General features: G+C 40.8%; 3 protein-coding genes, 1 long non-coding RNA gene and 1 pseudogene across 12 annotated transcripts; 3 read left to right on the forward strand and 2 right to left on the reverse strand.

The window, feature by feature from the left end:
* Positions 1-4,667: 4,667 nt before the first annotated feature.
* ELL2 (elongation factor for RNA polymerase II 2) lies at positions 4,668-81,045 on the forward strand. Of its 2 annotated transcripts, none has more exons than XM_078365150.1 (12): positions 4,668-4,966; positions 23,214-23,261; positions 45,411-45,532; positions 51,266-51,465; positions 58,031-58,290; positions 63,853-63,977; positions 64,154-64,241; positions 66,127-66,697; positions 69,337-69,400; positions 74,878-75,049; positions 77,016-77,060; positions 77,157-81,045. In XM_078365150.1, exons 1-12 carry the CDS (start codon positions 4,820-4,822, stop codon positions 77,271-77,273), a joined length of 1,959 nt encoding a protein of 652 aa, XP_078221276.1. In that variant the 5' UTR covers positions 4,668-4,819; the 3' UTR covers positions 77,274-81,045. The 2 variants fall into 2 exon arrangements, with proteins under 2 accessions (XP_078221276.1, XP_017825266.1); XM_017969777.4 differs by having other exon boundaries at positions 51,302-51,465.
* LOC128931346 (uncharacterized) lies at positions 15,381-102,620 on the reverse strand. Of its 8 annotated transcripts, none has more exons than XM_054252111.2 (5): positions 100,662-100,787; positions 92,942-93,057; positions 90,125-90,239; positions 88,794-88,870; positions 15,381-15,652 (listed from the first exon to the last, which is right to left on the reverse strand). In XM_054252111.2, exons 2-5 carry the CDS (start codon positions 92,972-92,974, stop codon positions 15,509-15,511), a joined length of 369 nt encoding a protein of 122 aa, XP_054108086.1. In that variant the 5' UTR covers positions 92,975-93,057; positions 100,662-100,787; the 3' UTR covers positions 15,381-15,508. The 8 variants fall into 8 exon arrangements, 3 of the variants coding, with proteins under 3 accessions (XP_054108086.1, XP_054108087.1, XP_078221277.1); XM_054252112.2 differs by lacking the exon at positions 15,381-15,652 and adding an exon at positions 51,453-51,520; XR_008479620.2 differs by lacking the exons at positions 15,381-15,652; positions 92,942-93,057 and adding exons at positions 81,661-81,873; positions 82,340-82,528.
* Positions 102,621-104,522: 1,902 nt separating this feature from the next.
* On the reverse strand, positions 104,523-115,212 carry LOC100393002 (uncharacterized). The gene is made up of 4 exons (XM_035278134.3): positions 113,436-115,212; positions 111,182-111,259; positions 107,665-107,766; positions 104,523-105,176 (listed from the first exon to the last, which is right to left on the reverse strand). The coding sequence occupies exons 1-4, from the start codon at positions 113,514-113,516 to the stop codon at positions 105,114-105,116; spliced, it is 324 nt and encodes a 107-aa protein (XP_035134025.2). The 5' UTR covers positions 113,517-115,212; the 3' UTR covers positions 104,523-105,113.
* A 3,453-nt stretch (positions 115,213-118,665) lies between these two features.
* On the forward strand, positions 118,666-120,466 carry LOC118151461 (uncharacterized). The gene is made up of 2 exons (XR_004739790.3): positions 118,666-119,334; positions 120,329-120,466. It is a non-coding gene; the product is annotated as an uncharacterized LOC118151461 (long non-coding RNA).
* A 10,968-nt stretch (positions 120,467-131,434) lies between these two features.
* LOC118148848 (gamma-glutamylcyclotransferase pseudogene) lies at positions 131,435-131,983 on the forward strand (annotated as a pseudogene).
* The last annotated feature ends 12,196 nt before the right edge of the window (positions 131,984-144,179 follow it).

Here is a 144,179-nt window from a genome sequence, read left to right on the forward strand (position 1 = left end):
ACTTTCCTCACTTCCAGATCACAATTTTTAAAAAATAACCAGACGGTTCTAGAAAGAGAAAGGAACTTTGAAGACAAAAAGTGTAGAGGTAGATGTCCAGAGATGGGATATCATCTCCTAATCCTGGGAAGAAGCAGAGGATGCCAACCCCAGGAAAGGTACAGCACAAGTCCAGTGTCCTTTTAGTACTTCAGGAAATATATTCCTAGAGAGGGAAGCTGGACTTTACTGAAGCTGGTACCCCAAGGTTGCCAGTTTCAGCAAAGTTCTCAGATAACTGATTCAGAAAATCATGTGGACATAGTCCATCATCATATTACATGGCTAGGGAGTTTCAACCCACCCTTCTCATAATCCCCATCAGTGCCACCCTTAACCTTGCCCCCATATACACACACAACATAAGTATGGTATGCTTGCTATGCAAACCCACCTTCAATTCAGGTCCTCTGTTTCCTTCTATCTAGGTTGCACTCCATCCCAAATCCTTCCTAAAAAGAAACTCTTGAACTTCTAAAGAATTATACCAGCAGTGATAGACCTAGACTAGAGAGCCCTCCCCATATATTTCAGGACCTTTGTATGACTTGTGAATTTATTATCCTACTACTCAGATGAGAAACTCAGAGCCAAATTTAGCAATAATGATAATGATAATACTGCTAATAATAAACAATGCAATATAATATTTCTTGTACTTAAATTTTCACATTACAATAAAAATTATTCAACTTAAAACCTGTGTTTACATAACAAAATCTATGCCCTAACTATAGGTATCTCAATTTTATTCTCTATACATGTCTGCTGAAGCATTTTTAAAACTATCAAGCTTCTACTTTAATTGTGTCCAAGGCAATGAGATTTTAGTATATGGCTGGGCAAAGTCTTGAAGGGAGAGCAGTGTAATGGTTGGGTCAAACACAATAGGAAGCAAGCAGCACTGGGGAAGAGAATTCAAAAGGGAAAGACTTTCTACCTGGAAATTCTAAATCGAGAGAGCTTCTGTGCTATAACTCTATAAGGTTCTATGTTCTCTTTTTGTAATAGAAGCCACTGCCTTATATTAAAACATTAATAAGTATTAACTTTTTGTATAGATGGGTTTAAGAAACAACTTACAAAACTGCTAATACAGGTATAAGACAGAATGCCCTTCTGCATTGGAAGTCACTACAGCAGATGTGGAAAACTGGAAACCTGTGGCCTAACTTTGGCCTAAAACTTATTCAGTGTCCAGAAAATGTTTATTATAATTTTTAACTTAAGTGTTGCTGAATAAATATTAGGAGATTTAGATAAAAAATCTTCATTTCTCAGCTTTTAAAAAAATTAGATCTGGCAACACTAGGCCACCTTATGGTCACCTGGCAACAATCAGCTAGACCAAGAAATCACTGAGCCCTTTAAACGCTCCCAGCTCACTACAGTCCAGCACCTTCAGTCCCTATGACATTGTATCCGCCCTTTTTCACTCATTTGGGTATCCAACGGTCCCTGAAGGCATCTGAATTGGTGACCTCAGCACCAAAGATGTGAGAAACTGTCATTAAATATGCAGCAACCTGGAATGAGGGGTGGCCCAGCATTTGAAGGCCTTGATGTTCACATATGCTTTGCCAGCACTATATTCTAGACTAGACATGAGAGATGGAGCAGGCCCTGCAACAGATTCCTTTTTGCCTTCTTCCTGCACTGAACTGTCTTATAAAACAGATTTCTTCTCAGTTATTAAAACTAATCCGTAGCTATTCAGGTTATATAGGGACCAGAAGGACACACAAAGAGCTGATTCCAACCCTGCCTCTCCTGGTAATGCTAGGCAGTTTGCTTTTAAATTAATGGGGTCTCAGTTCCTCCTTCACAAAACTAATGGATTAACCTAGAATCAGCATAAGATCATTTTTATTGGCCTGTCTGCATCTATACCACCTCCACTTATATAGAATCTACTCCACCCTCAAGAGCTATTCAAGTTCTACTGCCTCCATTAAACCTCTTCAGACTTCTCCTTTCTTTGAATTTTTGAATTTATCACCAACACCATCCAAATTAGCATTTACTAATTCTCTAGTTGCTTTGCTTTGAGTATACTGGTTTACTTGGCACATTTAAACAGAAAAATTCCTTTAGAGACTTTATTGTTTAATTTTTAAATCCTCTACAGCAAGTCATACTTAACTGGTATTCAATGATTATTTGTTAATTATTTAAACCAGATAAAGATACAGAAAATATGTATAACTGGCAAACTTTCCAAAAAGCACCTTTCATCAGCCTCCTCTAAATAAATTATCCTTACCAGCATTATAACTTGACCATCTGATTCAGGCAGGTATAATGTATACTATGCCTGTGAGACATCAATGAAAAGACACTACTAGATTCCCATATTACTTTGTACTTGTTCATTTCCTTCCACAGTTGAAAAGCTCGAAAGGGGAAAAATATGAACAAACATTAACTCACTACAATAATATATGAATCCCTGAAAAATTTGTTACCCACTAAAATAGGGCATGGGAAAAATTTTCCTCCCGCAGTTCAAATAAAAATCAATTACTAGTGAGAAGCTATAGGTCAGATATTTGAAAACTACAGCAAAAGTCATCCTTACTCCTCCCCCACCCACTTGGATGTCATCAGAAATTCTGAGTAAGAAGAGGCCAAGTTAGGAAATCATGTGAATGGGTATTGACCCATTCAGCAGAAAAGCAGTGGGATACAGGTTTTACTTGTCTGGGCAAACCTCCCTTCTCCCTCACCCCCAAATAATTAAGGCTTTAGGTATGTGGTCAGTCCTTTACTATCAAAGCAAAAAAGAAAAAAGAAAAAGAAAAAAAGAAAGAGAAAAGAAAAATTCAAGTACAGGTTTCTTTTTAGACTATAGTCCAGTTAGAGATCAATGAACTATTTGAATAAGGTTTCTACTTTTAGAAAGCTGAGAAAACTAGGTAATAAAGCCTCTATTTCCCTTCTAAGAGTAAAATTTTTAATCCAATTTCATGATTGCCTTAATTTCTCTACTTAATGAATTTAAGATAACACTGCATCACTAAAGTGAATGAAATTAGCAAGCGTTAATCATGTCTTAACAGCTAGCCAATCTTAGTGGATTGAAATTAAGTCAATTTGCAAACTGTTTGCCTGTGATTTGACAGGTGTTTCCACTTAATCCATGGAACAATAATCCACAGTAGGTGTAATTCACAGTATATACCTACTATGTTTGAGGGTCTGAATCAAAAGGGAGTGCACCCATACAGTGAGGAAGGCATTTATTGGGAGGGAAAGACATAGAATCATAGCCCTAATCCTATTTAAAATAATGAAAAATATTGATTAAATTTTCCCAGGGAATCCCAGTAGAACAGAACAATATTTTACAAGCTGAGGGTAAAAACAAGCATCTCAATTTAAAAAAAATAATAATTTTTTAAACTGCCTTTCAACAGTTTCAAAGATTTCAATACTTTGTTTTAGCTGGTGTGTCTGATCACCCAATTAATCCATCCTCTGACAGGAACCCATCTGTCAGTCTATCCACACACAGCCTGAAAGGGACTCCAGATTAGGCTTCCTCTTTTAGCCACGCCTACACAGGAAGCATTCCGAGGAATGGAAAGTATGCCAGGCCTGTGCACACCCTTCACGCCCCGATCCCTTCGCTTAACCTCAACAGCCCATCTCTCTTAACCTTTAAACCCTAGCTAGGTTTTCACACAGCCCTACCAAAGAAAATGGAAGAGCTCAAACTGAATCAGAGAATGAGAGTGGTCGTAGCTTAATTTAGGTCAATGCCAGTTTTACTCTTCTTCTAGAGTCCTTTGCAAGGTGATTAACATCCTAACAAGTTGTGATCCCAGAGAATCACAACAGGGCATGGCGTCGGAAAGACTTCGAAACTCAATTCTCTATTATATCATGCCCACCACATCCCGCGTGGTTTTGTCCTTAAGATGCTCCACAAAATCTAACACAACTCCTACAGCTAAGAGTCAACTCACTGATTTCAAGGGTTTTTGTTTTTATAAACTGTGTGTGTGGCATCAGATAATCTCGTTTACAGTAAAATGACAAAGAAGGCTTTCCTCCCAATCCCATCTGCTCAACTACGGTACTCGGAGTTTTGAGGAGCAGGTCTTTGGTGAGTCCACCTATTGCGTCCTCCCCAACATGTACACACCAAGTTCCACAGCTTCCGCAGCCGTCGCGGAACGAAGTCCTTATTTGGTTACGGCCATCCCTTCACACACTGGAGGTGGAGATCCTCCTCTCCAAGGACCACCCACTCAGGGTGAGTTTCCCCAATTCGGACTTTCCACTACTATCCCCTCCAGGGGCGGGGCTCCAACTCCAGGTAACCAGACCAGGCAACTTGGACTCCCAATTAGCAGAGGAGATCCTAGCCAGCCTGGCCAATCATGCCCGGAAAGCCAAGACTACCAGACGTGACGTCAGACATGAGTAAGTTGGCGCGTCACCTAGACGTCAGCCTCTTACCTCTCGGACGTCCCGTCCCAGGAGCAGAACTCCTGCTACTTTGGGCCCCGCCCCCGTGAGAGTGGAGAGCGGCCAATGAGGGCGGTTCTGAAGGGAACAAGGCCAATCAGAGGAGCCCGGGGCGTGGCGCGGGGCCGGAGGGTGGAGCGGGTGGTGGCGGTGGCAGTCCGAGGTCTGGCTGCGCGCAGTATATGACAGTACGTCAGCAGCGGGATGGCCCTAGCTGTGGCGGCGGCTGCAGAAGCCCAAGCAGCCGCGGCCGCAGTGGAGGCTAAAGCCGGTGCGGTGGCGGCGGCAGCACCCCAGGGAGTTTAAGATGGCGGCGGGGGGGGCAGCGGGCCTGCGGGAGGAGCAGCGCTATGGGTTGTCGTGCGGACGGCTGGGGCAGGACAACATCACCGTACTGCATGTGAAGCTCACCGAGACGGCGATCCGGGCGCTTGAGACTTACCAGACCCACAAGGTGAGCGGGCCGGCCGGCCGACTGGCTGGGCTCAGGGAGGGAGAGCGCACCGCTCACTGACCAGCCGCGCCTCCCTCTGCTAGTGAGCCTGGTGCGGAGCCGGCGGGGCAGTGGCTGGCAGCTGCAGCCGTCAGCGCCCACCGCGGCCGGGCAGGGTCGGGCCGGGCAGGGTGGCTGACGCCGCGGTCCCGGGCGGGCCGGGACGTTGGGAAGCGGGCAGGCGGGCGGCCCCTGGTGGTGGGGCCGAGGCAGCCGCAGCCCTTGGTCGGCTGCTCAGCCGCTGCGGGACTTTCCGACGGCGCCCGCGGATTTCCTGGCTTGTTGGGTCGCAAAGAGGGAGAGAGGCCCGGGTAAGAGAAGTGAGATGACCACGCTGCCCTCGGCGGGGAAGCGGCGCAGCGAGCAGCGTAGGTGCAAAGAACTAGGGAGGACTTGCCGCCACCAGCTGTCCGCGATTTCCAGTAACGGCGGCACGATGGATCCGCAGAGACAGGACCCAGGCGCTCCGCGTGTGGGGGTGGGACACCCCATGTATTCCCAGGGACTTGGGGACACAGGCACTCCGCGTGTCCCCAAGTGCTCGAAGGGATGGGGACTTGGGCGCTTGGCGCATTGGGAGGGGCACACGGTGTGCTAGTAGAGATGGGGACTTAGGCATTACGTGTAAGGGGGAGGCGCACACCGGAACGGCGAGGACACTGGCGCTTCGCGTACGGGGTGAAGGGGACACACCTGCATTCTCAGGGACTCCGGGACACAGGCGTATCGCGTTCCTGGAGACGCCCTGCGTCCTGGACGGACACAAAACAACAAATCGCCCCGGGGAGAGACCTCAGGACCCATAAACACTTATTGCCCCCTGGGAGCAAGACATAGGGTTCTGGGGAAAAGAGATTCACGGACGCTCAACGTACCCGATAGAGCTCCCGGGGGCTCGGGCTGATTCTGGGACATGTAGACTGGGAACGAGCCAGTAGATGGGGGGAGGATATAATGCATCGCGGACAGAGACTCGGGCCTCTCACCCCGCGTTCCCGAGAGAAGCCCATTGACACACACACACACACGCACATCCCTACAGTACAGAGAGAGGCTCACTCAGATAGGTGCACGTACACTGCAATTGGACTACAAATCCAGAACGCTTTCATGTTGGAAAAAAGTAGGAGAGAGAGGGGGCACCAAGAAGGGACGCGGTAACCAGGGTGTATGAGGAAACTGTTTATGGTTTTGCAGTACTGTATGGCTTTGAGGGAGACCGAATGGATACATTGCGTGAGGGAGGGATATGCCATATGGGAGAACCTGTAACGTTTTACAGGAGAGGATAGAGTCGGAAGGGAGATAGAACCCACAGGGCATCTGATAAATAGCCTTTTCTATACTGAGGAACACACTCCAACTGGTCTCAAAACAGGCACAGAGGGGCAGAAGGACACTGAGACACAGACTCACATAGTTATTCAGCTAAAAGTGGGGGAAAGAACTGACATCTGTTGAGCTCCCACTAGTGCCAGGCACTTTAAATACATAGAGCGAAGGCAGAGTCTGAGGCAGAGCTGCAGGAGAGGTGTAAACCCGGGTTCACTGAGAGTGTGTTCAGAGAGGCCCCCTTCTAGATAAGTGTGCACACACAGGCATTAGTTTTGCACGCTTTGGATAGAAAATGAACTCACATGATAGGGTATTTGTAAACAGCAGTAGAAACTCAGAGGTGAGAATATTGTTAGGAAGGCACTTACAGAAATAGGTGGACACTTGTGTTACTAACCAGAGAAGCATATGGTGAAAAACACTCACAGACTGTGTGGTGGGGTGAGGGGGTGTCAGGGAGGAGTGCAGGCACAGGGAGAAAGATACCTTCCTACATGCAGTGAAATCTGGGGAGGAAACGTCAAGAATGGCTGGGAGAGGTAAGAGAAATACAAAACTGCATGTGCCAATAGCTACTCCCAGATAGGTGCACCTGCAGCAAAGAGACTAGCATCAGCACGGAGTGGGAGGCCCGTATGGGGGAAGCCAGATACACAGGCAGACAGTGGAGAGAAACTCACCCTTGCAAGATGGAAAGATAAGCTTGCCTGCTCCAAGGGAAGGGCGTGGGAAGGAATGGCAGTGGGAAGAAGGTAGGTAAGGGGATGTAAAGAGAACCCAGAGGCTCAGAAAGAAGTCAGCAGGAGGCGGCCAACCCCTATTCAGGAGCAGACCTGAGGAGCAGAGAAAGACTGACACACAGTAGGTGGGAAGAGGCATCTCTGGGGGCAGTAGGTCAGCCAGCTACCTTGGGAAAACAACAGGCAAACTGTACAGTTGATTACAGCAAGATTGACAGTGTACACTTGTGGGGAAAGGTTTCAGATGAGGAGGTCCACTTGGGGAAGGGAAAGTTAAGTGACAAAGATGCCCCCAGTGCCCACTTATCTGCATGACCACTGGGGGCCCCAGAAGGGAGTGCTTTGTTTTCCTGCTGCTGTAAGACCTTTTCTGCTTCCTATATGCTAGTGTTTTTATATTTGGGATTAAGTTTACAGTGCTCTAAAAACCCCTGCATTTATATGCCAATAGCTTCCAGGGGACAGAAGATTAAAAATTCTTTCTCTCCCAACCTACCTTTAACTTAGTTCTTAATTAAAAAAAAAATATTACTTAAGAGGTACCGAAGTCGTCAATGGCTTTGCTTGCTCTGACTGCTTCTAGTACTGTCTTTTTCCATTTCTGTGTTTGCACATTTATGGGTCTGATTGTTCCCTACAGGGGCAGTAAAGGGAAAGGGGGAAGACTTGTTTCAGCTCTCTCTACCTTAAAGTATGGAGCCAGGTAGATTGTTAGTAGTCCTAGGATTCCTTTTCTCCTGCCACCTTTTAAACTGGTGGTAGAAGCAGTGGCATGGGAGGGATGGTACATAAACTGACCATCCTTAACCAGCTTCTGTCCTCAGGCCTCACTGTCAGCTCAGCCATGGAAACACTTTTTAAGGGGTGTGGAAAAACAAGCAGGAATTGGAGTGAAACTGTCAACCTCAGTTGGATGAAAACTGGGAAGACACCAAAAAAATGAGATACATATCTTTCTGGTGACTGATTGTATCAGTGGTACTTAATGTAGGCTCCACCCACATAAGTGTCCTCAGTGCCCCTCCTCCTGGCTCAGCCGGACCAGTGCACCCCTGTGGGCACAGTAACAGTTGCTAGCTTTTATCCTGGCTGAGCTTTTATCCTTCAGTGGAAGGATATTAACTTGGTCTTTTTCACCATTATTAGAAATCTTTTCCATCATTATTAGAAACAGGGCTCATGGCTTTAAATTGAAGCTGCCTTTTGGGAATGTGTTCACATGGATTGGCTAATTTGGAAGAACTTTCTGGTGGTCAAACCTGTTCTCTCTGGGGGGAAAAATGGTTTTAATTTCACATATAAAACTGCCTTCCACCATTCCTATGCTTATATAGGAGGGTACTTGATAAGCAGCTCTGGCCTATGTAAAGTGATGACTATTATTCCTTCTCTTCTAATGACTAAGAGCCACAAATTTCAACAGGTTAATTTGCTAAATTAATCATCAGAGAATTATTTTTTTGTCCAGATCATTTTGTCTATTGGAGTTACTCTTCTAAATTAACCCACTTTGACATAAGGTTTCGAGAAGTGAATTTAGAAATTTTAGGAAGCTATGATTTAGGCAGAATAGAGAAGTTCTTTAGATATAATTTAACACATTTACAGAGTTCTTAGGTTCTTGGAAAGAGAATCTTTGAAAATTCTGAAATCTTGTTTTTTTTCAAATTACAATTGCTCACTGTTTCAAAAGACACATAATCCTAATGACTTTCAGGTTTCCTATTTGTAGAGAAGTGATCTTGGGGGCCTTTCTAAACAGGCAGAGGGGCATTCTGAGTCCAGCAATGGGAGTTATAGATGGAGTAAATATCTTGTAAAAGTGGTTTTTCCACTCACTTTGAATACAGAAATGGTTTCAAGTTGATTATATATCACATTAACTGGAAAGTTGTTTTCATGATTGGCAGAAAAATTTAGACATGCCAATACAGATACCTACAATATTAATCTTGTAAAATGTAGATTATTTTGATTGAGGAGAAAAGTTGCTAAAAAAATTACAAATTACAACTTTATAGTCATTTCAAATTGTTATCTGTGATTGTGTGGTCTACATAAGCTCTACATGTTTTAAATGAGCCTGTATTACTGTAATTACATATTTCTCCCAAATGTAAAACTGTATTTGAAAATAAAATCCAACATTTAAAAATACATTTTAGCTAAGGTCTCAGTAAGGCAGCTGGCTTTATTTTGATGTTTGAGTAATTTACTTTTATAAAAAAAACTTTACCAAAGCATTGTTTTCAGATTTTGTTGTTGCTGAATCTGTCAATTTAGTTTTTTAAAAAAGTTTACTCAAAGTTTCAAAGGTGGTGGCTCAAATAATTTTACCATGTTTATTGAACTATTACATAAGAACTCTTGCATAGTCCTGTTTGGGAGCAGGGGCTGCTCCTTCTCTATCCCTGAAGATCAGAAAGCAGATGCCTTTAAGTGGGATTCTGCTAACACATTCTCTTGTTAACTCCATTGGCTTTCCATTTTTCTGCCTTCATTAGTGTCTTCTAGGAAAGTGATAATGTTTTTAAAATTTGTACATTTAATTGTTCATAATTTTAGATGCTATTATTTATAAACAAAGCATAAGTTCTTATTTAAGCCTCCAAAATTATTGTCCTTCATAGTGGCTCCCTTTAATGTGTTACTTAACCTTTGATAAATCAGTAAGTCCACAGGTCAGAGGGTGACTTCCTCACCTTATCCTTTTTTTCTACCAGTGAACTTTTTAGCATTTGATTCATTGTAGTTTAAGACACAGAAAAGACTCGTACTCTTTTTTCTTATCTTTCTTTTTCTGCCTGCCCATATTTTGTGTGTGTTTTCAATATTCTGCCTTATAAATACAGAAGACTGTTCTTAAGCTACCACTGGAGCATCCAGACCTGCCAGCACAGCACTGCCACCACTGTTGGACACATTTATTAAGTAAAACAGTGAGGTTTGCTTTAGCAGATTCCATTTGTTTCACTTTCAAAATGTAGCCAGTTTAATTTAAATAAATTAGTCTTACTGACTTTTAACTTAGACCCATCTTCAGTCTGTGCTTGATTTTAAAATGCTTTTTATCAAGTAAAGTCAAGTTTGTTACCCATCCTTCAGTGTTTGAAAAGTTTATTCAAATGCCCAGTTGCTCAATGTAAAGAAGGGTGTTCCTCCCTGAGAGAAGTAGTAGCCAGATTGCCTAAAAAGATAGACAGGGAAGCTTGGCACCAGAATTGGGAAGAGAAAGAAAGAACATATGTGAAGGATTGGAACATGTTCAAGAAAACAATTTAAAAGGAAAGGGGCGTAGAATTCTTGGAATGACTTACAGGAAAGCTTACCAAGGACAATCACCAGATTCAGCCTTTCCATTTTCTCCATTTGCACTTGTGAAAAATTACAGAAGCTGTGCTCATAAGGCTTATTACGTAATTGGTGATAAAGCCAGCAGAGAGAGGAAAATGAGAATTTCAGCTGAACCAAGGCTAGGTCACTTTTAACAGTTTGCGATGACCCTTTTCTCTGCAACAGAGAAGCTCAGGAGCCTGGCTGTAGATCCAGACCATTATTTGCTAGATTGGGCCAAATGTATTTTGGGTTGTTTGAGAAAATGTCCCTAAAATGTGGTATTATAGACATTCTTGCATTTAAGAGGAGCTAAGTTTTACAATGAAGAAAACAACATATATATAACCCAGCATCTGACTGTCCTGCATACCTCAGCTCCATACAGAATTTCCTAGGACTTATGCACAAATCTCCAGCAGTTCCGAAGTAGAATGTAATAAAAAATGGCTATGTCTTTAGAGCAAATTGAAGCCGAAAAACATGGCCTAACTTGGGTCAGGTTACCAGGGAGGATTGCTATTTCTGTCTTTAATTTTTTATCTCCTTCCTTCTTTACTTCCTTCCTTTTTTTTTTTTTTTTTGTGGTGGCATTATGACTCTTGAGAGCCATGTTAAATCTTAAGGAAGAACTAGTTTAAGAGTTTCTGCTAATACTTTGCCAGCAAAGACCAAAGCTAGCATTTCCATGGTTTAATTCAGGATATAAGAAAGGGGAATTTTATTAATGAAGCTATAAGCTCCCTGAAGATTCATAATTAAAATTATTACCTTAAATTGACCTCTACAGTAACAGTGTTTGGCTACTGGCTTCATAGTAACTAGATTGTTAAACAAATGGCATGAGTTTCTTTTCTTCATGGGGATCCTATATGTTATTGATGTAAAATCCTTGGGTCTTAAAGGATTTGAGGAAGATTTTAGCAGACAGAAACTGGATGGGGACCACATCTCCAGCAGAAACAATGGCATGGGTAAGGAAAGAATCGTGGTAGCTAGGTTAAGCTCCAAGAATTGCCATAAAGACCCTGTTCTGCTTAACATGGAGGGCCAGAGAAAAATATAGTTGAGTTTAAGAGAGAAAAAGTAGGTCAGAGCAGATTTATTACCTTACTAAGAAGTTTGCATTTTATTCTGTGAACACTGAGTAGAAACTTAAGGTAATTTGATCTGTGTTTTAGGATTGTTATGGCCTTAGTGTGCAGGATGACTATAATGTGAATCTGGAAGGAGACAGACAAGTTAGGAAGAAGTTTCTGGTCCAGGCCAGAGATAACTGGAGTCTACCCTAGAATGCTGGTAGGAGATCAACAGAATCTATAGAATTTAACAAGAGATTTTAAAGAAGCAGGATTGAATTGAGATTTCTAGCTATTGGCACTAGGATGGGTACTCCTAGTACAAAAAGGGAAATTGGAAGCAGTTGGGAGAGTCGGGTGAGGGTGGGGCAGATAAAGATGTGAGTACCATTCTGGTGTACATTCATTCGCTTAGTCTTTTAATTGGTAATGAGGAGACTTGGGTTTGATTAAATGTTTTATATTTGAGAAGTATATTTAGGAGTTTGAGGCAGATACATAAAACAGTGCTGTATTACTTAACATGTCTTTTATAAACTGTTTTATTTGGATGGAAATTTTAGAGATTGTTGATGTTTTGGGGAAAGTTGAAATTCTTTGGGAAAAAAATTGGTTTTGAGCAGGACATTTTACATTTCGTTTGTATTTTTTTTCTTTTTGAGACAGAGTTGCGCTCTTGTTGCCCAGGCTCGAGTACAATGGTGTGATCTTGGCTCAGTGCAACCTCTGCCTCCTAGATTCAAGTGATTCTTCAGCCTCAGCCTCCTGAGTAGCTGAGATTACAGGCATGCACCACCACACCCGGCTAATTTTGTAGTTTTAGTAGCAATGGGGTTTCTCCATGTTGGTCAGGCTGGTCTCAAACTTCCGACCTTAGATGATCTGCCTGCCTTGGCTTTTCCAAGCGGTGGGATTACAGCTGTGAGCCATCGCGCACAGCCTTTGTATTTTTATAGACTTTCTTTATTGAATAACCTCTATAAATTATACTTACGGCCATCATAAGGCACTGAATATATGAAATCTAATTGTATTTTAACATGAAAATCAGACCATTTGTGGTTTCTGTCCCTATTGATTAATGAAACATAAGTAACTCTATATAATGTATCTGGATTTACATTTCAAGTTTTATTTTGAAATAGCATAATTCCTAAAGGCCTTGAAGGAGTACTTTCACTTATCTCACATTACCCCTATTTCTATTTTGGTGTTTTGATTTCTTTATTTCCTTTTTGTTTGACAGTTCCTTATGAAAAACAAAACAAAAGAATCATGAGAGCATAAAACTTTTGGTATACATACACATTGTAATGGACTACAATGCTTGGTTGTTGATCCAGACAAAGGAGATTACCTTGTCTGGAAGACTTTTTCACAGAACAGTGAGTTTATTTAAGGGTGCAACCAGGCCTAAACTTTCTTACAAGATTCACAGAGATACTTTAAGACTTAAATATGCTTAGCTAGAAACTTAAGTATTAGCATATTTTAAGATAACATTTGCTATTATTGCTTTTCGCTCCATTATTAGAAACCATGATGCCTCAAGGACTAGAAAAGGTGTCCATGTAATAAAAACTCAGTGGAGAATCTTAAGATGTTTTTTCTTTAATAAAAAGTTAAGAGGTAGAAGAGTTAAACTACCAAATATTCATTTGTTCATTCAGCAAATATGTATTTATCTTCTGACATTTGCCAGGGATATAACTAGGCATTGGAGATATAAAGCTGAATAAGTCATGAATGGTCCCTGCCAAGAAAGTGCTTGTCATTTTAGTGGAAGCAGGCAAATGTGAAAAAATAAATGCTATAAAGTTTGTGTTCAAGGAGATGTCTTCTTTACCTGCCATCTTCTTGCATTGTTTTTACCACACCCCTGAGGTTATACCTGACAAGGTCCCTGTTGAAGTCTAGTGGTCATCTCTTTATTTCCATCTTACCAGACCTCATAGGTATTCTGTTCTCTTGACCACTTCTTCCTATTAGAAACATTTTCCTCCCCGCCTATTCTTTTTTTCTTATTCTCCTTTGCTTACTTTCTTGTTTGGCCTCTGAATGTTGGTGCTCTCTTCTCTTTATCTATTCAGTCACCCTAGGTGAGGTCATTTAGTTCTTTGAATTTAAATGTCATCTATATGTTAATGACTCCCAAATATTTATCTCCAGATCTATCATTTTCTCCAGCTCCAGGTACTTATTTCCAATACGTTTCCTCATAAAAGTTTAATAGACATCTCAAACCTTACATATCCAAATTGTGTTTTATGCTCTTTTAGGAGTTTTGCTTAAGGGTATGGCTAATCATTGCAAGGAGAAAACTATCCTCTGATAATCAACTATTTCAATAAGCGTAGACATAAAGGAAATGATAAAACTTTGCCTGATTTCGTTATTATAAAAGATCATCTCTTTTGTTGATAGGGGAATCTATGATGGATCAAGTAAGATTTTTTTTTTTAACTTTTATTTTTGGTTTGGGGTACATGTACAGGTTTGTTATGTAGGTAAATTGCATGTCAAGGGGGTTTGGTATACAGATTATTTCATCACCCAGGTACTAAGCATAGTACCCAATAGGTAGCTTTTTGATCCTCACTCTCCTTCTACCCTCAAAGTAGGCCCTAGTGTCTGTTATTATCCTCTTTGTGTCCATGCATACTCCATGTTTAGCTCCCATTTATAAATGCAAACATACAGTATTTGGTTTTTTGTTCCTGTGTTAGTTTGCTTAGGATAATTGCCTCCAGCTCTGTCTGTGTTGCTGCAAAAGACATGATCTCACCCTTTTTCGCTGCTGTGTTGTATTCCATGATATATATATATACCACCTTTTCTTAGTCTACTGTTGATGGTCATTTAGGTTGATTCCATATCTTTGCTGTTTCTAAAGATGATCTTACTCCTCAATCTGTATCTACCTAAGTGTTCCCTATCTCAGTAACTGGCAGCACTCTCTACTAATTGCCTAGAAATTGACTAGCAACCCTTGATTTGTCTTTATTTTCTTGACATATTTGATCTGTCAGGAAGTACTGTCAACCTGCAAAATATCCTGAATCTAACCCCAGCCATTACTGCTATTCCAGTCCCAGTTACACCATCATCTCTCCTCAGGATCACAGCCATGGACTTCAAGTTGTCCTCCAAGTTTCTACTCTTCTCCTGTAATCCACACAGCATCTTTTTAAAGCATTAAGTATGATCAAGTAGTTTCCCAGTTTCAAGCCCCTGAATGGCTCCCTGTGTTAAAAATGTTTTAGATGCCACATTTTATTAATTTCCAGTTTAAAAAAAAATCTCCATCTTCTAACCCAAGTTTATTTTACCATCTCTTATACTTCTGCTTTAGAGATCATGATCCCAGGAAACAAATCTTTACTTGCATTTACAGTCAGATTTGACATGAAAGCTGATTATAAAATTATAAGGCTCACAATCTGGGAAAGAAATGGTAGGGTACTATGCTTCAAGTGTTGTTAATTCAGAGGCTGGTTCACAGTAACTAACTTTTTGGTTAGTTGTTTGGTTTAGATTTTTGCCTTTCGTGTTCCTTTAAGAGCTGTTTGAAATCCTAACATTTAAGACAACTATATATGTATATAATTTGGCATGTATCAGATAGCCACTGTTTTCTAGAAGCTATCTTTCAAAACAAGGATTGTGTTAAATAGATTTGAGTTTTAGTAATTTTTTATATTTCACTCTTTCCATGCTGTAGTAGCTAGAAAGAAATTATTCTTTACTTCATATATCCTTTAATCTGGTTCTTCCAAATCTACAGAAAAGGAATTTCTTTTGCATCTAAGATTAGATTGACTCACAGGGCAAAATACTAGATGGGTTTTATGGAGCTTAATGACTTTCTTTTTGGCATCTAATAAAAGGTTTGAGGCAAAGAAGGAGATACCATTTATTAAAGTAGTTTTGGATTATCTCTCAATTTCATATCATGTATTATTCTAAGCATATTATTGGCTTTTAACAAGAGCTGAGTATATTTGAGTTCTTCAGGATCAACTGTCTGATTTCCTGTGCTGTTTTCTGCTTCTAACTCCCATTTTCTTTCTTCCTCTTCTCTCTTTGCCTAGATATTTTATTACAGTGGTTAAAATGTAATTATTAGATAGTCTTCTTTGGGTTCTCCATCGTATGTTGTCCTAAAGAACAAAGAAAAAGGTGATGAACAAAAGAATCATTACTACCAGTTCTTAAATAGGGGGAAAGAAAGATGATCTATTTTATCCAAGTTGCATCCCAGGGAAAAGTGTATCTACTTATTTACTTTTTACCAGTGCAAGTAAAAACAAGTTCTCAAATTGTCTAGTATTTTCCTTCTGCCATAGTGTAAAACCAAAGAAGTGATTCTTAATTCTCTAGCTTCAGTTTTAAATTTCATATTACTATTGTTGGAGAGGGGCAGAAAAGACTAACTGTATAAAATGCTGAATAAAAGCACCGTTCTGAGCCCCGGGTCACTTATTAGCTGTGTAGTCTTTGGTAATTTACGGGACTTACCTGAGAAATGAGAATAATAGTGTCTACCCCACAAGGGTGCTTCTGAGAATTCCCAGAGGCAGCAGTAAAAATGGATAGTGCTTGACACATTTTAAACCCTCAAATAGCAACTGGTTAGCTATAATTGTTTCTTTAAACAATCTACTTTAAGTAGTCACTTGAACTATCACCATTTATATAAAGTTTTCTTGTTTTGGGCATAGTTCCAAAATTATATTTGACATTGGAATTTTTTTTTTTTTTTTTGCAGTGTCTTTATGGTGGCTTAATGCAGCTTAGATACAAAGGTAGATACAAAGTATTTAGTAAATACTTGCTGGTTGATTTCAAGTAATTTAAGAATTCTTGTATTAAGAAAGGAATAATTCAAGAGTTAACTTTGAGTTAACTCAGAGTTCCATGATGAGTTCAAAAGGGAAACTAAAGATATCTCAAAAACATCTCTAACCTTAGAGAATAAAGTTGGAAAGATCTCTATAATGCTTTTTAGAAATATTGTTATTTTCTAGGCCCAGAATGCTACTTTATGTTTGTATATTCATAAAACTGACAGTGTTTGATAAAGGAAAGGTAACCACACATTTAATTTGTTTACATGGATAAGCAATATGTAAATAATCAAGAGATGGTGATAAACTACCTTTACAGAATAAGTAACTTTTTTATTCAACTTCAAAAAAACATGAGCTGTGCTCTTCTCCCACACCAAAGGAATCATGTAAGAATTAATATTCCTTCAGAAAATTAACATTTCTTAGGAAAATGACTCAGTAAACTATATATTACTTTCATAGTTCTGAAATATTGTGAGAAATAGTCCCTGGAAATAGGTGTACATAGATCTCTTTAGTCATAGAGCAATTCTTGTTGCAGTAGCATTGGCTTGTAAATGCAGATGTCATGAGTATAACCAAACTTAAGAGCATTTTAGCATTGCCTGTACTTCTGTTCTGTGCTTAGGAATGCCCAACATTTCATAAGAGGTATAGAGCTTAAATTCAAGGAGCTCTACGAGCAGTGAAAGTACTAAAATTTGACAGAATCTTTTCACTGCAAACCATCACTTTTATCAGGTTGTTGGAGTTTCCCTAGCCAATTACAATCTGCCTTTGTGTTTTTGGTTGGAAATACATACCAAATCACTCTCTCTCTCTCTCTCTTTTTTTTTTTTTTTTTTTTTGAGATGTAGTCTTGCCCTGTTGCCCAGGCTGGAGTCCAGTGGGGCACAGTCTCAGCTCACTGTACCCTCCGCCGCCTAGGTTCAAGTAATTCTGCCTCAGCCTCCTGAGTAGCTGGGATTTACAGGCAGGTCCAACTAAAAACTTAGCCTGGCTAATTTTTTGTATTTTTAGTAGAGATGGTGTTTCACTGCACTCGCCAGGATGGTCTCCATATCCTGACCTCGTAATCCGCCCACCTTGGCCTTCCAAAGTGCTGGGATTACAGGTGTGAGCCGCCGCACCTGGCCCACTCTCTTACTTACAGCTCAAATACTATTCCCTTAAGCACTAGAGTAACTTGATTTTCAAAAGAGCTACTTGGTGAATATATTTAATTAAATCTAAAAGCAAAGGTTGAAGCCTTACCTGAAACTCATTTCTAATGGGAATGTACTCAGCAAATGTTTAAAGATACAGTGAGTTGAGGTCATGTTTGTACAATTAAACTGAGGCTAAAAAATTTTGGGGTAAAACATCTAACATGCTTTAGACATTTGCTTATACTGGTATTGACCTCTAAACTTTTTCTTGGTGGCTATCTTATTAACACAGTGAGTGATCAGATGCATAATGTGATATAGAGTTCTGTTTCTTACTGTGGCATTTTTAAAAACATTCAAGAGCTATAGCGTAGTTAACATGTTCTTTTCTAAAATTGGGACTAAAATCAGTAAAGCATTTGAGGTTCTTTTAAGTATTTTTCTAGATGGCTAGATATATTAAAGGAATTTTTCAGTAACAATGAGTTTAGTTTGCCCTGTTTGGATAACTGCATACAACTATTCCATAAATGAGGGTTTTATTATTTATTCAATAAAATGGTAACAAATATTTATGTATGTTCTTTCACTATACATGGTCCTTAAAGGAAAAAAAATCGAATTTTTTTAGTTTTTAGTTCAGCAGAAGCTGAACCAAATTATAATATAGTTTTTTTGGAAAGTATAATTACTTTATGAAATACATTTTTGTTGGAAACAAAATGCCAAAAGAATGGAGTGGACATTTAAGGTCTTTTAAATGTTTAGCACTAGGGGGTAACCCATTTCCAAGGCAAGAGGAAGAAAGAGTACTGTATTTGGAATTTGCCCTGTTTGGATAGGTGCATACAACTATTCCATAATGAGGGTTTTATTATTTATTAAATAAAATGATAACAAATATTTATGTACTTTCACTAGGTTCTTAAAGGAAAAAAAACTAATTTTTTAAGTTTTTAGTCCATGAGAAACTGAACTAATTATAATTCCGTTTTTGGTAAATTTTAATTTTTTGGAAATTGTAATTACTTCATGAAATTTATTTTCCTTGGAAACAAAATGCCAGAAGAACTGAGTAAACATTTAAGGTCTTTTAAATGTTGAGCACTAGGGGGTAACCCATTTCAGAGGCAAGAGAAAGAGTACTGTACTTGGAATTCAGAGAAGTGAATTTAAGGCCCGAATCTGCTAATCCAGCTCTGTGATCTCGAACAATGTACTCTACCTCTGTCTCTGAAATGGAAGATAATGTTTTTTCCTACCACCCAGGGCTGCTTTTAGGAGGCTCACTTGAGACAATAGATATAAAAATGCTCTGTGCCATACATTAGAAAACTATGTAAATAAAAATTATTCTTGTTGAGGAATCAAGCAGTATAGATAGAACTATAAGGATGTCAAGAAGTCAGTGTCTTAATTCAGGGCATGAAGTAAGAAAATTGTATACAGTCAAAATTACTCTTGCAAGTTTCTAAACTGACATAAAGAATAGTACATACTGTCTTGTCTGTACAACCCTGAACGGTAATATGCAGAAGTGTACAATATGTATAGTGGTATACTTCATATATAAAGAGAACATATAGAAAACGATTTTACAATCTTTTTTTAAATTTTGCTAAGCACAACATAAATGCTTGTAAGTTACATATGCCTAAGACTCCTGTATCATAACAATCAGAAGTAAGACAACCTGTGAAAAAATATGCCCAATGTAATGGAACAGTTAGATGCTGGCATTTGGACAAACAGCTAATGAGATTTAACTCATAGTTACATAGTTCCAAGTTAGCAAAATGGTAGCACCAGAGTTTTGTTTGGCTAGAAACAGGTTTAACATTTTTAAATTTGGATTTTTTCCTTTGGGCATTCATTCTCCAGGTACTCACTACTCCTTGTTGCCTTACATCCATCTGTTCCAGAGACCTTTGGGTTTCAAAGACATTAAAACATTGAGTCTTTGACTCCTGGTTTATCCAAAGGAAGGTCTCACGGAGGAAACTAATTTTGAGCTTGAATGTTAAGTAAGCAATAAGTATGGATTGGCAAAGTAGAGTTTGGGAATTTATGCCAGGTTGGAAGAACAGGAAGGAGTTAGACAGGAAAGTCTTTACAAAACAAACAAATGTTAACAAAGCTGAGCTATTGTTGGGAGGAAGTGGAAGATAACTTGGTTGATTCTGGTTGATCTTGGTTGATAGCAGATGTGTTTTCTATTTAGTAGCTGACTTGTTTTGACAGACAGTGGTAAGAACTACTGTGGGCCAAGAGTGGTATGTGAGAGAAGTTCTGCTAGCTAATTAAACAATTTGGAAGGACTTCAAGGAAGGGAGAAAGCCATTATCTAGTTGTGAGATGATGAGGATCTTGCTTTCCAAACAGAGACTAAGAACTTAATTTGATGGAGTTTGGGGCAGAGTGGCTAGAGCTGGTGACTGGGAGCCCTTAGTCACCTTGGCATCATTTTTCTTTGGTGTTTGATGTTCACACTTTCAACACATCTTATCATTTTTCCTTGGGAGTATCTGCTATGTCCACCATCCCCTGTTAGTTGCAGATGCAGTCATATTAATTTAGGCCTTTATTACCATTTCCAGAATATTTCTAAAGCATCCCCCTAGAGCTGTGCACTAGCTCATTTCTCCAGCTCTGCCCTGCCCTGATCCATCTCTCTCCATCTATATTATTCATGACTGAAAGAGCTGCCTTCCCCTAAAACATTTATTAAGCAACTCACTTTCTTACTCAAAAAATTGAGAGAGCCTCCAGTTGTTTTTCAAGTTAAAGGCAACAGTAAAACCCACCAGGGAGCGGGTACAGAGGGGATTAGGGCAGGATTATTTCAGAGTGATAAACTTTTTGAACAGTCATCCTGAGGTCTGAAATTTAAATTATTGCTCTATTTATTCTGTAGCAAATAGAAACTAAAAATGAAGACACATTTTGAGGATAAAAATTAGGCAGTAATTTGCAGGTCAGATCTTATCCTTGCTATTGTATTTCAAGTGGGAAAGAAGCCTGCCCTCTGATTATACAGTGTCCATTCTTAACTCCTAGCTTTTTTCCTCAGGGTATTTTCTCTTCTTGGAACTTACCTTTACTAAACTGCTATTTAAGAGCCACCTTTTCCATAAACACTTATTTATTCTAACTCATACTCTCCTTTTTGAGAATTCTTACCACATATCCTAGTGCTACTTAGCCTAGTGTTTAATCATTCTCAAATTTCCTCCAGCTAAAAGATGAACTCTGGCATGAGGGATTAGGCCCCACACTCTTGAATACCCCATAGAAGATGTGTGTGAAATACAAGGTAGTAGAAGAAAAGCAGCATGGCAAAACAGGGAGATTGAGTTTTGAGTTCTAGTCCTGTGGGGGATAGGCACCAACTGTCTTATCTCTAAGGCCTCGTCTGGATTTGGAATCCTGTGATTCTAGTGGCATGTAGTGTGTAAATAACTAGTAGAATACGAAGTTAGGGAGAGAAGAGACTATAAATTACTTTTAAGGTGGTAAGCCTGGAGAACCAAGAGGCTAGAAGTGCCATTGCCAGAATAGTAGGGAAGAGGTGACAGTTTAGTTGGGAAGGCTGGGGACAGAGGAATTAGTGTCATTGAGATTTGCTGCCATTGTGAGTTTCTAATGCAAAATGTCCTGCTGGCAGTAGTAAATAGCAAACTATGGAGAGGTACTAGCTGAGGAATGGAGAAGAGATTCAGAATTATCACGCAACAGGTACAGTGAGCCTCCAGAATGAAGTGGATCTAGAAAGAGGAAAGGAAAGGCACTAGCCTTTTAAAATGAAAGGTGTGATCAGAGAGCTAGGAAGACTGGTGTCTCTAAGTGCAATAAAGAGGTAATATCCGTTGGGGATATCAGCAATTTGAAAACTGAGAAGAAGTTTGCATTTATCGGACCAAGAAGAATCAATGAACTTAATAGAGCATTTCAAATTTCAATGTTAAACTGAAGACAACCTCTGAGTTGCCAGGATTCAAGGAGGGAGGTGTAATGAGCCTCTGAGGCTATGTTCCGTGCTTCTGATTTGGAGGGACATTCAGAAAGCAGGGCTGATGAAAATACTGTGAAAGCTGGAACCTGAAGCTGTATAATCTCAGTTGTAGGGCCACCTTACTCTTCCACATGAAAAGGGGCTCCCCATACTCCTGTGGGCATGCTTTCATTACTTCAGAAAGACTGAGTTTAGCTGTGGAAAGTAGTTTGGGGGTGGGGTTTTTCACCTTAAGAACATTAATCTTTATTTATATTTTCATAAAAGGCTGTGAATTAGGATTAAAATCTACTAAAAAATTAGCTTTTAAAAATTCAAACACTTCCTTTTTATTTTTCCTTTTTTAAAAAGCTCACTTCTCCCACACCAATAAATGAATGTCAGCCAGTAGTACTTAGATTCTTCTGGTAAGTCTATAGTTAAATGATGTTTTTATGGTAGTAGAACAGTGATAACAGTATCCATTGTAATGTTTTCTCCAAGAAGATATTTGTTTATTCATTTTTATAAATAATAAGATGGCTAATGTTACACTTGATTTTACATTTAGGTGGTCTGTCTTTTAAAGAAGTATTTACCTTTAGTTCTCTTTCTCTTTCATTTATTATAATCCCTATTAGTAAACTTTTAAGTCTGCAGAGAAGTTTTGGGAAGTATTGGAAGTAGTAGATGATGAGGTGAGGAACATATTAGTGCCTCTATTTTTATCTGGGGTAGAGATGAGACCAGAATCCACTGTTTTTGTACATTGGATTTGAATGTGAATAGTTTACAGGCTGATGTACTGCCATTAAACATTACCCAAATCTGATTTCTTCATGGGTTTCTTTTGGCAATTTGGGAAAGCTTTCCCATAGAAAAATATGCTGTTGACTTTGAATGCAGGAAATCATGCAAAAGACTATGGCTGACATTTACACTAACAGCTTTTCTTCCAAATGCACAACTCTGTGATAAAATATTGAAGTTATCAAGAAGACAAAGCTCATAATAAAAAAATACTGGTCTAGAAATTACATTTTCCTAGTGAGAATCGTATGAGAGAACTGGTAATGTATTTGGCTCTCAATTAAAAACGAATCTCTGATAAAATGTGAGAAAATGGAAAACTGATTTATTCTCAAATATTTAATTTTATGTTTCTAGCATCCTGTTACAGTATTGCAAAGTTCCTCCAATTATCTCTTCCCTCTTCCCACCCCTATTAAAAATACACCAGGAAACTATGCAACAATACAGTTTTTTTAATGTAAAATTGAATTGGTACACTAATCATTTTTTTCCAAATCATGTCAGTCAGTTTCAAAAACATGATTAGCTGCTCTGCCAAAAAATATCTTTTGGTTGTGTGGTTCAGAGAAATGTAAATAGTGTGATATTGTTCATCCATATCTTAATTAGAAAGAAAGTATATAATGAAAAGAGATTTTCACTCAGTATGACACTGACCGAATACATATATTTTTTTCCTCTTCTTTCCCTCTTTATTTATTTATTTTTAAATAGAGATTGTCATCTCACTGTGTTGCCCAGGCTGGTTTTGAACTCTTGGCCTCAAGTGATCCTCCTGCCTCAGCCTCCCAAAGTGCTGGGATTAGAGACATAAGCCACTGTTTCTGGCCCAAATAATGTAGATTTAAAGTTTAAACATTAAGTTCTATGTCACAGTAACCAAGGTTTACCTGTTTGTTTCTTTTGTTTCTTTTAATAGAATTTAATTCCTTTTCGACCTTCAATTCAGTTCCAAGGACTCCACGGGGTGAGTACTCTTACTGATTTAATACATAAATCTAATGTTCTTGCATGCCATTCAGCTTTTAAAATTTGTTTTCACTTGACCCTTTTAATATAATCAGTCATTCATTCTGTGAACTTTGTAACTAAATGAAAATTTCTGACATCTTTAAGATGCTTGAATTATCTTCCTTTATTAATCTACTTTTTAAAAATTCATATATGGTTATTGATACTGAAAGTGTTTTTTATCCATATCATGGATAATTGCATGTGTGAACCTTTTTATTAAAGTATAACATACATCAGGGTAGTATGTGAGTATGTTTTATCACAGCTTAACATCCATAAGGGATTATTTATTTCAAACAAGTTATGATTGTGATTGCTTTTACTATTAATACTTTGCTGTGTGTATACTTTTTTAAGTTGTATGTACTAGGAAATGAAATATGTAAGTAGACATTGAGTTCTTCGTATATACAGAATAAACAAAATTTTCCGTGTCTATTTTATTACTGCATTTAAAAGCGTAATAAATGATAATGCCTAATAAAATGGACCTATGAATTTTGTCTTTATGATAGATGATAAAGTTTATAGGAGTAGAATCAGTACTTTTAAATTATCACTATTAATATTTAATAGTAATAAAAGTCAATTATTCTTTTTGCTTCCTCATTTAAATTAATATGTACTTCTATATTTGCCCCTATATATTAGATATAGTATGGAAATTAGTAATATCTGTAAGTGCGTTTTTAGAGCTATAGAGAAAACATAAGCTGAAGGAGGAAGATTATGTTCTTGATTATTTGTAAATCTGCATACTTGTGAATTTTTGTTATGTCACAAAATGCAAAAGTGTCCATGTAAATAAATAGTTTTCTAAACTTTATAACTTGAAAACAGTTCAAGAGTCAGATTAATTACATCATTCAACACAGACCTAGAGTACTTCTAAATGTGTTGCATAATGCTTACTTGAAGGAGATGTTTGTGTGGATGTCAGAGTTTTGCTTCTACATGACAGCTTTACAATGAAGTCCTGTTTTTCCTCTTCAGTGACTAAGTGTTCATCAATGGGATTCTAATTGGAATAAGTATTCTTCTGAATTTTGTAGTATAGCTTTTTAGGTAGTCATTAGCACATGCTGATTTTCTATTAGAGGGCTTAGTTCAGGTGTTTATTTAAGGCTTCTTGAGTTTTCCTGCAAATTTTAGTGGCATCAATAATATCTGAAGAGATGTGCCATGGGCAGGCCTGATTCTACCAGTCCTGGATGGCTCCATGGATTTCGACTAAAGGATTATCTTGGGAGAAGAGGGCTAGAGAAAGAGAATAAGGTTTGAGCTGCTTTTCTCTTACTGGGAGTAGTAGGGTTCTAGGGCTGATGCTTCTCTTAATTCTTTCCCCTGGGAAATGCAAGTAAAGGATGTTTTCTAAGGAGGCATCAAGGTATGCTGAAACCCTAAATTAGGGGACACCAATATGTGCAAGCTTCCCTTCTTTCTGACCCTTGCAGCTGTTAGCAGTTCGGGAGGGAGTAATGGTTTTTTCTAGCATACTAGTTGCCCCTGAGACCTAAGCCCCACTGCAAAATGGGCAGTTTATATTTGAAACCTTGGGCCACCTTTTCTAAATCTTCCTACCTATGTCCCCCTGTACCTTTCCTGTCCCATGTGTCCAAATGCCCTCAGTTTATCTTTGTCTGCTCCACTTTCTCTTTCTACTGTATGCCTTGCCTTGATATACTTCACTGATGAAAGCAATTTAGATATAAATAACTGACAGGTTTAAATCTTAATGGATGTTTGAATTTTAACAGATAAGCTTTTTAACCCAGGCGAATGGTGATTGGATTTGATAGAGTAGATGAGGAGTGGAGGTACCATAGATTGAGAGCTATGAGATGTTTGATCCTACCTTGCTTATTCTGAGTCTGTTCCTCAAACCCCCACTCTTTTCATTATTCTAACTGGGAACAAAATATATGGACTCAGCATTGTTTTAGAGCCTGCAGCTGCATTCCATCCACCCCTCCCCCTCTTCTTTTTGCAGAGCTCTCCCTAGCCCTTTGGGACTTTGTAAAAACAAAGAGTCATTACTGGGGAGAGAGTGGGTTGGCACAGCCCACAGGGAATACGCAGGGCCATTAATGTGAGGGTCTTCTGTGCACTGCTCCTCTGTTTTTCTCAAGAGCCAAATTTAACGTTGTCTTGCCGCTTACATTGAAACCTCTCTGAAGAAGTATACAGATTTTTTCCTATGAGGAATATGTTTAGGGCTTTAAATTGAAAGATTTAAATTTAAATTTTCCACAAAGAATACCTCTCCTTAATGAGAAATTTTGTCTTTTTACATCAAATGTGACTGGAAATGCACCTTAACTGTCATGATACTGTCATATATAGGCATATTTGAGGTATAACTAAGCATTGTTAAAATACCGTGTTCGAACTGAACATAGAGTGTTAAAAGCATTTTCTGTTTCCCTGATGAGACTCATGCTAAGCACTGCATCGTTATGCTGTTCCTTGTTACTAATTATAAGATTATTTTTTCCCTCAGTGATGTCTATAGAAGGCCAGAATTTGGGTCTTGGCTGGTTAGCTTTTAAGTATATTTGCTTTTATGCCTGAACATGTTCTCTTAGGTTGGAGTTCTCTTCTAAATAAATGCAGACTGAAATATTAAAGAATAGCAATATGCTGCTGAAGAGTGGAAATTCTGAAAGTCATTAATTACCTGGATTTTTATTATCACAGTTGGGCAGCAGCTTTTATAGCATTAAAAATAGAAATTGTGACTTTCACCATTCATTTTATCCCTTTCTGTTAATGGAAGAAGATGCTCAGATGGTCATTGAAGGCATTTTCTGGATTCAGAAAGATGAGGAAATATCTATGGTAACAACTGATTCTCATTTCTAAATTCATGAATATTAGGAGATAAATGAATCATCCAAAATTGCTTTGCTGATTCTGAAGAGTGTGAATCAGTCAATTATCACAGTTCTAATCTATACCTAAGATATTCATAACTAAAGGTTTATTAGGATTATAAATCTCTCTAGACCAGCATATTTAAACAGAAATGGTAGCTGGTAGATTTACATGAGCTACTGCATTACGATCTTCAAGTTACAGCATTCAGAAGAGTATAATGGTATAATGCACCCAATTTCCAAAAGCAACATTTTTATTGTAAAGTAAGCTTTATAAAAATCAAGTTAGTTCTATCTACTGATCTGATACTGAAAATGTGACAGGTAAAAATTTTCCACAGATGCATGTTTCAGTATATTTTTTAAAACTAAACTCTGTATTTGCATGCTTGTTGAAAGTTTCTTGCTAAAGACAGACAGTTAATAGATGCAGAGCTACAACTACAGTCTTGGTCTTTACACTGCTAGAGAGAAGCTCTTCCTGCCATACTGTAATAGCAATTGTTACTGTTAGAGTTATCAACTAATGTCATTGTTCTAAGCAATAAACTAAAAACAGGTGCCTAATCAATGAATGTGCTAATAGGTTAATTTATTGTTTTGCTTGTTTCTTATTCACTGTGCAAACATTCTTTCAGCCTTTACTAGTGCCAAGTACTTGTTATGTACTTTGTGTGAAAAGATGCAGGGATGGGCATGGCATGGGCCTTGCCCTCAGAGAACTTACAGTCTTAACAAACACACACAGACTAATACTTAGAAAATAATTCATAATGTAGGATTCATCCAGAACCCTCCACTCAGAACTTCCATGGAAACAGGGACGATCAGAAACACAGCTTATATGCGTATTTCTCATTGGTATGAAATAGCCTTTTAAACGAGGGTTTTCGTAGATATAAAATGTCACATTTTGGAAATAGGTTTGTAAAATTCCAGAAGACCTGTTTAAGACCTGTGTGTATGCATGTGGACACACACAAAAGTAAGTGTGTGGTATATTATAATTGAGATAAAATCTGAAATGGCAGGGTTTTCAAGAGTGAATAATGCCCACATCTCCTGGCATGTGGTAGCCTTGTAGGGTGGACTTGCTTCAGGCCTCAGGGACTCATGTCCAGGGATTGACTTCCCCAGGACAGTGAGAATAATGTTAACTTTGTTGCAGTATGTGAGATTCTAGACTTCAGTGTAACTCAGTATTTGTTATGAGAATATTGTTCTAAAATTCTTTCTAATTTAGTTGCTTACTTTCAGACTCAGCAATACCAGAGACTTTAGAAAATAGTTTCATATAATGTAATTTGTAAAAATAATAAAATAATAATTATTTTTTGAGACAGGGTGTTGCTCTCCAGGCTGGAGTGAAGTGGCACAATCATAGCTTACTGTAGCCTTGAACTCCTGGGCTAAAGCGATACCCCCTCCTTAGCCTCCCAAGTAGCTAGGATTATAGATGTAGGGCCATGTCTGACTAATGTCTCACTGTGTTGCCCAGGCTGGTTTCAAACTCCTGCCCTTCAAGTGATCCTCCTCACTGGGCTTCCCAAAGACCTGGGATTACAGGCTTGAAGCACCATACTGGCCCTAATTTTTTGAAATTATTTTTAAGAATTTAAGAAGAGGACTGAAAATAAAAAGTATTTTCTATAAGTACTATGCAATATCTCATGTGAAACACTGAGTCACACACTTTGCCAAGAATGAACACAGAATATCCAGCCAAACAAGTTCTAAATGTATGCCTTCTAAAAAGACACAGGGACCTTCCAAAGATGAAATTGGCATTTAACTGGGAACTTTAAAGGCTTCAGTAGTGCTATGAAACTCTTTCAGTAGAGTCATTAGACAGAGGGGTTGGATTTTTCTCTTTTTAATCCCCAAACTTAGCAAAGCCCTCAGAGATATTTTCTTAATTATTTATTTTACTTTGTGGGGGCTGTGGAGAAGATTGGGTTTGAACAATTAAATTATACAGTGTTTGAAATTAGTAGGCAGTTTCAACCCTCTTGAAAATACTGTCCTTCCCTACCCTACTTGGTTCCTGGGGAAGCAAAGATAACTATCAGCTTGAAATACGCAGCAAAGGTAAAAATAAATTGCCAGCACCGCCATTCTTTCTTAGATGATATGCCTTCCCTCCATCTTCTTTCCCTTCACGTTTTGGTTTGGCTAGTCCACTGGTTTTGCCAAGGTTTGTATTTAGTCAGTCAGCTCTGAAGGTTGCCAACTAACAGCTGCCTTATACTCTTGGTGCTGAATGTAATTAATACTAGAAGAATGTTAAAATCCTTTTATCAAGGTAGTTCTGTTTTAATTTTTTTTAATATTACAGTGGTTAACCTGCATAGATATCATTGAATATTTTTACTGAATTACAACTCTTTAGCCACATGTTAATTTACTAAGGTGTTAATAAAATAGTAAATTACCGATTTTTAAAAATTAATGTTTATATATAAACATGACACACACACACATTTTTTAAAATCTCATTTTACCCAGCAGATGGGCTACCCCTGGGAACTCTGGAAACTGCATATTTTCTCACATAATAATTGAATCATAGTTTGAAGCTATTGTAAATTGACCAGAGGACCCAGTCTAGCCCAGCCCTTGCCCTTGAAGAGCTCAGAATAGCAGAGGGTGGGAGGGTAACTTTGATTGTATGTTTGTAGTGCTCGAGGAAGCTATCTCAAAGTACTCACAGACCACACCCTTACACAGGCCCCACTGTGAGGTACATCAAATCATGAGCACAAATAGGGGTGCTCACCCTGCTCTGTCCTTAACCAAACTGCATCACTTTTGAATGCAGCAGCTGGAGCTGTAACTAATATCTGAAGCTTCCACAATTGCCACAAATTGTATTCTTACTGCCTTCACTTAGCAAACATTTGTGAGTACACAATGTGTACCAGGCACCACGATAGACAGGTAGACACTATGTAGACAAGGTAAAATGGCCCGTTCGTATTCCTGACATAAATTTGTCACTAATGGCTTTGCTTTTTCGTTTTCCCACCAAAAACTGAACTTATGGAATTGAGTTATCTATATTGCAGGCAGTATCACTTTAATAGCACTCACTTATTTAAGCTTAGAAAATAATATTTTACCAATTCTATGATACTTTTTAGTCCCTTAAATTTAACCATCCCTTACTCTATCACCTACATTGGAGTACAGTGGCTCAATCGTAGCTCACTGCAGCCTAATGAGTAGCTGGGACTACAGGCACACATTACCACACTCAGCTCATTTTTTAACTTTTGGAAGGGACAGGGTCTCCCTATATTGCTCAGGCTGGTCTCCATCTCCTGGACTCAAGCAATCCTCCCACCTCAGCCTCCCAGTGCTAGGATTACAGGGGTGATCCACCACCCAGCCCTACCTTCTTGAGCAGTTAGGATTTCACCTTGTAAATTGGTGCTTCTTACCTATAAAATTTCCCTGGAGAGCTATGATGAGGTTTGGAAACCTGTACTTTAAAATAATTTTCTTCCCAATTTTTACTATCATAAGAATGTTTGAAGAATATACATATATATAGGTATGTATACATTCTCTTCTCAAAAGAAGCTTCATGACTTCCATCAATTTCTGGGTGACCTCTGACCTTTCTAAAGTGAGAATACTACTTCAGTAAGTGAGTGGCCTTCAAACACATTTACAAATAATTCACAGTAAGACAAAACTGTTTTACATTGTATAGCTTTACACATATAGATGTAGACATTCACACAACTTAAAGTTCTACAACACAGTCTTTACCCTTACTTCATCAATGTACCCTGATATTTTCTATTCTGTTCCCTTTCATTTAAACAGAATCCTAGTCACAATCCGCTAAATTAATGCCATGACCTTCTAATGGGTCACAACCTATAGTTTACCAAACATGGTAGGAGATTATCAACTATTTAAAACATTTTAGTGAGGGAGTCATGTGATCAGATTTGCATTTTAACATGCTTCTCCAGTGGCTGCCTTGACTTAGTCATTCCTTATATACAGAATTCCTTAAGTATAGGAGGAGGGGAAGAGACAAGGATGACTCTGTACCTGTTACTTAAGCATTTGGGTAGGTGGTGAGGCCATTATTCAAATCTGAAATAGATGAAAGAGCAGGTTGAGACAGGAGACATGGGGTATGTTTGGTTTGGAACATGTTATCCATGAGATGTTCAGGTAACACTCCAATCTTCATTCTGTCAGAATGGAGTTGCCCAGGGGATATTTCCACTGGAGAACTGGAACAAAAGGATTTTCAAAAAGCAACTCCAAAGGACATTTTATTGGGTTTAATTATACCTGGAACTCTAGTAGTGAGAAGAAAGAAAAGGTAGATTTACAGATGAAATTCTGATGAAGCCCTATTTAAAGAGTAATTTTTTTCTAGCTGTTAAAGAATACTGGTTTCCATATGAATACTTAAAAGGGAATTTGAAGCTCCTTTTAAATTTTGCCCATACTAATTAAGAACAATGACAGGCTAATAGAGATGAACTATGGTATATTCATTTAGTGGAAGAGTATACAACAGTGAAAAGCAGTAACTTACAACTCTAGGCAGGCAAAAGAATACATATGGTGTGATGCTGTTTTTATAAAGTTTAATAACAGAGAACAACAATTTATTGTGTAGGTTTACATACATGATAAAATTATTAAGAACCAAAAAAGGATGATAGTTATGAAAATGAGAATAGTGATTACCTCCGGAAGGGAAAGGCAGGCAAAGGGAAAAGGAAAGGCGTATGGGTGGATGTGTTATGGCTGACATTTTTGTTCTTGAGTGGGGAGTTTACAGGTGTTCATTATGGCAGTGAGCTTCGTAACTATCAAGCTATGTTTATTTTGCAGAAACAAATATGTTAAAGTTTGTTCTCATTATCGTTAAAGATAATTTGTCATCTTCATGGGTTAAATAAGAAAAACTAGAACATGTTTCAATAGATGCCAGAAAGGCATTTTAAATCTGTATTTCCTAATAGTTTGAGAAACATAAAAGAAATTTTGGAGATGCCAAGTTTAAATATGACAAGACTCTAGGGAGAAAAGCTGAATACTAAAGGTTAAGAAAACAAGTTGACAAGTAGAGCAGAGAAGGCAGGTCTTGAAGTTATCTAGAGTTAGACACCAGCTAAATATCTTGCTAGTCAACTGCTTGATAGAGTTGCTCTGTCATCTATCAGTGGAGAAAGAAAGTTTTCTCTCTGTCTGTGATCTCTCTCCCCAGTGAAAAGAAGGTAGAGGCATGGTTGCTGGTGTTGTCAAGGGTGTGGGAGTAGAGGCTGCTTTTCTTTCTAACACTTGATGTTTTGGAGAAGTGACATTGTAAAGTGTCCTGGGGAAAAGGCCAGTCTAGAAAGGACAGATTAGGGGAATGAAAAGCAGCAGTTGGTTGAATTTTAAAAGGTGAGGTCCTTAGGGAGCTTAGGGTAATAAAACTCAGATGCAATAGGCAACTAATTAAAGAACTAAACTGGGCCCATATCAGGAGAGGGTTGTTACCTAAACAGCCATAGGAAAAGGGCAGTTCTTTATAATACATTAAGAGCCTAGTGTTTAATAACCACTTAGTAATTATGTTATGAATAGCTTATTTTAGAGTGAGAATATAAGGCATAGCCACATTTATGAAGGTAGTAATACTCTACTAATCAATACTTAGAAATTTTTTTTTATGACTACTCTGTGAATGCTTTTTAGTTTTTCCTTAATCTAGTCATGTTGGTAATTTATAAGTCGGTCTTCAGATTAGGAAGAAAGGTATTTTGAGGGTATTCCATTTTCACTGAATAGTTTATATTTCCACAGCTGTTTAAAAGTTCTGTATTTGGCTATAATGGAAAACTTTATTAGGGATACTTAATATTTTGTTTTGTTTTTAAAGGAAGATAATGTTTTGTTCTTTCAGAAAACTTGAAGAATAGAATAATGAGTCCAGGATTAATTTAGGTTAAAGTCTTTTGCTTCATAATTTCTGACTCTATATTTAAAAAAACAACTCTAACCTCTTTCAAGAATATTTAAGGTAATTGAGTCATGAAGGGCCAGTATCAGTGATAACCTAAAATGTAGTTATTATTTTTATGTACCCTTTATTGTTTTTCTGATTGAGAAACAAAGTGAATGAACATTTTAAAAGTGCATAAAATGCACACAAGAATAAAGATGAATAACAAAGGAGTCCCTAATAGTGAAAAACAGTTTTATTCCATTTTTTTTCTAGTCTTCTCTTCTTGCTCACACATTCATTTTTAAAATTGCAGTCTCAGTGTGTTTGTTGCTTTTTTTATATTCTGCTTTTTTCACTTAGCATGTATCATGAGCATTTTCCTATGTTATTAAATAGTACAAGTTACTTTTAAATAGCTACCTAACATGTCATTTTAGGATGCACTATTACTTAGCCATTCTCCTATTACATGTATAGTTTCTGTATAACAATAATGGTATGATTAAATTCCATGTGGATAAACTATTATTGCTATCTTTATTTCTTCAGGATAGATTCTTAGATATGGCATTTACTAGGTCAGAATACTTTTAAGTTTTCAATAACTGTCTCCAAATCACTCATTCCATCCCCATCCCCTGCCCCCGGAAAGCTGCTGCTGCCTTATACTGCCACAGCTGTTCAAAAGTGCCAGTCACGAGGGGTTTTCCTTGGCCAGTATTGGACACATGTTTTTTGAATTTCAAATTAATCGTTTGATAATATTTAAAAACTGTTTGACAATGTGATTTGTTTGATTGTATTTTGACATGAGTAAAACATTGCAATGTTTTAAGATAGCGTGAAGTAATGTTCAGTGTCTTGCTGTCTCCATCTGGTATTGCTAGAAGGAGTAGTTTTGAGTTTTTTTATTTCTTTATATTATTCATGTTTTCTCCCAATATGTTGGGAAGAGTTTTTATTTTAGTAGTTCATTGACTCCCTTTGACAAAATTACTCTATTTCTCTAACTTTTAAAAATAATTATACTACTTATATAACTTTTTACATACTGTATTTTGCTATTTTGACATTTTTCTTTACCATTGTTAGTGGTCATAATAATTTAGTCCTTTTGAATTTCTACCTTCATCTTTAGATGCCTGTCTTCTTTAAAAGAACATTGTAAACATCTATCTCACAAAGCCTAGTGGTATGGATCTCCTTTTTGTTTTTTAATAAGGCAATGCTGTATTGGTCAGAGGATAAAATGTTTTGCCTCATTGTTTTAGAGGGACTCTGTGGTGTGTGGTTCTACCTCCTAGCAGAATTAAGTACTATCTGAAAGATAATCAAGCGAAAGTTTTGTTTAGTTATTCAAATATAGTAATTGCCTTAACTGCCCATATGTAAATTTTTGCCCTTTCTTTGCCAAAGTGTCTCTTTCTCTTTGTGAAGGCATAGGTTTGATGGCTTTGCCAATAGCCTAACCATACTATCCTTAGAAAGCTTTTCAGTCCTATATTTCTTGCAGTTATAAATTAGTCTAAGAAACCTGACAGGCCCTCTTATTTACATCAGACATGTCAATCTTTTAGAAATCAGAACTGTAGTCTCTAATTTAGCTCTTGATGTGTTGTGTATATCAATAGCATTATACACGTGAAATTAGAAATAGTTTTATTTCCTTTATAGGCTTGAAGAAAATTAACAAACAAATTTGACTTATGAAAACTGAATAGAAATAAATTTTATGTAGTAAACCAACCTCTGCCTCAGGAATGTATTTTCAGAGTAGATGTTTGGAAAGAGATTCATAAAAATTAAAATACTATACGTTCGGTTCATTTTTAGGGCCACCTATAGCTTTGATGCAAAAAAAAATCCTCACAAATTTTTAAATATTGTTTGGATTTATGAAGATTGAATGCTTTAGAGTGAAAGTTGTGGTTCCTGTGAGGACCCTTAATTCTATATTCTTTGTTTCTTTGTTGTGCTGTAGCTAGATCTGGAACTCTCCGGGAATCTGAAGCTTTTTTTTTTTTTTTTTTTTGATAGGGCACTTGGGAAGCAGTGTTTGCTACCCTTCTAGAGGAGCAACAGGCATCTGTAATTTTTCAGCCTTCTGTAGACACCTGTTTCAGCTCATTCATTCTCATACCTTATCTTTCTGTATTTTGAGTTTGAGACAGTAGGAAATATTGCTAGTGGTTTTCATTATTTGTTTCTTTATTTTTCCAGGTAGTTTATTTGACTTCCATTTACACTAACACTTAAGCTTTGACCCAGAAGACCTGTAGCCCCTTAGTTTTCTAAATTATAAAGATTCAGAATGAGTTTAGTCAGCTTTTGATTATCCAAAGAGCTTGTTACCAGAAATTACTTTAAAAATCAAACACCTCAGTATTCTAAGGAAGGCATGCATGTGTTGGAATCAAACAGGTCAAAATTGGAGTGGGGAGCTCCCCAACATAGTCTTTGTATTATCAAAACAAACATTTTTTTGGCACTTATTGTGTGCCAGAACTTGTGCCAAATACCTTAGATGGGTTATCTCTAAACTTCACAGCAGTCATATGAGGTGGGTAATATCATTATCTACATTTTACAAGTATGGAAACTGGGGATTTCTGAGGTTAAGTATTTGCCCAAGGTACCACAGACTGTAGATTCTGGAGCCAGAGTTGGAAACCAGGCATTTTGCTCCAGAGCCAATGATCTAGCATCCTAGATGTGGTCCAAAAGGAGAAAGAACAAGACAATGGGATACCATTTCCTATCTTTGATATCCTCCAAATAGTCGACACCAATTCTCATTAAAAAAATGGGACATAAATGTGCATATATTTACACATACACTTTTGTAATATTCATTTAAGATATGACTACAATTTAATTAAAATGATGTCCCCCAAATATTGTGTTTCTTGTTGCTGTTTCTCCTTCCTTAGCATAGACTGTGGTCTTGTGCCTTTGGTCCCCAGGAAGGACTTACCACAGTGGTCTTACCACAGTGGCTGCCTCAGCAATTCCAGTCTCTCATCATCCCTTCCTTAACCAGAGCATTTTTGAGTCTGTTTGTAATACATGTTGGGTGTCCCATAAGATTTATGTTGAAAAAAGCATTCTGTAACTTGACCCAGAAAAAAAAAGGCTCAAAAACAATTGATGTTGAAAACAGAATTAAGAGCTAAATATACTTCTAAATCTATACAGAAATATTCTTCAGACTTAACTCTTGTTTGTCTTATTGGACCTACAAATTTTCTTGGTGACATTGATTAGGTTGGGGTGAAACCATGTATTTTGCAAAACTAGGGCCTGGGCTTTTCAAGACTTCTGTTAACCTTGAAGACTTGCATGTGTCAAATACCAGTCTCTCCCCTAGATTTACACAACTATTGCTGACTGCAGGCACGAATTCTAAGCCCACTTATGTGTTCCAGCAGTTCCTCCTGGAATCATGCAAAAGAACGTTGCTCAAGGGTCCAGGTTATAAGGAAAGGAAATTGGCAATGAATTGGAAGTTGCCATTCATATTTAAGATTTTTTTTCCTTGTAGAATTCAGGTTTGAGCTTTGTTTCTGAGAAACCATTTTTTGAAACAAAATTCTGCTTCCTACTTGACCAGAAGAATTACTAAATTTAGAATTATTTAGTATGGTTAAATTCTAAATTATTTAAAATGCAAAATGGTTTAAAAGAGGTTGGGTCATATTTTCAAATGGAATTTCATGAAGCCAGAGTATTCTGTCAGTGTTTTAATAAACATGAAGATATTTTTTAAAGAAGAAAAATGTAGAATATGAACTTAAGTCCCACAAACCCAGGAAGCCACTTGGCCTAGGTTTTAGGGCTAAACATAGCACAAGAGAGGTTAGAAACTTTCTCATCCTGACAATTTGTACCACACAGCAGGCAGCTGTATGGGGTTTTTTTTTCCCCTTCCTTTCATCTTGTTATTTATTTTTGCCTTCTCTAGGGAACCCTGGTTCTCAACAGATTCTTAAGTCATCTATTTCAAATCCATTTGTAATTTTTTAGTATCCCTGGCATAAGGTATCTTCTGAGTGAATTTAATCTAGTTCTAAGTTTCTTCAGATAACTCTAACAAATATTTATTAGATATCTACTCTACTGTGTTTCAAATGTGTGTGTGTGTGTGTGTGTGTGTGTGTGTGTGTGTGTGTATAAGACCATGGTCCTTGCCTCCAAAGAACTCACAGTCTGGTGAGAGAGAAAGACACATAAATAAATACTTAGCATACAGTGTAGTGAAGACAGCAATAGTGATGAGCACCTAGAGGGGACGGTGGGACCTCAGAAAGGAGGTTTCTAAACACACCTCACTAGGAAAGCAAGGGCTCCCTGAGGAAGGGACTCCTAAGCTGAATCTCACTAATAAGTTAGCATGAGCTAAGACAAGAAGTGGGGACACAGAGTAGCGTGTTCCGGCACTCAGCAAGCACAGTATTGCTGTTAGAACATGAAATACAAGGTGGAGATGAGGCCCAGTTAAACTGGTTTAGTAGCAAGACTGCTGACAAGGAACCTTGTGTATACTACTAAGCTTACGCCTACTACTAAGTAGTAGGAAGTCATGAAGAAATAAATGACCTTGAGACTAACAGAGTCACGTTGACATTTTATAAGAATAGTTGTTGATAAAAACTGAATGATTAGAGGATGGCAGCTGAATGATTAGATGATGGAATTGAGAAGGGTTCAGAAGTGGAGGCTGAAAGTGAAGTTGTCCAAGCAAAAGGTAATATTGACCCAAAGCAGAGGATAGAAAAAATATACATTTAAGAAATATTTCAGTAGGAAAAAGCAGTACGTCTTATGATTATGTGGATGTTGAAGGGTATGGCGTAGTGAGAGAGAGAGGAGTCAAATTTCACTCATCAGGATGCCAGTTATCTCAGTACTAAATGAATGGTGGTTTATTAACTGGGCGATGTGGGAGGGTGGAGAGATTTAGGAATGAGATAATAATTTAGTTTATATCATCTTTGTATACTTAAATTTAGGAAGGGACTGGTTAATAAAACAAAAATAAATGTAGCTTTATGGTAAGTGGCTGAACTCAATGGGAGGTTTTAGTTTTTGCCACCAAAGAAGAACTTGTGGCTTAGCCCAGCCATGACTGTATTTTGAAGAAATTACTTAGATTTTCTCAATAGCTGTCTCACATCTATTCCAAAACCACTTCGGCACTTAGTTCAATTTTGCATTCATTTTTAAATAAGTTTTCTGTTCTCTCATGCTCCATAGTCCGTATACCTTTTCCTTGATGCAATATCTCTAGTATCTGCTATTTCCATCTTTCCCCTGCCAATAACTGTCATCACCCCTTTTTTCCTGGAAATAACCAACTACCAAACAACACTCACTCAGACACCTGGTTTCTTCTAAATAATTTTTAGTCACGAAGCTAGAAAAGTGAATCATAACAAAACTCCCTTTGAAGCACCTTTGTAGCTGGCAAAACCAACATTGGTCAATTGGTATGGTATTTAAAAATAAGTACACTTAACCAGCTAATGGATTCAGTTACATTAAGGTGCTTATTATCACAAGGTTCAAAAAATATGTGTGTGCGTGTGTGTGTGTGTGTGTATTTATATATATATTTATAAATATATATAAATGTATAAATATATATAAATTTATATAAATATATAAATTTTTTGGTGTGTATGTATGTACCCACACACATACATATACTGAAACAATTCCATTCTTCCAGGCAAAATACTTTGGAGTCATACTTGATTTCTCGCTTTCATTTCTTATATTTAATATGTCTAGGAAAGCTGCTGCCTCTACCTGAAAATATATCCCAAATCCATCTATTTTTCCTTGTCTTCTGGTCCTAGGCATCATTACTTGTTCCTGGACTTTTATACATATGTGCCACAATGGCAGGAATCTTTGTCAGTTTTATTCATTCCTATGTCATAGAAGCCTAAACAGTGCCTAGCACAGTAGCACTCAGCTAATATGTGAATTAATGAATTAAATGGAATAAGTGAATTTAATGAAAGAATCAAGTAATCCATGCCATCAGACACAGTAACATTTAGAAGGCTAGTTCATATTAATAGAGAAGCCATATTTTAAGAGGCCAAAAATTACTCAAAGAATTTTTTTTTACAGTTTCAGTTATATAGCACTGAGTGTATTGGGTGTATTTGATTTTTTAAAATTACTACTTTACTTTCATTGATGTTATTGTGTATTTGTAATTAAAATTGATTTTAAAATGTTGCCATCAATGATGTTTTCTCCAAAATGGTCATAAATTTAAAAGACTACATTAGGGCTGAGAATGTGGTTCTCAGGAATGATTTTCCTAGTAAGACTGTATCCTACAGAAATAACAGAAATAGGAAACCTCAGTATTAGGCTACTCTACTCTTTAATCTAGAACTACTTGAGAACTTTTAATACGGGATCCAGGGGAACTATATGAAAAATAATAGTGAAAGCTATTCCACTTTACTTTTTCATTGCTTTAATATACATCTGGCAAAAGAGGAAGAATGCAAGGAAATAAATGGACTTATTTTTCCTGAATTATTTATGTTAATTGCTATATGACCTGAACTTTGGGGCTAACTGCCAATATTTCTCTTTGTGCTAGAAAAATTTGGCATTTTGCACTACCCTCCTCATTAAAATGTCTATCATATGGAAATTTCAGATGGTTCTAATATGTGTTGGATCCTCTCTACCCCCTGCCCTTCCCTCTCAGTAGGAATATTTAGCTGTTACTGATTTGTCTAATACTTAACTTTTTCTATTGCCAATGAAGGCTACCCTCCCCTTCCTACTCCCCCACCCTCCAGCATTGGTTTGCACATCTGGGCTGATCTGAGAGGCTTTTTTCTTTTTTCTCCCCTCAACCCTTAATGTTGGGCCTAACGTTATAACTGCAGGTCTAGTTTGAAAAATAGCAAATGTGGCTTTCAGGTTGAGGTTTCTGTTTTCTGTTCTGATTCCTGATTATTCTGTCCCTAAACTGAGGAACCTGAATAGTACATGCAAATATATTTCTCTAGCTTAAAGTATATTTTCTAGATTTTAGGAAATCACCGAATCAAAAGTCTGGAAAGAATTTAAGAACAACAGAGAATTCTAATGCTTAAAGTTTGCAGTAAGTTTATCTATATCTAAGCTAATATTTACAGTCTATATAATAGATGTTAGATAAAATTAAGAGATGGATTGGCTTCCTGGGATGCTGGAGGGGAGGTGGGTTCTGAGGCCATACAAATTGGGAAACTACTATTCAGTATGAAAGGACTCACAGCAAAGAAAGTTATTTGGTTTAACTTGGCATTTCCTAAATTTATTTGAGGATAGAACCCCCCCTTTCAAATGAGGAAACTTTTCAGCATGCTTTGGAAATGCTGGTGGAAAGAAAACAAACACTTTAGTTCTACGCCTGGCTCAGGCATTAATCCACATTTTCATTTAATAAATATGCATCAAGTGACTACTTTGTGCCACACATCATTTGAGGTGCTGACAATCTGTTCAGGGAACACAACAGACAAAAGCCTCTGTCCTTGCACAGTTTATATTCTAATGGAGAGAGAAAGACTATAAACATAATATGTTAGTCCCATGGAGCAGGTTAATGGGGTGTGGAGTACAGGGATTGTCAACGTAAATATGGCTCTAATTTGAACAAATCACTAAGCCTTATTGTCCCTAATCTATAAAAAAGAAATTATAGATGATCTGGGCTCTCTCAGCTGTAGAAGTTTTTTTTAACACCAGGAATTGTCATATCAAACCATGGTACTGCTTGTTCATGAGTGTTTCTTTAAGTGTTTACCATCACCTTATCAGGAAAGGTATCTGTCAAAGAAGAACTCTAAGTTTGAATGATTTGTAATCCCACAAAAGAACAAAACACTTAAATAAATGAAGAAAACCCTTGCTGGTTCTATTTTTAATATCACGTATACCTCAATCCAACATTGAGTAAAAAGTATTTGACTCAAGGACAGGAAACCTGCAGTAAAGGTACCAACAGCTTTTCAGCAGATGTTAACATGCACATATGAGAAAGCTGCAGCAGTGTGCACATTGTGCTTCTGCCCTCGATCCTTATGTAAATAGGACAACCGTGACTTGATGTTGAAATGACCTTTCAGACAGTATTCTGTTGCCACATGCCTGAGCTTGTATCTTAGGGTAATTAGATGTTTTGAGTTACACACCTTGGTATACAGTGTTTATGCTAATTATAAATGTCTGAAAGTTTCCTGAAACTTTTTCTTTGTAGCTTTTTATCGAATTCAGACAGGAGGTTGGGAGGAGGGTTGTGGATTGTGGTCCTAAGCCTTTGATTTTCAGTCTCTCATTTTTGGAATGAAAAAATCTGCTTTTCCAGTTGCTGAAACATGGTAGTATATTTTTATATTCTTCATCTTGAATAAGAAACTGTTCAAAATCACAGCCTTTTAATACTTTTAAAATAATATTCTTAAGGACTTTAGCTAAAAATTCAAGATCATGAGTCCCTAAATAAAAAGTTATTCCTAACTGACCTGTAGGAAAAGCATAAAATAGTATAATTCAAATTGAGAAGTTTCTGTCTCCCAAAGGAATGGTCTTCCAATATTGTTTCAAAATCAGACCTCAGAACTTATTTCCTGTGGTGGTTACCTCAATCCTCAAAAACTGACCCTAGGTTTACCAATAACAGTCAGTACATTTTCACTTCCTCCTCCTCATATTTCATGAACCTGAAGGCTAGATTTTGTGAAAGTGCTTCATAACCATTTTGGAAGAAAGAGCTGTCTAGATACACTATGGAATAGGCTCCTGTATATCAGAGAGGAGTGATGCATAACCACAGGTTCCTCTGAAACTCTAGCTGTCTGAATGGCTGTAGATCAGAAAGGTCTCAGAACCAACCCAGCTCTGGCCTTCAACAGTCTCACAGGTTCTGGTCTACTCTGAAGTTGCCATAGATTAGTTCTAAAGCTTCCCTCTCACCAACCTGCCCTAATTGTCATATATCACCTGCTCTTTCTATGAAGTCTCCTGCTTTCCTGTCCAGTGGCCAAATTGTTACATGGCCTTACCAACTATAAACATATGTGCTACCTTATACCTTATATACCCATTTCATTCTTAAAAGTATACTTGGATATTGATACATTAAGTTTGTATCTAATTAATACATTTTCAAGAAATTAGATGCATTAAATCTATGGACCCGTTTAAAATTTTAAGGATATAAAATTTACCTGAAAACATCTTGCTCTTGAAAAGCTTGAGATTATCTCAGACCATACCATCTGCATTGCTATTGCTCTGAAACCACCAAGGAAAGGTAATGTAGAACTCTGATTGGCCTGGGCTCCATGTACCTTTATCTCTAACCTCTAAGCTCCACTTCAACTCCACAACTGGAAAAAAAAACCCATAACATGCATCAGGAGTCATGGGTTGGTCCCAAAGTGAACACTATTTGCCCTGATGCCTGCCTCTGCCCTATCTGCATACCGCTCAAATACACTCATAGTATTACAAGTGGGTCAGAGAGATTGTTGAGAAGTTCTGCTATCAGAGGTGAGGACAGAGTAGTTTGTTACTGATCTTTAGCAGCCTGAGAATCTTATCAGTGTGTGTGGCATATAGTAAGAACAAGGAAAAATGGTAGGGATTAAAAGCACTCTGCAGATAAGTTACTCTGTATTTTTTCTAAGCTGAAAACTATACTAGCTTTTTCTACTTGTTATTTTCAGAGGTTTAAGACCTTCTTTTAACAATAATGATAACCAAAGTAGGTATTCCAATAAAAATATTTTTAAATAATGCCCATTAAGCCATTTGTTTATTTGCTGGACTTGTGATACTTAGAAGAATTTGCAGACGTTTATTTGCAGTAGGAACTTAATCTTCACATTCTCTCTATAGCTAAATATTCTTTAAATATGGCCCATGTGTGCTGCTTATCTTTGCTTTTCAGTTTCTCCTGATTGGGAGTTATAAAACTGGAATAAGTAAAGTTAAAATAGGCTGCTTTCATTTCAAATAAAATGGGTATTTATATTTCTTTAAAGATGCCATTTTTCTCCACTTATTATTGACTTTCAGAAACCAACGAAGTCAGAATTCTGACTTTTATTTTTTCTTTTCTTTTTCACTTTTTTATTTTTATAGAGATGGGGTCTCACTGTGTTGCCCAAGCTGGTCTCAAACTCCCAGGCTCAAGTTATCCTCCCACCTCAGCCTCCCAAAGAGCTGGGATAACAGGTGTGAGTTATCACACCCAGCCTCTGACTTCTTTTCTAAGGGATTGACCTATTTCTATTTCTAATCCAAAGTTTCTCAGCCTTGGCCCTTCTGCTGTTTTGTACTGTGTAATTGGAGGGGATGTCCTGTGCACTGTAGGGAGTTTGGCACTATCTCTGGCCTCCCACTGCATTCCATTAGCACCCTCCCAGACCAAATGTCATCTGGGGGACAAAATCGCCCCTTGTTAAGAACCATTGTTAATCTATGTGTACCACAAGTTTCAAAACACTTTGGTGAGTACATAGGATGGATTATGATTTTAGGATGGATTATGATTTTTTAAAAACTTTGTTTCTCTTTAAGCTGATTCTTTCTATTCTGGTCATTATTATATTTTTAAAATCTGTAGCTTTTTTTCTACTGAAGAGACTTTTTTAAAAAACAAGAATATGAAAGTCTTCTGTGTCCCTCATCAGGCCAGACTATTACGCTTTAAGAGAAAAAATGCATAGAAGGATAATTATTTTACCTTAAAAAGCATAAATGTTACTTAAGAAGTTAGGATTGGGTGATTTGGAAGATAAAAAAGGAAAAAGCTACATTTAAGTAACAAAGATTTGTTAAGAGCTTTCTGTAACCCTCTGTTTAAGGGACATTTGAACTAAAGGACTCCAGACTATAAGTTACAAGTTTTCACTAAAAGAATATTGCACATTTGCAGAATTTCAGTACAGACTCTAATCATTCCTGAAAAATAAGGGGAAAAAACTGTACAATTCCACCTTTTAAAAATGCAATTTAGAATCTCCCAAATGGGATAGTCTTCCATTCTCTGATGGGTATAGAAGTACTGCTGTATTCCCAAACCTGAGCTATGCAAGTAGGGAAAACTTTAGATCTAAAACGAAAGCTGGAGGCTCATAGGAAGATTAGATATCACATGGAGAAGAGATTACTTTAAAAATTTCTCTAACCAGGTTCCGCAGATCTAGATGAAGGGTTAGGGGAGAAGATGCTTGGAAGTTAAATGAGTCATGCCTATGGAGGGGATTTCATTCAGTTGTCCACACCTTTCTTACCTGTCTACCTCCTCCATATTGCATATCCCTCTCTGTCAGCAGAACCCTGCTCTTCCCAGAAAAACAAAAGCAGACATTATTGAGTACTGTTACACCAGTATGCAGTTAGACTTATGTTCTCTTGTGCCTGATGCAAGCATTCCTTTGGCTCGTGCTTGCCTCTACTGCCATGGGATTAAGAAGTTACCAATATGTGTGTGCCGACTAGGTGCTGAGTGTAAACACAATAAGACAGCCTGATGAGTACCTATCTACAGAGTAAATTAAGACAGGTTCACAAAGTTACAGTACTTTAGAACTGGGGCAAGTTTTGGGAATTGAAGAATAATGTTAGGGCCCTCAAAAGACATTGTAGAATAGATAAAAACACAGAAACTTGTGCCAGGAGTTGGATCTAATTTAATATAGGGAGTCAAAGATAGTTTAAATTCATGGATGGCGGAGGCTCTATGGAGTATTATCTAACCTATAGTATCTTTGGTGAAATTTGACCTCTTAAAGTTCTACACAAGCCGGCTGAATCTCCTTTGAAAAGACATTTTTCTTTGACTTATTTCTTCTTATTCATTTATTCCTTCAACAAATATTTATTATATGTCTACTATGTGCCAGATACTATAATTTGTCTTCCTTCTTACCTTCTTTTTTTTTTTTTTAACTCTTTTCCATGGTTGAGAGGAAGGGAAGGAAGGCAGGAATTGGTGGCTGCAATTCTTTCCTGTAGGTCAAGGTTTGGGAGACTTTTAGATTGAGTAAGTCAGAGATTACAGGGTGTCTTGCAGGGCAGAGCAAGGGTAGGGATCATACATGCTTGTACTCACTTGCACATTCATGAATGTGTGTACACATTACACCCACACACTAAGCAGCGAGTTAGCGCTGGGTCGTCTTATAATGGGAAGGACAGATTTTTTGGAGAATGAGGGTTATAAAACATTTTTCCCTTCCCTGCTTGTCTGCTAAATTACTAAGACTGTGTGTTTGGGAGCTGAAGTTTGGTAAGTCATATTTTACATTCTTGCCAACTAATCCTTTTTCTTAATTATCACCTAACACCATGCAGACCCAAGGGAGGAAAGGCTTCAGACACTAGAAAGAGTGGAGCAGTTGAAAAACAGAAGATTCCAATTGTACACACCTTTCTTGAGCTCCTGTTATGTATCAGGAAATGTGGCCGATGCAAGACCTCAGTGGTCTTTAATAACTCTGTCCCTTTGCTCCTGGGACTTCCCATCTAATAGGGAAGTCAGACCTTGAACAAGAGTGTAGAAAATACATCACAGTGTTGCCTGGGTATCAGCCTGGGAGTGACCTTCAGAATCATCTCTGTAGGCTGCAGACCCTGTTTCTGTAAACATGAGGATGAATACTGGAATCTTAGGGTAGCAGTTTTTACCTGTGAATGTAATTATGGCATTAACCTTATGCTGTTACTCTTGTTCAAATATAGTACTCCAAGAAGCAAGAATTAAAACGAAATGTGTTTTTTTATGAAGAGAGCCAAAGATTCGGATATGAACTCTGTCTCAGAGATTGCTTCAATATATAGAAGCTACTTAGCAGGGGGTCATATAAGCCAAAGACAAAGGTTGTATAGCTCAAAAGAGGAAGAGCTTTTTACAAATTCACTAATAACTCTTTCATATGAACTATAACCATTTGCTACTTTGAAATGAAAAGGGTTCCTCTTATAAACTAATAGAAACTATTGAGCAGAAGTGATTACCGACACTTAAAGGTAGAAAATGAAAATAAGAATGTGATGAGTTATAGGCATGTTTGCCAGATTCCTTGAATTGTTTGGTCATTTAAATGCTGTGAGGACGTATCAAAAGGGCTTAGAAATAATTTTCACTAGAAAAACCAATAATTCAGTTATAAGACTTTTCTATGGCAAATTTATAATTTGAGGCATTTCTCTCTTTTTCCCCCCATTTTAGCTTGTCAAAATTCCCAAAAATGATCCCCTCAATGAAGTTCATAACTTTAACTTTTATTTGTCAAATGTGGGCAAAGACAACCCTCAGGGCAGCTTTGACTGCATCCAGCAAACATTCTCCAGGTAAGTACTTTTCAAGGTATACCAAAGGGGGAAAAATTTTTATTTAAGAGGACTTTAGAAAATTAAACAATAAAATACATAAGAGTCATCCACAAATATGTATTAAATTGAATTACAGAGCTATTTATTTATCTGAAAAATATTTTTTTTTTTTTTTTTTTTTTTTTTTTTTTTTTGAGATGGAGTTTCGCTCTTGTTACCCAGGCTGGAGTGCAATGGCGCGATCTTGGCTCACCGCAACCTCCGCCTCCTGGGTTCAGGCAATTCTCCTGCCTCAGCCTCCTGAGTAGCTGGGATTACAGGCACGCACCACCGTGCCCGGCTAATTTTTTGTAATTTTTAGTAGAGACGGGGTTTCACCATGTTGACCAGGATGGTCTCGATCTGTTGACCTCGTGATCCACCCGTCTCGGCCTCCCAAAGTGCTGGGATTACAGGCTTGAGCCACCGCGCCCGGCCTATCTGAAAAATATTAAGCACCTACTATGTAATAGAAATATTATTTGTCATGGGGATACAGTCATAACAGTTCTAAGATTTTTTTGTCTCATGGGGCTTTTAAGGTAAAGAAGATAATATTTTACTTATAAAATATGCAGTTTTAAAAAATTAAAGACAATTTGAGGATTTTTTTAGAAGATTTAATTCATTGAATTGAAGCAAGAATCATATAGCATACTTGAGGCTCACACTCAAGGGTAAAGAAGTTAAAAATATACATCTTGCATGCCCTCTTCCTTCTTCCCTGTTCAAGTCGTGTTTTAAGGTAGAAGGTAGATTTTTAAACATCTTTATTCTACAGCTGCATGGAAACTAGACATTAACTCCAGTAAAGCAGTCTCTTCTTCTTCTAATTAAAAAAAAAAAAAAAGGAGGGAGGAAGACAAGAATATATACCCACACCCAAGGGTACCATGGAACGCTTATCTACTTAGATCCTCGGTAAACAATAAGCCACTTGTTTCACTCTTCATTGCTTTGGTTGTTTCTAATTAAAGAATAGGCCCTTGAGCAGGAAGAGTTTGTTCTACTCCTGGATAGAGACAAAGGAGGTTAGGGTCCCATTTCCTCAGCATGTTAGGCTTTGACATTAGCCCCAAGTACCTAATACCAGTATATCTCTATGACTTATCAATGCAGTACTTGAAACTGTGTAAGTACTTGTTCAATGTGGGGAAAAAGAAGAAGGAAAGCAATGTTTCAGGCAGGTACAGGAGGCAGAGATACAAAATAAGCCACTGAAAGAGTTTTAAATTTATCTTCCCATTTAAGGTGACTAAGTAACTTTTTGTTATTTAATCTGTCATTTTCCTCGAGTATATATTAATTTTGCTTCCTGAAAATTACCTACCTTCAGACTTAAATGTTTGGGCATAAATTTTTATATTATAGATTATATAGACTTTTCTATGCTGTCCACTGGGATGGCCACTGGCCACACTGACTATTTACACTTCAACTGATAAAAAAAAATTAAATAAAATTTAAAATGTCATTGCACATTTACACTAACCACATTTTATGGTCGCCGTAGCTACATGTGACTATCATAGTGGACAGCACAGTTATACAGCATTTTCACTCTTGCAAAAAGTTCTGTTGATCAGCACGATGATAGATTATAGAATCCTTAGTGATTGTGTGAGTCAATCCCTTCATTTCACAGGTGACTTATCCAGAGTTACATAGCTGGTTAGTTAGTGGCTCGGCTAAATGAGCACTGAGTTCTTCTAACCCCCACCCCAGTATTCTTTACACACTACATGGTACACTTAATTTTTAATTATGGTGCTTTGTTATATTATAGTGAGCACATTTTTATATCAAATTGAACAATGTCCCCTTAGGAATTTTATTAAAGAGCTTAATCCTCTCTTCAAAACCATTCATACCATCTTAAGTAATATGGTTTTACCCTTACGTTATAAATACCCTGTGTGATTATTTCTGCCTTCCTTGTTTAGAAAAGGATTTAAGGTCACTTACAAAACTATATATGATGCAGCAGGAGAACAGAAACATTTATTGTGAGAATATTGGGGCAAATGTATTCGCTCTGTATAATCCAAGGTGTTTTCTACAATAAGGTGGTAAGGGTATAAATTTAAGTTTGCCACTAGGAAGACAAAAGCACTGGCTTTTGTTCTCAGGCTTTCACTTAGCCTGGCAAGCTGACCTGTTCATAATATGGCTCCACCTTTTCTATTCAATTTAATTTCCATTTTCCTTACGGATCTTGTCTCTCTGACCACAGTGCATGCTCTTCAAGGGCAGAGACTTTCTTATGCTCTTTTTCTAATTTCAGAGTGCTGACTGAGCTTAAAATACATGCTCATTGACTCAACTTGGAGAGAAAGCGGGAAAAAACAGATGCTCAGTAAATAAATGTTCAGCAACACAAATTACCTAGTCTTATCTATATTTTTAAACTTCCTTGATTCTCACTTTTCCCATATATAAAATGAAATCAATCTCGTAGTCAAAATTGCCTTTCAAAAGTTCCTTAAATCTACCCATTCTCAGGCTTAGTGAAAAATATCTAGTCTGGGGCCTATAGCGTATAATAATGCACATTTAAGCATAGGAAATGGTGAGCTAGGCTAGAGCAAGACTAAAGGAACATTTATATACATTTGTCCAAAATATTTAAAACTTTCAGGTAAGTCAGTTCAGAAGGGACGAGTGAAGAATTCTAGAGAGTACCTTCTTGCCTACAGAGTTCAGCTCCATTTTGTTTTGTGTAAAGATCTGTTTCTTGACTTTGCATGAGTGGCACTACATTCAGCTTATTCTCACTATGTAAATTACTTAGTAAATAGTAAATAATAAGAGGCCAGGTGCGGTGGCTCACACCTATAAATCCCACCACTCTGGGAGGCCAAGGCAGCAGATCACCGAAGGTCAGGAATTGAAGACCAGACTGGCCAGCATGGTGAAACCCCGTCTCTACTAAAAATAAAAAATTAGCCTGGCGTTGTGGCAGGTGCTTGTACTCTCAGCTACTGGGGAGGCTGAGACAGAAGAATCACTTGAACCCACGAGGTGGAAATTGCAGTGAGCTGAGGTTGCGCCACTGCACTGCAGCCTGGACAACAAAGAATGAGATTCCACCTTAAAAAAATAAAACAAAATAAAAAATAGGAAGAGGTGTTGAAATACAAACTTTCTGCCACCAGACCTTAACTCTGTTGCAGTCAGTTTTCTCCTACTCTTCCCCCGTCTCTCCCACTTCCTCTGAGGATTACATTCCTCTCTCTCAGCATGTCTCTCTCAGTGTTTTTTTTTTTCTTTTGGCATGCAAACATGCTCAATTCTATCTTATTTAAAAAAGAAAAGAGAAAACAGAAACAACCTCTCTTACACTCACTTCTCAACCCAAAGTCTGGTTTCAGTGCCCACCATTCCACTGAAACTGCTTCCCCAAGCGAGCTGTGATCTCCCTGCCCCCGAAATCCAGTGGATGCATTATTGGTTCCTTATGATTCTGGACTTGTTACCAGTCTTGCACTGTTAACCACCTGTTCAGTGGCTTACATTACACAGTACTCTTCTGGTTTCCTTCCTGCCTCCATAGCTGTGGCTTTTGAGTCTCATGTGGTCTTCTTTTCTTCCTTTTGTTTAAATACTGGTGTTCTTCTCAGTTGGTTCCCTCCTGGGACCCCTTCTCTCCTTATTCCTTCAAAGTCACCATCTCCAACACAACTTATTTTCTTTGTCCCAGTCCTATCTCCCAACCTGCCCTTCATCTTGTGTTCAGTGTCTCAGTAAGTGTCAGCTCCATATACCTTGTAACCTGGGCATGATCTTTAACTTCTTTCCCCCACCTCTCTCCTACTATGGCTAACTACTGGTCAAGTTTTGTCAGTTCCACCTCCTTACTATCTCTAGAATCTATGTACTATTCTACATCCTCACTGCCCTACTCTGGTTCACGCCATCACTTCTTGCCTGGTATCCTTCAGTAGCATCGCAACTGGTCTCTACTTTCCTTCTGGTGTCCTTCTTCCTTTCAATCTATCCTCCATCCAGATTGAGCTTTCTACAATACAAATGAGTTATTTTCTCTACCCTGATTTCAGCCTCTTGTTATCCTTTGGTTACAGAACACGTAACATGACCCTCAGAGCCCTGTGTGGTGTATTTCTCATTCCCTCTTCAGCCTCAGCTCTAACTGTCCTTCCCAACTTTCTTTGGACAATTTGGAAACCTTTGTGCTCTTCCTGAGCCTGCACAGGTTAGTTATCCTCCCAGATGCTTTTATTCTTCTTCTCCCTTGCCCAGTCATCTTTCTAGATCACCTCAGGCATCACTTCCTCAAGGAAGTCCAGGTGAGATTACCTTTCTGGGAGTCCTCTGCGCCCTGGCATTTGTCACACTGTGTTGTGATTTCCAGTTTGCCATCCTTGTCACCCATTAGACAGCTCCTTGGAGAGACTACAACTGTCTTAGTTCTTGTCACAGCCTCTTGCCTCACACATTGCTAGGCATGCCGTCCCTGCTCAAGAAATGTTTATGAGATTAACTGTTTTGTTTTGTTTAATAGCATTTATAAAGACAGTTATTAGCAATTTATAAAATCTACCCTTATTTTTTTGTATTATAACAGTTACTTCTAATTAAGTTTGGAAATAGATGATCAGAGCTATAGTGTCACTTTCATTACTTTTATATTCCACTTTGCTTTCAGGCCATAGCAATTTCTTTGTCAAATACCAGTTATGACTACGACCATGACCATGATCCCCCTAATATTATCATGTTACTTTGAAACAGAGCCATCTTCTAGGTCCATGTTAATATTCAAGATTATTTCAATAAAATTTTCTTATTTATTTATTTATTTATTTATTTTTTTTTTTAGATAGGTCTCATTCTGTTGCCCAGGCTGGAGTGCAGTGGCACCATCTCAGTTCACTGCAACCTTCACCGTCTGGGCTCAAAAGACCCTCCCACTTCAGTCTCCTGAATAACTGTAACTTCAGGCACACACCACCATGCCCAGCTAATTTTTGTATTTTTGTAGAGACAGTGTTTCTCCATGTTGCCCAGGCTGGTCTCAAACTCCTGAACTCAAGCAATTCACCTGCCATGGCCTCCCAAAGTATTGGGATTACAGGCATGAGCCACCATGTCCAGCCTTAAAAAAATTACTACAGAAATTATTTGCCCCGTGTTTTCTTCAACATTTGCTATAAATAGGTCATCTTATATAGAGATTTAACAAAGTAAATACGAATTTTGTGATTTTTAGCAACTTTTTGGCCTATTACTAAAGTAAAATAAATTATTTAATGTTTGTCAATATTTTAGCCTTAAAATACCTTATTAAGAATAAAAAAGAATGTGTAGAGTCCATTTCACCTAGTCAGTCCAAAGCGTGTATACTGTGATTTCACTAAAAGTAAACTTTTTAAACTTTTCTCATATCAGTGTTAGATAATCCTTTAAAATAGTTGACAGTTAAATAAAAGAACTACAATGCCCATTGGAACTCTGGTGTCTTTCCAAATAGTGATTTTTTTTTCTTTTTCAAAATTTTATGGATTTGGTCTCTGAAAGCTCATTTCATCCATTATATAAAAAAGGTGATATGAAAAAGAAGAGCTTAAATATTTTAAATAACATTTGCATTTAAAAATTAATATTAGTTGTTTTAGGATTGCAAATTTATTTGGGCTGCTGATTTTAGGATTATATAATTCTTGTTTGCCTTTATTCTATCTACAAAATAAGGGTCATCTCTAACAAAGCCACTGACTTACTTGACAGCTCTGGAGCCTCCCAGCTCAATTGCCTGGGATTTATACAAGATAAAATTACAGTGTGTGCAACAAACGACTCGTATCAGATGACACGAGAAAGAATGACCCAGGCAGAGGAGGAATCCCGCAACCGAAGCACAAAAGTTATCAAACCCGGTGGACCATATGTAGGTTTGTATAGATACCTTTCTTCCTCTTGATGATTGATTGGAGTAATTCAAGATCGCTGTAGGTAAATACCAATAATATTAACTTAATGAAAACACAGGAACTAGTTTTTAGAACATTTTGGATAACATGGTGAGGAAAACAAAGTTATTTGTTCTCTTCACACTGCTGGTAAATTGAAGAGCATATTTTAAAGTTTTATGCTTTCCTACATCCTGAATCTTCCATTGGCTACTTACTATTATTTTATAGTACTGGGGTTTGGTCATATTACTGTGTGAAGTTGCAATCATGGTACCGTTGTGTTTTCTTTGTCACTAGGTGATGTAACTTCAATGATGGATACTATGGTTCTTGTTTTGCCTTTTTGTAGGGCTATTTTTATAGTAAAATCTATTAGAATTTATTGGTTGATAATCTCATTATTGTAGGTTTTGCACACATTTTCAGAGCATCTTTGTACAACAAGGATTTTTCATTACAAAAATATAAAACGTGCTTATAGCAAAGCATTACAGCAGAGCATTAGAGTGATGTCTCTTTGGTTCCTCAGCTGTGACCCTCATCCTCATCTATCCTTTAATTAAGAGCCTACCCAACCCCCATCATCAGCTCACTCAAGTGTCTATCAGATTGAAGGGAGGTAAGACCAGACTTGCAAGATGAGTCTCTCCTTTATGAGCAGTGATCCTAACAACTCTAAGGAGTCAATTCATGGTGACTGTTAACAGTAATAGAATTATTAAGAGTGAGGATGAGCTCTTTGAGTCCTTGGTCAATTTAATAACACAAGTAACTCTATAGTAAATGATGAAAGCATATTAATTTAGAAACTTAAATGCTCACAAAAAGTCTCTTGAAGAACCAATCCCGTAACTAGCATCTTTCCAAGGTTTGGCTTCATTCTACTTCTGTATTTTCCAATTGCTGATCCAGCTACAGTACATTCAGCTTTGAGAAGCTCCGCTAGTGTCTTTAATCAGTACTTCTTTGGAACAAAGCCAATTCTCCTGGGGCTTGGTGCTTAGCTTAGATACATTTAGTTTGGTTTAACAACAATTCTCCCCTCCCCAGATACCTGTACTCATGGGGCTTAGTTCCCTGCTCAGTAAGTTACTAGCAATGAGATTTTTCACCTTCTCTTTCCTGCTCAGTGAGGTAGCAACTTCCAACCTCCTTTCTTTCTCCTTTATCCTTAAAAGTAACATAATTAACTCTGTGTTAGTAGGCTAAATCTCAAATTGTTTTTAAAACACACAAGATCTACCACACTTACATTTAAGTACAAACTATGAGTGATCTGCCCCTATTGCTTGGAAAATGTTTTACTCTGCCCAGTACCACCATTTTATAAACAGTGAGGTAAATTGGTGTGTTGACAAAGGAATAGAAGACTGAAACCATCAAAACAATGTTTTCCCTTCCCGATATAACTAGCTGAAAAAAAAACCTCCCCTTGATTTATTCCAAAGCTAGAAAATCAGTGATGATGCCTGCACTTTTCCATTGAATGGTCCTTGGGTGTCATCTGTGCTCATGTGTTTTTGTTTTCAAAGAGTCAGGTACAGTTTGTTTATAGCTTATGCAACAGACTTCAACACCCCAAATCCCACAGTCCATATACTTACTAAAGGTACTGGGAATTTTAGACCTCGCAAGGTTTCTTAAAGGTACTACAAATAATTTACATACATTTTGGAGGTGACCACAAGAAATTTGAGGTTATCAGAGTTCACATGTGAACCATATTATACCTCCCCTCTGCTAAGAAGAGCTGACCACCCTCTCTATACCCTTCTCTTCACCGCAGAGCCCTGCAGTGATCGCTGCCAATCTGGGCACTCTGTAGGCCTTTTCCTGTTTGCTTTGTCCTCAGTGTCCTAGCCACTCACCATCACAGCACAGTGTTCTTCTCTGGTCATAAATCTTGTCATTAACCTCCTCAGCCTTTTATTCTCTAGGTCAAATAATCCCGGCTCCTTTAATCTTTTCTTAATATGGCCTGTATCCCAACCCTTTAATTATTTTATTGCTCTCCTCTGGACTCTCTCCAATTCTTTACCTTAAAGTTCAAAACTAGGCACACTACTCTTAAAAGTCTGATCAATTCTGAATACAGGGAAGCAATGGATTCAAGTATCTTGATTGGCTTTTTTGTTGTCTATTTTAATTTTTTTACTGTACTTTGTTATGTCATGTTTTTATCTTTTTCTTTTAACCTTATTCATTGTCAGCCCTTTCCCACATATTGTTTTCCTTCCAGGCAGCTCAGTTTGTTTCTTCCTGCCTCTTTCAGTGTCTCAAAAGTGTCTGACTCATTCAGTTCTTTAAAATGTCAATCACCCTTCAATACTAATAAAACCCAACATTTATTGAGTTCTTGCTGTGCACAAGGAATCTCGTAATCACCCTATGAAGAATATTATGATTCTCTCTGTATTTTATATGCCAAATTGTTAGTATCAGCAAATAGCAAATTGTATGAGTATGACCGTATTAACAAGTTCTGTGCTTTTTTTAAGATAATAAGATATACCCCTTTAATTCATAATTGACTATATCACATAAAGTGACACCAAAAGTTCACCTATGCCAGGTTAGAGGTAACTGCAGGACAAGGTTGTTTTCAACACTGTCAGCCTGGGTGGAGAACCAGTGAGAAAAATGCTGATCCCACTGTGGCATGGTGGTACCGTGATGCCAGCTAACACCTAGACTAGGGCAGAAGCCCAGTTTGAGGCAGTGAAGACTGTGTTCCTAGGGGTCGCCTGGCCTAATCACCCAGGAATGTGAGTTTCTGCAACCCTCTTGGGGGCAGAAGAAACCAAAACCTATTTGCCTAGAGAGGAGCAGGAAAGGCTTTAACCTAGAAAACATTATTATCTTAAGTAATATTTTTATATCTAGTCATGACATTTATATCAGTGGTAAACAATATTGTATTATTATAATCCCTCTCCTTTGTTTAAAAAAAATCACTAATTACCACTGCTTCTAGTTCACTGATATTTTAAGTCTGCTCACTGACTTGTACCTAAATTATGGATATTTACTAAATTATGTATTTTTATATGTAGTAATATTTATTTAGTTATATAAAATAACCAGTCTAATTTTTAGGATTCTGTTTCTAATTTTTCCACCTTCCAGACCACCCTCCTTATTATAGTTTTATTTTCTACTCTTTGTGAACAAACCTCCTTATTTTTGATGCCAGACAAATCATTTAACATCTTGCTTTTCTCAAATATTAGAAAAAAGGGGGGTATTGAACTAGACAACATCTAAGGTCCTTTACAGTACTAACATTTTGTGAATGTTCAGTATATATATTTTGGTAGTAAACTTTTTGAAAAAGTAGTCACAAATGCCAAGTGGTAGAGATTTCCCTTGCAGTGGATTATGTATTTAACCATGACAGATCATGTCATTGTCATGAGTCTGCAGATGTTTTTAAAGCCTGAGTCTGTGTTGCCCAGGCTTCTGATCAGGTTCCACAGAATGGAAAAACAACAGCAGAAAATGACTACAGTACCTTCTCTCTCTGTGATGGATGTTAACACCTTCCTTTCAGATTGTTTACTCAGAGCCGTTAGACAGGGATAAATACTTTCACCATCTCATATTAAATAGAGAATCTAGATTTGGACTCGTTGTTATGAAATAACGATTTAGTTGTAGTCCCAGACTACCCAACCCTATCGGAACCACTGATGCTGTTTATATAAAGAGCCCAGGGAATTGATTAGCAGTTGGGTCTGGGGAGAGAATTAGGTTCTCCCTCAGGTTTTATTAAAATGGCTTTTTCTGAGGCAAATATAAAAAATAAATCCTTTCTTCTGCCCACTTTAAACCTGACATTTTATAGCTTTACTTTTTCTGTTAGCATCTCAATTCTGTAAATACCTTTATCGCTTATGTTTTCTTCATCTGTAGCCTCTTTCCTTAAACCAGAGGACTCCTTCTTTGTTGAACAGGCACAAACGGGATAGGATGGGGAGGTAGCAAACAAGTGATAATTTTGAGTACAATTCAGTGTCCAGAGTAGCTAAATTGTTCTTTGAAGCATTTGAATGAGATGTGTGTTACCCCATAACTGGCTGTCTAAAAGAAAAATGAGGTAAAGGGCAAAGTGAGTTGTTTGGTGGGTAGGGGATTCATGGAGAGGTGACAATCTAGCACTGGGCCCCAAGTAAGACTCCAGTTCTGTCTTCTCCTGGTCAGACTTTTAATTTCTTGCCAAACATCATATGAACATCCCTTTTAAGGGCAAAATTAGTGTCCTTTATTTGTCTCCTCCGTACGTGCTTTTGAGAAGCATGGAGATAAACCCAAGAGACCTTGGAGACCTCCTAAGACGAGGATCGGAGGTGAATCAGAGGTACTGAGGAGGTAGGGCACCTGAAACACAGTGGCAGTACTGTCACTTTCTCTTTTTATTTTTATTTGCCTTGCCAGTTTGAAATCATCCTAAATGACCAGTCCTAGTGTTTGTAGCTTAGCTAACAAACATTCTCTGCCCATCTCCCTTCCTAGAGAGACAGAAGGGCTCCCTAGTTAGCTTGGTTTAGAAAAGAGTTAAATTATTTCTTTTTGTTAAGACTTGTTAAGAGGGAGGGAGTGTGGAACTTACAGCATTTTTTCAACTTGTGACCTTGCCTCTATTTTAAAAAAATTTTTTTCTATTAAAATTTCAAGGAACACTAATATTTGTTAACACTGTTGCAACTGGTAAATGGTGGGTTAAAAGGTTTGCATTTTAAATTTCAATGTGTGTTAACACTCTGGCAGCCTGGCAATGTGGGGAAATATGTACTGTGTTGATTCCTGCTCCTCTGCTTACTTGTTCTCTTGCTGTCATTCACTTAGTCATTGAATACTGACCAAGCACCCACTGCCCTGCCCTCATGGAAGTTATAGCCTAACACAAAGCAACAGTAAACATTAGGCATTTGTTCATAAAACCTTTTCTGCAAAGACTTACAGGCAGGAAAATTAGGTATTAAATCACAGAACCTCCCAAATGCTAAGTGAACAGTTTACCCTTTGAGCATATCCCACTAAAAGCCTCAATTTTCTCATCTGTGAAATGGGGACAATGCCTGTCTTTTCATGTTATTGTGAGAACTAATGAGATAACATGTATGCAACTTTAGGCACAGTGTCCCCACATAATTAGTGTATTAGTTTTTTTCCCACCTGACATTGATCCAGTTGTCTCTAATTTAAGAAAAATACAGAAACCCAATCTAAATCTATCTCTACAACTCTAATTATAACTTAATAGTTTTTCTTGTCATTAGGTAGTGTCCCCTTAATGCTGAGTTCCTTTGTTGTGTAGTAGTTTGATTTTTGCAATTGGTTTTGTACAGATAGTAAAGAAACGTACCAGCCAGTAGAGGTTTCAGTTTGAGAGCATTCATCTTTTTTCCCTTACTCGAGGTAGGATGGAGTCAAAACACATAGGCCCTCTGGCCAGACTGGGGGAGCCCAGCATGGACAGAATTACTGTTTAGTAAAGCTCCTAGTTGTTATTTTGTTCCTAATGCAGTTGTCCACATTGTATGTTATTACGAGTTTTTCCCCTTCTTTAACCAGAGGGTGTAGAGTTGGGGCTTAGTGTGTCCTAAACAAGCTAAAAGACTACCTGTAAAATCATAATAATGAGAGTCTCATACAGTTTCATGCTACTTTTTGTCCCTTCAGCAAGGAATGGTTACTGGAATTGTCAGTGACCAGGCATGTCTGGATAGCTTCACACATACACACAATACCCCATTCCCCTCAGCCCACACATGTTCTAGAAGTAGCAACTTGCCCAGTGGCAGTGTTTAGTCTAAACAGCAGATGGGTTAACCACATGAACAGCACTGGCCCATGCAAGAATGGTGTGAAGGCCTCCTTTGTACCATTTTCCATTTCTATAACTCACATGTATAGTCTCAGCACTGCAGAAGATAGATTTGTTTGTGCCCTCTGAGATTGGTTGGTTGGTTGGTTAGTTTTCTTTTATGAGTCCTAAAATTTGTCATGGCCTGTTTAAAGATTAAAAAAAAAAAAAGATTATCACTAGTGGATGCCTCATGATTTTAACCTCCATCCCCCTTGTGGCTTTTGAACCTATGAAATTACTAAGGTTATGCCCAAGCTCAGCCAAGACTGTCTTCTTAGAGAGATCTGACAGGTATTTCTTATATTTCATCACGATTACTGTATTATAGGTTGCTTTTCAGAAATGGCATATATTTATTTAAGGTATAAGTTATCAAGTCTGTTGTTACAGTTTATGTCAATAGTTCTTATCTTTGTGTAGCGAAATGACCAAAATACATGTATAATTCATATTTCCAAGAAATAATTTTATTAAAATAATTTCTAATTCAAATTTTAGGCATTTAAAATGCTTTCTGTTTACATGCCTTCTTAAAGTAAAGATTGAAATAAAGTGGCCTTTATTATTATTGTTTCCTCTAGAAATGAAGAGGTAACTAAATCAGAATTATGGAAACTGAGATGCTCATATTGTAACCCACAAATGTGTAACAATGTCATTTCCACTGGACTTTAGGGAAAAGAGTGCAAATTCGGAAAGCACCTCAAGCTGTTTCAGATACAGTTCCTGAGAGGAAAAGGTCAACCCCCATGAACCCTGCAAATACAATTCGAAAGGCACACAGCAGCAGCAGTGTCTCTCAGAGGCCATATAGGGACAGGGTGATTCACTTACTGGCCCTGAAGGCCTACAAGAAACCGGAGCTACTTGCTAGACTCCAGAAAGATGGTGTCAATCAAAAAGACAAGAACTCCCTGGGAGCAATTCTGCAACAGGTGAGGACAGCTGGAGAGAGGTGCTTCCTGTTTACCTTCTTGTGACAAAGTTCATTTAAAAAGGCTTGTTGTCATTATTATCATTATTGAGATGGAGAAATTTCAGGATTATTTTGATCAGAGGTATATGAAATACAACTCCTGAATATTAAGTTAAATCATCTTATTTTAAGCACTTAATTAAAAACCACTTGAAATGTGAGTATTGTCTTTGTTTGAGATCAACAAATTTTGTTCTCAAATTCCATTAAAAAGAAAACAAGAAGATTTTGTTATCTGTTTTTAGTCTTGAATACACTGAAGTATTGCCTTAATTTATACTGGTTATTGTTGGTGAAGTTGTGCAATGAATTCTGTTGGCCTTTGATTGGTATAAGCCAGAATATTTTTGCCTATTAAATAGTTTAAAATGTATCTTGCCCCACATACTTTGTGCTGCCCTTATTACTCTGTCTTTTTCTGCCACTGTGTGTGCCAAGATCAGTCACTTGTTTGCATAAAAGGATATAAAATTGTAATGGATTAGCAGTGATCCCATACCTTATCACAAGCTTTAAAGATCAGTGGTTTGTCAGACTTTAACCTCCTATATTTTTTTTCCTTCCTTCCTTCCTTCCATCCATCTTTCATAAAGGTTTATGAGCATTCAGATCCATCATAAATAGCAGTCCGCCTCTTTTATTTTTTTCTAAAGAAATAACATTTCCAAAGAAGTCATTCTAAATTTCATAATTAAAAAAAACCCTACAAGTTTTCATCTGTTATTCAAAGAGTAATACTTTGAAATATATTTTTTTAATCCATTATCTCTTATATCCACCACATAATACTAAATGTTATGAAAGGGTAAAACCATTGTCTCCAATTCAGGTTTAGTCAGTCCCCAAGGTATTGCAATCAGTCTTAAGTATCTTTATTAAATCCTTTAGCACTTTTTGGAAATAATTTAAATTTGTATGTCACATAGCAGTTTTAAGAGCTCAAAAGAAAGGATGAGAGAATAAATGAGAATGATGGTGTGTGTGTTTCGTTTGATATTTGAAGAAGCAGTGACAGTCAGGTTAAAAATCACAAAACATTTGGTAACCGCATCTCCAGAAAGGTCGTGAATTACCTTCTCGGTTTGATAATGAAGAGGGCAACATGAAGAGGCTTCGCACATAGACTACTACTGATATATGGCAGTAGTTATGTGATTATATATATACATATAGATATCTAAATACATATGTACGTGTGTGTGTGTGTGTGTATGTATATATATATATATATATATAAAAGTGCAGATATACTTTATCCTCAAGCAGCTGAGGCACGAGAGTTATTAGTGTTGATCATTTGATAGAATCTAGAGCATCATCTCATCCTGGTAACATATTAGAATCCTTTGGGTAGCTTTTAAAACATGCCAGTGCCTGAACTCCACCCAAGACCAACCAAAGCCAAGTATCTGGATGTGGGACCTAGGCACTCATATTGTATATGGCCCTAATGATTCTAATATTTGAGCTGAAACCACTGGCCTAGTGAAAACACAGATAGAAGGGCTAATAACATCTACCATTTTTGGAGCGTATACCTGTGCCAGGCACAGTGCTAGGCATTTCACATGCACGATCTCATTTCATCCTCACAAGGAAGGTAACAACGGAATATTCAGAACTTTGATGTAAACCAATTATACCTAAGTTCCCTTTCCTGAACATAGCTAGCAGGTAACAAGAAAAATAAAATGACTTTGCTCCAATAAAACTGACCAAAAGTGGGCATCAGAGAAAAGGAAAAAGAACAGCAAGATACACAAATCATCCCAAAATTGATTATTCTGTCCCACACAAACTAGTTGGGAAACAAGCTACCTAAAATATCAGTTATGTTTTGTCTGTGCCAGTAGAGATAATTTGCTTATTTGTTACTTACACAGTAATTTTCAGAACCCTGTGGACATTGTTAATTCATCAAAGTAATAGGTTTTTAAAATAAACTGAGATGTTGGCTCCCAGTAAAATTTGAAAGATTGTACCTAAATTTAAAAATGCTTAACATCCACCAGGAAATTTGTTTATTGCTGTTTATTATTAAACTGGTATGTATTAATAAAATCTTTTTTTCTTAGAATGACTTTTTATGGAAAAACTAAATTTTAATATCAGAAACTAGATACAGTTGAATGTTTCAAGCTTAACATTTGGATATTTGGCTCAAGCTGAACATTCATTCATTCAATTCAATTTATTAAGTACCTACAATGTACCAGACACTGTTTTAAATGCTGGAATCCCAAAGTGACCCCAATAGAAACCCAGCCCTCATGGAGCTTATTCATGAGACAATTTCAGGTTGAATGGGGTGTTGAAAGGAGTTGGGGAAGGGATCAGCTACCTGGAGAGATCAGGGAACCTTTTCTCACATGCCTACATTTTAACTGAAATGATGAGGGAAAGACAAGATGAGTCAGCACTTGTAGGTGGGTTCAAGACAGAGTCCAGAGCAGATGGAAGAGGGAGGCAGAGGTTAAGTCCCAGAGGATTTTTTTAGGCCATGGGCAAGAAGCTTAGGTTTTATTTTAAGTGAGATGGGAACTCATTATGGTTTTAAAAAAAGATACAATATAATCTGATTTATAAGTTTAAAAAGATCACTCAGACTCCTACGCAAGAATGGCTTGGAGGGGCAGGAGTAGAGGAGAGAGACTACTTAAAGAGCGAAACATTTTGTGATATGACTTGGTAATGGTTGGGAGTAGGGAGACAATGAGGGGAAGAATGGACTCTGTGATTATGGCTAGGTTTTTGTCTGAGCAACTGAATGGATATTGAGCCATTGTCTGAGATGCGGAGGGATGGAAAAGGAGTAGGTTTAAGGGGGAGAAGAGAATCAGGAATTCTGTTTTACATAGACTATATTTGGAAGATGTCTATTAGACATATCCAAGTGGAGATAGATGTCAATAGAAAGTTGTATACAAGGGTGTGGTTGTCAGAGAATACTTGGGGCTAGAGTTACAAATTTAGGAATTAGCAGCATATATATCGGGTATTGAAAGTCTTCAAACTTAATGAAATCATCTTAGGAGGAAATGAAGAGAATGAGGAAAACAGAGCAGAAAACAGGCACTGAGCACTTCAGCATTTCAACATATAGAGGATTGAGAAACAGAAACTTAAAAAACAAAGGTCCTGGGCCTGGCACAGTGGCTCATGCCTATAATCGCAGCACTTCAGGAGGCTGAGGTCAGCAGATCACAGGGTCAGGAGTTCAAGACCAGCCTGGCCAACATGATGAAACCTTGTTTCTACTAGAAATACAAAAATTAGATGGGTGCAGTGGCAGGCGCCTATAATTCCCACTTCTCGGGAGGCTGAGGCAGGAGAATTGCTTGAAGCCAGGAGGCAGAGGTTGTAGTGAGCCGAGATTGTACCACTGCACTCCAGCCTGGGTGACAGAGCAAGACTTCATGTCAGGGGAGAAAAAGGTCCCAAGGTAGGAGGAAACCAAGAGAATGTCCTATTACAGAAACCTAGAAAACAGATTGCTGTGGGGGTGGGGTGTTATGTGTAGTACTAGGGGTAAGACAAAATGGAAGACATATTGGCTCATACCTACAATCCCAGCACTTGGGTAGGCCAAGGGAGCATTGCTTGAGCTCAGGGGTTTGAGACCAGCCTGGGCAATATGGCAAAAACTCTTCTCTACAAAAAAAAATGCAAAATACAAAAAATTAGCTGGGCATGATAGTGTCCACCTGATCACCTGAGCCCGAGATTGAGGCTGCAGTCAGTCTAGCCTGGGTGACAGAGTAAGACCTTGTCTTGAAAAGAAAAGAGAAAAAAGAGTAAGAAGAAAGAAAAGAAAACTGATGGATCATGGATTGCATTTATTCCACTTCAAGAAATCTGATATTATCCTATATTAACTTATTTGCAAATTTGAATTTTAAGCTAAACCTATTCTTCATAGCAACATTAATGTTAGAATAGTGTTCAGCTAACCTATGAGAAGCATAAACTATCATATTATATTTGATAGTACTTTTAAAAGACATAGAATGATCTATTCCAGTAGGAAGTGATAGGCAAGAATAATTTTCTCCTAGCCTTAAAAATTACTTTTGGTTTGGCACATGAAGCCATATGTTCGTGTAGTTAGTTAATGGCTAAGCCCTGACACGCTAGGAAATGCAGTTAAGGGATAAGAAAATGTGTTACACTTCAGAATAAACTGGCTGACTAATAACAGTAATTTAGGGGTTCTTTAGGCACATGTTTTCATTTATTGGTTTGGGGAATTTCAAGGACTTTAAATAAGTGGTTCTTCAGGAGAACTGGCAGAAAGAAGAAGCAAGCATGGTTATTCAAAAAAAGACAGACAGGGTTATCAGAAGTGATACTATTTATGATGTAAAAGTTTTTGTTGATGACTGAAAGTTTATAACCCAACATTTGGGCACTGTTTGGTTTCTACTTAATACAAGTGATTTTTATTGTGATTCAAAAACCAAACCACTGTTTGGTTTCTACTTAATTCAAGGATTTTTATTGTGATTCAAGTAATGGACTCTGCCCAGAAGTAAATAAGGATGTTAGTAATACCGTAGTCCTTATCCATGGTTTCACTTTCTGGGATTTCAGTTACCCACGGTCAACCATGATCCAAAAATACTAAAAGAAAAATTTCAGAGAAAAACATTTTGTTGGTTTTAAGTTGCATACTGTTTTGAGTAACGTGATGAGACCTCACATTGTTCTGCTCTGTCCTGCCTAGGATGTGAATTATCCCTTTGTCCAGCTTTACACTGTAGCTGCTACCCACTCATTAGTCACTTAGTAGCCGTCTTGGGCCATTATTAAGTATAATAAGGGTTACCTGGACAAATGTACTGCGATACCATGGCAGTGGATCTGATAACCCTCTATATGTCCCCCATTAGTCACTAGCTGTCTCCATTTTCAAATCGACTGCTGTGATATCACAGTGCTTGTGTTCAAGTTACCCTTATTTTACTTAGTAATGTCCCCAAATCGCAAGAGTAATCATGGCCAGCATGTTGGCATAATTGCTCTATTTTATTAATAGTTATTGTTGTTCATCTCTTACTGTGCCTAATTTATAAACTATCAGGTATGTATGTATAGGAAAAAACAGTATATATAGGGTTTATTACCATCAGAGTTTCTAGGTACCCACTGGGGGTGTCGGACTATATCCTTTGACGATAAGGAGGGGACTACTATACAACTGTTTTAGATTCCTTTGACTAAAATAATTGATTTTTTAAAATCTCATTTTTCCTAATATGGGCTTATTGTTTGATTAGAAACATTAAAAATGCAATGGCCATTCAGGGAAAAAAAAAAAAAAACATTAAGCTGTGTATATAAAGTTTTAATTCCCAAAATGAAGTTAATGGCATTTATTGAGATCTGGCATATAATACAAACTACAGTCCTTTTGGGGCCAATTGATGTAATTATTTTCAGTATGAATCCTAAAGGTTGCCTGTTTTAGGTTAGGAGATGATAATAAAAATACCTAATGCTCTGTTTTTATACCCCATACCAGGTAGCCAATCTGAATCCTAAGGACCTCTCATATACTTTAAAGGATTATGTTTTTAAAGAGCTTCAAAGAGACTGGCCTGGATACAGTGAAATGGACAGACGGTCATTGGAGTCAGTGTTGTCTAGGTGATTTCTCTTTTTCTTGCTTTTAAAAAAAAATTTCTTTAAAAATTAAAGAAATAAGCAATTATTTTAGTCATTGTTATTTTAGTTTTAAGGTGGGAAAGCAAAGCAAGGTGAGCTTTCCATCATGAACATTTTTAAATTATTTCCATAACACATAACATGTGTGTCCTTTACAGAAAACTAAATCCATCTCAGAATGCTGCAGGCACCAGCCGTTCAGAATCTCCTGTATGTTCTAGTAGAGATGCTGTGTCTTCTCCTCAGGTATTTCATAAACTTATAGAATTATAGACCTGGCATAAACATTAGAAGCCACTAATCAGTTCCTCTGATGTATAAGTGAGGGAGATGAGGCCCTGAGAAGCTGCACAGCTTGCCTACCCAAAGCCAGCTGGTCGTGGCTGAGCTTAGAATTTAGGTCTTGGCTTCCAGCCCAGAACTCTCTCTACTACACAGCACTGTTTGTCAGCGTACTTAATGTCTACCTTGGTTTCCATTTTTATAGTTTACATTTTGTTGTAAGGTTATCTACTTTCCAATTTGGTCACTAACTAGAAGACTTATCCAGTCCCATACAATTATCAGATTATATGGAAAATTGAAGAGATTTAATTTTGTCTGGCAACATGTTCCAGAAGAATATTTTGGGGGGAAATGGATTTACAATCAGCAAATAAACAAAAATGATGGCATGTTCCCATGCTTTCTTAAAGCCCTTTTCAGTTGGATCCTTATCAGAGTACTCCCAATCAGATTCTTCTCCAGTTTAGAGTTTTCCCCAAGAGATTCAGCTTATCCTAGTAAAGGTGAGAAGGTCCTAGGCAGTACTAGAGTGAAGCCTGCCTCCTTCTTAGCTGACTGGCCAACCTCAGAACTCTCTCAGTGTTCTGGGTGCTTTTGACAGACACTGGGATGGCCTCCTCCCCGCAGTAGTCCTGACAAAGGGTCTGCCTCTCTCTCTGTGAGAGACCCTACTCCCAAGAATTAGTGAGAGGTCCACAGATGTGTAGAGAACACTAAGCATGCCCTGGGCAAAGGCCATTCACACATCCAAAAATATTAGAAACCTATTTTGATGAACAGAGGGGGAACAAAAAAGAAAAAGGAAAACCGTTCTGTCCTTGCATATACAGTGTCTGTGGAAGTCTCACTTTTAATGCCAACTATTATGAAACTATTTCTACTCTGATCAGATTATATACTGGGTGCCAAATAAATAGTGTTAAATTGAAAACAGAATAAAGTAATGAGTTAATTACCATTATTTTCTTTCAAGCCAAAATACAAGCCACAGCATTACATTTAAGCATAAATGTGAATTTATATTTTGTACTTTTCAACTATCTAAATTTCCTTTTTACCTTAAATACTATTATTGTGGATGACAGATTGGGCTACTATTACCATTATTTATTTTTTAAGTACTTCCACCTAATTTTAGTTAGGCCAGTAGTTATTAAGACCTGTTTTCCAATCTGGTAAAGAGATATGTAAGGGTAAAAAATAAAATTAAATAGCATTTCAATAGTGATAGAGATAATCAGAGAAACTACTCTGAAAGTGCTGGCTGTTCCCACTCTAAGACAGGTGGAATGATAAATGACAGCCAAAATATTATTAACTGGAGCATTTTAGCCCATCAAAGATTAAAATAAGTGTGGGCTATTGCCCTTTACCTAGCTGTGTTAGTTCTCACAGAGTCAAATGGGACAAATTGCTTTCTCTCATTTAATATAACTAGGTCAACCATGGCCAGCAAGGAGGGCGACTGCCTTTGTTTAACACTTTCCCAAGTGGTATAATCCACATAAATCAGGATAGTCTCGCTTGGAACTTAGGGTAAAGCTGTATGATCAGAAAGAATTCAGTAAGCACTCCGAGAAACATTTGCCAGATTCTGCTTTTTGACATTAAACATGAAAATTTATTTCACATTTGGTTTTATGTTGTTGTTGTTCTGGTTTAGTTTTTGTTTGGGTGGATTTTTTTGTTTTGTTTTGCTTTGCTTAAATGTGAAGAAAGGTTAACATAACCCTGGTAATAGACTTAAGTATGAGTAAGGTGACTTAGTTGTTTAACCCAAGCATATATTGAATTTATTTAATTCTAGTGCAAACTGGCTCACTTTTTTTCCTTTTCCCTCCCCTAGAAACGGCTTTTGGATTCAGAGTTTATTGATCCTTTAATGAATAAAAAAGCCCGAATATCTCACTTGACGAACAGAGTACCACCAACACTAAATGGTCATTTGAATCCCACCAGTGAAAAATCTGCTGCAGGCCTCCCGCTGCCCCCTGCAGCTGCTGCCATCCCCACCCCTCCACCGCTGCCTTCAACCCATCTGCCCGTCTCACATCCTCCTCACATTGTAAATTCTAACTCCAATTCCCCTAGCACTCCAGAAGGACGGGGGACTCAAGACCTACCTGTTGACAGTTTTAGTCAAAACAATAGTATCTATGAGGACCAGCAAGACAAATATACCTCTAGGACTTCTCTGGAAACCTTACCCCCTGGTTCAGTTCATCTAAAGTGTCCAAAGCCTATGGAAGAAAACCATTCAATGTCTCACAAAAAATCCAAAAAGAAGTCTAAAAAACATAAGGAAAAGGACCAAATAAAAAAGCACGACATTGAGACTATTGAGGAAAAGGAGGAAGATCTTAAGAGAGAAGAGGAAATTGACAAGCTAAATAACTCCAGTCCAAATTCCAGTGGAGGTATTTTACCTTTGTAAAAGTACCGACTACATGTTAGATGAACTGGAAATGCATGCTATCATGAGTTTGAAATTATACAGTTTATAATTAGTAATGCTTTTTTAGCAAATGCTGTTTCATTATTATTTAGTGTTGTGCTTTTGAGCAGTTTTTTTGTTTTTTGTTTTTTTTTTTCATTTTACAGCAGTTGTTTTCAGTCTCTTTTTGGCCAATTATTAAACATGGTTTCTATATTAATAAGAATGGCATTTGAAAATAACTCTGTCACACTTCAGAGACTTACTTTTGGACTTTTAACATTCTTTTCCATTTCTGTTATTATATTGTGCAACCTCAACATGACCTATTATATGCCATTCTGGAACTGATTTAACCAGACACAATTCACAGTAAGAACATTCATTTCCTTCTTTCTCAATGAAACAAGGTCACCTTGCTTTAATTAATAATAGCACAGGGGAAATGTCAACTTTTTAATAAATCAGGTGAAATAAAATTTTATTTGCAGATCCATAACATCATCTTTATTTAGAGTGAAAACACTTTGTTTTTTGCAAAGCTGTTAGCTAGTGTTTGCTTAATAAATCTTAAGGATTGAAGCTTTTTATCCCAGTTTTGAGAGTCCTGTTTTAGTGAACTAACATCAATTGTTATTTGTAAAATTAACTGTTTCAAGCTTTAAGAGCTTAAATGCTAAATATCTAGAGATCCAAAGAAACTTAAAGCTTTACCTTTAAAGGAAAGAGGTAATTCATAAAAAGCCTGCTTGCCTAAGATGTCCTGCGTGTTAAAAACTGACAAAATTAGATTTTTCTTGTTTAAAAATATGTCCTCTAAAACTTAATGCCTTGCATGCCAGTACATAGAAGATCCAAATTCGCAATTAAAAAAAAATAATAAATTACCAAGTCAGAAGCACCAAAAAAAAGAAGATCCTAGTTCACCATTTGGCATTGCTGCCAGTTTTGAACCCATAACTAAGGCAAAATTCCCTTGGAAAATATGGCTTTGGAAAAATTACTTTAATGAGTGGAGTTATAAGGAGAGTTGTATTTCTGTATTTTGCTCATAATTCTGAAAGTCTGTAATCCTTAGATTTAATCTTTACCATATGAGAGAAGCTGTTTTCTTTTAGTGGTACTTCCAAAGAAGCCTTTGCAGAATAATATGATATGATACATTGCTTCTATTGATCTAGACTGGATACATTGCATGTCAAAGCATTTCTGTTTAAATATTTCAGTCAATATAATACTATGTAATGGCACAAAAGGTAGGTGTAAGCTTTTTCCCTCAACACTCTTATAGTTGAATTTGTCAGGTCAGGAAAAGAAATTAAGAAGTAGAACTCCTGTTCAGAGTTCATAAGCTACTGGGTAAACTGCACTCTCCACACTTTCTACCCTCAGGTGGTGATTCTGAGTCATAGACTAGAGACAGGAAAACTGTATTTCAGTATGTTGAGATCTACATCAGAGTTTCGAGTGTTCTCAGAGTTGGAGACCTGGAGAAGCAGACTTAGTCTCTTCGAATCCTTTACTGAGTATATAGTAACTTTCAGAACCAGTTGGCATAATCACAAATTTAGGAAAACTCCAGACCCACATCTGCATGTTTTGGAACTTATCTGGTATTTGTGGCAGAAGGGAAGCCAGGTGACCTGCACTCAATGCCTTTAAGATTCAGCCTATTGTAAAAGTGTGTTCTTTTACCCAAGCATGAATCAAATATATTTATAGGTGAGCAGCATGCACTCAGAATCTATGTATAATATTTGCTTAGGGTACTTTGTTCTTTAAAATATTAAACCAAGAAATTACCTAATATTCACTTTCATTTTATATGTTTTGCCAGTGGGTATGATTAGGGTTTGAGTTATCAGTTTAACCCTATTTTGAATGATAAAAAATTATCCAAATAAAAAATCTAAACATACCCTCTGGACATGGTGCATTTAAGCAAATGGAATACTGAAGGATTTACATACTTGCACTGTGTAGCCACAATGTTTAGCACTTAAAAATGTTTTGTCCTTAAAAAAAAAATCTGCTTAGTGTTATGAGTGCTATAGATCACAGGAATATAAATTGACATTCAATAATACCCTATTTTAAATTACTTTAAACCAATGGGAAAACTTCCTATCCAGTTTCACTGTCTGCATACAAAAAAGGGAGGCAATATAAATACAGTGACCAAAGCAGTCTGCTACCTGACTCTATTGTCTCATCGCCTTGTTTGAATCCCATGAAAAGTAGATGTTGATGTAAAATTTGTATCTCCTATTGTCTGGCTGCATCTGCCACCACAATCTTTGAATTGCTGGGCAGATGCCACAACTGTTGTTGAAAGAATAGAAGATTGACCTTGGGTTAAGATGGAATTCCTTTATTGTGCAGACACTGCAGTAGCCAGGGTGCTTTAAATGCCTGGCGTCGGTTCTGCTGGCGCTGGTCATAGGGCCTCTATTGTTCATGTTCAATTGTATTCCTTGCTCAGTGTTGCTTATTGAGATGGAAGAATAGAATTTGAGGAAAAGTGTTCCAGATGTTTCTAATCTATTTTAGAATTACAGGCATTTGATAACCTTCCTGGTTGATGAATGCTCTGATTTTGTTTTTGTTTTTTTTTCTTTGTAGGAGTTAAAGAGGATTGCACTGCCTCCATGGAATCTTCAGCAATTGAACTCCCAGATTATTTGATGTAAGTTCATATGTCTGCCAATGGAAAGAGCAGTTTAATTTTAGAACGTTTGCAAATTCTTTTCCCATAATTTGCAAATCAGAAAAGTAAGAAGTTCCAGAAATAGAGTCCTGGAGCCACCTCTGCAATTGAAAGGCTGCCATTAAGCCTGCTTGTCCCAAATCTACTCTTGTCTGCATGAGCAGGTTGTGCCTCCCCCCGGCTCTGAGCTGTGTTCGTTGGCCTTTAAGTATAGAGAAGCCTGTTCTTTGTTCCGGGGCCAGGCTAAGCATTTGTTTGTGGAAGATTTTAGGGATCCGACTCTTCAAAGCTGACAGTCTGTCAATGCACAGTCATTCACTTGGGTCCCCGAAAGGGATGGTTTATTACTGACAAAGTGCTTGAACCTCTGCACATAATAATATAAAATGTAAAGATAGATTTTTATTTAAGAAAAGTTCTTTCCTCAAATTAATTTTTAGAGGAGAGAATAGTAAACTCTGATCATTTCAATTTAGTAATGGTTATAATGTTTTTCTTGTTATGACAACAAGTTGCTAAATGCTGAGCTGGGGACATTTTTGTAACTGGTTATCACAGAAATTATAACTTGAACACATAATTCTAGCTTTTTTACAGAATAAAAGGCTTCTGTAAGAAGAAAATAATTAAGTTGCAAGAGCCTGGAAAAATGGAGAGGGAAAGAGCAAATAAATATTACTTTGGATAGCTTTGAAAATGAACAAATGTGCAAAATAGCTAGAATGTAGAAGGGAAAATTGAATCTGGGCTGTCTGAACATTTTTTTTTCTATTAAAACATCTCATGATGGACAGTGTTAAACTATGCTGTTTAGCCCTTTTCATTTCCAGAGTAGAGATCATTTTAGCTTTAAAATGTGTTACTTCTGCTTAACAGTAGTGTGAAAGCTATACTTATTGGGGAATGATATAGTATGAAACCATAATGCTGGTTATCATCTCTTAACTAACAGGAACTCGAGAAACCTTGCTGAGTACCCTCTCATCTGAGGTAGTGTATGGTTTTAGAGTTCTGTAGGAGAGCCTTGAAAGGCAGCTATCACCTACCACTTAGTTGGCCCAGGAAGGGTCACTTGTCTGCAGCCAGGCTTCCAGGACAGCCTCTGGCTCTGCTGCTGAGGGGGTTCACCTTTTTAACAGCAAACCACTTCTCCTTAGAACTTTTAAATGTCAGCCCCTTGAGTAACAGCTGCCAATGCAGTTCTCTTCGTTTTTGATGGATTTTGAATTATTTTTTATAATAGTGACATCTACTTATTATACATGACAAAATCATGTGGGGAAACTAAAAAATAATGCTAAACTTTTCCCCATGGATTCAAGGGTATTGTTGTTTTGCCAGGTTCATGAGTTAATCACCCCCTTCCTTCTCCCCCCCCCCCCGCCCCCTGTCCCCCGCCCACCACCACCAGATAAGAGTTTTGCTCTTATTGCCTAGGCTGAAATGCAGTGGTACAACCTCAGCTCACTGCAACCTCCAACTCCAGGGTTCAAAAGGAGCCTCTCAAGTAGCTGGGATTACAGGCATCCACCACCATGCCTGGCTAATTTTTTGTATTTTTTTTTTTTTTTTTTTGAGACGGAGTTTCGCTCTTGTTACCTAGGCTGGAGTGCAGTGGCGCGATCTCGGCTCACTGCAACCTCCGCCTCCTGGGTTCAGGCAATTCTCCTGCCTCAGCCTCCCGAGTAGCTGGGATTACAGGCACGCACCACTGTGCCCAGCTAATTTTTTGTATTTTTAGTAGATACGGGGTTTCACCATGTTGACCAGGATGGTCTCGATTTCTCGACCTCGTGATCCACCCGTCTCGGCCTCCCAAAGTGCTGGGATTACAGGCTTGAGCCACCGCGCCCGGCCAATTTTTTGTATTTTTAGTAGAGACAGAGTTTCACCATGTTGGCCAGGCTAGTCTTGAACTCCTGACCTCAGGTGATCCACCAGCCCCAGCCTCACAAAGTGCTGGAATTACAGGCATGAGCTACCACACCAGCCTTAATTCCATATTTAAAAGGTTTTTTTCAGATTACTTACCTAAGGATAGTTCCTGGATCCGTCTCAGTGCATTTCTATATGTCTGTTATGTTTCTAGGGCTATGTGACTGTTTGCTTAATTTATTTAAATAAAGGCAATTTATATTAACCCAAAACTAGTCTTATATAAATACAGCAAATTTTCAAAAAATGGTGAGAAAGCATGGATTTTCAGAAAAATTACCAAAAATACAGAACTTAAGTTGCTTCATAAGAAAACTGAAGGGACATCCTATAAAACCTAAATGATCAACCTGCGAATAATTTATACTTAACCAAAATATTTCTAATTTTTATGCAGTAAGAATACTTTTGCTTGTAGTTTTTAAGCTATCAAAATTGTTTAAAATTTTTTCCATCACTGTATAAAGAGCCAACTTTAGAACTACAACAGTTTTTCTTAAAAATAGGGAAATGCTTTTTCTTAAAATGCCAGTGTAACCAAATAGTCTCTTCTATAATAGCAACACAATTGTTTTTTTTCTTCCTCAAGTGTTTATTAATTTTTTTTTATTGTACTTTAAGTTCTGGGGTATATGTGCAGATCTTGCAGGATTGTTGCATAGTACACACATGCCATGGTGGTTTGCTGCTTCCATCTCCCTGTCACCTACATCAGGCATTTCTCTCAATGTTATCCCTCCCTACCCCCGATGTCCCTCCCCTAGCCCCTTACCCCTCAACAGACCCCAGTGTATGATGTTCCCCTCCCTGTGTCCATATGTTCTCATTGTTCAACACCCGCCTATGAGTGAGAACATGCGGTGTTTTGTTTTCTGTTCTTGTGTCTGCTGAGAATGATGGTTTCCAGATTCATCCATGTCCCTACAAACGACATTAACTCATCCTTTTTTATGGCTGCATTGTATTCCATGGTGTATATGTGCCACATTTTCTTTGTCCAGTGTATCATTGATGGGCATTTGGGTTGGTTCCAAGTCTTTGCTATTGTAAACAGTGCCACAGTGAACATACATGTGCATGTGTCTTTATGATAGAATGATTTATAATCCTTTGGGTATACACCCAGTAATGGGATTACTGGGTCAAATGGAATTTCTATTTCTATATATTTGAGGAATCACCACACTGTCTTCCACAATGGTTGAACTAATTTACACTCCCACCAACAGTGTAAAAGTATTTCTATTTCTCCACATCCTCTCCAGCATCTGTTGTCTCCAGATTTTGTAATGATCACCATTCTAACTGGCATGAGATGGTATCTCGGTGTGGTTTTGATTTGCATTTCTCTAATGACCAGTGATGATGAGCATTTTTTCATATGTTTGTTGGCCTTATAAATGTCTTCCCTTAAAAAGTATCTGTTCATATCTTTCGCTTACTTTTGAATGGGTTTGTTTGGTTTTTTTCTTGTAAATCTGCTTTAGTTCTTTCTAGATTCTGGATATTAGCCCTTTGTCAGACGGGTAGATTGCAAAAATTTTTGCCCATTCTGTTGGTTGCTGGCTCACTCTGATGATTGTTTGTTTTGCTGTGCAGAAACTCTTAAGTTTAGTTAGATCCCATTTGTCTATTTTGGCTTTCGTTTCCATTGCTTTTGGAGCAACACAATTGTTGACCAGTTTGGTATATTCTCTAAGGAAATTATTAAATAAAATACTGAAGGTGTGATTTTGAGAAAGCACAATAAATATTTAACAAATTAAGTCTGAGTTTTAAGATCAGTTTAACTGTGTTGCTTATGTATGCTTATCCCCAGGGACCTCTTTTTATTCCAGGGTTCCCTCTGGTGTGTAGTCAGGACAGCCCATGCCCAGGAAGCACTGCTTCACTGCTTGGCTGGCAGTGTTTCTTTTATAGCTAAGACACCAGGAGGGCAGCTTTATATCAGCAGACTATCACTGTCTCAATTACTTGTAGAAAATTAAACCGCTACACTGTCTAACTCAGCATGAATAAAAATATTAATGAGGACACTAAGTTTGCTCATCGCTTACATTTCCTGCTAGGCTTCTGTGATATTAGCAATTTAAATAAACTGATGAGCTTATATAAGACCATTTGGAGAGGGCTGAACTCCAAGATTTTGTGACAGTGAAAAATATATGTGTACCTTTAGGGGGCATCCTGAAGCTTCTGCTACCTGCTTGAAATTGCTTTGAATTCTCCATTTTTATTTCAGAAAGTCAAGGGAATTTTGCATTAATGACAGAAACAGAGTTCAAAGAACCAGGCCAGATCCTTATGTGATCCCAGTTCCTAGATCTACAAATAAGGAACACTCTAATAGGCCAGGTGCAGTGGCTCATACCTGTAATCTCAGCACTTTGGGAAGGCAAGGCAGGGCAACATGATAAGACCAGCCTGGGCAACATGATGAAACCCTGTCTCTACTAAAAATACAAAAATTATCTGGGCATGGTGGCTCATGCCTATAACCTCAGCTACTCGGGAGGCTGAGGCACGAAAACTGGTTGAGCCCAGGAGGTAGAGGTTGCAGTGAGCTGAGATCATGCCACTGCCCTCCAGCCTGGGCAACAGAAGCTAGATTCAGTCTCAAAAAACAAACAAACAAAAAACTTAATACTAAGTTTAATGATAAAATGCTGTTTAAATTTACTTATCACTGAATAAATTAGTGCTCTGGGAAAATGGTCTTCTCTTACCAGGTAAGAGTAATTCATATCCCAAAGTAAAACACAGATTTACGTCATTTTATTAAGAAAGTAAATTAGACAAATAATACAACACTGGCTTCTGTTCAACAGAGTATGACACTTAAGTGTTTGAAAAGAACTAGAGAAACATGACTTTTTGGTCCAAGTCTCATTTTACAAAATGGTTGGTAATTTCCCTTTTGTATTTTATATATTTGCCTGGTCAGAAATATGAGGAAAGGGATAGAGGAAGCAAGCCTGACCTCAGGCTTTGTTGAAGATTTCTGCTGGTGGCATGTCTGAAAGGCCAAGCAACTGACTGCCTCTCTTAAAGCAGTAGGTCCAGAGAGAGCTTTGACTTTGAGCACTCAGTGACTGCGTGACATTCTCCTGGTCTCACATTACCCATTGAGTCCCTCTGTCTCTTTGTGACTTGTAACAGACGGTTTGGCATCTACCATTAGTGTGGTAGTGAATTATCTTGGATAGAGGAAGGTTCAGGAAACTAGATCTATGTAAGTATTGTTTTCTTTTTACTTAGTTGCATTTTAGTTCCATTGCCACCATGTCTTTGCCACATTTACTCTGTTTCATTGAAGCTCTCAGACTCTCCTGTGTAATCATTTTACCTGGAAGATGTTTGGAGGAGTGATCTGGCAGCCAACCAGTGGCAGAGTGGCATTAAACATTAGTGACACATGCATGAATATAATCTCTAAATATTTGGTTTAAATCTCAGACTTGCATATTCATGTTTATTGTGTAGCTACTCTCCATTTATCTTTTTTCCTTTTATCTTATTAGAAAATATATCGCTATCGTCTCCTATGAGCAACGCCAGAATTATAAGGATGACTTCAATGCAGAGTATGATGAGTACAGAGCCTTGCATGCCAGGATGGAGACTGTAGCTAGAAGATTTATCAAACTAGATGCACAACGAAAGCGCCTTTCTCCAGGCTCAAAAGAGTATCAGGTAAATGGATTTTTTCCTAGATGGACTGACTATAATATTTTACCTTTTTTCTTTCCCTGCCCTGCTCAACATCAGCCATCACAGTGGCCTTTAGAGTGAGTACTCTTACAGACCAGTTTCTTTGCTGCTTTAGGAAACTAAATATTTGAAATAGTTCTTGAGAATAAATTACCATAGTAAACCTGTATTTCTACCAGTGGAAAAAAACTTGTGCCACTATAACATATCACATACTCAGAAAAATACCAAACACAACTAAATAGGAGAAAAAGTTGGATCTTGAGACTCAGTTAAATATTTGATTAATTACACTGCCAACTTAGACTGCAGCTCATAGGTCTGGTGCTATGCCAAAATAGTGCTGTTTCAAGTTGTTTTGTTTTAAACCTCAATCTGACATAAAATAGGAAAGATATAGACATAGGAAATAAAGAAGGCTTCATACACAGAGACTTGGGGCTTAAGTAAAGAAGTTTGGTCCTTCTCACTACAGAGTGATCTTTGATAACCCGTCTTACTTTGTTTTCACTTTCCTACTTGAAGTGGTAATATTACTACAGCTGACGAAGAGCAGGAGATGCCTGATCTGTCTTCTGATTATTTTTTGTAGTTCTTAGCAAAAGGATTGATAGAAATGAGTATTCCCTCCCCTGTGGGCTAGGTTACTTTGACACACTTCACAGACAGATGGTATAGTGGCACCTCTGTCCCAGCCCCCTACCACTGCCCAGGCTGGAACTTACATGAGACAATGGATGAGTTTTCCCACAACGGGAAAACAGCCTGAGAGCATTTGCATCCTAGAAATTTATTATGTCTTCTATTAGTGGGCCTTAATCTTTTTCAACAAGCTTGTGAGAGTTATAAGAGACTATGCCAGAAGAATCAGTGTTTAGAGGTACAAGAGATTGGTGATGCGGTGGTTTGGGGTTTTTTTTTTTTCTGTATAGTCATTTATCAGTGTATATGATTCCACTGAAACTAGAATGTAGTTCCAAGGATTACTTGGTTAGGAGCTGTTAATATTTGTGTGGCCTTCGGCAAGTTACTGAGTGCTTCTTTGCCTATGAATTCCCTATCCATAAAATGGGATAATCATTGAGTTGTGAGGAATAAACATAAGTAAGCACTAGTAAAGTGCCTGGATCCATGCCTGGTACTTGGTACATACATTAGGCTAGCTATTATCCCTCCAGGAACCTGACCACCCCCCACCAACCCCCATAAACAATCACTGTTCTGGTTTCCAGTGTATTCTTTCAGAAGTGTGTTTATGTGTGCGGTATGTGAATGTATGTACACATGTTATAAAATGTATGTACATAGTAAATTCAGCATATACACCATATTTAATTGAATCTAAGGTTTCTTCATTTGTAAGATGTACCATTGTTTTATGTCCTAATAACTTAATTATGATACATTAGTGTTTGTACTGGTTTCATTAAAATGGGGAGAAATGAGCATCTTACAAGTAATGAAATTCTTAGAATATAATACTATTCTGTTTGTCCCTTTTAAACAAATGGTATCAAGCTGTCCATAGTGTTCTGCACTTTGCTTTTTTTCACTAAACAATATAATGCATCTTGGAGAACTTTTTTTTATTGGTACATAAAGTACTTCCCCATGTTTTAATGGCCTCTTAGTATCCTTTATATAGATTGATGAACATTTCAATTTTGTTTACTGTCTTCTGCTTTACAAACAGCGCTGCAGTGAATAATCTTGTATATGCGTTATTCACTCAGGGGCAAGTATATCCATAGGATAAGTAAAATTGCTGAGTCAATTTTGCATTTTCTATTTTGATAGCTGTTGCCACACTGCGTTTCATAAAGATTGTTTCAAGTTACATTCCCACAGTCAATATTTCCTATACCCTTACTGAATGCATGTTAGCTATTTGTATTGCTACACACAGAAGAAGTTGTTCTCTTCTAATTTCTGATATTTAATTTTGTAGAATGTTCATGAAGAAGTCTTACAAGAATATCAGAAGATAAAGCAGGTAGGTATAGTCACTGTTAATTTTTTAACCTGTGGTTGAAAAATGTTGCAAATTCTGCAACCTCATTCCTCACTGGTTTCTTTGTTTCATCTGCAGTCTAGTCCCAATTACCATGAAGAAAAATACAGGTGTGAATATCTTCATAACAAGCTGGCTCACATCAAAAGGCTAATAGGTGAATTTGACCAACAGCAAGCAGAGTCATGGCACTAGAACTCTGCTTGGACCAGAAGATGTGAATAAACTTAAGCTTATTTATTGAAAATTCCAAATGAGTTGCTCTAGATTCTAAAAAGGTGAAACTTTGGCTGTTGAAAGTTTCAGTATTAGTAAACTTGAGTTACTTTTTCTTTTCCATTTTACTTTGCTTCCCTGCATTTCGAAGCTGCTCTTTCTGGTCCTCCCCCATCTCACCCCCAAGACTTGTGTTTGTTAATAGAAATAATTTTTTAGGTATTGGGGATCCATTGTCTATATTTCAAATCAGTTTTTTCTCCTCAAAAACCTGCGTTTGTTATTAGAAATGATTTTTTAGATATTGGGGATCCACTGTCCACACTTAAAAGTTCTTTGTGTTTTAAAAAACAACAACAGTAATGTGCAAGGTGAAATGCTTTTGGATAAACATAAGCCTATTTTTGACCTTTCTTAATGCAAACTCTTTGCCTTAAATGGTAGAATATTTAGAAATTTGCACAAAATTAAAAAAATAAACATTGTCTTGGAGGGTTAAAAAAATATAAAGGTGTATGTGTGGATTCACATACACATATGTATATACAGGCTGACTTGATCTAGAACATTAAATCTGCCCTGCAAGTTAACCCCCCATTGCAATGGTTGCCTTAAGGTGTTTGCTAGTTGTGTACATAGTGTGGTTAATCATTAGCTACACTGCTTCCCACTTGATTAGAGCAATGGGAAGCATATTGTGGCCTACCAGCATCTGGAAGTGTGTGCTCGATCTGTATGTGTGCAGAGGTGGTGTGGATGTGAGCGTGCATGAAGGAAAAAAAGCTGCTACTCCAAGTAGGCCAAACGCTCAGGTTAAACAACTGATGAGTGTTACTGTAGGGTTTTGTTTTGTTTTTTTTCCTATCAAATTGCTACTTCTTTTGTGGAAGACAAAAGCATTTCCATTTCAACGAGTTTGTCAGCTTTAATATTGTTGGGCAAAAATTGATATGTCATGAAAATGAAACAGATCTATAGTTTTGGGGCAAATTATAAAATTAAATGTGTAGGTAACCTATTTATATACTGCTATAAAGTATTTTTTGAAGAGAGATATGCAAAGAAGCTATTACCTACATAAAATGTATATTTAAAGATTTTTTTTCATCCTGGTGCCAGGAATATAAAAAAGAGTGGATATATTTAACCATAACATACTGTGATTCATCAAACAGCACAAACTTTCATTTCATGGAGTTTATCTGTTGACGTTGATTTAAACTGTCACTTGTTTTATCATGTGGGAACATAAGTTATGTGGTCAAAAATATAAGGATTTTGAACTAATGTTGATTCAAGTTGTATTGTCGTATTGTATTGTCTTTTCAAAGTGCTGCCAGTTGAAAAGGGAAGCATTATGTTTACAAATCTGTTTTGAAATGTTTGCCAAAATTTTGGTAGTGTCTTTAATAAAGATGTTTGTCTCCAGCATCCAGAAAAATAAATAAATAACTTTGTTGTGTATCACTGTAAACCAGAAAATTGTTGGTTATCTAGAAAGTGTGAAAGAGCATGTAGACTAACCTTTACCTTTGGAGTTCTTCTAAAACATTAACTGGAAAGATTACATAATATACTAAATGTATACAGATGTATACAGACTATACAAAGACTGAAACAAGACCCTTTTGCACTACAACTCTATAACAATACTGCAGAAATTTTGTTTCTATGTAGCATGGACCTCCTAGGGAATTCTATTTCTTTTAGCATTGAGATCCCTGGTGCTCTTTTTTTACCTCAGAATTGGTACAATCATTATTAAACTTTAATTTATTTCAAACTTTTTAATTGAAAAAGGAAAGGGAAACTTAATTGGGGATAAATTCAGGCATCCTATTATTATGATAGAGTCTCCTGAAGGGTTTGTCTGTAAGTAATGAAGTCATTGGTGTTATTTCTTGGACATCTTGGCCTTTTAATCAAAGACTGTGTGCTGCTATTTGCTATGAGCAAGGTTTCTCAAAAGCAAAAGGTGCTTGGACCACTTGCATCACCTGAGTTAGAGTCTCTAGGTACAGGGCCCAAGTATCTGAATTTCCACTGGTTTCCTATAGGTGACATTTTGCAAGCTAAAGTATGAGAACTATTGGCTTGGATGTAGCTCTAAACTTTTAGGTCTCTAAATCTTGAAATCTTGAACTGAAGGTCAACTATTGGCTTTTTTTCTTCTCTCTTTTTTTTTAATGTCCATCATGTCAGCAGGTGCAAATCACTTTTCCCCTTTGCATGATTTGAGGCACCTCCTCACTTGTTTCACTGCCAACTCTTATTTTAGAACCTGTTTACAAACAAGCCTTCCAGTTGGTGAATGGCTAACCATTGGAGCTCCTACCCATCAGCACATCTTCTGGTTTACAAGTTGGGTAACAATGAAAGCTGGACACGGTAAATGGAAATCCAGCATTGCATACCCTTAGACCTGATCACATACCAGTAAAAGCCTTAATTTAGTTGTCAGTTACATGTGTTGGACAGATCCTTGCAAAAAAGTGTCTGTCTGTTAGTTGTAAATTTGAAAGTTGTAAATCTCTGAATCTGCTATTATCCAAGTTTTATCCCGTTTGAAGATGGGGTATGAGCCTATTAAAATATACTTTTCATTCCCTACTGCAAGACTATTAGATTCTTACAAATGATTGCTACCGGAATAGTGGCCACTTAATGTCAGTTACTCTGGTGGAAGAATTTATCTTGTTTTTTTTTTTCTTTTTTGGAAGGGTAGTTAGTGTAAAAAATATCAAGATTAAAGATTAGAGAATGAGTTGTATAGTTTTTCCCATCACATTTCATCTCAAATGATTTGAAGGACTTTTGAAGATTTTTACCAACATCCTTAAATCAACTCCAGATTGAATGAACAATTGGTTTAAAACAAACCAAGAGAACATTAACTAGATGTGGGTTTTTTGAAAAATATAGGCATTGCATTTCCTACCTTGTTGATTACTTATTCCCCTTTGAATACTTTAGAGGGGTTAACTTTCAATTCTTTAAGTCGTAATGAATGTTTTATACTTGTTCTCACAAAATCGTTATGGTCAGTTTATATCATTGCTCCATGCATTGATTATAAAAATTCAGTATTAATTTTTTCTCTGATTGATCTTATAAGCTTTATAGGAGTTTTCTTTTCCCTTATACTATGTAACCTTATTATGTAAAACAAATGCCTGCTTGCGTATTGGAAGATGTTGAAATTAGTTTTAGACAAAAATGGTCTATCAGTTCAGACACTCTGCTTGGATGCCTTACCCTTTTCATTAGTGCATTCTTTGCTTCTGAAACTTGGCAGAAACTCTTTAGCCAGTCCACTGCCTTTCTGACAATGTGTGGAGTCACATATGCTTGGTAAATGCCTTTACTACTTTTAAAGTTCTACAGTTTGTTACTTGCCCAAGTGTTACTAAATCCTTTTCTTATGTGTACTGAATGGGGAAAAAATTATAGCCAGCACTTGAGAGGAATGTTTTGGGAAAGGATATTAACTGGCACTACTAACTAAAGGCCACAGAAGATGCTATCAATGTTATTTGTAGAATGAAGATTGAACAAGGCTGTGAGGCTCATTTCAAACTATTTTGAGGTGTTAAATTATCTATATGCTGTTTCTCAGCTGTTCCACTCAAACCGTGTTAGGACTCTCGAAGGTAAAATGTCACAGGGGCTTTTCAGTTGTTACTGAGCTCAGCAGCTGTGATGGCCCCTGTTCTACACCAATTTCAGTTCAATAAAAATGTTAACTTTGCAATTCTGGTACTTGTTTTTCCTTTGTCTCATTTCAAGCCTCTGTGTCTTAAAAAAAGAAAAAAACCCATGACAGAGTGTTCACAGAGATATTACTTATTGGGGCCCTAGGAAGTGGGAATAGAGAATCTGCTCCAGGGATCTGCCTGTTTCTGAGTATAGGACACGCCCTCCAGGGGCAATTTCTACTAGGGGAACAATAATCATAGTTACCATTTATTGAGGGTTTCCTCTTTGTTACATATTTTTGCTACATTATCCCATTTCTCACCACCTTTTATCTCCATTTTACAGGTGGGTAAACTAAGGCATAAAGAAGTTAAGAAACTTGCCTGTCACGCACTTAGTACATGGCAGAGCTTGGGAAGTCAGACCACAGCATCTGTGTTCCTAACCACTTCTCCATCCTAGCCCTCATATGTTTATATAGGATAAGACTAATCTTTTCAAAGTGATAATTCCAGTGATATCACACAGGCTAGATAAGCCCTTTTGGTTCCAAAGGCTAGAATGTAGGAATCAGAATGATTTTCAGTGGATTATTTTGGGGAAGTTGATTTGTCAGAAATCACAGAATACATTTGAAGGGAGGCTAACACACTCTTTGAGAAAAGGTTGATTCCCATATTCACTTTACTTTCAAAAGTGTACAGTTAACAACGGGATATTTGAAAGTGGGCAGTGGAGGTAGGAGGGGAGGGTACAGTCTTGTAATCATATCATTTTCTCTTCATACCAAAAGGCTATCTCAGGAACAGACTCCAGCTTATCAGTCTGAGAAGACATAAGGGCATTCTCTCAGCTGAATCCTTAACCTCCGGTTGCTAAAAATCTGAAGGAATAATGTAGGAGGAAGGGAAGAAAGCCTCAGTCAAACATTGTTATTAAAAACCCAGAGGGAGTAATGTGGGTGGTGTCTCTGGTCATGTTTACGAGAAGCCTCAAGGATCAGTGAGGTTCCCAACACTGTGACTGTCAGGTGCCCTTCCCAGTCCCTTATCCCACTGGAACTTCAACAGGCTCCTGTCCTCAGCTGTACAATCAAAATATGCTTTCTTACTGAGGCATGGAAGGGGTTTCACTGTTGTTTGTAAAAACTTGGGAGTTCTGTAAAAAAATAATCATTCTTTAAACCACAGATTATCTGCTAAATGCAAGAAGGAGTGTTTGTTGAAACATTATTTTCCATGTGAGAATGAATTTATTTTGATGATTGCAAGGGGGACAAAGGCAGAAACTAGAGGTTTCAAGGTGAGGTGTTTGGGGTTTGTTTTCTTGAACACTGGGTGTACACATACCTGCTCTACTGGTTTTCTCTCTCTCAGACTGGGACAGGAAGCTGACAGTGGTAGTGGCAGTAGGCTCTGAGATGATTGCTTAATTCTCAAGTTAGGGATCAGATGATTCTGCCAGGTGCAATAGTGGAGATGTGTCATTTCAACTCCTGCCTGCCTCCTTCAACTGGCCAGCCCGGCTGGTTTTTCTTACTGTAATTAGATGGTTGGTACCATGTGAACATTTTAGATGGACAGTAAGAACTTTCATGTCTAGGACTATGAATGTAGAAGAGTGCTTCCTACAGATGAGTCCACATAATTGGCCAGCACGTTGCAGTTCTGCAGCTGGGGCTTCTAGAAGTATGCTGAATGCCCTTCCAGACTTCATTCATTCAAAATAGGCTTACAGAATCTCATTGTGGAGTACATGGATAGCATGATCTACCTTACCAGTCTGGTTGCCTCTTCCTCCCACTCTCCACACATCGGTCACACACACCTCCTTCAGGCTCTGCAATACTTCTTGCTCCTCCTACCCCAAAGACCTCCTGTGCTAAGTAGACTGTACCACCACCACCACCCTCTACCCCTTCCTCACTTAGCTAAGTCCTCCATATACTTAAGCTCTCCATTTAGGCATCACTTCCTTCTGGAAGTCTTCCCTAACCCACCCCTGGCCCCACCCCCATCCCCACCCCTGCACTACCCAGGCTTCTCTGGGTATATACTGTCTTTCATTCTATACTTCTCCTTTGTGGCATTTATCATAATTATAACTGGATACTAATTGCATTATTAAGCTCTGTGAGAGAAGAAACTGCTCTGTTCACCAGGGTGTCCCCAGCCTCTAGGCTAGTGCCTGCCATATAAAAGGTGCTCAATAACAATTTATGAAAAGAATGAATGAGGCAGACTATTTCTATTGGTCATATTTAAAATTCATGTGGCCCAGGGATTTGGATTACTGCAAGAATCTGCTCTGTCATTCAAGTTTGTGTTCTTGCCACTTTATCTTCCCAAGTCATGACTAAGAATCAGTTAGTGATGGCAGACTGGCACCCATGACAAACTAACTGATAGAGTTTCGATATTTGTCCCCTCCAATTCTCATGTTGAAATGTGATTCCCAATGTTGGAGGTGGGGCCTGGTGGGAGGTGTTTGGGTTATGGAGACAGATCCCACACGAATGGCTTGGTGCCCCTCCCATAATAAGTTCATGGCATATCTGCTTGTTAATCTGGCGTCTCCACTCTCTCACCATGTGACATACCTGCTCCCCCTTTGCCTTCCACCATAACTAAAAACTCCCTGAAGCCCTTCCCAGAAGTAGGTGTTGGCACCATGCTTATTGTACAGCCTGCAGAAAATGAGCCTCGTCTTTATAAATTACCCAGCCTTAGGTATAACTTTATAGCAACACAAATGGACTAATACACTGACTTGACTTTGCAAGTCCGTTTGCCATGTGTTTTTACTGACATTTATTTTATGCCTAGCATTTGTGTATTCCTCCAAGTGATAGACCTTTTGAGGATAATCAAAGTACTTTGGGATGCCTGTAACTGGAGAGCTAGCAAAGTGCAATGATGTTGATGGGCTGGGCTAGTTCTCCATTTACAGGAGTCCCAAACCTTCACGTTGTAGATGGTGAAATGAAGACGTCTAAGTGACAGCACACAGGAGAGCCGGATAAGACCCCAGGAGCTTACACACTTCTAGGTGGTGCTGAGAACAGCCCAGCAACCACCAGAAAAGGATATGAAGACAAGGAGTGGTAAAGTACCAGGGAAGCTGTGCCACAGCACAAGCAGCGAGCACAGGGGTTCAGAGCAGGGAGTCGAGCCAGTCAGCCTGACTTAGAGTCCTGCTGTGCCATTCACAAGCCACAGGCCGTGGGCATGTTTATAAAGCCCCAGATCCTCAGTTTCCCATCATGAACAGGACAGTACCTGCGTTGGAGGTTGCTGGGCTGACACATATGTAGCGAGGTGTCTGGCACCTTGTATGTTTTCTGTATGTATTTTTATTGGATACTTTATTTCTTTCCATCTTTTATTCAGAGGTGGAAATCTTTGTAGCAATATTCGTAGCAAAGCAGCCAGCTAGAACTGAACAACCCTATTAGGTTAATTTAGATATTTGCATAAGAGTGATTGAGCTCCCCTGGTAAACGGACACAGCCCAGAACATTTTAAACGCTCTGCTATTGATTGCTCTGTGAAAAATTCGACTTCTCTTTGAAATACATTTTTTTCTGTGAATTTTTTCAAGTACCACATTAGCTTCTCTTGGCATCGTGGCTACCAGTAACTTAGACACAGTGCTGATGCATTTGTTCTAAACTTGAGCTTAACTTTGAATACTCTCTCTATTCTCTTTTCCAGTTGTCTTTATAGAGGACAGTTTTTAAAAGAGCCTTTTGGTCTGGAAGCCTAAGTGCTTCTTGCCACCTAGTTACTAGAGGGATTGCTCATTATAGGTAAGATGCTTAGGATAAAAGGCTGCCGTGAAAATCACTTTTTTCTTACACCTGTAAGATTTTCCTTCTCCTCCCAAGGATAGAGTTAATTTAAATCAGCCTTGTCAAAGGAGTGCCAAGAGGGTCTCTAGGGGTCTCATGGCCACCTGAGCTTCAGAACTTTGCAGCTGAGAACATCTGTAAGGAGACACTGGGGACCTTCAGCAAAGCCACCTTTTTCTCCACCCTCCTCCTTCCCTCCACTCTCTCTGCCCCTGTTGACAAATCTTTATGACTGTCATAGCCAATTATCATCTGCTCCTCCCTTAACTCACATCCCCACCTGCTCCTCCCTTCTAGTCATTCCCTCCTCTTGCCTGAGTGAACTACCCCAGCTCCCCTCTTCTGTTAACGTGCACATCTTACCATTTTCCCCTTGTCTTTGGTTAAAAATGATTTGACATATAGATGGTGACAAGGCCAGGTCAGAAATAGGGACCTAAAAGCTGTACTTTTGGTACTTTGTGGAAGTCAGATAGAAAATGCTTTATGGTATTGAAGGAAAGAATGGAACACGGAGTCCTCCACCCCGGGCCTGAGTTGCAGTTGTGATACTCACCTACCTGTGACCCAGAGCAATTTGCCTAAATCCCTAGATTTAGGGATTCATCCCTCGTAAAGTAGAATAATGCCTGTGAAGATTAAATCAGTACTGTCACATTGACCATGAGGGACTAGATAGGGCAATCGTAAAGCAACAGCAATTGTCGTGTGTCACTACAAACCTACTTTTTGGGGGCTGTTTGCCTTCAGAGATGAACTTTCTGGCAGGTCCCAGAATTCCTCAGAGACAGCTACTTTTAAGTAAGTCCTGTATTCACTTTTAGCAAGGGCCTCGTTTCAGTTAACTTGCAAGTCCAGTCATGTAACAGCCACAATTCTGAAATCCACTTAGAATTGAATATTCTCCCCTTGTCCAGCTTAGGACTGCTTTAGCCAAGTGCTTTTTGCCATTCTTCTCACTCCTCCCACCACCAAGAATTTCCCAGAATGAAAGGACCGGAAGGTAGAGAGGAGAGAAAAGGAGCATGAGAGGGCTGATTGGATGACACTTTTCAAGTTCTTGGCCTTGTTTTCCTTTGGGCACTGTCAGAGCCCACCCTGGGTGCCTCGGACTCCTCTGGCCTCTCCTATAGCCAGCTATTGCAGTGCCCCTCAGCGTCTGCCTCCAATAGCATACCACCGTCACTTCAGGCAAGAAACTAGTAGCTTACTGCCCATTTTAAAATGATCACACTAACATGCCAACTAGAGGTATCCCATCTGGTCGCTCACCCACACTTCCACCCCAGTCATAGACCAATCAGCACTTTTGGCTTGGTATCCATGAGTGTGGTGACTTCCAAATGCATCCTCGATTCTGCTAGACCTTTATTTTCAGGCATGAGTCACATGCCAGCCCTGTGTGTCCCCCAAGCTTGAGGAGACACAGATTAGTTTTTCTAAGTGGTTTTTATGAAGCTGTTCTCTTTAACCTTTGGCAAGAGGGAAGCTCACTGTCACCCTCTATAGAAACCCTCTGATTTCTAACACGAGCTGACTTTTCTACCTCCATCCTTTACACCAGTGACGAGCCAGAAGGGAAGAAAAGCTGGCTATTTTTACTACCCCCCTCTGTGAGTCCCGGAATATATGGTTCAGAATCTGACGTACTAGTGTGGAAGTGGTGGATGTAGATGGCACAGCTTGTCTTGTGACTTCAACCAAAGCTGTCAGCAAGTCCTCCGTGAAACCCTGTTATATATATTTGCAAGTTCCTCAGTCACAGCATCTGCGCATTTGTTCCACAAATATTTGCGTAGGCTTTGTGCTAGATGGTGGGAAGACACCATTGAACAAGACAAAGGCAAATGACACAACTTGATTCCAGTTGTGGCAAATGCTCCAAAATAAAAGGTTGGCTGTGAGAATTCATAATAAGGGGACGTGGCACAGTGAAGGAGTGGGTTCAGCTTCCCAAGAGATGGCAGAAGCTATTTGCTGAGGAGAGGAGAGCTCCAGAAAGAGAGTGGTAGACAGGCCCCGAGGTAAGATGGCCTCTAGCACTCCCTGAATGTGTGTATCCAAATCACTTCTCATTAGCAAAAGCTATTCAGAGTCTTGCGTTCTTGTTGCTGAACTTGTTCCTTCAGTGGCTGGTTTGCCTTTAGCATGCATTTCAGGGGAGATGAAGGCCAGACATGATTTCCCCCTGAGGCCTCGCATGTCAGGTTAGTGTCTCCTCAGTGGTGTTTTCGTATTTGAGATTCTTATCTGTGGTCTTCTCTTGTTGCTAATTAGTTCTGAGGAAAGTTTCCAAATAGACAGATACGATTTTAGTGGCCAGCGGACCTCAGACTGACTCGGGGATTTCACATGGGAAAGTCTGAGCTGGGGAGGAACCGTGACTGCCCTCCCAGTGCCCTCCATCTTCCTGGAGGCCAGAGGCTGGTGCACAGTGAGTGCAGAGAGCCCCTCCCTTGTGGAGGTTTCTGGGGTTATAGCCCTATCACTCTGGGGCTCTCAGAGATAGTTTCTCTGAGAAAAGAAATAACATCTGTACTATTAAAATTGTCCCTGGGTTCTCTCTGTTGTCAGCAGCAGGTGAACCATCTGTGCAGTGTGACTCTAATGAGGTTATTGGTGGGCAAGCAGGAAACTGAAACAAGAGGCCTGGAGAAAGATGCCCGAGGGTCAGAGAAACTGAAAATGAGCCCTTTTAGGAATGAAAATGAACAAGAGAAGGGAAGTGCAGGAAGTATTTTCTGACAAGCCCTCTTGACAAGGTAAAATGCTTTATCCCTTTTACAAATGTTTCCAGACCTTCTCAATGGTTCCTTCTTTTAAGCTATTTTTAGCATGAGGTGGGATAAACCACCAAGAAGAAACAGGCCCAGAGTGTCCATCGGTGTCAGCATTAGATGAGAATGCAGGTCTCGGCCGGGCCCGATGGCTCAGACCTGTGATCCCAGAACTTTGGGAGGCCAAGGCAGGTGGATCACCAGAGGTCAGGAGTTCAAGACCAGCCTGGCCAACCTGGTGAAACCCTGTTTGTACTAAAAATACAAAAATTAGCTAGACGTGTTGGTGGGCACCTGTGATCCCAGCTACTCAGGAAGCTGAGGCAGGAGAATCGCTTGATCCCCAGAGGCAGAGGTTGCAGTGAGACAAGATCATGCCACTGTACTCTAGCCTGGGCGACCGAGCAAGGCACAGTCTCAAAAACACAAAAGCAGATCTTGTCTCCTCATTATACCCACCTCCCGTCTGCCTTAAGAGCTCATCCTCTCAGAATTGGTGCTGGGCCCCAAGATTGGCCTGGTGACTGGGGGGACCCAGCAAGGTCTCCTCACAGCCCACTCATGTTCTGCGTCCTTGAAATTTAGTTTTTCTCCTTAGAGTATTCATGTCAACCCCTTTCTACAGGAGGCACCATTTCCATTGCCCTGCTGTGCTCTGAGCCAGGCATTCCTCATTGCTCCGGCTTCTTCAACCAGGTAAACAATCTGCTGTGAAAATGCCTGCCTTTCTGCTAACATCACCCTTGAGTTGATGCCATTCCACAGATAACTGACAGATAACCGAGGTACTGAGGATAACAGTCTCTGCCCTCAAGGGGCTAACAGTCTGTGAAAGTGAGCGCCAAACACTCCCAGGAGAAGAATACAGAGAAAGCAAATATTTAACAAATATATAGTTCTCGCGCTGTACATCTGGCACTGCTGCAAGCACTTTGAAAAGTCAGGGCCCCACTCACTATTGTAACCACCCATCCTGTATTCTGCCTGGAGGTGGGATGCAATTTGTCTTGGACAGACTCAGTTTTCACCTGTTGTTGGTGCAACTTACGGGAATTGCTGTCTGCATTCAGCTGAGAACAAAGGGAAATCTGCGTTCTACAGCCTTGTTCTGTACTCCGAACTATCAGCCATACATACAACTGATGATGAGAGGGATAGCCTGACAGCCATGCTTACCCGTTGTTCTTCAGAGCACCAGTTCTCAGAGTCTCTGTGTCCTCTGACCCTCAGCAGCAACAGCAGCACCTGGGAACCTGTTGGAAATACAAATTCTCAGGCTCTGCCCCAACCCTGCTTAATGGAAAACTCATGGGGTAGAACCCAGCAATCAGTGCTTTAACGAGTGCGCTAGGTGATTCTTACTTGAGGCTGTTTGTGTTCTCTGCTGTCTTAGTTCATAAGAATCACCTAGGGAGTTTTTAAACCACAGCACTGCCCAGGCCCCCACCCAGACCAAGTGAACCAGAATCTGTTGGGGTGAATCCTAGGAATAGGGTGTCTGTAAAATTCACCAGGTGATTCAAATGAATGGTGAAAAGTAAGGATTAGCTTCCTAGGTAAGATTCTGGCATCTCCCACATAAATGCCAGGGAGTACAGGCATTACCCAAAAAGATTTCTGTAGCCTTTGTAGCATCTGAAAATGCTAGATTTAACAGTTATCGCTTATTTTTATGAAGGACTTTTTACACCTTTCATATGCTGAAATATTCTCCAAAAGGGCATAGAGACCACAGTGTGCCCATTTTATCAGAGTCTCTTAGAATCAATTTTCCAAGGAACACAGATTTTGGAAGTGCTACTAAGGTTTTAGGCTAAAAACTATTGCTACAGCAAGTCAGGTCCCCAGAATGCCATGTACCTGTTCTCTAGTTCCCTGCCTTTTTTTTTTTTTTGAGACACAGTCTCTCTGTCACCCAGGCTAGAATGCAGTATGGCACAGTATCTCAACACACTGCAACCTCCACCTCCCGGGTTCAAGCCAGTCTCCTCCCTCAGCCTCCCGAGTAGCTGGGACTACAGATGCCTGCCACCAAGCCCAGCTAATTTTTGTATCTTTAGTAGAGATGGGAGTTTCACTGTGTTGGCCAGGCTGGTCTTGAACTCCTGACCTCAAGTGATCTGCCGGCTTCAGCCTTTCAAAGTGCCAGGATCACAGGCTTGAGCCACTGAGCCCAGCCTAGTTCCCAGCCTCTTAAGCCATCTCTTATCAGAGCTAAGGCCCCTGTAAGTAATGGTGATATGAGGAACATCCCGTTTTTTGTTTGTACAGTTGCTCTCAATGACTCTGTTATCCAGCATCCTTTATAAATTTATGTAATAAAGTTTCCTTAGAGTTTATGCTGAGGGGAAATGTATATCTTTCTGGATGAACCACTTCTAGGAGCAGCTTAGTTGGGTGGTTTGCGTTCGGGGTCTCACACAAGGTTGTAACCAAGCTATTGACTGGGATGGCAGTTGTCTCAAGGCTTGACAGGGGCTGGGGAATCCACTTCCAAGCTGACTCACATGGTTGTTGGCATTGGTTGGTTGACTGGAGCCCTCTGTTCCTCTCCATGTGCAACTTTCCACAGGCTGCCTGAGTGTCCTGACACATGACAGCTGGCTTCTCCCAAAGTGAGAGCTGAAAGAGAGAGAACACAAGTGATCTCACTTAAGACGGAAGCCACCATCTTTTACAACCTAATTTCAGAAATGCAGATTCTGATGCTAAATAACATTTCTCTTCACAGCTTCCCTTTAGCAATACTTACTTTAGGATAGGAACACAACCCTAAACTTATGAGTTTTTGTAAAAACCAGAATTGGGATTCTTATTTCTGAGAAGCTTTCTGTCTAACAGCTGTTGAGAGTTAAGTTAGCTGATCTCCAGCTGCTTGAGATACAGAGTCCATGATGCTGCCAGTCAAGGTTTTGCCTCTGCCAGCCCGTCCCAGGCAGAAGCATCTGATGTAAAAACATAAAGGAAAGAAAAAAATGTGAGAGAAGGCAGGACTACTAAGTAATAAACTCTTAGGATTGTGATAGTTTGCCTCCAGAATCCTCATTCATTCATTAAAACCAATGGTACAATAGTTATGGCACATTTCCCTTATTGTAACAACATTCGAGGTACTGAGGATAACACAGTCTCTGCCCTCAAGGGGCTAACAGTCTGTGAAAGTGAGCGCCAAACATTCCCAGGAGAAGAATACAGAGAAAGCAAATATTTAACAAATATATAGTTCTCGCGCTGTACATCTGGCACTGCTGCAAGCACTTTGAAAAGTCAGCTACTCTTCATGATAACCTACACATGTTATCCCCACTGTATGGATGGGGCACAGAAAGGTTGAGTACTTTTTCAGAGCTACACACCTATTAATGGCTGTGTCACAGAGCTGGACTTTGAACCCAGGCAGTCCGGCTTCAGAGTCCATGTTCTTCACCATCCTAGGCTGAAAAGTGTTGGTCTCTGACTTTTGAGTAATCACTGGTGCCAGTTAGAATTTAATCCACAAATAGTAAATTTTGATCACTAAGTACTGGTGTGGACATTGACAAGTGACCTAAGATTATAAGTTCCTCTTTTCAGAAATTGGCCAGGCATGGGAACTGGCTGGGCACAGTGGCTCATGCCTATAATCCCAGCAATTTAGGGGGCCAAGGTGGGTGGATCACTTGAAGTCAGGAGTTTGAGAGCAACCTGGCAAACATGGCAAAACCTTATCTCTACTAAAAATATAAAAATTAGCTGGGTGTGCGCCTGTAATCCCAGCTACTCAGGAGACTGAGGCAGGAGAATCGCAGAATCACTTGGACCTGGGAGGTAGAGGTTGCAGTAAGCCGAGCTCACACAACTGCACTCCAGCCTGGGCAACAGAGCAAGACTCTGCTCACAAAGAAAAGAGAGAGAGAAGAAAGAAAAGAAATGTTTCCTCCAGCCTGTGTCTTTTCACTTGCACGGGACATCAGTGTTCCCAGAAGGGCATTCCACATTTGTCCTGAGACAATCAACAGAAGAGGAGAAACCGAAACTCTGCCAGGCATCAAATCCAAATGATAAGGTAAAGACGGAAACCGGAAACCAAGCAGTAACATTGGAGGACCATCTGGTCTGGAGTATGACAGGATGCGGCAGGATGAACAGGACAAGGCAAGAGGGTAAGGCTGGAGCCTGTGGACAGCAGGTCCTGGAAACTACCCAAGAAGTGCTGCCAGGATGGGAATAGAATCTAAAGGACACTCATAAGCAAGTCAATTTCACCAGATTATCATCCTGATTCACTGACCGTGACTGTTATGATGATCCAGTAACAAGAATGTGTCCTTTGTCTTTTTCTCAATGTGGTGTAAAGTGTCATTTCTGCTTTGGTTTTTTCTTTTCTTTCTTTTTTGTTTAGAGACAGGGTCTTGCTCTGTCGCCCAGGCTGGGGAGTAGTGGCATGATCATAGCTCCCTGCAGCCTCAAACTCCTAGGCTCAGGGGATCCTCCCACTTCAGCCTCCCAAGTAGCTAGGACTGCAGGCATGCCATTTTGCTTCACTTAGTTCATTCAAAAACACTTGTTGGGGAGATAATAGATGTAGAACAGTATGTAAGATGCTGCTTAATATATAAGACTTGAGATCTACTTTCAAGGAGAATATGGTGTAACTAACATGGGTAAGATGAGAAATCTATAAATAACTACAATAAGATGCATTTAATGAGGTCAATGAATGATCACCATTATTATGACAGTGATGATGATGAAAGGTGCTCTATAGACTGAGACAAGTCTAATCACATTCAGATGAAGGGATGGCAAAATTAAAAGGAAAAAGAAGAAATCACGAGCAACATTTATCCTAAGTAATGAGGTAGGGTGGTGTAATGGCAAGATACATGCTCACCCCTCAGACTGTACAATTTCTGTGTGCCTCAGTATAGCCACTCTTCTTTGAACTTCAGAGTTTTTTTTCTTTTTCTTTGGAAAATTAGCTAATACTACTAACCTGTTGTAAGGATCAAGTGGAATAATGCCTGTCAAGATTCCTGCACAATGCCTGGTTCATAGCTGCTCTGTAAATGTTTATTTTCTTTCCAAATGAAGTCTACTTGTGTAATATGCTTCATTCCTCAATTGTCATCATCTGTTGTTAACCATCTAACATATACAAAGACTTTTTAAAAAACAAATGTTCTGGCTGGGAGCAGTGGCTCACACTTATAATTCCAGCACTTTGGGAGGCCAAGGTGAACAGATCACTTGAGGCCAGGAGTTCACGACCAGCCTGGGTGATGCGGCAAAACTCCATCTGTACTAAAAATACAAAATTCAACCAGGTGTGTTGGCTCTCATACCTGTAATGCCAGCTGGTTGAGAGGCTGAGACATGAGAGTCACTTGAACCAGGGAGGCAGAGTGCGGTGACCTGAGATCGTACCAATGCACTCCAGCCTAAGTGCTAGCATGAGGCTCTGTGTTAAAAAAGAAAAAAAAAATTATTACCTCTTGTTATCTGTTATGTAATTGATTGTATAACTTTTAGCTGCATATCATTGCTCTTATTCTGTTAACCTTATGTCTAAATGATGTACACTGTACTTTCCTGCCCCCACCAAAAGAAACAAAAAACAAATGAGACAACCGTTGTGAAAGTGGTCTTCAAACTGTCAACTAATAACAGGTAAGGAAACGGTATTCTCATAATGTATACCTCATCTTATGTTCCCTCACTTAGAAATCGCTGCCCTCTACCCTTCGAGTAGGAGACACCTTTAGCAGATTTGAACTGGGTTTTTATCTGGGTGAGTCTTTAGGCAAGTTTTGTGCTGACTGAAGGCTCTTTCTCTGGAACACTTAGGGTTTGCTTGAGGCTGGCTTCGAACTTGGCCAGTGCTTTCCACAGAGCTGCAACAATGTACATGTGAAAAGAAAGTAGACCAGAGTCTCCTGTGGTTGTGCTGTCTTGTTCCTCAGCTAAAGGTCATTCTTAATCCTTCTGTAGCTCCCAGAGTGCTGTGTGCAGTGGTTTTTTTTCTAATGTTCCAGGGAGGAAATGGTGTCTATAAAGCAAAGCAGGAAACAAACTCTTCACAGGAGAAAAAGACCACAAATGTTCCAGGATTCCATTTAAAACACTGCAAAGATGAGTTCTAGGGAAACTTCAGGTCATGTTTTTCCCACAGTTGAATTTTGGAAGTATATTCCTGAATAGAATGGTGGCTGGGACTTTAACCATCAGCCTTCTGTGAAAGGGAATGGAAAAAGAGACAAGTCCATGAGCCAGGGTCACCACATGCAGAGGATGGGATTAAGCATGGCTGGGGGGTTTCCACCAAACCCAGGGACCACTGAGCTGAGATCCATGTGAGACTAACTGCTTCTCAGAAGCATGGAAATCAAAAGCAACACTGAGGATGTCATGTGCACACTCAGACTGCTGTGAAGCACATGGCATTGAACACAGAGAACACCTGGGCCTGACCTGCAGAGCTGACTCCTTCCCTTAGCAGCCCCTCTTCTCACGAGGAGCAGCAAAACCCCACCTCCAGCAGAAACCAACCAAGTCCATTTCCCACAGCCACCAGCAGCCCCTTCATCATTCTGAGTATTTTCCACAGGCTGGACTACACAGAACTTATCAATTCAGAGAAGGGGTTATTTCAAAACTAAAAGTAAATTTGTTCTCTGAATATGATCTCATTTCCACATTTCCTAAGCCTACCACCAGCTTGAGTTTCCTTTTCTCTATTTATAGCAGTTCCTTCATCTACTTTTGACTCAACCCTTATCAAAGCAGGGGTAGTTCCCTCAGATATTTGTCTGGAAAAACCATGTAAGTGACTCAAGAACAGACAACTAAGGAAGCATGAGCACTCCTGTATCATCCTTCTGGTTTACTATCCTTTATTTTCTAGAAGTGATGCTTTTTTATCTAGCTTCTTTGTATGTATTAGGTAATAAGACAAAAACAGAAATATATTATACATATATAATATATATTTTACACAAATACATATATATGTATACAAAATTTGTTGGCCTACACCATTGTAATTTACTGCATAAGTTGTACACATTAAGATAAAAAAGATAGCAGTGTTTCCTTAAAAAGTTATGCCAAAATTAAAGCCCATTGTTCCTAACATCTATTAAACTCCATTGCTTCCTTAAAACATTCTGCACAGATACTGCCTAACTGGGAAATCCATGCATCCTTTCCCTGCTTTTAGCCCCTAAAATAAAACTAGCTCCCTCAAGCCCCACCCCCCCAAAAAAGGTAGGTTTCGTTTTGATTTCGTCTCATGTGGTATCTCTGCTCATGCTGGGAAGTGGCTGCAAATGTGTTCACTGTGGCTCCCAGGCTTTTGGAGCTGGGGAGGAACTTTTGTAAAATGTGGTTTAGCCTGGGCTCATTTTGGTTCCTGAGCCTAAATATTTCTTGCCTCTTTCTGCTCCTACTCTCATGCTACTTTTATTGATTGATTGATTGATTGAGATGAAGTTTTGCTCTGTCACCCAGGCTGGAGTGCAGTGGCACAATGTCGGTTCACTGCAACCTTCACTTCCTGGGTTCAAGCGATCCTTCCACCTCAGCCTCCTGAGTTGCTGGGATTACAGACACATGCCATCATGCCTGGCTAAATTTTTTGTATTTTTAGAAGAGATAGGGCTTCACTGTATTGGCCAGGCTGGTCTCGAATTCCTGACCTCAGGTGATCCTCCTGCCTCAGCCTCCCAAGTAGCTGGGATTATAGGTGTGTGCCACTATGCCCAGATTTTTTTTTTTTGCCGGGGGGGGAGCAGGTCTCACTGTGTTGCCAAGGCTGGTCTTGAACGCCTAGCCTCAGCCTCCCAAAGTGCTGGGATTGTAGGCATGAGCCACCATGCCCAGCCTCATGCCACATCTTGATGTGGGCCTTAGCTTATTTTTATGTAGCTGTTGGTCCACTTTTGTACTTGTCTTCTCAGCTTCCCTCAAGGGGACTAGAAGGCATCAAAGTCAAGATGACTCTAAAAGCTTATTTTGACAAATAGTCTAAAGCCATGACTATCTGTGGTAGAAACATCTGGTCACGTCAGCAAAAACACAAAGCAAATATACATTGACTATAGATCTTACATGAATTTTATCATTTCTTACCTTGAAACTTATACTATAGAAGCTTGCCAGTTGGTGACAAGCTGTGAAATTTGAGTTTTATAAGTAGATATACAGGAAAGGCACAGGTAATACTGTTCTTTGAGTTCTTGTGATTGTCCTTTGGGCCAGTAGCAAATAAGCCATCCTGGCACAGGGGCTGACTTTGGGGTCTACAGACACCCAAGGCGCTCTTGGATAGAATTCCAAAGGTCTATAAACTTGGATGGAGAAAGACCCACTTATTTTCACTAACATGTAACTAAAATTTAGCATTTTTTCTTTTAAGAAGGCAGGTAACTGTCTTACTCCATTTGTGTTGCTATAAAGGAACGTCTGAGTCCGGGTAATTTATATGGAAAGGAGCTTTAATTAACTCATGGTTCTGCAGGCTGTACAAGAATCACGGTGCCAGCATCTGGTCCTGGTGAGGGCCTCGGGTTGCTTTCACTGAAGGCAGAAGGCATTGAGGGAGCCAACAGGTGCAGAGATCACATGGCAGGAGAGAGAAGCAGCAAGAAAGGAAAAAGGAGAGGCTCTTTTTTTTTTTCTTGAGACTGACTCTAGCTCTATCACCCAGGCTGGAGTGCAGTGGTGCAATCTTGGCTCACTGCAATCTCCACCTCCCATTTTCAAGCAATTCTCCTGCCTCAGCCTCTAAAATAGCCAGGATTACAGGTGCTCACCACCACACCTGGCTAATTTTTATATTTTTAGTAAAATATAAAAACAACAGGGTTTCGCCATGTTGATCAGGCTGGTCTTGAACTCCTGACTTTAAATGATCCACCTGCTTCCCCCTCCCAAAGTGCTGGGATTACAGGCATGAGCCACTGTGCCTGGCCAGAGAGGCTCTTTTCAACAAGTTCTCTTGGAGAACTAAGAGTAAGAACTCACCTCCACAAGAATGGCACCAAGCTATTTATGAGGGATCCACTCCCATGACCCATATACGCCCGACCAGGCCCCACTTCCAACACTGGGAGTCAAATTTCAAAATGAGATTTAGTGGGGCCAAACAAACCATATCCAAACTATAGCAGTAACAAACAAAAATCAACACCTGTGACTCTGTCAGCAACAGTTGTTGCTAATGCTTTGAAACATCATTTACATTCATCACATTTTGAAGGTACAATACTTATTTTTTTAATTAATTTTTTTTTTTTTTTTTGAGACGGAGTTTCACTCTTGTTGCCCAGCCTGGAGTGCAATGGCAGGATCTTGGCTCACCGCAACCTCCACCTCCCAGATTCAAGTGATTCTCCTGCCTCAACCTCCCAAGTAGGTGGGATTACAGGCATGTGCCACCATGCCCAGCTAGTTTTTTTGTATTTTTGGTAGTAAAGATAGGGTCTCTCCGTATTGGTCAGGCTGGTCTGGAACTCCTTAACCCATCAGTAGATCTTATTTAATGTCTTAATAAAGAAGCATCTATGTGACTATATCATATATTTTTACTAAGTGTTTAATAACTATTCTTCAGTATAATTGGTTTCTTTGGTATCCTATATATTTCATTTTATGCTTTTAAAAATAGTATTCTGAGAAAGGGTCAAGGGTTCTACAAGACTTCTAAAAGATGCCATGTCTTTAAATCAAAGATTTAAAGACTCCCTGCCCTAGCTTTCTTGAATTGCCAGTTATAAATACATCAATCACAGCAGAAACATGGTGGATGATAATGACCAATGCTTAAGGAATTGAATGCAGGCACGGGCTTCTAATAGGGGTTCAACCCTCCTGGGCTAAGATGCTTCAATGAAAGGGTGCAGAGAAAGAGAACCTACTGTCAGCAAGCTTGCAGAACTGCAGAGCAAACCATTACATAACCACAGGCTTGATTCACTGGTTGGCCGCCTTTATTCAGCTTGTTGAGATTACGATATTCTTGTCTTCAAGGATGATAGCAGGTTACTAGGCCTTCAGGTCCAAAATTGCCCTCTGCAGCTCTTGTGAACTCCCCTGACTCCCCATGTATTGCCCATGGAGTTCCCCGATTCTTTATCCTAGAAGTTTTGCCATAACTTTGACTTAGAGCTTCATTTAGAACTTTATAAGAAATAAGGTTCTTTGTCACCAACAGAAATTGGCTCTCTAATGTCAGGTCCTACTGGACTGGAGATTATTTTTCCCTGAGTTTCAGCAGGTTCATATTCTCAATGGCTGACTCAATTATGACTCGATAATGATGACATCGTTTTAATTTACAAAATTTGAAGAGAACCATGGACACAAATAGAAGGGAAAAACATGTAAAATGAATAAGAATAAAAAGAAAACATGTCAAATGAATAATAGTGTTCCTTTGTCTTGGTATAAAACTGAAACTTTTCTAATAATAACACATAATTTACATTTGAGTGCTTTTATAGTCATCCTTTGGTTTGATGTCCATAGCAACTCTGTGAGGTAAGCAGTTGCAGAGGCTGAATCGCAGAGAACCTACAGGACCAGCTGGAGGCCTTAGACTAGAAGGCCTGACCCAGCCTGGGGATCAGGCTTTCTGCTCTCTGGGCCTGGTCTTCTTTTCACAACATAACATCTGAAGAGCCCAGAGCCCTTTGGTGAAACTAAATAAAATGACATAAAAACAAAGAACTGTGTGTTGCTTGAAAACAGAGTGGATTGAAGAGCAAAATAATAAATACAGGCACAAAGCCCATGTTTTCCAGGAAAGCTCTTAATGTTCATAACACTCGCAGAAGAGAGAAGAGGACCGAGAAGTCATTGGCCATTCTAAGGAAAAGAATGATCATGTATATGGAGGTAGGATCCTGCAAAAGAACCTGGAGATCATCAACAAAGAGAAGCTACTTTAAGTTCCATCTCAGTGTTTAACAAGTTTACTGCGGATCTACTCCTAGGTTGGCTTTGCTTTGATATTCATACGCGCACACATAAGTATATAAATAAAAACATCTGCATGTATATTCAATGCATTTCTCATGCTGCCACTACATAGTATGATCTATGATGCAAATAATAATGGCTTGGGTTTTTAAATATAATTTCTATGCAATTTGTTGAATCACATACAACAAAAAATATCTAACATGTTTGGTTCTATTCACAAATAAGTAAGTAACTCCAGGTCTTGGTGGTGATTCTTTTTATTGAATTGGGACAGATTTTTGTTTTGTTTTTTAATTACCTCTTTCCCATCTACAGGGAAAACTTCATGCTCATAAAAAGAAAAGGAGGCTGGAGGGCCCTGGCTGGTCGCTAGGCATTGTACATGCAGGCAGTTGCTACACAGGTTTCCCGATCCTGATTTGAATCTCAGGGGCCAGAGCTGTGTGTGTTCCACAAAAGGCCCTTTGAAACTCCCTTCCCTTCCTGGTTTGACAAAGCCCTAGATGAATGACCTTTGAGGGAGGGACGCATTGATTTGGCTTGGCCGCTGATCTCTCATGAAGGACTGTGAGCCATACTCGTCTGCCCGGGAACTGCTGCCTACTGCCTCCATACTTAGCCCTTTGGTTATTTTCCTAATGAGCTGTCTGTTTGCCTCCAGCCTCCCAGCCAGAAGATGAATGTTTGCAAATCATAAAGTAAGTATGTAGCACTTTGGACCTAAAAGGATCTGTTCCATACATTGTGAAATCCACCCACTCTGGAGCACTTGCTGGGGCTGTCTCTTTATTCTGTTTGGCCCTTGGCTGGGCAGGCATGCTACCCTTCAGTGAGAGCTGTCCCCAGCCTTGCCTTTACATTCTTCCAAAGCACACCTCCATAGCTGCCCTTCCTCACCTCCCGCACCTTGCCAGATGTGCTTAGGTGGCTAACAGGCAGACCATGCATAAGCTTAGGGCAGCACCAATTCACAGAAGAAAAGGAAAAAGTGAAAATACTTTAATCAACGAGGTGGTTACCATGGGAAACAGTTTTATATTTATGTTGTGGCTTTGAATAGCCTTTATTTTGATGATGGGGTAGCAGAAAATGAATCTTAATATCTTTGATTCATGGAGACTTTAAAGATCTTTATCAGGCACTGCTTTCTAGAGTTCTGCAGGCTAGCTTGTGCGCCTCCCTGCTTCCCAGTGAATCTTGCACCCCAAGTCGATGTGACTCAGGAGTTAAATCCTGCTGGAAATCTGGAACTCAAGCCTTGATCTGCCTTAACATGAACTATTTAGCTCCTAGTGTTCCACGCTTGCATGACCCCAATTAAGGCAATTATAGAACCCAGTACTTTCAGAGTCTTTAAAGCCAAACGATAAAGGTTTATTCCTTAGTTCTGTGGTAGTTTGGAATCTTCATTTTCATGGAGTTGATGAAACACTAAGTATTTACTCTCTTCACATATGTTAAAAAAAATTGTATGACCTCAATCTCCCATATCTTCTAAAAGACTTATGTGCATATTTTCACTAGATCCAACATAGACCCACCATATAAAATGGGCATTGATATTTTTAAGAGCTAGAAAGTGCTGTGTAACCAAATTCTCCTAAATTGTAAGATGGAGTTTACACACCCAGGTAGAAGGACCTGTGGACAATATGCCCATAGGAGTGAACTCAGGTGGATACATGGTTTCTGTGCTGGCTGGACCATTGCTGCTTTAAGTCACACCAGATGAGGTTGAGAACATTAGGGGTGGATTTAGCAGCTGCTAGTTGTGACTGTATGAGCACTAGATTTCAAAAAACTTTGAAATATATATATGTGTATATATATAGTGTGTGTGTATATTTGCACAAATAGTAAACCAGGTAGACAGTGTGCATCTCTTAAAGAAATTACAACAGGACTTTAAAATAAAATTTTTAAAACTACATTGCCCACAGCATTTAAAATATAGCGTAGGTATTTTTAGACAGTTTTATGAAGTTTTTGAAAAAATAAAACTACATGCAGAAGACTTAATGATTTGATTTACAGTGCCAATTTTAAAATTGCATTTTCAGAGTTCCAACAACCAATACATACCCTCACCCCTGGCGTCCCACGCGATCCTTTCCTAGGTAACCTCGTGCTGGGAAAGAACAAAAGGACTGAAGCTGCAAGATCAACTCCACATTCTGTGCCTACTCCTTCTCCTACCCTGACAGGAAGAAATCATGGGGCCTGAGATTTCTGTAAACAGGAGGCTCTTGCTCAATGCTCTGGGGAACGCAAACCCCAAGCCCTGGCAGAGGGGAAATCTCCTCCCACTTTCTAAAACGAGACAGTAGGGTCTAGTGTGAACCATGGAGTTCAGTGGCACTGGCATGAGCCTGAGTGGTCACAGTGTGTCCACATCAAATCAAAACACACAGGCAATTTGGGTACATGTCCCCTGCCAGTTTTGGATGGAAATGAGAGTCGGAGGAAAGACCTTGAGAGCTCCAAACTTTCACCCTCACTGGTTGCCTCTCTAGGACCCCAAGGATGAACTGCTCCTCTCTGTGGTGTGGGATTCCCTTGCAGAGACAACATGTTTGTTTAGCCTTACACATGAATGAAGAGCATATGGAGAAGTAAACCCCACTGACCACTGCTTCCCTGAGTGACTTCTCTCCCATGCCCCTCATAGAAAGCCCTACAAAGGAAAAATCAATCTTCTCAGCTTTAAACCTGCCTTCTGTCCTCGTCAGTTGTTGCCAAGCACGAAGTGTTACGGGGGCTCCTATCACAAAGCAAACAGAGCTGGAGCAGCCGGAAGGAGAGCTGCTCTCTAAAAGCTTTTAAACACTGTTATATTTTTAAAACCACTTACTGAAGAGGTGAGTTATTTTCTACTCCTCCTTCCCCAGAAGCACAGACATTAAGGTTACCAAGAAACCTGTCCAGGAAGCATGTGGCAAATAACAACCATGCAATAGGAACATCCGGATTTGTCATCTAATAGGAGATGGTATCAGCAAGGTCATTTTTGGGTAGAGGTGGAAGATGAAACATCATTAGCTTGCATGCCCTGGCTACTGGGGTGGGGTGGGGGGCATTCCCATGTCCTCTGGGGGAAGGAGACTTTGCTTTTATCTTGGCTGGGAGGGCCTTTGGTTAGTACAAGTTGGAAATGAGTAAGATCTGAGATTGATGCTTCTCATACTGAAGACTGCCCATGGGAAGAACAGCAGAGGGAGAATAAAAAGATGAGATGGGATCACCTCTACCCTGGAAGAACATCTCATCTGTAGGATGGATGAGATAGGATGGACACAGAGAATGACCTGAGAACAAAATTGGTTTTTTAAGTTACAGAAGCAAAATAATACTCCATGAAGGACAAGAAGAGGGACAGGAAGCCTTTTTAGTGAAGGTAGTTTTAAATCAAGTCTCGAGAGACAGTGAGAACAGCAAAGAAGATGGGCGAGAAGGAATGGGGTGGCGGCATGGTTCTGTTAGCGAGTCACGCATGCTGAGGACATGGATGCAGTGCTGTTTACTTTGATATTTTATTTCCATTATTGTAGGAGAGGGAAGGAGAGATGACTCCTCTTTATTTTTATAACTTTAGCTGCAGACTTTCTTTAAAAAGCCTTCATTTCATGCAGGCAGTGTTGATGTTTCCAAAGAGCTTATTCCTAATGCATATTTCCAACCAACACCCTCTCTATGTCAGATGAGGTGATAACGTTTGTAATTACAGAGAAGCAGAAAAGTGTGACTCACCTGTTTCACCACGGAGACTTTGCTGCAGACATGGGGCTTGGGGAGATCCAGCTGGCGTGAAAAAAGCAGCAGGAGCAATGGGCCACTGGGAAAAATGATCTAGGGATCTTTGCTGTACCCTGTTCCCTTTTGCTTTACCCCAGAATAAATCCTTTTTTCAATTCATCATAAAGAAGGGGAACTAGTGAAACTCAGGACTCCTGGAAGTGAAGCTATCTGCAAACTTATTCTGGGGAACCTGTGCAAACCTACAGGGCCAGCTATGGGACAATTCCTGGGCTTTCCACACTGACTTCTTTCCATTCAGTGGTCATCAGCTTTATCAGGGTTTCTACGTAAGTCAGTAAGACATGGCCGAAGGGACTTGAGAAACCACAAAAAATTTGACACTAAAAATGCAGGCAGAAAATCTCTACATGCAAACAATCCTCAGGAAGAGGAGAGGAGTGCGTCATAAAAGTCTGGCTGACATTCTATAACTCTTCTCAAATTACATGCAGCCAGTGCCGTCGACCTGACAATGTTGAGCAATATTCCAACCGTTCTCCTGTCACGTATGCTTCGTGAATGCTGGGCTCACCAGGTAGGGGCACCCAGGCATCAAAACACTTGCCTGAGTGCTGAGGAATGCGACCATGGTCTTTCTGGCGAGACCTCAACCGTAGGAGGCACCTGACCTCTGCTCCTCTGAAAATGGAATGAGACACTTGACAGAGTTGTAGCTTGTCTTCCCCAATCACCTGGAAAAGGATAAGAGGCAGGAGTTTAAAGGTATGAGTTGAAAGTTGAAAGATTATTGGCCCTTCTGACATACCATGACCTCAGGAAATTCAGTTAAGCTCTCCGCAATTTTCTGTTTTCCCATCGCTAAAATGATGTGAATTCACACTACCTGTTCAGCGGATATTAAAATGCAGTAGACCCAAGCATTGTTCTATGTGTGGGAGAGTGTATGTGTACTGCTAACAATCCTTTTCTTTTCCAGACTTACTGTTCTCACTACCCTAATGTATCTGGATCAGTAATAACCTATTATTTAGCAAAGTTTCAGTCTAAATTTGTGTCCCCCCTCACACACACACACTCAGAAAGAATCAGAATTCTTTTGGTTTTTGAGACTGAGTCTCACTCTGCTGAGCAGGCTGGAGTACAATGGTGCAATCTCAGCTCACTGCAACCTCCGCCTCCCAGGTTCAAGGAATGCTCCTGTCTCGGCCTCTTGAGTAGCTGGTATTACAGGCACCTGCCACCGTGCCTGGCTAATTTTTGTATTTTTAGTACAGATGGGGTTTTGCCATGTTGGCCAGGCTGGTTTCGATCTGACCTCAGATGATCCACCTACCTCAGCCTCCCAAAGTGCTGGGATTATAGGCATGAGCCACCATGCCTGGCCAGAATTCTTTTTTTTTTTTCAACTACAATATGTTTTTCTGAGTGAGGAAGAAAGAGAATTTACATCACAAGGCAAAAATTACTAGTCATATTGCATGTATCCATGAGAGCATATTACACATATAAGCACCGTTTTCCCTGTGTGCCAGGGGTGGGGCAGTTTAGTTGGAAAAGCTAAATTCTGCTCCACTTGGCTTGCAAATGTTCAGATGTTTTGTTTGTCTATGTGTTTGCTTTCTTGCTTACTCACCTGGGACATCTAATCTTTGGTCTGAATGGTATCCAGTGAATACACTCCCGTCCCTCCCTCCAGCCCTCACCCAAATCCAGTAAAGCAAGAGATCAGCAGGGCAGCCAGAGAGCCCACACCAGTGAGGTCAGGAAGGAAAACAGAGCTCAAGACGGTCCACACGAATGTTTCCTTCCTTATCCAGTCCCCAAAGGCTTTTTTTTGAGACGAAGTTTCGCTCTTGTTGCCTAGGCTGGAGTGCAATGGCGCAATCTTGCCTCACTGGAACCTCCGCCTCCCAGGTTCAAGCGATTCTCCTGCCTCAGCCTCCTGAGTAGCTAGGATTACAGGCATGTGCCACCATGCCCAGCTAATTTTGTATTTTGAGTAGAGACAGGGTTTCTCCATGTTGGTCAGGCTGGTCTCGAACTCACGACCTCAGGTGATTCAGCTGCCTTGGCCTCCCAAGGTGCTGGGATTGTAGGTGTGAGTCACTTCGCCCGACCTGGCTTTTTTCCCTAAGTAAAACTCCCCCCAAAAAGAACACAAACAAAGAAGGCGACACACAAACCAAATTCAATGTGGTATAGAAATTTCCATACAAGAACTTTAATTGAACAGTAAGATTTAATATTTCACCAGGTGAAAAGGGGAATTGAAAATTAGTAGGAAAATTCCTAGGGGACCAATTAGCTAGAACAAGGAATGGGGTGCAGGGAACTTATTAGGGATGTATCTTCCCCTCAATATGGGTAGAGGAGCAGCGTCAGGAGCAGGGCCTTGGAGAGAGGCATAGAAGGGAATCACTTCTCCCAGCCCAGGCAAGCTACCTGGTGTAACTTCAAGTTCAGGCCAGCTGACACTCCGGCCCGCTCTTGGAGACGAAAAGGTTTCCCATGCCCCCACCTCCTCCCGAGTTAATTCTCTCCAGGTGCTTCTCTTGATGTGAACCCAGGGTGCTATTAGCAGGCTCCTTCTTGTTCTCTTGCTCAAATCCTTTCCAACCTGCGGAGCTCTGCTGTTTCTAATTTCTAACCGCATCTTGTTTCTTTGCCCCAGTATTGAATTCTGTCATAATCTTCAGATCAACTCTAGTTGTCTCCATTCTTTTCTGGGTGCTAAAATCTTCCAGTCATCTTCTCTTCCACTCTCTGCCCACTCACAAGTCACCTGCATTTCTCACCCCAGTCGTCATCCTCGTCTCCGTGAACCATCCTCTCCAGGGCTTCCTGCCAGAAAAGTATTTTGCAAGTTTCACTTGAATTTCTATACGGTATAATTCTGAACATATAAATAATATATAAAGCCAACCTATTTTTGGAGCTAAGAGTGACAACAATCTCTTACACTACAGATCCATCCCAAATTGGTAATGTCCTAAAAAAAAAAAAAAGGGGGGGGGGTGCTTACGAAATACTCAAATCCCTTCAGTTAGTACAAAAACAACTGGTGACCTAAAAATTCAAGGAATGGCCCAGAGTGAAGGGAAATGTAATGTTGACTCCGGTTTACAGAAAGTGAGTCTGAGTCATGGCAGATCCTGAAATTTCACATGAACTCATTCTGCCTGTAAATGCCCCGGCATCAATAGTGAGCAAACGTGCATTCTGGCCAGCCAGGCAGAAACACTTTGTTTTCCATTGTGCGGTGACGCCAGATCCCCGTGGCTTCTGACAAAGGCCCTCGTCAAGCCTGTGTGTCATCGTTTGCGTTTGCCACAGCTGCAGCGAGGTGCGCACAGACCACTTCCCGACTGCGCATCCACAGGCCTTCCTGGGGCCAAGGCAGGCAGGCCTCGGGTCCGCGTGGGGTGCAGCGCCACCTGCTGGACTTCCTGTGGTGAAGCGGCAACCTGGAGTGGCAGCGTAGTCCAGAAGTCCTGGCCTTGAGGTTTGCTTTCAGACCATGGTCAGGGCTGACTGCAAGAACAAAAGCACTTGCAGAAATACGCACTCTTTATGCAAACCAGTCCTTAAGGCGGCGTGGGACTCACTTTCCTCACTACAGAATGTGGTGTGGCATGTATGAGTGCACCAGCATGTATGTAGGGGGAAGGGGGGTGCACCATTTGTGGTGGGGGGTATAATATGGTGTATGCAAGTGTGGGTGTCTGTACATGACCTCTCAAAGGCAGGAAAAGTGACATCATTGTCATCCTCCTTGTTGGATTGGTAAGGAACTGTACAGTTGACAGAAACTTTTCTATAACGTGTTCCATTTCTTTCCTTGTATGCTGTACAAGTAGATAAAATGTTCTCGACCAAATGAATTTTTGCCAGTGCTCTGGCTCTCTAGTAGAATTACCTATGACCAAACCATACTGGCGGCTGACAGCTAACTAATGATCTTTCCCTCTTTTCAAAAGACTTCACCCATATGGGAACAAAGACTGTCATGATTCCCCAGCCAGGCAGGGCTGGCCCTGGACTTGGAGGAGGCGATGAAGTAGGAGGCAGCCAGCTATGGGAAGAAGTCAACCGCTTCCACGAGGCCAACTATGGGTGACTCAGGAAACAGACAAGTCAGAAGTCTAGGTTTTTACCAGATCCTCTGGCCGTTTGGAGACGTGCCCACATGTCACACGCGTGAAGCCACTTTCTCTGCCTAGGAGGTTACTGACTTAAACGCAGGGACATTTGTCGAAGTGGGAAGCCTGACAGACAAAAGCAAAGGGGTCTGATGAAGGGCCCTGCTGGCTGGTGATGTGGAATGTTTGATGACAGTTCTAGAAACACCAGGGAGCCAGCAGATTGAGCTCTCTGTATTTTCCTGGCTGCCAAATAATAGCAACTACAGTATCCTGAGGGCTTACTCATGCCAAGCAGAAGGCTAAGTGCTTTCCCTTTGTTTTTTGTTCATGCAATCCTCAAAACTGCTCTATAAGCCATACAGTATGATTAGCCCTGCTTTCCCGATGAGGAAACTGAGGCCCAGAGGGGTAAGTCGCCTGCCTAAGGTTACACAGTTCAGGAGTAAAAGGAGGGCTCAGGTCTCTGTGGCCCAAAGGCCAGGCTCCTGATGCTGACCCTCCTGCTTCCCTGCTGTTGGTGCCCTGCGAGGCCCTGAACTGCCCTCTATTTGCCTGCTAGGTTGAGAGCCACAGCAACTCACCAGCCACATGCCCACAGCGCTCATTTTCATGAGAGCGGGGCTTGAGGAAAGAGCGTTCGTTCCTGTTGTTTTGAGCCAGGACAACAGACTAGGCAATGGTTGGAACACACAGTTCTGGGTCGGAGGCCAGGGGGCAGACAGGACTCCAAAGGCTAAAATAAACAAGGCTTCTCACAGCGGCTCTGGTCATGCCGAGACCCATGGGCTGGGGCTGGCCAACCTGCCTCCACATGGGATAGAAGGCTGTCCAGAAGAGTGGCCTGGCCTGCTCCTGGCTAGAGCAGATGAGGAAAGCCCTGTCCTGGATTCAGCTCCCAGTTCTGCCACATTCCAGCTGCAGGCCTGTGGGACAGTCATGAAGAGCCACACATGGCAACATCCCCTCTCTGGAACCTGAGGAGCCAAGGCTCCTCACTGTAAAGTGACAAGAACGCCAGCCAGCATGCAGAATTGTGGTGGTGTAATTAACAGGAGCTAATGTATGAGCAGGAGCTGTTACACTCCAGGACTCTAGATACCCAGTTTTATGGCTATCAGTTTCACAGCGAAAAAAAAATTACTTTTATTATTCTCATGTTATTCTTAGTAATTCTGGTGTGCACTTACATGAGAAACGGCAAAGGGATATTCTGCTTGCAGTCTTTTGCTCTGTGGCAGAAACTTTCCAGACGGTGTCATCGTGTGCAGCTTTTGTGACACAGTTTGATCCTGATAGATAACAAGAGTGACATGTTTTATCAAAATCTTCCTACGTGGCTCAAGTTCACTTCCACCCACAGCAGTGCTATTAATATTTCCCCCATTAAGCCAACCAAGCCTAAAAGCCAAAGAGAATACCACAGTTACAGGTTTCAATTTAAAGGCTCTGATGGATGAGAGTAAGAAGGGAGTGATTGCTGAAGCCCAGTCCTTCCTGCAGGAGCAGGGAAGCTAAGACCTGGGCCAGCACTGCCCCACCACCACCACCAAGGGTGCAGGGCAGCCACGTAGAAACTGGCACTCACTAGGCCAAGACAGCACAGGCCTCCAGCCTTCAGACAAAAGACTTTTGCCTGGGAGGTGCTGAGGGACACCACACAGTGCTGTTTCTTTCTAAATTATTTTTTTCCCCTGAATGCCATCTAGATCCTGGAAAGTGATTTCCATGAACTGATTTTAAAATATCCTCTATGATAACTGAACACTTGTCATTGACTGAATGTCCAACATTAGGGTCTTGGTTAAGTATAAGATGGTGTATCCCATGATGTTTATGAGAGTTTATAAACACGGAGAGGAAGGATGCAATAGCATAAAGGAAGGCTTGTGTTAGGCTCACATGTGAAAAATAAAGAAATAAGAAAAAAAAGCTGCAGGCAGGAGTGTACTGTGGTCGCGCTGACAAGCTAACAATATAAAAGATAAACGCTGAAACTATTCTGCAGGATACTGAAATGGTGAATACCGATCTGCATTCATCAAAACCCACAGAACCGCACAACACAGAGAATAAACATAAAGTAAATGATAGATTCTATTGAATAATAATGTATGAATATTGGTTCACTAATTGTAGCAGACCTATGGCATGAATACCAGATGTTTATTCCAAGATGATAACAGAGGACTCTATGCTGAGGGAGGAAGGCAGAAGGAAACAGCTGTCCTGGCGCCTCAATTTTACTATAAACTTTAAACTCTCCTAAAAAATGAAGTCTATTAATTTTCTTAAAACTAAAAATAAATAAAGAAATAACCAGAAAGCAACATATCAAAATATAAACAGCACCATTTTTGGATAATGAGATTATGACAACTTGCTTTTTCGAGTTTTACTTTTCTGATTTTCTGCATTCTAATTTTATTGATCAGGTAAAAGCAGTGGAAAGTTTGAAAACCTTGTCTGGGTGACTATCCTCTGAGGCAAAAACTGTGCAGGCTCACAGCGCTCTACGGTCCAGTTCCCTAAACACAGCAGGACTTAGTAAGTTTTGCTAATAGAGCATAAGCACTTTTAAATACGTCTTCAGCCGGGCGCGGTGGCTCATGCCTGTAATCCCAGCACCTTGAGAGGCAGAGGTGGGTGGATCATGAGGTCAAGAGATGGAGACCATCCTGGCCAACATGGCAAAACCCCGTCTCTACTAAAAGTACAAAAATTAGCTTGATGTGGTGGCACACACCTGCAGTCCCAGCTGCTCAGGAGGCTGAGGCAGGAGAATCGCTTGAACCCAGGAGGCAGAGACTGCAGTAAGCTGAGCTCACACCCCTGCACTCCAGCCTGGCAACAGAGCAAGACTCAAAAAAAAAACGTCTTCAACTCTGTCTGCCTTGCAGCCTGCAAACTTGTCACCTCACAGCCTGAGAGAGGGCAGCAAATTAAAGTAACAATTGTGAGAGGAACAGATCAGAGCCTCTAATGAGCTGTTGGTTGGGTCACTGTAAATTGGAAATCTCTCCTTAAGTGGATAGAGGGCTAAGTGAGCATCTTAAGAAGCATCTATTAAGTGGCATCAATGGGTAGAGTGGTGGGTGCTGATGTAAGACCAAACCCAATACATCATGTCATCAAGAAAGAGGCATGGGCAAGGCTTTGGCATGTAGAAATTGCAGCAGTGGGATTGGTTTGAGAATTGGGAACAACTATACCAAAAGAATTCTTAGCTGAGTGTCTCATTCTTGGTGAATCAGTCAACACATTGTAACTGATATTTGAGAGCATCAGAGAGGTTTGTTAGATCCTAGTTTTATGATTATTTAGAAATAGAGCTCAGAAATAAAGCAATTCTTCATATTAAAATTATTTTACAATTTACAATCCTTCTCGACATTGATCTCGTTAACTGCCTTCATTTGCTTGTCTAGTAGCCTTGTATGACTGCAAGCTCCTTGAAGACACGGCCATGTCTTGGTTTTGTATCCCCTCCTCTTAACACTGTGTCTGGCACACAGTTGGTTCTTACAGTGGATTAAAGGCTCTTACTGCAAGTTTGTTGACACCTTCCAGCCAGAGGTGACATCTCTGTATTTTATTTCCCCTTTTGAATCTGGGCTAACTTGTAACTGCTTTGACCAACTAAGTATGGTGGAAGTGACATTATGACACCACTGAGCCTAGCCCCTTAAGGCAAACTTGGTCTCTTGGAGCCCTACGTTTCATACAGGAAGTCCAGCTACCCTGCTGATGAGTCCACATGGAAAGGCCTGAGACCACATGGAGACGGAGAGGAGCCCAGTGGAGTCCAGCCTTCCAGCCATCCCCATCAAGAGATCAGATAAGTCAGCAAAGCTATTTTGACCTGACCAGATCAGATCAGCTCTTACCTGAATATCTCAAAGGACTCCAGCTGGCTCCATAGGGAGCAGAATCACGCAGCTGAGTCCTGTCTGAGTTCCTTACCCACAAAAGTCATCAGGCACCATGAAATGATTGTTTCAGCCACTAAGCTGGGGTTGTTTGTTATGAAACAATAGATAACTAGAATAGCTCTTACTAAATGTTTGCTATGGATGGATAAATGGATGGATGGATGGATGGCCTAGAAGGGACATTATCTTCCCTAGAGGAATAATGCTCAGAGAGAAAGCAATTTGCCACAGTTCCTGCAGTAAGCATTTGTCATTACGTCCTCCTCCCTTAGCATCTGAACCTCCTTCTTCTTTTGGAGAATTTCCTGTCTTACTTAGTAAAGCTAAATCAAATTACGGAAGCAAAAATGCCATATATACCCTTCCACAGCCTTCCTTAAAGCTAAGGTACAGGACCCTGCTGCAAGATCTTCAGTGAGACACTCTTGCCTCAAATTGTGAATCAGAAACTGGGGCAGGCTCCAGTGGGTGGTGGGCAGCAGCTGAAGTCACAGCAACACAGACCCCCCAGAAGCCCTGCAGCCACAGCCCCAGCAGCAGGGTCTGGTGTCTAGGTTCCTGGTATGAGCCCTCGGCCAGGTCCCATGTCCAGTGATATGAGCCAGAGCTACTGTGCCTGGCAGCAGCCACCGCTGCTTCACTGCATTGTGAATCCAGGCTGTTCTTCCTACCTCCAGGCTTGTCATCGCTCCCTCTCAGGGGTGGGGTAAGCTATGCTATCTATTTTTAATAGATTCCTTCTCTGCTGAAAGCTAGGAACCCTGGCGGACAGTACCAGATGTGGATTTCTCATTCTAGGATGCCATGTTTTCCATGAATAGTTTTCAAATGGTGTCCTCAAGGTCCCAGGGTTCTGCAAAGGAAAAGCAAGAGGGTAAGAGAGCAGAACTCAGGACCCACATCCCCCATACTCCCAAACAAGCCAACCTTTAGTTTAGTTTTTTTTTTTTTCCTAGAGACAGTCTCACTCTGTCACCCAGGCTGGAGTGTAGTGACGCAATCTTGGCCCACTGCAACCTCTGCCTCCTGGGTTCAAGAGATTCTCCTACTTCAGCCTCCCAAGTAGCTGGGATTACAGGTACCCACCACCTCCACCCACTAATTTTTATATTTTTGGTAGAGATGGGGTTTCACCATGTTGGCCAGGCTGGTCTCGAACTCCTGACCTTAGGTGATTCACCCACCTCGGCCTCCCAAAATGCTGGGATTACAGGCGTGAGCCATCACACCCGGCCACTTTTGTATTTTTAATACTATGATTTTCTATAAAATTTTATATGGAAGAATAGTTCTCTTTCTAAACAGCAAGTTTGAAAATAACCATTTATACACATAAAAACATAACCTATGAAATGGATTGTTTGGTGAAGCAAAGAGAATTAACCAAAGTGGTCACATAAACGTCACAGTGAGCCCTTCAAAAAGATGCTCTTTGTTCTAGAGTAGGTATCTCCAGGGGTTCCTCCTGGTTAAGCTTGGTTTTGATAGATGATTAAAACAGGACATTGCTGGGAGAGGTTGTGACAAAGACTGCTTGTCAATATACATCTAGGTCTAGTTACCTAGAAGGTGTAGGAATGGAACCCCGACCCTTCCTTTTGAAGTTTAATGTTATTAGAATGTCTCAATGGGTAGTAGGGCCCTGCATGGCCAGCAGACTGGCAGTCACACCAGCGGAAAGGCCCATGAGCGATGATGAAATCCAGACCAATGACAGGCTCAACCCCCAAGGACATGTCCTTCTCAAGGTGGGCTTGTCCTGGCATGCATCAGGCTATAAGAATCTCCTGTCCCACTCACCTTGAACTATGGGGATCCCTTTGGGGCAATGGCTCTGTGTGTGTGTTCGTGTATGTGTACATGCATACAGTGTGCCTGTGCAAACATAGAGATACTAATGGTAACACCAGCACCTTCACCTGTGGTGGTGAGAATGACCCTGGCTGAGGTTAGTGAGAAGGGTCATCTTTTCCTGCCCCTCAACCGTGAGCAGACTGCTTGCCAATCACAGGCCAAGCCTCAGGACTACAAACACCTCTAATTTTCAACCACCACAGCAGGGAGCAGGGACTACCATCAACCCACAGCCCACCTTGCAAAGCAGCGAAAGTCCCAGAGCAGCACAGAGGGGGCTTCCTGAGCCAGGTGGCCGTTGGGTTCCTTAGACTCAGCACAAGGGTTGAGGAGATTCCAGCAGAGGCAAGAAGGACATTCTCTTGACAGTAATATGAGAACTCAAGCTATTTTATTTGAATATGTTTTAAAGCATGGCTTTACTTCATACTCCAAACTGGAGAGACAGGAAATGTGTTCTATACATTGACCTAGGATTGGAAGAAACCTTGGGGGACACAGACAATGAATGCTGTACATTAGAGCCGTGGTTCTTAACCAGGGGGTGATTTTGATAATTTCTGGAGACATTTTCAACGGTCACGATGGAGGCGGGGTCTTACTGACATACAGTGGGTGGAAGTCAGGTGCACTGCTAAGCCCTTCCACGCACAGCTCAGCTCCTCACAATAAAGAAGTATCTGGCTCAAAAATTAATCTGAGGTTGAGAACCCTGACTTAGTGCAAGAGGAATCACTTCCAGCTGGTTAAAAAAATAAACCAAGGGAAAAGATGAGAGATGTATAAGACACTGTGTCAGGGAGATATATTCTCTGGATTTGAAATGTGTAGGAATCCACAGACTTTTATTGGAGGGGCGAATGGTGAGGTTCTGCCATGGGTCACATGCTATCATGTGTGTATATAATATCTCGAGTTTAATTTAAGTCCTTGGTCTACTCTAATATTTTTGCTTTGGGTGGTATGTATTATTGTCTTGTGCAATTTGGGTCTTTCTTTTAATGAAATTTTCCTCCTCAAGTATTGACTTCTGTGCTGTGAGCGCCTGTTGAAAGGGGGCATTGGCTGCTCTGGCACTCTGCACCAGGAAAGGAGTACAAGGAAGGGAAGGTAGTGGGCTCCAACCATTAGAACCATCATTCCTATTCCCATTTGCAACTCCAGTTAGGATTTACCTTTAACTTTAGGAAAAAGAGCAATAGGGGTAAGTAGTTTGTTGTCAGTTTCTGGAATCCATGCTTCCTTCTTGCTTCCATAGCTTCTTCAACATTGCTTTGCAGGAAGGAGATGCAGCCACACTAGTTGGACAATTAGCAGGAAGTGGAAATAAATGATTAATTTCACCTAGAGGGCCAATTAGAAGAAGAACAACTCACATGTGAAACAGAGCTGGGTCCCAGCTTGTCTTGGCCTGGACTGTTGGCTCTCTCTAAGTGGTCCCACTATTACCTTCATCATGCAGCCCCTGATAATCCTACCCTTAACCTCCAGAAGTTGATGCTCCAACCATGAGGCAGGGGCATCTAGAGTTCCTGACCTCAGTGACCCCATTCATTTCTGTGTTTAAGGTTTCTGAGGAACCTGAAGGCTGACTCAAAACTGCCTGAGATCTTTCTTCATTGCTCAGTTCAAACACAAGCTACGATTGCCTAGGCAAGTAGGAAGGGAAGGTAGATGTCAGCTGTGGGCTGGACGTCACTGAGGAAAGCCTGGCTTGCCTGCTGCCACCGTAGCAATTACTGGCCAGAGAGGCATGGACAGGACCCAAGAGCTTCATGTTGTTCAGAACAGCAAGTCTGGGAAACAATACGACCTTGCTCAGTGATCACCTACAAAGAAGTGTCGTCAATATCTCCTTCCTCAGAGAAACAAAGCTATTTCCTTGACAACAAAAGCCCATGCTTGTGTACTGTGCCAAAATTTTACAGCGCAAGGCCAAGGCTGAGTGCATGTGTGCTCATATGCTGAGTTTTCGAAACAGACCTTGCTGATGCCCGTCTGCCAACAAACTACCTCTTAACCCTGTTTCCTTAAAAAGCTCAGAGTTATAATTTTTAAAATTCTTAAGTTCAGCCAGGCACCGTAATCCCAGCACTTTGGAAGGCCAAGGCAGGTGAATCACCTGAGGTCCAGAGTTCAAAACCAGCCTGGCTAACATGGTGAAACCCCATCTATACAAAAATACAAAAATTAGCCGGGTGTGGTGGCAGGTGCCTGTAATCCCAGCTACCTGGGAGGCCAAGACAGGAGAATCACTTGAACCCAGGAGGTGGAGGTTGTAGTGAGCCAATATTAAGCCATTACACTCCAGACTGGGCAACAGAGCAAGACTCTGTCTCAAAAAAAAGTTCTTAAGTTGAAGCTGAAGAGAATCAGAATAGTCTTTGTTCAAGCTAAAAAAAAATAGTTTTGTTTTATTCAAAATTAAAAACTCTCAATTTGTTAAGTTCAAAGTCTCCAACTCTGAACTTAGACCTGAATATGCTAGCCTTTTTCCCACTGGAGAAGCTCAAAATCTTCCCAGCCATTTCCCTAGATGCCAGATGAAGTATTCCTGAACACACATCATTACTTAAAACTTGGGTTAGAAACATTCTATTATTGAGATTTATATATTATCATATAAATATATGTATGCTTTTATATGTATATAAATTTATGTATGCTTTTATAGAGATATAATTAAAACATTTCAGTGACACATTGTTCTTCTAATACACAGGAGATACTGATGAGTTAATAGATCATAAGGGCTATCACATATTATGCTTACCATGTGCTCAGCACTGTTCTAAGTGAGTTTTACATATACTAATTTTCTTGGGCCTATCAACAAATAAAACAAAGACCAGAGCTAATAAACAAAAAAAGGATGGGTGGACGGATGAATGGATGGATGGTGATAGGTGGTGGGTAATAATAGACTAGATCAATAGATAAAAATTTAAAGTTGAGGCTGGGCATGATGGCTCATGCCTGTAATGCCAGCATTTTGGGAGGCCAAGGCAGGTGAATCACTTGAGGTCAGGAGTTCAAGACCAGCCTGGTCAACATGGTAAAACTGTTTCTACTAAAAATGCAAAAATTAGCTGGGTGTGGTGGCACACGCCTGTAATCACAGCTACTTGGGAGGCTGCGGCAGGAGAATCGTTTGAACCCGGAAGACAGAGATTGTAGTGAGCCAAGATGGAGCTACTGTACTCCAGCCTGGCAACGGAGCAACACTGTCTCAAAATAAAGTAAAAGCTGAGTCTATTGACTTGCTGGCCACAGGAATACAGGCTAGGGAGAAATGTACTGAGTTAGGTAGTAACTCACTGAGAGGGAAAACTCAAGAGTTGTTAAAGGCTTGCCAGGGCAGGTTCATGTGGTTATTGCTTATTAAGAGTTGAAATCCATTACTTTGAAAAGAACAGAATGAATCTGAAGGGCTAAATAGAGTTGGTTAAAAGAAACACCATTGCTCAGTGTTTGGGAAAAAGTCTTCAGTTAGGACCTCATATCCCACAGTCATTCCAAGTTCATGGTTATTTATTTAGCTTCTGCTGGTTTGGAGTCAGCCTGGAGAAACACAATAGTCAGTTATGATCTGTCCTTGAAAAATGCTCCTGTAAGCAGAACATGCTCTTTGCCATTCCTCAAAACAACTTTTTAAGGGGTGCAATTATTATCATCCTCATTTCCCAGAGCTGGAGACTAAGGCACTGAGGTATTATTTGCCCAAGGTCAAGCTAGAATTCAATCCTGGGAAGTCAGAGCCCACACTCTTAACCTCTCTTCTCAGCCAGCAAGCATGGCACAGATTCGGAACCAATTGTTGATGTGTATGTTGCCTATTTAAAATAATTTGTTATTAAAATTATACTTATAAAGTTGTTTACAATTTCAGCTAAATTAAATGAACAAATACTAATTCAAAGAGTACTCTGTATAAGTACTATGACTACACACTAGGTTTAACTTGCGATCTGACTTTAACCTTTGCAAACTGCTTTGTAAATGTTGGATATTTCATGAAAAAAATAGGAATATTTACCTTTTTTTTTTACATCTGTTGTCATAGGAACCAAGTCTATCTCTACAATCACACACATTATACCAATACCATTCTGAAGGAGCGAGTCTTTTAAAAGTCCCCGTTACAGACGTTCTCATTCTCACTACCCACACCCACTCGCCCTAGTCTTACCTTCTACATCACTTTAAAACTTTTCTAATCAGAAATTAGAGGAATATTTTCTAATAGAAAATGAATTGCACTTGTTTGCCCATCTATCCCTCTCCTTGCGTCTGCAAACCATTCAAAAGCCTTCACCTTGAGCTCTTTCAAGGGTAAACCATCTCCCAGAGTTTGAAAGGCACAGTGATGTACTGCAAAATCTGTGACCAGTGTCTTCTTACCTTTGGAGAGACTTAGTTTGGGGAAATAGAAGATATCTGATAAATTTGGTAATTAAGAAAGTTGGCTGAGCTGTGTAATGCAGTTTTTTTGTTCCAAACAAGTAGGACCCAAAGTAATGCAATATGATTTTCATTATAAACTAACACAAAAGCCATTTTAAAAGAGAAGTCATGGTCAGGTGCAGTGGCTCACACCTGTAATCCCAGCACTTTGGGAGGTCAAGGTGGGGGGATCACCTTAGGCCAGGAGTTCAAGACCAGCCATGAACTAACATGGCTAACATGGTGAAACCCTGTTTCTACTAAAAATACAAAAAATTAGCAAGGCATGGTGGCACGTGCCTGTAATCCCAGCTACTAGGAAGCTGAGGCAGGAAAATCACTTGAACCCAGGAGGTGGAAGTTGCAGTGAGCCGAGATCTCACCACTGCACTCCAGCCTGGACAAGAAGAGCAAAACCCCGTCTCAAAAAAAAAAAAAAAGAAGTCCCCAAATTGTCTTGGTCAGTGACGGTTCTACTGGCATAAAAGTACTGCCTCTGAAGATGACTCCTTTAGAGGTGATTTTTAAAAATGTTTTAGTAAGTTTGTAGGAAAGCTCAGTATGACCACAGCATAAGCTGTATCTCATATGTACATCAAATTCAAGCATATAGACAACTGCATGGCTTCCCTTGTTGACAGCTCTAAACGTTTAAAGGTAATATAGGTGGCAGAATAATATTTTACTAGAAGAAAGAGTTCCATGGCTAAGAAAATGTTCAGTACAGGACTAGTGTATCCTTGAGACTTTTCACAACACAAGGATTCTAAGATTCAATATTCTAAAAGATCTATGGCAAACTGACTTATTTTCAGAAGTGAATTTCCGCTGAACTAGACACATTTTTCTCCTAGTTCCTTCTGTAAATGGTAGCAATCATTTACAGGCTAGTATTAAGCATCTTATCACTGAGAACTCTATAATTAGTCTTCATTATGGTGACACTGATATCTTTGGGATAATCAGCAAAAGACTAAAAATTATGTCCACTATGGCTTTTGCTTTAAAGCATATTTTAAATTGCATTGTTTTTGGAAAAAGGGAATCCCTGAAAGCGATTTAACTTACTATTAATATTTACCCATTTACATTTCATTGGAAAGATCGTTCATTCATCACACGCACTGTTCTTCACTGCCACTAGGTGGTGCTCCAGCCATAATGTCGCTTCCTGAGCCTCCAGAACCTGTTCACTGCATATTGTCCTCGGGCAGGTCCCACTGAATTTGGCTGGTCTTGCAAAAACCACAGCCAGTGTGAGGTATGTTTCTAAGCTCCCTAAAATTTACACAGAACCCCAGAGTGAGGCTGATAGTAGAAAAGCCCACTATACAGGAAAGCAGAACTCAACCCACAGTGGAAAGAAAATAACTAAGTCAGGTGGGGTAGTAGAGACAGACCCGGGATTTTCCCCCAATGGTGTCTTCAGTAGTAACCTAACCACTTACCGCAGGGGCTGGCCCAGTAATGCTGAAAGATGAGGCTATGCAGACACCTTCCATGGCCTTCCAAATACCACAGCTTGGCCAACATGAGCACCAGGAAAAAAAGATCTGGGAGAAGGACCAAGTATGGGGACCTTAAGTCTGTGTCTGCCGAGCTGTGCCTGGTACCCATGTTTCATATCTATCCAGATAGTATTTGCTCTGGGCTAGCAGCTCAGCATTTGCCAGCAGAGGCAACTTACCCAGGAGGGCAGACCTTCCCCTGAGCTGTGAACAAAATTTCTCTCCCTATTTCCTGGCGTTCTTTCAGTTACATTCTGTAACTTACTAGTCAGTTCTGAGTCATTTCCCAAAAGAAACGAAAGAGGTACAAGCTTCAAAGAAAGACAATCTCCATACGTGGTTCCCTTTACAAACATGGAAAGTATGTGTGCATAGTCACAAATGCTAAGTGGCACAGAAAAAGAAGCAATTTGCATGAGCCAGAGTATTTAAAAGGCTTCATGGAAGATGTGGCACTTAAAAACAGGACTGCAATGTTTGGAGCTGGAAAACATCTTGGAGAACATCTGGTCTGAGGCTCTGAAATAGTTCATCTGAGTCTTTTTTTGTTTTGTTTTTTTGGTTTTTTTAGATGAAATCTTGCTCTGTCACCCAGGCTGGAGTGCAGTGGTGCAATCTCAGCTCACTGCAACCTCCACCTCCTGGGTTCAAGAGATTTTCCTGACTCAGCTTCCTGAGTAGCTCGGACTTCAGGTGCCTGTCACCATGCCTGGTTAATTTTTGTATATTTAGCAGAGACTGGGTTTCACCAAGTTGGCCAGGCTGGTCTCAAACTCCTGACCTCTTGTCATCCAACCTCCTTGGCCTCCCAAAGTGCTGGGATTACAGGCATGAGCCACTGCACCCAGCCGTTCATCTGAGTCTTAACAGCTCATAAAGTTACCTCAAAAGCCTTCCTTGAAGCCAATCAAGGAGGCTCCCAGGTCTCAACCACATTTCAACAGCTCCAGTTTTATATGTTTACTTTATGGGGGTCCTGTTTAAGCTCTGTTTGAACAAAGAACCCTACTCCTTCTTTTTACATTGGAACCACTGATCCAGTCGAAGCTGCTCATTTTACTGATGAGATCACCGAAGCACTTTGGGAACTTTGCCAAGCTCACACATGCCTTGAACTGAAAAGGTAGGGAGCATTTTGGATATGTGGGAGAAGGGTGATATGGTCTGGCTTTGTGTTCCCACCCAAATCTCATCTGGAATTGTAACAGGTGACTAGATCATGAAGGTGGTTTCCCCATGCTGTTCTTGTGATAGTGAGTGAGTTCTTAGGAGATCTTATGATTTAAAAGTTTAACACTTCCCAGCCGGGCATTGTGGCTCATGCCTGTAATCCCAGCACTTTGGGAGGCTGAGGAGGGTGAATCACTTGAGGTCAGGAGTTTGAGACTAGCCTGGACAACATGGTGAAACTCCATCTCTACTAAAAATACAAAAATTAGCCAGGTGTGGTGGCAGACTCCAGGCACCCCAGCTACTTGGGAGGCTGAGGTGGGAGGATTTCTTGAACCTGGGAGGTGAAGGTTGCAGTGAACTGAGATCACGCCACCGCACTCTAGCCCGGTCAATAGAGTGAGACTCATCTTAAAAACAAGCAAGTAAACAAACAAAAAAAGTACAGCACTTCCCCTTCACTTGCTACCCCTCTCTCCTGCTGCCATGTAAGACACGCCTTGCTTCCCCTCTGCCTTCTACCTTGATTGTAAGTTTCCTGCAACCTCTCCAGCCATGCTGAACTGTGAGTCAATTAAACCTCTTTTTTTTTTTTAATAAATTACCCAGTCACAGGTATTCTTTATGGCAGTGTGAAAGTGGACTAATAGAAAGGGAAAACAGGGTGTCTGCAGGGGGAAAAGAAAGAACCACATCTCCATCTGACCCACAGGTTAGAAAAGCATGTTTGTCAAACTACATGAACCTAAAGACAGTTTATATTTGCTGCCCAGGTTCTATTCAGAGAAATTATATCCTCTTGCCAGAGACACAGACAAACCATATTTAATACTCACTAAACCCCACACTCATACTCATAGACTTTGAAAGATAATAGAATGCTCATTTTCATTGTCCAGATGAATCTTCTCCATCTTTTGACAAAGTTATTTACTACTGTTTTTCAGAATGGCTCCCAGGCAGTTAAGAAAAAGACAGTACTCCATCCTGGAGATGATAATCCCAGCTCAGCAGTGGATACACAGGCGGATGTTTAGCAAGCTTTATAAAAACCAATCTTATTATAAAATGTTGATGCTTCCTCACCAACTTGTGTTTCCTCCTTATTTTATAAAATGTGGAATTTATTTCAGACTAGAGCTTGAGTCAAGCACCTGAGTTGGAAAGACCAAAAGTCAGTTCAGAGGCTAACTCTTGAAAAGCACTATGAAATCTATAATTCAGATCACATGGAGAACTGAGTTGCTCTTCCTCTCTGCTGGTGAAGAAAAAACAGAAGGTATCCTCTCAGTGTCCCGATGTATTTAGGTGAACGATGCCCACCTCAAACCCACTTAAGCACAAAGAAAATTTACAAGCCCAGGCAATGGGAAAATTCAGGGCCGGCTCATGCTCAGCTGAAGAAGGAGGAGCTCAAATTGTGTCAGGAGGAATCCATCTCTCCCTCTCTTGTCTGAGCTTCATCCTGTTGTCTTCATCCTCACTCATGCTTTCTTGGAGAGAAGGCAAAACCCCAACAATTGCAGATAGACAAACTTAAAGTTCTCTAGCAAGAGAGCACCTCTGGCCCAGGGGATCCAGGTATTGAGTTGCATCTCAGTGACTCAAATTGCCTCTCGAGCCCCTCTTTGGATGTATTGCTTTGATCGCATGCCTAACCCTGACACTGGGATTTGAGAATTTACCAGAGGTTACCTCCTGGTAGAACTGAGTCTTCAAAGATGGATCCTACGCCAAGGACTATGAGTGGGGAGGGGTGGCTCCCCAGGAGGAAAAGATAGGTTCTGTTTCAGGAAGAAGGGACACTGAGCAGGTCAAACCACAGCTGTGTACTCCCTTCACCTACGCAGCTCTGCGACTCTCTGTGCTAGTGGACAAGGCACACCTGATACCTTTGGAGGGCTTTAGAGTAGCTAAATATTAGACACTATTAGCCAAGCTAGCCTGCCCATTCATTTGTGTTCATTGAACAAATGTTTATTTGTAGTAAGCCACAAACTTAAACTGAGCTCTTTCCGGAAGCCTATTGGGTAAATCAACTTCCCAGAACCACTGTGTCAGGAATTGCCAGAGGCTTCTTGCTAGCCACGCCCCTGGGGACAGACCTGGAGTCTTGGCTGACTGTTAGCTACCTTTTTTTTTGTTGTTGCCTCTGGTTCCTAGGTGTTTTCTCTTCTCCTAACTCTGGCTAGGCATTGTCAGGCCGCCAAGTCCAAACCTGGCCATTATAGCCTTGGTGACCCGCACGTACTCCTCCGGATGGTCCCCAGGAGCCAGAAAGTCTGAACCACAAGTAAGCAGGTGGGCACAGAAAGAAGTGAAACAACTTGTTCCTGCCTCAACTAATCGCTCTGCCCCTGCAACCTGCAACCATTGTTCCTGCTCAGCCTTGTGAAGCTTCCCTGCTGGACATTGGGCTTCTCAGGACCCCACCCCTGTACCTATGTAATGTAATTTACCTCACCCTCCCCTCTGCTAGCAACTGATAACCGCCACCCTTATGATCATGCCTGTTTGTAATAGGTGACCCCTTACTTGTGACCATGCATCCTGTGATGCCCTTCCTCTCCCTAAAATAGGTTACCACCTTTAACTGACCACTTGCCCCAACCTATAAAGCCAACTCCTATCCCCTTGCCCTCTGCTGACTCCCTTTTCTGACTCAGTCCGCCTGCCACACTGGTGAATAAACAGCCATGTTGCTCAGACAAAGCCTGTTTGGAGCGGGGTCTCTATGCGAGTGGTGCACTTAACAGGCATAGGACACATCTTCCCTTCAGCTACTTCTGACATTCCCAAAAACAAGAAACAAGATTTTTTCTTTATCAGGACTGGAGATTCACTGAGGACTGGGAAATGTTCGAAGATTCAGAAGTCTCACTGCTTCCTCAGGGCCATTCTGCCTGATCATTCAGTTCTCAACCTTCACGGCAGTTCTGCCTCCTCTTCTGTGGCTACAGTGGAACTCAGGCCCTCTCGCTCCTGTGCACTGGCAGTGCCAGCTACCCCTTACTAAGCACCTACGCTAGGCCAGGTCCTGTGGAAAACGTGTTACTAATGTATCATCTCAAATGCTTCTCCTCTCTCCTCTCTCCTCCTCTGCGGTGAGTCCTATGACCCTCACCAAAGAGGAAACTGGGGGCCTGAGAGATGAAGTCACTGGCCTGCATTCTGTGGCCAGTGGGTGGCAGCCAAGGAGCGGGGACTGGATCTGGCTGACTGAAGCCACACCCTTGCCCACCACACTGTAGTGCCCTCTACTTCAGGAAGCCCTTTTCCAGCACAGGAGCCTGAAGTCACAGAATGGCAAGAACAAACCAGGGCACCAAAGACTCGGAAGGCTGCTGGCACTCCCCATGACCACAAGGCTGAGTGATTTCAATCTCTATGTCTGACAACGCAGCACCCATCAACAGCATGCACAGATTTATTGCAGGGGTTTTCTTCATGTATCACCCCTGCTGGTATCAAAGTAGTGTTTCTCAATCATATTTTACTCATGTGTCCTGATAGTGCAAAATTCTTATTACCACTGTCCCAAATGCTGGGATGGTCCCAGGATTTCTTTCCTCCCATTGTGATATTTGCATTTCTGCATCTCACTTGCCAGTGGATTTTGCCAATGGCAAAATTTCTCCATACTACCAGTTCCTGTAGTTTGAATTACAAAAGACATCCCCTCCTTTATTTTCCATATATAAGATGGTTATGTAATATTAAATGTAATATCAGAACACACCTGACATATTTAAAATGTTAACACCTCAGATAGCGTTGGCCCCAACCAATCAGAACAGTCGCTGGTCCTTAGCTCATGCTGGTGAGTTGCAGGCTAGCATTAGCCCTGTGTGTACTTCTAGGAGTCCTGTAACACTTCCTGGGGGCACCTCTCCCACCACAACAACTGGGAAGCCTGAGCTAGGATCTAGTGTTTCTGCTAATGTTGCCATAGAATTCAACTAGGTGAGGAAGAAACAGAAACGGAGATTGCATCATTCTCTTTCTCCTTTCTTGTATGTAAACCTTCCTCCCAACTAATTGCATCATCATGGTGGGGCTGGCCTTGCTCTCAGAACAAGGGATGGAATAATCCAAGAGGCTAACAACAGCCGGGTGTGTCACTGTGTGTCTGAATAATGCCCCGTGTGCATTAAGTTGCTATCAAAGGGCGTCACCCTTTGCTCATCTCAAACTCCAGCTATAAGGATACCCAGCTGATGTCTATATGGCAGCCACCCACCTGTTCCTCCTGAGGGACTTTTTATTCGTTGTTTGGATCATGAGGAAATGAGGCACCCGGTTTCATAATTCCCGAACGCTGACCCAGTTCTGGAAGCAGCCAACACCCAGCTGGAGCAATACTGCTCTTGCCTATGTCAGAAGAGGAACACAATGACATGGCAGGGATCTTAAAGTGCTGCCAACACCTCCCGTCGATCAGTGCTCACCGGTCAGAGCCTTCAGCCGGATGTTGAAAGGCAGGAGCGCTGCTCAGCCCAGCAAAACAGCAGGGCCTAACACAGATGGGGCCAGAGTTGGGAGAAGGAAAAAGCAGATTAAGTGCATGTCTAACACCATCTGCTGATTCCCAAAACTTAGAGGAAGATCTTTGCAAGGATCGCCATTCTCTACTGGAAGATTCAGAGGAGGAAAAATAACTGTGCAACAAATGCTATACTTTTGTTCACAACAGATAAGGTGTATTCAATTCAATCAAATTTTATGGAGAGCCTCTGGGTCAGACTGTGGGGCTTATAAAGGTGCATTCTCTTCATTCCTGCACTCATGCATGTAAGGGGAGCTTAGTCTAGAAATTTCTGGGATTCAGAGGATGGAAAAAACTGAAATATCAACCCTTCAGATATTTTCAGTATCACCTCAAAACTCCAATACCTTGGCCAGGGAAACCCCAAAGCTCCCCAATATTAACAATTCCTCAGGATTTCAATTCTCTGGGTCCTCTGACCTCAAGCTCCTGAGTCCCCAGGTACCTCTGGGTTCTCCAAAAGAACACACTCCACAGAAAGGAAAGTCATGCTGGAAACTCCAGAACAGGAGACTGGTTGAATGTATGAGGGAACGTTCACCAAATGGAATCGTGAGTAGCATCCTAAAGATGGGTTAGGGGTACATCTGCTCAAGGTCGATTTTGAAGTGAGCAGGGCTGGGGCGGAACAGCAGCAGAAATGATACTGTTTAAGAAAAAATACAGGAAGGGCATCCCCAGAAGGAGACACAAGAAACTGGTAACAGCTGCTGCCTTTGGTGAGAGGAACTGAAGCTAGGGGTACACATTTTTATAGGAGTTTTTGTAACAATAAATCAGAGCTGCTTTTAAAAATTGCCAAGAAGGAATTGGGGTAAGAGAAGCCATCACATGTAAGCAATGGGGAACCAGTTTCAACTTGACTGAAGATGCCCTAGAGGAGGAAAAGGGCTTAAGATCCATATACCACAGAAAACGCCAGCAATTGCTGGTCCCAAAGTTCCTTTTTGAACACCTACTACCAGGGTCTCCTCTCCTGGCTATCCTCCATCACCCCTTTGGCTCTGTTGGGCTTTTTCATGCCACACACCAGACTTTAATTCTGAATTCTACCCTCTTTTTCAAAGCACTGGATGGAAACGCCCTCCCTCAATGATCTGCTTAAACCAACAAATCTATATAGGTCATGTGAATCACTCCACTACCCTAGAGCATAAGAATTGCCACATTTCAGCCTGGCGCAGTGGTTCACACCTGTAATCCCAACACTTTGGGAGGCTGAGGCCAGTGGATCACGAGATCAAGAGATTGAGAACATCCTGGCCAACATGGTGAAACCCCATCTCTACCAAAAATACAAAAATTAGCTGCATGTGATGGCGCACACTTGTAGTCCTGGCTACTTGGGAGGCTGAGGCAGGAATTCTCCTTGAACCCAGGAGGTGGAGGTTGCTGTGAGCTGAGATCACACCATTGCACTCCAGCCTGGCAACAGTGTGAGACTCTGTCTCAAAAAAAAAGAAGAAGAAGAATTGCCACATTTCTTAATTTCTCTGAAGAAAATTAAATCTGACCAAGTCCCCAGTCATGTTGCCCCTCTCTTGGGAAGAACAGAGAGGTCTAGAGTCCTAGAGTTTCTACCATTAAGGAACATTGGGCAGTGGACTTTGGTGCAGCATGGTAGCCAGTGAGCTGCTCATTGTCCAGGCCCCTAGGACAATGCCCCCACCTGCAGGCTCCTCTGGTGGCCCCCACCATCTCCTGGTCAGGCAAGGTCCTCAACCCTTTTACTTGGCTCCCAGTTCCTGAGACTCTGGGTCTCATCCCCAGGTATCTATGGCCTCAGTTTACTCAGTTCACCTGAGATGTATATCTCAGCTAGGGTGCTGGGTGGTGAGTGGCATGCAAGTCCCCACCGCTCAAGACTGGCCACCCTCTGTCTGCCATCAGAACCAGGCCACTCCCTTCCTCTTCTCAAAGCCTGGTTGCTATCCCCTACCTCTCTCCAGCTTACATTTCAAAACAACATTTCCATTCTAAAAAGCAAAAGAGCTTAGCATTTGCCCATGCTACACCCAGGACCAGGGAATCCAGAACTCAGAACACAAAGGCCTGTTCATGACCTAAGCGGGTTGAGGATGTTGCCTACACGGCAAAGCAGCTCCACGCAGCATTAACCCAGCACTCTGCTACACCCTCCTCCTAGCAAAACTTTGTGTTTCACGTGGCAGAAGACACCTTCCATAAATAAATAGGGAAACATTCAAAGGGAGGCAAGGTCCCTGAGACTTAGTTTCCTAGATTGAATGTCACAGGGGAGTAAAATTTTTTTTTTTTTTTTGAGACAGAGTCTCGCTCTGTCACCCAGGCTGGAGTGCAGTGTCATAAACTTGGTTCACTGCAACCTCCACCTGATGGGTTCAAGCAATTCTCCTGTCTCAACCTCTCAAGTAGCTGGGACTACAGGCATGCACCACCATGCCCTGCTAATTTTTTGTATTTTTAGAAGAGATGAGTTTTCACCATGCTGGCGAGGCTGGTCTCAAACTCCTGACCTCGTGATCCACCCGCCTTGGCCTCCCAAAGTGCTGGGATTACAGGCGCGTGCCCAGCCAGGGGAGTAAATTTTATAGTGAAACAGCACCTCACAGGGTAGGTAAGTTTCCCGACACTTGGCAGAGAAGCCTGTGTGCAAAGTGAATTTTCTGCCTCCCAGCAAAGATGGAAGAGACATCTTTGAGTGGGTTTTCCTCTGAGGAAGAAAGATCTCATGTAGGAGCATAATTCCAAGAGGACCTCCACGTTTCCAATTTAGTTGTTCCGGGTTGAGGCCCAGACATGTATTTTTAAAGCTTCCCAAAAGATGCTCTTGTGCAGACAGGTTGAGAACTGGTTTCGTAAAGGCCTAAGGTGTTGTGTTTCCTCTGTACCATGGGTTGGGTTCGCAACCCCAGTCTTCATTTCCCAATTGCCCAGCCTCACATCAACACCTGCTGTGCATTCTCCAACCTTCTATGCTCCCCACAGTCTCCAGGCCAACATAGTTGCATGCCCAAATCCCCTGCTTGTGTATCGGGCCCTTCACCTCCTGGGTTCCTCTCGTGGTATCCCAGATACTGAGGTGGAGGCCCCAGGGACCCTCGCTTAAGCATTAGAGGGAGCATGGCTGGCACTAGCCTAACCAGCAGAGACCCTTTTGCCTTGGTAGCCAGATGGGATGCAGAGGGGCAGGGCAGCCAAAGAGTAGCACAGCAGGCTTTGGGGACGCTGCAGAGTGGTGGCCCAGGGTTTCCACAGCTCTGCCATATGTCCCCATCGCCTCAGCTGGCAAGACCTGGACCCCCTCTTCCATTCTGCCTTCCCTTTGTTGCGGAGATGGATCCCTCTCATCTCTCTTCTGTTCCTTGACCAGCTTTACTTGCTGTGAGGTCAAAGACTTCCTTCCTGCTACTGAGACATGAGACTGCTTACTCCTGGAGCAGTGAAGTCCTGGGCAGGACAGGGGATCAGTGGGGCTGGTTTGGATTAGCCTGTGTCACTCCAGGTTGCCCTGTTGGTTCTATTGTAATGGACAGGCCGGTCCCACGGTTGGCTCCAAATCTCCCCAGTCAGCATCCTCTGTAACAATATTTCCAACCCTCAATACCAATATTTCCAACCCTCAATGTCAAAAGCTACCTTTCCCAGATTTTTATAGGGGATTCAGAAGACTGACTCGTTGCCTTCCTTCCTCAGCTTGCCCTGTGTCTGAGGGTTTTCAGGAATCCAGATAGAACCGGGCAAGCAGAGCTCTTCCCTTGAGCAGAAGGACCTTGGAGGCTGCGTCATGAAGACTTTCCATCAGGAACTGTGGTTTCCCCCTATGAGACCAGCTGCTCTGGCAGCATCTTAGTGAGCCAAGAGTCAGATGTTCCTTCCCTGTGGGATGATGGTGTCATTGTCAGAAAGCCCCCTCCATTTATGATCATCTGCTGCTTCTGTCACATGCAGACTGGCCTTTGCCAGTGTCAATGCCCATTTCTGCATGTCAGCTACAGCACAGGGCCTGGGGACATCTCATGCTCCAGCAGTTAGGTATCACCAGCCACACAAAGACAGCCTGTTTTCTTCCCCCTCCCCACTGCCACATCCCTGCTGTAGAGCAAAGTCCTTTGAGATGGACTTTCAAGCTCAGTCTCTTCACAGCTCTCTGGTATTCCTCACATCTGCAGAACTAAGATACTTGGGTCTGCCACGACTACCAAACTTTCTGTCCCCTGTTTCCCAGTATGCTCTTGACTAGTAGACCTGGACTGTGTCATTTCATGTGTGTATTACCACTTTTCTGGTTCTTCAGTTTCTCATGAAGACCTCGAAGAGTTGATTACATAGTTTTCATTTCTGGTGCTGTTTTTCTTTATGTTCTTACATAAGTCATATATGAATATATCCTGATTGTATAAGCTTCAAATAATATAGAAGTCTACAGAGCAAAGCTGGAAACTGCACCATCCCACTCCAGTTCACTCTTCCACAAGGTCACACTGCACATAGCTGCCTGTGCCTCCTCCCAGTCCCCTGTCTAGGAGTCCACACGGCACAGCACACACTTCCATGCACGTGTATTTTTTTACTTTTCATTTTTTAGATGTAGATATTACTTTGCAAATTAACAAACTTAGTATGTTTTTTGCTTGGAGATTTTTTTATATTAGGATACACAGCTCGATCTAATTCATCTATAACCATACACACGCACGTATGTAATGCTTTCATACTCTAGATTTTTATATCCATACAAAAGAGATTGTCTTATACACATGGTTTCGCACTTTGTTCTTGTTTTTTTGTAAGTTTTTTTTTTGAGATGGAGTCTCACTCTGTCACCCAGGCTACAGTGCAGTGCTATGATCTCAGCTCACTGCAACTTCCATCGCCCGGGTTCAAGCAATTCTCCTGCCTAAGCCTCCCAAGTAGCTGGGATTATAGGAGCACACCACCACACCCAGCTAATTTTTGTGTTTTTAGTAGAAATGGGGTTTCACCACGTGGGCCAGGCTGGTCTTGATCTCACCTCAAATGATCCACCCACCTCGGCCCCACAAAGTGCTGGGATTACAGGCATGAGCCACTGCACCCAGCCCACTTTGATTTTAGACACAGAATACTCAGCACATACCTTCCTTGGTTTTATCAACAACTGTGTCGTCTTTCATAATTTGGATGTGCCAAAAATGTATTAGCCAGAAGCCCACTGGAGAACATTTTGTCACAAGTACACTTCTTATCTATCTGTGTGAGAGTCCTATAATTGAATCTCATATTCTGTGGAGCAGTCATAAAATATGAAAGCTGAAAGTTATTACACACAGAAAAATTGCTGGATGGAAAGAAATGGCAGAGAGGATTCTTGGGTGAGGAAGGGCTAAGTGGCTATTGTTTCCTCCTGATTCATTTTCTCAACATTCTGGAGATGTGGGTCAATAATTATTAGCTCAGAGTTTTACTTTTCAGTTTCAGTTTTAGTTTTACCTCAAGCTCTTTTGACAAGTCATTTCAAGTGACAGCTCCATCTATGCATGAGCCCAGCGATTATTTCTGGGTGGGACAAGCTGTCCTTTCTAATTAAAGATGCTCTATCCCCAGGTGATTCAATTCCTTTGAGCATCTCAGCTCTTGTTTAATTTCTCTGAAAGCAGGTGTGTGAATGTTGCTGTTACGTCTGTAGAAGGCAGGTGTATACTCTTACACCTGGTATTAATAAAGTGTTGATGTCATGTTTTGTTGCATTGTGAAATTGTCAGCCTAGGCAACTTGTTTTCTTCCGGAAGTACTGCTCCTCTGATTAACTAGACCTCATTTAATTGCGGGGACATGTTAACCAAAATTACGTTTCCCAAAAGCTTGAAAGTGTTTGTTTAACTTTTACTGTTTTGTTTCACCATGGCTGACATTGCTACCTAAATTTAGTTATGCAGCCCAGCAGCCACCAAGTGCCTATTGAATTTCATGACACCGAGAGCCTGAATTTCCTGTCACTGAGCATAACCTTTAAAAAATATTATTGCTTTTTGGTTTGTTTGTTTTTTTGAGACGGAGTTTTGCTCGTTACCCAGGCTGGAGTGCAATGGCGAGATCTCGGCTCACCGCAACCTCTGCCTCCTGGGTTCAGGCAATTCTCCTGCCTCAGCCTCCCGAGTAGCTGGAATTAAAGGCACGTGCCACCATGCCCAGCTAATTTTTTTTGTATTTTTAGTAGAGATGGTGTTTCACCATGTTGACCAGGATGGTCTCGATCTCTTGACCTCGTGATCCACCCACCTCGGCCTCCCAAAGTGCTGGGATTACAGGCGTGAGCCACCTCACCTGGCTATTGCTTTTTTTAAACCCTGGCATGGAACCAGTTTTTTGTCTTCATCTTGACTTAATCCCTTCCCACTCTGCTCTCTCCTCTTCTTCTCCTGGCTCCACTCACCTCCTCTGTAGCCAGAAACCCATGGCTACCTGTTTCAGCCACGTGTCCAGAGTCTGGCATCCCTCGTCCCCTTGGGCTTGCACTGTGGTGGGTTAGCTTGCCCAGCCTCAGCTTGGCACCCTCCGTCTGTCCCCTCCCACCCCATGCTCCCTCTGAAGATGCACCCCTCTTCTCCGAGGTCAGCCCCCTCTGTCCCCTTCTTCAGGGCTATCAGTGACTTTGCTCCATCAAGCATCCTCTTTCTGTCGTCTCTCTCTCTCATATTTTCCCCCTTCAACTAGTTGCTTCCTCTGTAAAAAGAAAACGAAAACAAACATAGTCAAGGCTCAGACGAGAGATACTTTTTCTCAACCCTCCTATTCCCTCAAGCTATTGTTGGATCTCATACCTTTCTGCCAAAGTTCTTTAGCGTCTAGTCCAAACTGGTTCCTCTACCTCCCTACATCCTAGTACCTACTTTAAATAAATAAAAAGATTAAACATCAAGTGAAAATGCATATGGTAAATATTCAATGAAGAAAGATGGAAAATAAAAAGCCCATTCCCCATCTGACTGACGGGGAAATTATTCATTAATTCATGGAGTTATCAGTCTGTCTTCAGAAAATATATATTGATTTTATATATTGTATTGTGTATATGTATAACATAATACACAGATTGTATACAAACCCACACCTGCAAATATATATGTAATCTAAATTTTACACGTATAAAATCATATGCTGTTGTCACCTTTTTAAAAAACTTAATAACATATCCTGGCACAAGAATCCAAAAACAGTGGTTGCCCTGGTGAGAGGATCTGAACTGTTGAGGAATGAAGTAAAAGAGCAACTTCCGGCCAGGCGCGGTGGCTCACGCCTGTAATCCCAGCACTTTGGGAGGCCGAGGCGGATGGATCACGAGGTCAAGAGATCGAGACCATCCTGGTCAACATGGTGAAACCCCGTCTCTACTAAAAACAAAAAACAAAAAATTAGCTGGGCATGGTGGCGCGTGCCTGTAATCCCAGCTACTCAGGAGGCTGAGGCAGGAGAATTGCCTGAACCCAGGAGGTGGAGGTTGCCGTGAACGGAGATCGCACCATTGCACCCCAGCCTGGGTAACAAGAGCGAAACTCCATCTCAAAAAAAAAAAAAGAGCAACTTCCTGGAGGCGACGGCAAGGCAGCCACTGGACCAGGGCCGGAGCCGCCCCTCACAGCTCTGCTTCAGGCTCCCGTGTGGGCGTGTAGTGGGACATGGCGAACTCGAGCTGCAAGGACGTCCGACCCTGATGAGGAGAGTTTTCTGTACTTCGCCTACGGCAGCAACCTGCTGATGGAGAAGATCCACCTTGGACACCCCTTGGTGGCATTCTTCTGTCTGGCCCCTGTGCAGGCAAGAAGGGGTTAAAAGTGGAACATATGTTGTAATGGAAGTTAAAGTTTCAACTCGAGAAGGAAGAGAAATAACCTGTCGAAATTATCTGATAACAAATTATGAAAGTGTTCCTCCATCCCCACAGTATAAAAAGATTATTTGCATGGGTGCAAAAGGAAATGGTTTGCCACTGGAGTATCAAGAGAAGTTAAAAGAAATAGAACCAATTGACTCTACAGGAAAGGCCTCAGAAGAAATTGAAGACATCATCAAGAAGGGGGAAACACAGACTCTTTAGAACATAACAATATATCTAAGGGCATTCTATGTGCGAAAATAAAATATTATTAACACTTGAGAACAGGGATCTGGGGGATCTCCATGTCTGATCCATTTTCAACAGTGCTCTGAAGGAATATCTCTCTTGGGTGATTCCTTGTTTTCAGACTACAAAAAGAAACTGGGCTAGGAGTTAGATAATGTAAAAGGGGGATATGAGGCCCTGAAATGTGTGACAAATGAATGTGAATACCCCTTCTGTAAACAACACCGAAAGCTCTTATCTTGGCTTGATCTTAAGTGTCTCCTTACTCTGGTACAGGAGAGATTTGTAGCTTGCTTGATGACGGTGCTGGTGAAATGCTCTGATCTGAGATTTTTAAAAATCAGCTTAATGAGAGTAATCTGCAGGTAATTGATAATAACATTTTGAAAATTGAAAAGATGGTATACTGTTTCTAGAGGAATAAACATAATTGTGGTTAAAAAAAGCAACTTCATCTGCATTGTATACGTTTTTGTATTGGAATTTTGTACTATGTTCACATGTTGCCTATTTAATAAATCACTTGAAGTTATATATCTTGAATATCTTTCCATAGTAGTATGTACAGACAGAACTCACGATTTTGTGGATATGGGCACACTATCTCTGGAAGGATAGAGAAAAAATGAGGAAATGCCTCTTGAAGAATGACTTGCAGACTGACCCCAGGCAGGTATAGTTCCTGCATACCTTTTGTGCTGGTTTTTGTTTGCTTGTCATCGTGTACAAATAAGTACACAAAACAGGCAGAAGGCATGCTAAAGCAGTGAAGAGGGAACAGGGGTGGGGTGAGGGTGCGATGGAAGAACGGAGACAGGACCCTTATATCTCAGAAAAAAATCAACCAAGGCTGGATGCGGTGGCTCACGCCTGTAATCCCAGCACTTTGGGAGGCTGAGGCTGGTGGATTACCTAAGGTCAGGAGTTTGAGACCAGCCTGGCCAGCATGGTGAAACCTTGTCTCTACTAAAAATACAAAAATTAGCCAGGCATGGTGGCAGACACCTGTAATCTCAGCTACTCAGGAAGCTGAGGCAGGAAAATTGCTTGAACTGGGAGGTGGAGGTTGCAGTGAGCTGAGATGGTGCCATTACACTCCAGCCTGGGCAACAGGGTGAGACTCCGGTTCAAAAGAAACAAAAGAAGAAAAGAAAAAAATCAATCTAATTTACTTCTTTAAGGTAATAGGTTCACACTAAGGTGCAAAATTCCAATCTAATACTTGGCCCAGAAGGAGTAGGTGCAGGGGCGATGGGAACTACTCTGAACTCAGTTTGGTCCCGAGGGGAAGAAGAAGTGAGGATCAATGAGGACACCTACAGACAAGCTGCGTGCTAGAATTGGCCCATCCAGGTGGCAGGAGGCAGAAGAGAAACTGTGAGGCACACAGCCCCCCACCTGCCTGTCCTCTGCTAAAGGAGTCTCTCACTCACGTCCTGGGTCATGAGAACATTCCAGAAAGTGGAACCTGACCCTTGCCTTCCCCACCAGACCACCTGCAAAGGCTTGTAAAGGAAAACTCACCTCATTCAAGGATGAGTAGTCAGAAAGTTCCATCACGAGATCTGTGGACAGATAATAGCAGAGGAAAGGGGTCTGGGACAAGGAGAGAAGAAACATCACCATAGTATTATAGATGCATGTACAGGATCCTCCCTGCGATGAGTTTATGATAATGGTAATAATAGTCACCTTAAAACTTGAGCGTGGCCTAAATATCCACGAATGAGGAACTAATTATACAAGTCATGGTACATCTACATAACTAGTTCTTCTGAAGCCTGTTTTGTGTAATATTTGTACATGATGACAAGCAAACAAAAACCAGCACAAAAGGTATGCAGGTACTATACCTGCCTGGGGTCAGTCTGCAAGTCATTCTTCAAGAGGCATTTCCTCATTTTTTCTCTATCCTTCTAGAGATAGTGTGCCCATATCCACATATATGGAGCTGTGGGAAACTAACCTAAAATGTGTAGGGTTTTTTTTAACTGACCACAACTTACAACTGTGTTCTGTCCAGTCTCCCATTTCTATGAGGGAGGCAGAAAACGAAGGGGTCCATAGCTTTCTTCTCATTTTTAGCTGTTAAAAATTCTGGTGTAATCTAGTTTAAAATTTCTTTTTTTTTTTTTTTTTTTTTTTTTTGAGACGGAGTCTTGCTCTATTGCCAGGCTGGAGGGCAGTGGCACAATCTCAGTTTACTGCAATCTCTGCCTCCTGGGTTCAAGCAATTATCCTGCCTCGGCCTCCTGAGTAGCTGGGACTACAGGTACACACCACTGCACCCAGCTAATTTTCATATAAAATTTCAGTCTTATATCTACTCAAACTACCCACCCCCATTATGACCTGGGAGCACTTGCAATGGGCAGGGGGCGTATCTATCTTTTACTCCTATCTCCCCACTTTTCCTCTTAGAGTAGGGTGGTCATGACAAGTTCAATGACAGCGGCGTCCCTCCTTTATCAAAGCTGAGGACTGGGAGAGGCCATGGAGAGGAAGGGTAACTATCTCCTTACTGAACTTCCCACATTATGGTCCTTTCTCTGTGAATGGTCATGGCCTCACTTGCCAACACTAACCATCTGAATGGCTGGCACCCTAAAACAGGCACTTGGAGCCTCGCAGGTAAGTTCTTCAGAGAGGCTCTCTCACATACCCAGCTTCCCCAGTGTGGCAGATCCAGCTGCAGGTTCGCCTCTTCCAGCCCCTTCAGTTTCTGCTTCTGTGTACACCCCACAGCCTCTTATGCTGGGGTCTCTGTGCCTAGTGACAGAAAGCAACACAACTCAAGACTGTCATCTTCCATGGTGTCCACTTCCCATGGGAGACTCACATGTCCCTTTCAAGCCAGACTGTTATTTCTTCCAAGGCTCTTTGTGCCTGCTCAGCAGGCACGGGGCAGATCAATGCATCAACTATACCTAAGCAGCTGACCAAGTGGTAAATGAGGCACCAGCCTCCTCTTGTTGTCAAGTAAACTCCAATCTTTAATGATGTTTCTCTTGGGGCCCATTTCATTTGGCTTGTGGAGGTGAGGGAATAAAAGGAAAAACTCGCTAACACTTCTTACCAGACCAACTAGGGTGGGAAGGTGGGGAGTGTGTGCGGATAACTATAAGATCAGTTGTTTCATCTTTAAGAAAGCCCTAGAAAGGAATTCTGGCCTGTTGGTGGTGGCTTTCCATACAAGGTGCATTATTTATCCTTCATTGTCCTCAGCTTTGCCCTTCCAATTCCACTCTAACAAACAAGAAAGTCCCACTCAATAGACCATGTTTTAACATAAGTAGTATCCTGATGGCACAGTGCTGCATCTTGATAACATATCTCAGAGATTATTTCATGTCAGTTGACTTAATTCTGTCTCTTTAAAAAACATTTTAAATTATTTCATTACATTGATATATTTCTAAATTAGTACCCCTTCAAGGAGTAAACACTTGTCAATGTTTTATTTTTTTATTTACAACAAAAAGATATCCAGTTCATAGATTGTTTGGGGGTTGGATATGTATAAACAAAAAGAATTATCCACATAAAAGTTAGACTAGGAATAAGATGATAACAGAAATGTCTCATGTTAGTTGTGGAGTGAGTTTATGACAGATCTAATTAAGCTTTGCTGAGCCTCTGTCATCTGTGTGGAGTAAGCCTAGCTTAGGATGGAGCTGGTGCTCAGATAGACCACTAGCTGGTAGAAACATCACAAATACATTTCCAACAGAAATGTGCTCAGGTGTGTTTTCAGAAAAGCCTTGCAACATAAATTTAAATTCACATCTGTCTGGGACCACTCTTTTCTTTCTCCCAAGCAACGCTGTGATTCTATCTCATACGATGTCTTTGCACCACAGGTGAGTGCCGCTTCTCCCTGATGCTGGATCTGAGATCCTGAATGACACTATGACATGTTCCCTCTTACTTGAAAGTTGTGTGTGCCTTGGGTGCAGAAACTCAGTTTCCCTGAGGAGCAGGCTCCCGCTCCATGGGGGATACTCAGAATTCTTTTCATAGATGTGAATTCCTGCCTGTCCCATGGAGGGGCTCAAGAGGAGGCTGGATAAGCACTCAGTGGGAAACTGCCCTGGCATGGAGGCGAGCTCACAAGGGGGTAGATGATCTTTGGAACCCTTTTCAGGCTTCTGTTATCCTCCCTTTAAGACCTTGGAATTTGCTCTGTAGAACAGCAGAGAGAGCATCTGCTTTGGACCCCACATCTGCCGCTTCCTTGCTGGAAAGCCTGGGACAAAGTCCCTAACCTTCCTAGGTCTCTTTTCTTACCTGCAAATGGCAGGTATTGATAGCCCCCGTAAGAGGATATTTATTTGTTAAATAAGTATCATTTCGATAACCTCGTTGAAAAACGTTTAGGCCTGAAGTAGATAAAAACCTTCTTTTCAACAGCACAAGCCCCACCTTTTATTTCCGTGTTTTCAGCTGTGTCTGTCTAAGCATGATAAAGTTCTCACTGGCGACTCACTGGTTCTAAAAAGTTTGTGCTAGGATGAGCACTGCTGGTTGCCTACCCCATATCCATTTTTCTCTTCCTCCTTCCTAGGGAATTCCTGTTTGCTAAGGAAACTGCTCCTCCCCATCAGAGATCTCCCTTTAGAAGTCAAACCATCTCCAGTCCAGCAATGGGCCTCATTTACCCCAAAAGTGGTGGTCATTCCATTCTTTTTGCTAGTCTCTGGGTCAGGAATGAGCCTGTGATGCAATTTAACCAATAACACAAGGCGAGGTTTGCTGTGGGCAGACTTTAGAATAATGCTTTCCCACTTCCTCTGGATGTGGTTGTGTGCGGAGATGGGGCAACGAGAGACTTTCCAAATGTATGGCAGAGCCTGTAGTGAATCAGCCCAGACTCCTGACTTTGGGGTCAAACCTCAAGTCCCTTTAGTTAGGAAGACTTTCCTTATTCTTCTATCAGTGTGGGATCCAAAGTATCAATTTTTCAAGGGTGCTGTGATGATTAGAGATCATGATAGAGATTAGCACTGCCCAGCACACAGTAGGTACACAGTAAATGGTAGCTGTCAGTATTACCGAGTTCAGTATTGCACAGCCCTGCATAGAGGCAGAAGGCAAGGAACCATCTTTCCGGAGAGACTGCAGTTAGAGCCAGAGTCAGTGCCCCCCACAGTCAGATCTGGAGAGAGCCACAGAGAGCTTCCTAAAAAACTAGACTCTGGAAACAAGGCACAGCCCCAAACCAGAACTTTCATCATCTGAGGTTGAAAAGGGCTGCTGATCCCAAGGCTGCCTCACCTGACCCCCTACAGCAGCACACCTAAAGGGCCACATGGGCAGCCATGCTTACCGTAGCAGCCTTGAGGGCAGCTGGAGCAGTGGCAGCTCACCACTCCCTGAGCCGCACCTTCATATCACTTCAAGCCATTTCCCATGCCCATTGTAGCATGATCTTTTTGCTCTTTCTATCTGGATATTGTCTCAAGTCTCTTTGTTAAGAATTTTGCTTGCACGTATGTTCTATCTTGGGGCTTGATCTTCTCACTGGGTACACACCCACTCCTTGAAAGGGCATGGCTCCAGTGGTCAGGACTGGTCCCAGGGTGACCACAGAGGAACCCTGACAGATTTGCCATCCCCAAAGCATTCCTGCCACTCATTAGAGCCCTTCTGTGATCAAACTGCATTTAGGAACTCATTGTGTGACTTCAGAGATGTGACACAGTTATTAATACATCAAATGTTGGACAACAAATCTCTCCATGGGTAAAATATACCTGTTCCAGCTCCTTGGTGCCTGTGTGTGAAGTCTTCCCTTTGCAGTGTGGTAAACGTCCCCTATTCTCTGGCCTGGTCTCCAGCTATCTCTCCTCTCCCCATGCTCTCCTCTCTCCAACTCCCAATGCTCCATCCACGGTCAAGGCTGATCCCTCTTTATGCTGTTCTTCCTCTTCCTACCTCCTCTGCCTACAGTGCCTTCCCTTCCTTATGTACTCAGAAGCTTCTCCTATCCCTCAAGATTCAGCCCAGTTCTCCTTTACTATGGCCCTTTCCCTCACCATGCTCCAGGTGAGAGTGACTACTCCCTTTGGTTAACTGAATGCCCATACACACTTCTGTTGCCTAGAATACTTTCTAACACTTCTCATGTCCATTTTCCATGTTTATATTGCCCACTAGACTATAAACTCCTCAGACCTGGGGCTGTTTAATGGATGTTTGCATCTGGCTGAGAGTAGCTGATTAATACATGTTTGTTGGATGGACGGGTAGATAAGGACCAGTGTGTATCTGCCGAGCTCTGGTAATGCAGAGATAAAAGCCCTTTCCAGGCCGGGCGCGGTGGCTCAAGCCTGTAATCCCAGCACTTTGGGAGGCCTAGGCGGGTGGATCACGAGGTCAAGAGATTGAGACCACCCTGGTCAACAAGGTGAAACCCCGTCTCTACTAAAAATACAAAAATTACCTGGGCATGGTGGTGTGTGCCTGTAATCCCAGCTACTCTGGAGGCTGAGGCAGGAGAATTGCTTGAACCCAGAAGGCAGAGGTTGCGGTGAGCCGAGATCGTGCCATTGCACTCCAGTCTGGGTAACAACAGCGAAACTCTGTCTCAAAAAAAAAAAAAAAAAAAGCCCTTTCCTTGCCCTCAAGAAACTCACTGTAGATGACAGATAATTAATACAAAGGAACAATGACATGTTGATGAGTCAGGGCGGGGTATGAAATTCGAGCTCCAAGGAGGGTCACCCAATCCCATAGGGGAAAGAGCTGTGTGCGGTGAGGTACCTCCTCGAGGTGCTAACACACCCACCCTCCTGATCTGGTTCCCTTTGGGCCAGCAGGAGCCAGCCACGCAGGAACAAGAGGAAGGACACCCTGGGCACAGCGAGCGGCGGGTCCAAAGCCGGGAAGCTGTGAGTAGCGGCAGCGAGGGTACAGGAGAAATTGCTGCAGAACATTCCCCTTAGTTCAGGTAAAACTGGGCTCTTGTCACATGACCAGGAAAGGTTAGGCTCGCAGACACATAGAAGGGTGAGGAAAATGGAATTTACTGGATGAAAAGGAAAAAGGAAAAAGAACTCAGCAAAGAGAGAGAGAGTCCTGCTAGCAGGTTTCTCACCTCACAGATTGAGTCCCAGGTCAGCACACAAGAATAGGAGGGGCCAGGCCCCGCCCACTGCAAGCCGAGCAAACATCCCAAGCCCGTGCCATCCTCCTAGTGCACAGGTGGGCATTAGTGAGAGAGAATCCGTCGGGAAAAGGTAAGCCTCATCTGGGACCAGCTGTCCAGGTTTTTGTTTTTGTTTTGTTTTGTTTTTGAGACAGTTTCACTCTTGTTGCCCAGGCTGGAGTGCAATGGCACAATCTCGGCTCACTGCAACTTCCGCCTCCTGGGTTCAAGAGATTCTCCTACCTCAGCCTCCCAAGTAGCTGGGACTACAGGCACCTGCCACCAGGCCCGGCTAATTTTTTTGTATTTTTAGTAGAGATGGGGTTTCACCATGTTGGTCAAGTGACTTCAGGTGATCCACCCGCCTCGGCCTCCCAAGGTGCTGGGACAGCAATCCAGTTTTCTGGCCTTCAGGCTGTTTTAGGCTTGGAGGCAGGGTTTCACCAGGGACCCGTGGCTGTCTCTTTCCTCTATCAAAACACTGCGGGGAGGCTGGGGTGTGGTGAACAAGGCAGGGAGGACCCATCACACAGGGCCACATCCCCATAAGGAAATCTGGATTTTGTCCTGGGGAAACATGGACTGGTTTTAAGAGGGAACAAGATAGGTTCTGTGTTTTTAAAGATTGCACCAGCAGCAGTGTGGACTAGGCAGTGAGGCCAGCGGGGAGGTGCTACAAGAGCGAATGAAGAACTAATGAGGGCTAGACCAGCCAGGGCAGTCAGGTGTTCAGACCAGGGTGGCACTCGGGGGCAAACTTGGTAGGGTTTGGCCACTCTGTGTAGGTGGAAGCAGAGGACAGCACATATGCCGGCCAGGATTCCACCCTGGCAAATAAGGTAGATGAAGGTGCATGCAGGCTCCATGAGCAGCATGGAGGAAAGAGCGTGGCTTCGGGGGAGATTCAGTTTTGGTTCCCTGGAGGCTGAGGGAGAGGCCTAAGGAATCCCTAAGCGGATCTTTTCAGTAGATGAGATACCCATCCCTGAGGCTTAGGAGAGAGTTCCAGGTAAGGAAAAAAATGTGATACTCATCAGTAAAAAGGTGACTGCTGGAGCCATGCATGGAGTTATGTCCTTTCAAGGAGTGGGTATGTACACAGTGAGAAGATCAAGCCCCAGGATAGACTATACGTGTAAGCAGAATTCTTAACAAAGAGACTGAGACAATATCTGAATAGAAAGAGCAAAAAGACCATGTTACAATGAGCATGGGAAATGGAGACTTCCAGAGGCCTGCAGTGATCTACAAGGTCGAACCCTGCACAGGGGGCAAGTAAAGAAAAAACCTGAAGCATGTTCATTTGTGGCCACATTTTTTGCAGCCCTCATCAGCCTGTGAGTACAAATGAGATCACATTAATAGTAACCACACATATTTCTCTAGCTTGTTGCCAGCCATCTGCTAAGCAGGACTGAGTCTCCCCTAAAAAATGCCCTTACTTCCTACCCTCCAAGGAGCATTTTCTGGGAACACCTGGGGGTGTCTCACACAAGCCAAAGGAGAGACCACATGTGCTATTCCACACATACACCCTCTTTCTATCCACAGCACTTGAGGTATCTGCAGCCCCCATGGCAGCTTCCCATTGAGAGGCCGTGAGGTCCATGCTGGGTTTCAGTAACTGCTGTGCAATGCAGCAGAAACTTCTATGCTTGCCATTTTCCACTGAGTTGAAGTCACAGCATTTTCTGAGAAATGGAGAGGATACTCCCTCTTTGCCATCTCTTTGTCTCCCATGTTCCACATGGAGGCTCACAAAAAAAAGGCCTTGTTTAGCTCGTGCCTTCTGGTTGTCTGTCCTAAGGCTTCAGACACTAGGCAGTCCCTGGGACTGAGTGAGAGGCAGACAATATTCTCCCTGGATCCCAGCCTCTGCCCCAGATTTGGAGCAGGTGACTAATTTGCAAAAGGTCAGGATACCTAGCTAAATGAAGATTTGGCAACATGACTGGGTCAGCCAAAGAGTTTCAGCAGAATGGTTGACAATGTCAGATTGCTACGAAATGAGAGAATGGGAGGTGAGAAAAGTACAGACAGTAAATTTCATGAAAGGGCAGAGGCAGGAAAGCAGAAACTAGAAAGTGGGGAGGACTCAAGATGGCACTGTGAGAACAACCCAGGATTGGAGCTCTCTTTGAGTCCGCAGAGAGGTGAGTCGGAGCTGCATTTCCAGACTGATCTTTGTTGCCCACGGAACGGGGAGATTCCCAAGTACAGGGGAGACGCTGGACGCCTGGCAGTGCCTCTGCCTGGTGAAGCCGGCAGCTGGGGTGGTGGCGGCCAGCCCTGCCCGTCGATCCCCACAGGGCGCACTTGTCTGGGTGCCCTGTTGAGCCGGCAACCTGAGACTTGAGAGGGCTGGACTTGAGACTGAGCGAGACTTGAACAGTGGGCCCACCCAGGGGATTGCAGGGACAGAGTGTTTGGGCTAGCCCAGTGGGACGAACAAGACCACGATTTCAAGCGATCCCCGTGCAGTCGGTCTGTGACGCTCTGTGGGGGAGGGGCGTCCACCATTACTGAGGCAACCCGCCCCAACTGAGATACACGCCCACTGCTGAGGCAGCCAGCCATTGCCGAGGCAACCCGTCCCTACTGAGATACACGCCCACTGCTGACGCAGCCTGCCGTTGCCGAGGCAACCCGCTACAACAGAGAGAATCCGCCTCAGGGCGTGGCGGAGACCACAGCAGAACAGCAGAACCTGCCCCAACAGGGCGAGCCTCACAACAGCAGGGCGGAGCCTCGGCAGCCAAACAGTGGCTAGTCTGCCTCCTAGCTGGGCAGGACACCTCAACGAACATCCAAAAATAAAGCCCGAACCCCCCAACACAGAGCATTTGAGAAAAAAGGGGTTTTTTTAATGAGCTCTGTTGCAGCAGAATCAAACATAGCAGCCTAACAGCCCTGAATGAACAACAGAGATCACAGCTCAGCAACTGAGCTCCTATAAAGTACAGACTGTCTCCTCAAGCAGCTCCCTGACCCCTCTATATCCAAAAGACTGACATTTGGCAGGCATCATCCTGGGACAAAGATAGCAGAAAAAGAAACTGGTAGCATCCCTCACTGTGCCACAGCTGCTAGAGGTGCACCCCAGACAAGCAGGGCCTCAGCAGTCGTACAGCAAAGGGGCTAGACTGGTAGAAGGAAAACCAAGTAACAGAAATACTTCATCATCAACAATCTGGGTGTCCACTCAGAGACCCAATCGAAAAGTCAGCAACTACGCAGACGACAAGCGGATAAATCCACAAAGATGGGAAGAAACCAGCGAAAAAAGGAGGAAAACACCTGAAACCAGAACACCTCGCCTCCTAGAAAGGACCAAAACTCCTCACCAGCAAGGGAACAAAGCTGGATGGAGAATGACTATGACGAAATGACGGAATTAGACTTCAGAAGGTGGATAGTGAGAAACTTTTGTGAGCTAAAAGAACATGTATTAAATCAATGCAAAGAAACAAAGGAACTTGAAAAAAGATATGAGGAAATGATAACAAGAATGGATAACTTAGAGAGGAATATGAATGAATTAAAGGAGCTGAAAAACACAATACGAGAACTTCGCAAAGCATGCACAAGTTTCAATAGCCGAATTGACCAAGCAGAAGAAAGAATATCTGAAGTCGAAGACCAACTCAATGAAATAAAACGAGAAACCAAGATTAGAGAAAAAAGCGCAAAAAGGAATGAACAAAGTCTCCAAGAAATGTGGGAATATGTGAAAAGACCTAACCTACGTTTGATAGGTGTACCAGAAGAGGACGAAGAGAATGAATCCAAGCTGGAAAATACTCTTCAGGACATCATCCAGGAAAATTTCCCCCACCTAGCAAGACAGGCCAACACTCAAATACAGGAAATACAGAGAACACCACAAAGATATTCCGCAAGAAGAGCAACCCCAAGGCACATAATCGTCAGATTCAACAAGGTTGAAATAAAGGAGAAAATACTAAAGGCAGCGAGAGAGAAAGGTCAGGTCACCCACAAAGGGAAGCCCATCAGACTCACAGCAGATCTCTCAGCAGAAACACTACAAGCCAGAAGAGAGTGGGGGCCAATATTCAACATTCTTAAAGAAAAGAACTTTCAACCCAGAATTTCATATGCAGCCAAACTGAGCTTCAGAAGTGAAGGAAAAATAAAATCCTTTGCGAACAAGCAAGTACTCAGAGATTTTGTCACCACCAGGCCTGCTTTACAAGAGCTCCTGAAAGAGGCACTACACATAGAAAGAAACAACCAGTACCAGCCATTCCAAAATCACACTAAATGCTAAAGAGCATCAACATAATGAAGAATCTACAACAACTAACAGGCAAAACAGCCAGCTAGCATCAAAATGGCAGTATCAAATTCACACATAACAATATTAACCCTAAATGTAAATGGACTAAATGTACCAATCAAAAGACACAGACTGGCAAATTGGATAAAAATCCAAAACCCATCAGTGTGCTGTATCCAGGAAACCCATCTCACATGCAAGGATACACAAAGGCTCAAAATAAAGGGATGGAGGAAGATTTACCAAGCAAATGGAGAGCAAAAAAAAGCAGGAGTTGCAATTCTCATCTCTGATAAAATAGACTTTAAAGCAACAAAGATCAAAAGAGACAAAGAAGGCCATTACATAATGGTAAAAGGATCGATACAACAAGAAGAGCTAATGATCCTGAACATATATGGACCCAATGCAGGAGCACCCAGATACATAAGGCAAGTTCTTAATGACTTACAAAGAGACTTAGACTCCCACACAATAATAGTGGGAGACTTTAACACTCCACTGTCAATATTAGACAGATCAACCAGACAGAAAATCAACAAGGATATCCAGGGCTTGAACTCAGACCTGGAGCAAGCAAACCTGATAGACATTTACAGAACTCTCCACCCCAAATCCACAAAATACACATTCTTCTCAGCACCACATCACACCTACTCTAAAATTGACCACATAATTGGAAGTAAAGCACTGCTCAACAAATGCAAAACAACTGAAATCATAAC

The sequence above is a fragment of the Callithrix jacchus genome, chromosome 2, assembly GCF_049354715.1.
Source record: "Callithrix jacchus isolate 240 chromosome 2, calJac240_pri, whole genome shotgun sequence".
NCBI lineage: Eukaryota > Metazoa > Chordata > Mammalia > Primates > Cebidae > Callithrix > Callithrix jacchus.

What these genes read in the sequence shown, in the direction of transcription:
- LOC100393002 (XM_035278134.3), bottom strand. Translation starts at nt 113,516, where the DNA reads ATGGAAGCAAGAAGGAAGCATGGATTCCAGAAACTGACAACAAACTAC. An exon ending in GAATGAGAAATCCACATCTG is followed by an intron (nt 107,767 to 111,181) that starts GTACTGTCCGCC and finishes GTTATCTATCAG; the next exon opens with GATCAAACTGTGTCACAAAA. An exon ending in ATCCCTTTGCCGTTTCTCAT is followed by an intron (nt 105,177 to 107,664) that starts GTAAGTGCACAC and finishes CTTTTCTGGCAG; the next exon opens with GAAGCCCTGGAGAGGATGGT.
- ELL2 (XM_078365150.1), top strand. Translation starts at nt 4,820, where the DNA reads ATGGCGGCGGGGGGGGCAGCGGGCCTGCGGGAGGAGCAGCGCTATGGG. An exon ending in AGTTCCAAGGACTCCACGGG is followed by an intron (nt 23,262 to 45,410) that starts GTGAGTACTCTT and finishes CCCCCATTTTAG; the next exon opens with CTTGTCAAAATTCCCAAAAA. An exon ending in CAGGCTCAAAAGAGTATCAG is followed by an intron (nt 75,050 to 77,015) that starts GTAAATGGATTT and finishes TTAATTTTGTAG; the next exon opens with AATGTTCATGAAGAAGTCTT.
- LOC128931346 (XM_054252111.2), bottom strand. Translation starts at nt 92,974, where the DNA reads ATGTCTCAGCCTCTCAACCAGCTGGCATTACAG. An exon ending in TCAACCAGCTGGCATTACAG is followed by an intron (nt 90,240 to 92,941) that starts GTATGAGAGCCA and finishes TCTCTCTTTCAG; the next exon opens with CTCTCACTTTGGGAGAAGCC. An exon ending in CAACCAATGCCAACAACCAT is followed by an intron (nt 88,871 to 90,124) that starts GTGAGTCAGCTT and finishes TATTTCCAACAG; the next exon opens with GTTCCCAGGTGCTGCTGTTG.